Consider the following 139666-nt stretch of genomic DNA (forward strand, 5'->3'; position numbering starts at 1 on the left):
AGGAGAAATCCAGTCTAAGCAGTTGCTTTTTACGGAGTCATGTGCAATTCAATAAGGACAGATATACGACTGCACTTTTCTTTTCTTTTTTTATCTCGGCCTTAGTGCAATGCTATGATTGGTTCAACACAATTTGCTCAGCAGAAAATAATAAGGACATTATGAATCATGTGAACCAGTCATATCATGTACGTCTACACTTTCAATTTAAACTGGTCTATGTATGTATAGATCACACCAGAATGTCCCGGGTTCGGTTTTAGTGGAATTGTCGGTTACACTATGTTTTACGGTGTCCTTTTTACACAGTTGTAATTGTTATTTAAGAACAGAGTAAAATTATGTATCATGTACTTACTATAGTGTTAGTATTAAGGTTTGGTTTAAAGTTACTGCATGTAACTATTCATAATTCACTGTTATTATTACAGTAAGTACATGTAACATATAGCAAGGACACTGTAAAATAAAGAATAACAGAATTGTTTTTCTTCTCTCCCCCATCTACCTCCTCTACATATACCTTCTTCATGTCCCCTCCTCTCAACTTTTTCTTTCCTCATCCCCCAATTTCTCCACCCTCTCCTCTTCCTCTGCTTTTTTTCTCCCTCCCCCTTTCCATCCCTCACATTTCCATCATCTCGTTCTCCTCTGCTTTTTTCCTCTACTCCCCTTGTAACCTGAATTTAAATACATTGTTACATAGCAATACATTGCTGTGTTTGCTGGGAATTGCTGCTACACATTTTTGTATGTTAATCCATCAGTGTATGTCACTTAAATTGAAATAAATAAATGGCTGAGCCTGTGATATAAAATAAAGATGTCGGATGTCATCTAACAATAAATGTTATCGACGCACATTTAGTGAATTACAACATTTTAAATAACATCTACGATTATACATTGTGGCACATCTTTAACATTTAACTTTCCGACTATGTTAACTCATACTAACTGTAAAATTCAAAATTATTACTTACCAAACTTCGCTCGCTTTGTTCTAGAGGTAAGAAGTCCAACCGTTAGTGAAGTGCAGCCTCAAGTGCATCAGTGCCACTGCCTGCCCGCCCACTTCTTACACTGCGGCGGCGCTGGATCCGGAAGTATCAATATTTTTTTAATTTGGGTTGAAGCGTTCTAAACCATCAACTAATCGGCTAAATCGCAAGATTACACAGTTTCAATTGAAGAAAAAAAATGTAAAATAAAGAAAAAAAGGAAAAAGTACAAGATTGAGCGTAAAGACTACAATGATGTAGGCCTACAACTACAAACCCATGAAGCATTGCGTTTTAGGCGCGCTATCTGGGCGCGCTTTTCTAGATGCGACCTGATTGGTGTGATTTTTTGTGTGTGTGCCATATTAGGACATTTTAAGACCGAAGAAATGTGTGCAAATTGGCCTTATCTTGTGCATGAAATGAGACAATCAAACAATTAAAGTTCTATTCTATCTTGCTTTGACCTTTCACACTAACACACAATATATATATTGCTTACGTATGTTGTCCTCTATTGTAAACCTCTTTGGATAAAAGTGTTTGCTAAATGATTCAATGTAGCCTAATGTAAATTTAAAGTTTGTTGTTTCATAATTATTCATTAAACCTTGCTGATAGAGAATAAACCCACGCTGCAAACAGGAATGGGGAAACAGCTGGGTGTATGAAAATATTATTAATTATGAAATATCTGAAATTACATTTTAACTATGGGATAAGTCTGGTCACACATATGTGGGCCACATTTCTATATTTTATATGTGGGCCAAATAATACACTTAACAACTGGCCCATATCCTGTTTGCCACCTTAAAGACAGTCCAATCTCAACCATAACCGGGCCATGTTCGGTTCACATGCCTCATGCCAGTGCCGACTGAATGCCAGCTGTGCCAGCTTCATGCCAAATCTGGGCCAGAATTCTTTGCTACCTGGGTAGTGGCGAAAAACTACATATTGTACCTTTAACAAAAGGCTGTATCAATTAATTCAGTAAACTTAATATTTTTTATTTTATTTAGTGAAAACAACACAAAATCTTGTGAAGCTGACAGAGGTTGGATTATCGTAGCTGTCAGAGGAATCTAGGGTTTTGATGAGGCTGTTGATGAGGATCAGTGATCAATAGTGTGATAGATGGCCTCTTCTTGAGCAGAATCTGCTGTTAAACTCTGATACACGTGACTCCGTCTACTGGCGTTCAGTTCTGTGTAGATCTGATCTTGTGTTTGTGCTGAAACAACATCTGTGTAGTAGGAGTCTGTGTCGACCGCTTCTGTGTTTGTGTAATCCAGGTTTATGGGTCTGTAAAATTCCTCTTTATCACGTTGAGCTTTGGATGAGTCTGGAAGCCTTATTCTCTGGTAGTCATCCTATATAAAATAAATAAATATAACTTATAAATTATAAGCAGATAACGGCTAATATATAATATACACTGCCTTCTTAAGAGTCTATGATTGGATCATTATCACAGTGATTATTATGTTTCTAGCATTTTATATGTTTGGCAACAGTTCTTCTAACCCTAACTGATGGAGTGTGTGGTTTTCATTACTTAAACAATCATGTTGGAAGACACATAATGGCCAATATTCCAGGATCACAATGTCAAGATTCATCAGGCTCAGATTGTGAAGGAATGGTTTGGAGGAGCATGAAGAATCATTTCCACACATGAATCGGCTCCTCTGAGTCCAGAGTTTAAATTCACTGAAAGTCTTTAGGATGTGCTGGAGGAGACTTTACAGAGAGCTGGACTCTTGCATTGACAATACAAGATCCTGACCAAAAACATCACAACAGTTATTTCCATCCAGAGATGAATCTTGATTTTAACCACCTACAAAGGACACACAGCAACGTGGTTATCGAAAGGAGGGCCTGAGACGTGGATACCAAAAGATACAAAAGTTTTATTTCAATCATCAAGCAGTAATCTTAAAACATTAAAAGAGTGAAGGAGCAGGTTCCACATACAAATATTAAAGGGATACTTCAGGATTTAGCATTAAGCTTTGTATCAGTAGAAAACCTGTAGTATTTTCGAATTACCATGCTTTCCTCCCTCATATCCCCCTGAGACGAGAGATTTATGTATTTTTTGTCTGGAAAAAATCCTAATCGTAAAACGTAATTTTGCGTCATCGGAGGATTTTTTTGGCCAGAGGCTAGAGACTACAGCCAGTAGTAGGAGCTGTCCCGCATGTTTTCAACCCGCCCATAGAGGGTGGGATCTCACTCACAGAATGTACAAACAGTGCCAGCCATCTTTTATTTGGAAGCTAAGCTAACGGGTTCTTATTCTGTGGAGAAAGCTGAGTAGAAGGGGTTACCATACATCCTCTTTTTCCCGGACATGTCCGGCCATCGAGATCGTCCAAAATGTCCGGGATTTAGCTTTTTGCTTTCTGCGGTCACCATTCATTGTTTACATGCACACCTTTTGTTTCAATCTAACTGAATTCATTCCGATTGGTGAATCTGAATGTAGTGTTTACATGAACGCTAAACAAGTGATCGGTTGATGTGTGTTTTACCATTGCTAAGAAAATACCCGCTCCTAGGACTGGGCGATAAAACGATAACGATAATTATTGCGATATAATTTTTCTCGATAAAACGATATCAAGAGTTCGATAAATGTTCGATAATGTTTATGCGGCAAAAGCGGAACGAAACTCATTTGAACCACGCGCCACACGGACCATTTATCCGCTCGGCTCAAAGTCCAAACGGCAGCGCAGCGCGAGCTCACTAGAGCAGATGCGTTTACTCTGATCGCTCTCGTCACGAGATCCATTGAGAAGCGCTTGAGTTCAGCGAAGAACACACATGTCTCCGTGATTTAAACCAGTTTAAAGGCAGATGAAACAGCGCTGACAAACAGGAGAAACACTGTGCGCAACGATACAGTCAGACGGCTTTTCCGTCTACAAATTTCCATCATTTACCATGGATTTACTGTAACGTTAGCATAGTAATATTGACTGCACCATGAAATGTGGGATATACATATTGAATTGGGTTATATTATTAATGTAGACAATGTATTAAAGGACTAATGGAATATAATTGCAGTATTTAATAATGTATTTAGGCTACTGTTTTTCATACAAATACCATAGAAACCATAAAGTTACATTTTGCCATGATGGTGAGGTGCTGTAGGCTATGCCTGGTTTCATCTGTGGTTTAATGATCCAAATGCATGATACTGGATGACCAATGGTTTTAATTTTAATAAAACTCAAACATTCAGAATATTACATTTTACCAAATAAAAATTAGCACATGCACATGGTTTCTACAACTTTCACTTAAGAGCAACAATTTGCCTTTAAACTTGAAAGAAATAAAGATTTGACATTTATCGTGATAATTATCGATATCGACTGATATAAAAAAAAATTATCGTGATAATTTTTTTTGGCCATATCGGCCAGCCCTACCCGCTTCTCCATGAGAGATACTCCTCATCAGTAATCACGCCACCGGCCTCGTGTCGTTCTCCCGCGGCCCTAGCCTCGTCCTGCTCGCCACAGTAAACATGATGAATGGCGACTGTAGAACGCAAAAGCCGAATCCCGGACATTTTGTGCGATCTCAAAAACCCGGGCAGACTTGTCACGGAGACTCACTAGTAGCTTAGCTTTGTTGTTTAACTGCTCTCTAACCGGTAGGTGTGGCTTGGGAGTGGCCTCCTAGGGCAGCGAAGCAAGTGCATTCTGGTCTTTCATCCACATGAGCCAAAAAAAATTTTTCTGGCTTTTCTCATTCTAGAAGGCTTCAAATTCAAAAATAGTTTCACATTTCTACTACATAAATGACTAGGGCTGTGTATTGGCAAGAATCTGGCGATACGATACGTATCACGATACATGGGTCACGATTCAATATTGCAATATATTTCGATACTGTGCATAAGGCGATATATTGGGATTTTAAAGTAGGACTATAATTTTAGAAAAAAAAATATTTAAAAAAAGACATGATGTGCACAAAAGTCAAAGAAGTTTACTTTAGGTAAACAATTCAGTTCACAGAAAATCAGACTGCCAGTTTGGTATTGTGGTTCACAGGTTCTTAGTGAGCAAATTTTTATATTTCTCAAGTAGGCCATAATAAAAGAAAATACATAGCCCCTGTCACAATACAAAACAACAATGTGAACTGGACGAAAATGAATGAAAGTGAACAAAATGAATGTGTCATATAGGCCTATTGAAATCAAGTTTTTATGTGATAAAAGATTTTAAAAGAACTGGACGCGCGAATGAGGCGAATTAGCGTCTACCGCGCTAAACGCCTCATTCGCGCCACAGGACCTCCAGACTAGCGTAAATGCGTCTTTGCATTAACTTAACATTGAAATCACTCGCGCCAGACGCTCTATTCGCGTTTGGTGTGAACGCAGCTTCACGGTGCGCGTCCACTACAGCAGCAAAACTACGCTCGGTGCCGCTGGCAATGCTGTAACGTCTCCGCTTTGGGGTGTGTCTGTTACGAGTGTGTTTGTTTTTTTTCAACACACGGACAGTATAATCATCATGCACGCGATTACATTTAGAAATAGACAAGCTTTGTTTCCAAATGCACCAAGCAAAGATCCTTTCAATTTTATAAACCCAGCCAATATAATAACAATAAACATCCACAACACATCCAAAATAAAATCTTTAACATATAAACAACTGCAAAGCGTCTAATTTGTAAACAAAATGATTTACGCACTAAATCCATCATAAACTGCCGACCGCGTTTTTCGCTTGATATTTGCATAAAGTCGAGAACTGCCCAACCTTTTGACGCTCTCAGTCGCTCTCAACGCTTTCTCCGGTCCGCTGTCAATCCCAAAATGCACTGCTGAGCGTGAAGCTCGACTTCCATAGGAATGAATTGAAAATGCTTGCTCCGCTCGCTCCGTGCCAGTGGACACGCACCGTTCGGCGAGCCTTTTAAACAACATAAACGTGAACCACCGTCTTACCATGAATATTTTTGGACGTAAAAAAAAAAAAAAATCGATATTGCGTTTTTGAAAATCGATACAGTATTGCAAAATAAAATATCGTGATACTCATGTGTATCGATTTTTTCTTACACCCCTATAAATGACCCAATTTAAATACACATTCATCTTTCCAGAGGTGAAGTATCCCTTTAAGGCCACGGCTTACCAATGGCAGGGAAACTAGTTTAATGAGCACAAGACTCCTATACCACCCTGTGCACAGGTCTCACCACAACACACGCACTCCAATAAGTTCAAGCATGAACACACAGCACTCCGTGACAGAATCCCACCACCGCACACGAGGGCCTATGAGCGGCCTGCCCTGAAGCCTCGGTTCCTATAACGAGAAACAAAATGAACAAAATGGTCTCCAAATAAACAAAACAAATAACAACAACTGAAACTTAAATAAAAGTTACAGAAGAAAATCATTTAATTAATAAACCAGAGAATAATGCATCAAACCACGCTGAGGTTAAGAATTGGGCACCAAAACTGGGTGGATATTCACTCCACTTTCATTCTTCACCAGCAACCCAGCGATCACATAAGCAATATATGCTGGAAAGCAGGTGTCACAATACACATGAACCGAGCGCACACACGCTGACGAGCGAGTTGTCCAGGAGAAACCAGGATCGACAAAGCAGCAGCATCAAATAGTGTTGCCCCGCAGGCCTCACTGAACACACGGTATCCGAGAACAGATTATTCCTGTTAGAATTTAAACATAAAATTACTCCCAACATAACTATGAATGAACATTGCGCAGTAGCGGTAGTTACACGTACCTTCATTTCATGGCGGGTCGCAAATCCAAGTCACGCACACAGAAGACTATCGCCATGCCAACAGAAGCACGGGAATGCAGGAGGGGCATATGAATAGCCGCCGCCAACAACCCCCAGCAACGAACCATCCGTCATAATGCTATAAACCAAATGACTGTTACATAAAGTCACAAATCTATGTGCTAACTGGTTAACCAAACACATACCTCAAGCGGAAGGGATGAAACAAATCTGAGATTTTGCCTAGTGGGTTTTCTGATCACAGTCTAGTAATCTGTAGTGTCTTCATTCCTAATATAAAGTCTAAGAGTGCCTATTGGCACTTTAATACTTCTTTGCTACAAGAAAAACATTTTAAGGATGTTTTTATTTATTTTTGGAAACAGTTCAGTTCCAGGAAAAAATTGTTTTCTTCCCTACAACAATGGTGGGATCATGGGAAAAAAGAGATGCAGCAACTGTGTCGTCAGTACACTCTCAATGTATCCAAGGACATTTCCCAATCAATGAAGACCTTAGAGATTGAAATAGTCCACAGGAAATCGAGGACATATTGAGCTCCTCAAAGTAAAAAAAGGACTCTGGATAACCTGTTGGGCATCAGAGCACAGGGAGCGTTGATCCGCTCATGTTTTCAGAGTGCAGTTGAGATGGATGGCCCAACTAAATTCTTCTTCGGTTTGGAAAAAAGAATGGTCAAAGCAGACTTATATATTCTTTGTACTCATTGGAGGGTATAGAAATGGTGGAGCCGAAGGAAATTAGAAAAAGAGCTGTATTATATTATTCTGAGCTTTATAAAAGTGAACATACAGAGGAAGATGAGCTGGCCAGCTCTTTTTATATGGGTTTGCCTAAAGTTCCAGATGAGACCAATTTTTGGCTTGAGAGGCCGCTTTCAGCATCCGAACTGCATGTTGCTCTGCGGAGCATGGATTGCGGTAAGGCCCCGGGAATTGATGGTCTACCAATTGAGTTTTATAAAACGTTTTGGTCAGTGCTGAGGTGTGACTTGCTGTCTGTGCTCAATGTGTGACCATTATAACACAGCACTGAAATTAAAATGCGGTAAACTTTTAAAAACACATCTGTAGACTTCCTGTTTTTTTTTTTTTTTTTTTTTTTTGTCTCTCATTCCACTGACTTGTCTCTCATGTTTTGTGTGAATGGCCCTGTCTAACTACACTATTAACATGTTGTGTCTGGAAGATTTACCTGTTTTTCTGTGAGGTCTTCAGCTTTAGCACCTCTTCGTTTTCTCCTGATTTAACAGACATTAAACTTGTAAGCTGCATTTTAAAGATTCATTACTAATCACATTACATGAGGCATTTCCACCTGCACTAGTCTGAAAGTGAATTACATTCATACACTCACTGTAATTGAGAATGATTTTAACCCTCTGATGGTTTATGGGGTCTTTTGGGACCCCAAATGACTTTTGCTCAAATTAAAAAAAATGTTCCCTTTGTCCAAATGGTATGAAACCTTCTACGGCTCTCAACACTTTCTAGATCTACAAAAAAAAAAATAAAGTGGAATGATATCTGTTTTTATGTTAGCGTGACAAAAATTGTGACACTCGTGGTCTTCGGGGTCTCTGGAGACCCCGCAATCAAAATAGACAAAATTCATCATCAAAATCAGAAACAACGCAGAACACATCGACAGAAATGGCACAAATAAAGTGGCACACTTCCACCAATGCAAAAAACATCCACAATGCTAAATTATATTGCTCACAACACGTGTGTATACACACACACACACACACATATAGAGGAATACATTTTTGAGACTATAAAAACTGTTCTCTTATCATTTGTAAAATAAAATCATCCAAAATGCAATACCACCACAAAAATAAATTGGTGACACTGACACAATTTATGTACACACGCACACACACACACACACACACACACACACACACACACACACACACACACACACACACACATTTGTAAGGCTATAATTTGTCAAATAAAATCATCCAAAATGCAGAACCAACACAAATATAAAGTGGTCACACTGACATCGACAATGTGTACTCACACACACACACACACACACACACATACACACACACACACAGACACACACACACACACACACACACACACACACACACACACACACATTTGTAAGGCTATAATTTGTCAAATAAAATCATCCAAAATGCAGAACCAACACAAATATAAAGTGGTGACACTGACACCGACAATGTGTACTCGCACACTCTCTCTCACACACACGCACGCACACACACACACACACACACACACAGGAACATTTGTAAGGCTATAATTTGTCAAATAAAATCATCCAAAATGCAGTACCACCACAAAAATAAATTGGTGACACTGACACATTGAAAATGTAAACACACACACACACACACATACACACACACACGCAATTGTGTGTGTCTAGAATCTAGAATTAGATTAAAAATAAATGATTGAAATAAATGATAAAATCTTAAGACTCCAACATTTCTCTTTATAACATTTTGTTCAGGTTTGATTCTAATCATAATGTAACATTATTGAAAAACTGGGGGGTTTTTTGGTACAAAAAAATGCTAAACTTTGACAAAAATATTTTATTTTTGTTATAATTGTGATTTTATAATATTTAGATATGAATCCAACTGAATCCAACTTGTGAAAAGATATCTTTCAGGTAGTCTAATAGCAAATAGCATATACTGGAGCTCTATAGCCATCTAGTGGTTAAAATTATTATTTTTTATTTTAAAACTGCATTTTCCAAAAAATGGGCAAAAATGTTACATTAAACCATTTAAAATCATCCATGTTATCCCCATGAATGAAAGTTAGAAATCTGGGTCTTTTATAAAGTGAATTTTACATCAAATGCTGTTTTTTTGTAAAAAGGCTATTTAAATATTTATTTATTAATTTATTTATAGAAATTTAAAAAATATCATAAATTCTCCAAAAACTGCACAAATGTTGAGTAAAAACATTAACAAACAGATTAAAATTACATTTGTAAAAAAAAACAACTATTATCTTGTTACAAAATTAAATGTTATTTTCTGGGGTCTCTAGAGACCCCAAAACCCAGAGTGTAGACATAAATAAAGACCATCAGAGGGTTAATCAAACTTACATTATAAACAGAATGATGATGATGACGATGAAGAATCCTAAGCATGCCACTCTGCCCGGAGGGTTGCTACCTTTGAGCTGCAGGAGGGCAGTCATTATCCTGTTACCCAAAACAGGTGATTTAAAAGAAATAAAGAACTGCCGCCCTGTTTCACTTTTGTGCTCTGATCTAATAACATGTTTGTCCAGCCAATTCACCTGTGCAGTCCTGAACCCGCATCTCAGAACTGTTTCTATGGAAATCTGAGCTTCTAACAGCAACTACAGTGACATGATTACCAATTTGGACCTTTTATTTAAAAGGCAGGACTTCCTTTACTAGAGCCGCCATATGTGAAAAAGGCCTCAAGCGTTACTCTGACAGGACTGATTTCCTCTTCCTCTTGGGTGTGACGTCCCTCAGTGTCTCTCCATCGCTTATGAAGGTCACGTGATCACACTGTGATGCTGAAGTCTCACTTACTAAAGAGGAAACGGTATTTTTAGAGACGTGATGCAGTCAAGAAGAACAAGGCCGCTGAAAAAAAAAAAATGCTTTGAAGTTCTCATGATAAAAACATTAAGATGAATCAATTCTGTTTCTGTTTTAAGTTCTTTGTTTATTTAACTTCCAGATTGGTATTAATGAATCAGTAAACTGGAGGTTTATCAAGTGCACAGTTGGCGATGCTGGAGATGAAATGTGTGTTTTGACGTCACTGCTACTGCAATACCTTCCAGTGTTTTACAAGCTAGGATAGTTGGTCTGCGTATGCAAATTAAAGTAAAGTTATTAAAGCAATTATTTTCTCTGTTTCCTAAGAACATGTTACTTGTCATTACTATCTGTATGCAACTGATTAAATATAGATATTCCCAAGTTTGAAAACATTGTTACATGAGCATCTTTATGGACTGATGTAAAGTTGCTCTCAGTTTAATGTTTATGCCTTAGTCTAATGTTGTCTGTTAAAACTCTTCCTCTGCTCGATCTGCACTAGTTGAGCTGTCATAAGCTCATGTTAAAATATAATGTGTTAATCACGTGTCATTCAGAGTGTGAAAACGCCTATACTGGTTTCATCCTGCTCATTTGTAGTGCTGTCACTGGTCACAGGTGTTGGTGAAACGGGTAAGAGCTTGATTTTACAACTGTTCTGTTAAATATCTTAAGTGTGGGGGATTTATTGGAGATTGGTTGGGGCTAGTTGTCACAGGGCTGTCTCAGTAACTATATGGTTTAAAATCAAAAGTCCAATAGCACAATGTTTTCTCTAGCAGTGTTTTGTATTTTGGTGACAAATATGGGGCGCCGTTTGTAAAGCGTTCATAGACAAACACCTTAAAACTTTAATATTTTAACAACAAGTAACTGTACAATACAGGCTGACTATATAATGAAAGCTGCTGTCAATCAAAGGGGACGGGGAAAGGCTTTAGACAGTTCCGTACTCAAGCAGTGTAAAAATGATGGTTGCTGTAATTTTCTTGCATAAATAAAAGTATTTCATTGATTTCTGCTTGACTTTAAGCTAAGAACTAGAGCATATTTCTCTTTTAGTTCTCTGTTCAATCTCAAAATAGATGGTGCTCAATTTAAGAAAAGGAAGATGAGGTCACTGATGCTACATTAGGTAACCCACACACTTGTACATGTGCATGCACAGCTATAGTCAAGATACAGGGGTTTATGTTGAGCTAGTGTCTTCATCTGTAGGTCCAAGAATAGGCTGAGGCTAGTGCTATTATTAGTTTAAAATAAACCAAAAACAAACACGTGTTCTCTGAGCTTACAGACATTTCTCAGTAGATCAAAGTATCATAAAGTCTGCTCTGGAACAGACACAGCGCACGAGTCCTCAGCCCACTCTCTCTCAGAATCTCCCAGTTTCCCAGTGGCTTTTATCCGGTCTCTCCATGCCAATTACTGCAACAAGACACAGATGTTTATCATTATGCACTTACTTACTCACCGCTCGTCTCCAGTCTCTTGCCTTGTCCAAATACCCACACTTGTGGTCTTGGCCACTTGAGAGCGCGTGTACGCGACAGAAAGTAAGTGCCTAATACTGTCCCATGACTTAAAAATGTCAAAGTGCAGTGCCCTTAATGCACACTAAACCCACACTATCTCGAATACCACTTCGGAGTATTCAAGGCTAAGCGTATCCCATCATGCATTATGTTCGGGAACTCATGTGCCCCAAAATCGCGAGATGTCGAGGAAAACATTCCACTGTAATTTAAATTAATTAGAGACAAATAATTTGGTAGTAAAAACATAAAGTGTTGCACATTTTATTGGTGCAAAGATGAGTATGGTATGTGTAGGCCTATTTTGTACAACATTTGCAACTGTTTTTATCACTTAATTACACTCTAAAAGGTTTAATATGATTTACTCAATTTCTTTGGTGAAACATTTTTACACAAAAAAAATCTATGTAATATGAAATCAATGAAATATACTGTATGAATTGAATAAATGCAAGTAAAAAAATTAAGTAAATCTGAGTAACTGCATCTGGTACATTAACAAATAAAACTGAGTAGAAATAATTTAACATTTAAACATTTAAAAAAACAATATTTATGAGTAATATTAACTGTTTTTATTTATGAGTAATATTAACTTTTTATTTCCTCTAAACCTTTGTAAATAGTATTCCATACAACCACCAGTAGACATGACATTGGCCTTTATTGTCGATGAGTACAGCAATACAGCATATTTTACAGTGTTTTAACAATATTGCCTATATTTAAACTCATTTAACAAACATTTTAGAAGTAAAAAGTGAACATTTAAACATTCAGGTAGCCTAATTCAAGTGTAATCAACCAGTAGGTTATCCAGTTTCCACCGGATCAGCGCTGGTTCTCGTGCCGGAGACGGACTCGCGCTCTGCGGGTGAACTTCAAACTTCAGACCGCAGTCCTGCGTTTCACTCACAGCCGAAAGATACTGCGAGCGACTGACTCCATAACCTGCCAATAAACAAACAGTGCGCAGTTCTGAGGACATTTTAGCATCCAAATTAATTATATTCGTTATCATTAGGAATGAAGTTGTGTGTTTATACAAAGCGTTTCAATCACGCGTAAAGACAGGCACGACTCTCCTTTAGGTGTCACATCACACCTCTGTATGTTGTTTTCCATTAAATAAAATGATTTAAAGCACAGTAATGATTTTATAGATAAAATAAAACATACACAAACCTGAATTTCACAGAGGAAATGCACCAATGGTGGGGGAGGGGTGCAGTGTTTTAATTGAGTAAACTTACTCAATTTATTAAAAGTGTGTTAAATATACTAATAATATTGATTTGAATTAAGTAATATTTTTGTTTCTTGAAACAGATCAGTTTAATTCTGCATCCTCAAATATTTTGATCGAAATTTCACAAATATATTAAGTGTATTATAAATAAATAATTGGTTAGTCAAATGCTAAATTTGTGTTTTCTTTTAGTTACATAGCGACTACTGAACAGACATGTAGAAGTTTATTTTAAAATGCAAAGTATTAAAAGTATAATAAATAAAAGCTCTGTAAACACTCTGTAAACACTTGGGCCAAATAGAGGAAATACGTCATGCAAGTAGACAAGTGGTCAAGTGCAAAGTTCGCAAGTGTGGGTATTTGGACAAGGCAGATCTCTCCCACTGTAGACTTCACTGAACCACGGCCCGACACATATATCATATATTTGATCTCAATGAGACCAAAACGACAAGACATTAGGAGGAGGAGAAGGTTCTCATGACTGTCGACTTGAACATCGACTCCCACTACCTGTTCTCACACTACATACTAGATAGATATTGTGTGTGTGTGTGTGTGTGTGTGTGTTTATAGAGTTACACTTCCCTAATGCACATGGATAAACCAAGCGGCAACCTCTCCGTCTCTCTCTTGAAACCAACACGGAAGTGAGTTAAACTGCAATTCGTTGACTGGCCGCTTGAGGCTGGTGTCAAAAGTGAGTCAAATCTGTATCTCCCCCATGTTAAAATGGCAAATTTTACAGCAGAAAAAAACGTCTTTACAGCCTGGTGTCTGTATGTGGCTTTTGGTCGATACAGCTAATTGTGCCCTTCATGACAACTGTGAGGGTTTTTTTATAACTCATCCGTATAGAATTATATTAAGCCTTAAAATTTCTGCATAATTAAGGGTGTCCACTTTTGAGTGACAGGTGGATTCCTGCTGCTGTGGTCATTAGTCATCATTAGCCGTTTGTCTGCTGTCTGTTAGCCATCACGTTACCTCAGCTCATTGCCTGACTGTAAAAATAAATAAATCCGGGAGTGACGCGCTGCCAAGATGGCGACGGTCGGCCACGCCCACTTTAGGCTTCAAAAACGGTCTTCAGAAACCTACGGGTGACGTCACGGACAGTACGTCCATATTTTTTTACAGTCTATGGGATAAACACAAACACAGTGTCAGAAGTATGATCTGAAAAACAGCTCCCTCTTCAGGACAGTGGAGGTAAAGTCTGGCCATCCTCAATGTTACACCATCCATCCACCATATTGGTGCCTGATTCTTTTATATAAGGGAATTAAATTACATGTTACTGCCCCATCCATCCATCCATCCATCCATCCATCCATCCATCCATCCATATATTCATCCATCCACCATTCATCCACAAATTAATCAATCCATCGATCCAATAATCAATCTCTTCTTTCTTTCTTTCTTTCTTTCTTTCTTTCTTTCTTTCTTTCTTTCTTTCTTTCTTTCTTTCTTTCTTTCTTTCACCCACACAATTATCAACCCATCCATCCATCCATTCATTCATCCATCATATTGTTTCCTGATTATATTATAAGGGAAGGCAATGGCATGTTCCTCCCTCAGACAGGTGTAAATACTGAACATGCATGTAAACACACACAGTTTGATCTTATTTTGTAAACACTGTCTTTAAAAATGAAGAACTACTTGTCTTAAAGAAAGAAGATCACTTTTCAGGAAGCTGAAAAACACCATCTAATCATGTTGACAGGAGGTTTCCCTTCACACTGAAAGTTTCATTTGATATTTGTAATGTAAGCTCTATAGTCATGCTTTTAGATATTCTTTAACCAATCCTTTAGAGAGAGTGTTTTATCTTCTTCTATTTGCAAGTGGTTTCATTCGGGTTGTTCCTGTCTCGGCGTGGGGAAGGTTGCTTAGACTTTAAAAAGAGGAAGGAAAAAAACTGTAAAATAGCAGAAGAAAGTTTTCAGCTTGCATTCGCACTTCACTCTCCTGGAGTCTGTTTACAGCGGCTGAAACTACAAAACGGTAAGAGATTCACTTGTTCAGTAATTAATATTGTCTAACTAATTAATCTCCTCACAAGAAAATTGAAGTGAGAAACATTTTCTTTCATAATAACCTCAGTTAGATGACTCATGTGTTCCTAACGTTATCTTTAAATGAGTTTCATCCGTGGAAATCTACTAACAGTGAAGATTGTAAAGTATTTGTATCATTTTTGCAGCGTTCATAATGCAATAAACGGCTGTTATTATAGTTTTGATGAAATGAAAGATGACATATTGAACTGTTGTGTAAATTATTTAGTTTCCTGTGATGTCACTGCTAACTCTTGCTCTGGTGTTTCTGCTCCTGATTCCAGGTGAGTCTCTCCTGTAAATGGTGTACGAGTTCATTACTAACTAAGAGTAAAAGGTTTTGGCTAGTTAACATGGATCAGTTAGCACTGCTGGTGCCCCAGGAAACATAGCACTGGTAACATATCTACTATAATGGAGGGACATTTCTGTGATTTATTTGTTGCTTGTAAAGAAAATGGTATTATTCACACTGTTAGACCTTACCGTAATTGTGCAGTTCTTTACTGTAAAAATGCACTAAAACTCGAGTTAACTAATTTCACTTGCAGAAACCGACTGCCTTAAATTGACCAACTGTCATTTAAATGTATTAACTAAAATGTATAATGCATTAATAACGTGAGCAAAGTATTACTGTGAACTTCATTCATTTGAAACCACAACAAAACTTTTGTAAATAAAGAGATTTCCACTGGACCAGCAACTACACAGTCACCGCCTGTTAAATAAAGCAACATGCAGCAAATCATCAATGTTTGTAGATCTTCTCCTGGACTGAAGCACAGGCTCTACTCTTCTGCACAACGGTGACCCAAAAAATACATTTTACAGTAAACTACTGGCAACAGTGTTGCCAGTATATACCTGTTTTATAACTTACAGTTTATTACTGTTAAAATACATTTTGTGGGTGTGACTTTTTATCTTACACTGTTAACCCTTTCAACCCCACAGGGAAATCCACACTACAAAGAGTAAAAGTAACATTGAGACAGTGTTGCAGTGAGATAATTAAGGGAATGTGTAAGTGATTGTTGAGCATTAGTGATGAACACCTGCTGTTAGAACAGAAAATAGAGAAACACAAGACCTACAACTGACTTCCAGCCATTACACATTATTACACTTATTATTAACCAGTATGACTTTATTTCTGTCATACATCTACAGAAGTTGTTATTGAGATGTTTAATTGAAAATGTTTGGTTTGAAGTTACCATTATAGAGATCAGTGCTTGCTTTAGTTGGGATGCTGATGCTAAAACATTAGTTTTTCTTTTGCTGCTTGAGCTGTGTTGTTGCAAGTCACACTTGTGCACACCCACAGTTTATGAATGATTGCGGTTATAATGATTATGATGACAAAATCACCATATTGCCTCTTCATTCACTAAGATATTCATTCTCACTCATTCAGAGTTAAATCCTCAATCAAAAGTATTACATTAGCACCACTGTGAAACCACAACAATAAATTACAATGATTCATTTTTTTTTAACACATCATGCATAACCAGAGAAACAGAGCTACACTGTCTTTTAGAAACACAGAGATATCACAATTTAGCACATGAATCTCAACAACGGTGGCAATATATATTTTTTTATTCATGCAGCAGTGCATGCTGGGAGTTTTATATTATCCTGGAACCCAGCATGCATTGCGACATGAAACTTTTGATTGTCACCATTGTTGAGATTCATGTGCTGATTGTTGATGTCTGTGTGTGTCTGAGTCAAGCAGGAGTGCAAAATGTTTTAATGCACTATATGATTATGATATTCTTCATAAGACCTTATTATAGTATTGATTTTATGTTGTAGATTTACAGATATATGCTAAATATGAAATACCCATAAATTCAAAGAATAAATACAGAAAAGATCAGAGAATCAGACATGTCCAGGATGATTGTGACATTATCACAAAAGCCAAAAACACATGATCATCTTCCTCTTGGCTCTTTCTTGCCATAACAAATGTGTTTTATAAACTCACTGTTACAGCAGACAGAGAGAGATGAATGATAAGAAGTCAAGGGACAAGTGACCAACTAAAGCAAATACTGATCTCCATCATGGTGACAACAAACTTTATTATTAACTAAATCTCTGTTAATTCTCAACAAGAACTTTTGTACATGTATGAAAGAAATAATCGTAAACTGGTTTGTAAACTGGTTTCACACTCAGTGTTCCTGGAAGTCAGTTGTAGTTTTTGTGTTTCTCTTTTTTCTGTTCTTGTTTCTCTGTCCTTCAGTGATTCTGCTTATCAGGTGTTCATCAGTGTCTCAATTCACTCACTTCTTTACATTCACTCTGTCAAGGGGACTATATTAGTGAACTAATGTAGGGAATAGTGAATGAGGGTATAGGGTGTGAATGTGAAAACAGCCTCTCAGTGTCGACTTTGAGCAATGTTAATTCACAGTATATTCCTGTAGGCTAGTTTTGTTTTCTACGGTATATTACTGTTTTAATGGAAAATGGTATGATATTGTCAGAATTTGGCCTTTTTTTACAGCAAGGGTTAACAGTGCAGGTTATGCTGATATTATGCTGAAATAAACTGCTAACATTTAGAGCATAACATGTTTCATGGTTAGTGTTCAATGTTCTGCTTCCTGCATTTCATCACCTTCTGTCTGATGGCTGTAGGTTTTACACAGATCACACCATAAGTGTTATTCTTTATTTATTAACACTAGTTTTGTAAAATCGTTTAACTCATAGATGGGCATGTGTGCTTCTATTGTTGTTTCCTATCCTTGTTGCCTTGTGAATTCTGTGTTTCAGGAGTTTCTAGTGTTGATTGGAGTGTGAGTTACAGTCCTTCACACATCTGTGCACTAAAGGACTCAACAGTGAAAATGAGATGCACTTATAAATACCCTACTGGATATCAGATCAAGAAAGTGTTCTGGACCAAAACAAAAGATAAAAAGAAAGATGAAGAGTTTCCAGATCTGTCTGAGGACCCTGAATACAGTCAGAGGCTTCAGTATCTGGGAGATAAACAGCAGAACTGCAACATCAGACTGAGTCATGTGACACTGAAGGATTCACGCATATACTATTTCAGATTCATCACTTATAAATCTGATGGAAAATGGATTGGTGCTCCAGGAGTGACTCTTACTGTCACAGGTGACTTTGATGAAGTTTATCTCTTCTTCTGTGCATTATGTTGAATAATAATCAGTGTATGACAGCAGCACTAGATATAATGTGTGTGTTGTGTTCAGATCTTCAGGTGGAGTCTCCTAAGAGAGTGACAGAGGGAGATTCAGTCACTCTGAGATGTAAAAGCAGCTGCGCTCTGACTGACAGAGCAACATTCATCTGGTACAGAAACTCACAGCCATTAACTGAGAGAAGAGACAGAAACAATGAACTCCTGCTGCAGTCAGTCAGAAGAGAGGATTCAGGCAGATATAGCTGTGCTGTAGACGGACACACTCACATCTCTCCTGCTGTTCAGCTCAATGTCATGTGTGAGTATGTTCTTTAAAGTTTTCTTTCCAAAGCCAGTAGAGTTCACTCATCCCTCCTTTTCTTTAAAAATGATAGTAATTGGGGCTAATATTTAAAACATTTAAATGCTCACTGTTTCAATAGTACAGTCACAAAACATGAACAATATATGTGATTTTAACATTTTATGTTATATTCAGTTATATTCAATTTTACACACCATTGTCATGACAACGCCACACCATAAACACAACACACTAAAACAGCTGTTCAAATAATGGTTTAAACACATTTAAAGCTCAAATAATGCACATATTTGAACAAAATACTGATTGTACATGCTTTTATGAAATAATAAGATTCACATTCACATTTATGCCTTTAAATCCTCCAAAATTAGCCCCATTCACTTCTATTGTAAGTACCTCAACATTTTCTCTTTTTTAAAGCTACACTGTGTAAGATTTTCTCCCATCTAGTGGTGAAAATATATATGACTACCAACTGAATATTACTTTCCAGCCCCTCCCATTCCTGAGGGAGTTTTAACTTCTACGGTGGCTGTATTATTTACAAGGTAAACAATCCTTTTTCATCATTGACTTGAGGAGAAGTATCCTAGACGTCGTTCTAGCGTTATGCACAACCATGCTATAGTTAGCCAATCAACAATAAAACTTTGAATTTACACAAATAGGCTGAATTACCTGTCGAGAAGAAAGCAGGCAACTTTTTAAAATCCTTGCTCCTCATGAGCTCTTTCCATCTTGGAAATATTCCACTCCAATATTGACTTTGGTCTTGTTGATTTGCCTGTCACGTTGTCGTTTTAATTCTCTCTTTCGCTTCCTTGGCGACTCTGTTACATGTCTTTAAAAATAGGCGTGATCCTCCATCTTCAACCTCAGGCTGCCGACAATTGCGATAGTCGTGAGTAATCTCCCCCTCGCATTCGTCATTCGAGTGTAAAAGTGCGAAAGGCAAAGCTTGAATTTCCAGATATGTCCCTCTTTGGCTAATGTATTTTCAAGATGGAGGCGCACCACGGCTGCCGTCATTCGAGCGACTCGCTCGTATGTATTCTGAATGGCAGATTCTACACTTACGAGAATACTTGATTAGTTGGTGGAAGAAATTACACATGAATGAGCACATATCATTTTGAAAGAACAAAGTTGCTAAGAATCAACTTTAAAAAAAAATACACAGTGTAGCTTTAAAGAAAACAAAACAAAAAATACAATACTTTTGTTGTGTAATCAGTATTATGCAACAAATGTTTGAAAAAAAAAAATCTGTTGCATAATACAGTCAGAGCTGTAACTAATTACATGTATTTATACCAAGCATATCTTATTCAAATTAATATAATATATTACTGTTAGGGTTATGTTTATGTATGTAGGGTGTGGTGATGGCGCAGTGGATAAGACACACGCCTTTGGTGTGAGAGACCCGGGTTCGAATCCACTGTGAGACACCAATGTGTCCCTGAGCAAGACACTTAACCCCTAGTTGCTCCAGAGGCGTGCGACCTCTGACATGTATAGCAATTGTAAGTCGCTTTGGATAAAAGCGTCAGCTAAATGAATAAATGTAAATGTAAATGTATGTTTAGTTTTGTTTTTTTTTTTTTTTTTTTTTTGGTTCTGATCCTGTTTATATGAGTTCCCTGTAATTGTTAGTTTCCATATTTGTTAATTAGTCAAACACCTGTTCTCTGTTCTGTTGATTATCCTCCCTTGTGTATATTTAATCCTTCAGTTCATTCAGTTCTTTTTCTGGTATTGTCTATGTTTTAATGTAGATGTGTTCTCCTGAGTTTATCCCTGGCTAATATATATATATATATATATATATATATATATATATTAGGGCTGGAGCCTATCCCAGTTTCTTAAGCCAGAAGCAAAGCTCCCTGGACAGATGGCCAGTCCATCACAGGGCTCTCACACACACAATCACACACACACAGGCAATTTTTGACTGTCCAATGCAACTAACCTGCATGTCTTTGGACTGTGTGTGACCCCTCCACCCGGGTCCTACTCGCCCCGCTCTGTGCGGGCCTCGAACCCTAGTCTCCTGCGTGAGAGTCAGGCGCTCTAACAAGAAGGCTAAAGACTGCAGCTTCTAGCGTCTGCCGCTAGAGCGCCTATTGAGATCAGAGGAGTGAGGTTTACTCACAGCGACTACTAGCTGGCCTCTGTTACATGTGGTGTGGGGGAAACCGTAGTACCCCGGAAGAAACCCACGCTGACACGGGAGAACATGCAAACTGAAAGGACTCCTGCTGTGAGGCAACAGAGCTGACCAATGAGCCCCTGTGCCGCCCGGATTCATAAGGACTGTTTATTTCTCTGAATCTCCTGTGTCGTGCACTTACTTGTGATGAACGCCATCCTCGGTACCATCCTCTGCAGACTTCCACAGTTGGTTAAACCGGCTCATTTGGGTCTTTTTGAGTAGGACATGCTACTTTGGCTCGTGTGTTTTGCATCATTAACCTGGAACTAAAGTTTGATTCAGTTTGATTAATGAACCGGCTCGACTGGTTACTTCCTATCGGCTCAAAAGAACAATTCGTTCAAGAACCGAACATCACTAGCACTTTCTACAGCCACACCTAACAATTATGTTACTAACTACAATTTTTGTCATGTAATTTGGAATCAGTAACCGACTATAGTTTGTAAGTAATCTATCCAGCACTGATTTACTGACTATCACACACACAGAAAAAAGGTGTTTTTTGTTTTGTTTTGGATATTTCTTAATAAGTGACATGACCTTTTGACTCACGGATTCATGGATTCATGTTGTTTATGCTAAATTCTGCCCCTACTATCTGTATGTAAGAACAGAAATAGAAGTGCTCAGAAATAGAAGGTGGGGCGAGTGACGGGTGATACTATATGTTTCTCCTGTACTGTATATCCTCCAGTGAATCCTGTGATCTCCATCAGTCAAGTCCAAGTCCATCAATAAATATGGAGATAAATACTCCGCTGTGACTTTAAACGTCATGTGTGAGTTTATGATAAAACATAAGATGCAAATTTTCTGTTTTGATAAATTCAGTCCATATTAGTTATTTAAAACATATGTAATACAATTTAATAATAATAATAATAATAATAATAATAATAATAATTGTTATTAGACCCTCCCAGGAGCGTCTCAGTGTCCATCAGTCCATCTGGTGTAATAGTGGAGGGAGATTCAGTGACTCTGAACTGCATCAGTGACTCAAACCCTCCTGCTCTGAACTTCAGCTGGTTTAAGGAGAATGAAACCTCAGCTGTTGGATCTGGACAGAGTTTCAGTGCACTACAGAGTGGACGCTTCTACTGTCAGGCTCACAATCAACATGGATCTCAGAGATCAGACGCTGTCACTGTCACAGGTGAAGCTTTTATTTTATAAAGGGTTCAAGACAGTTATAGTATGTGGCTTTGAGACTTTATCTGAACTCAAAATTTCCATCTCTCAGTACATCGTGGTCATGGCTGGCTCGTCTGGTTGGGGATCACAGCATTTTTAGGATTCTTCATCGTCATCATCATCATCATTCTGTTTATAATGTAAGTTACATCATTCTCAATTACAGTGAGTGTATGAATGTAATTCACTTTCAGACTAGTGCAGGTGGAAATGCCTCATGTAATGTGAGTAGTAATGAATCTTTAAAATTCAGCTTACAAGTTTAATGTCTGTTAAATCAGGAGAAAACGAAGAGGTGCTAAAGCTGAAGACCTCACTGAAAAACAGGTAAATCTTCCAGACACAACATGTGAATAATCTAGTTAGACAGGGCCATTCACACAAAACGTGAGAGACAAGTCAGTGGAACGAGAGACAAAAAACCCCAGAAAGTCAAGAGATGTGTTTTTAAAAGTTTACGCATTTTAATTTCACTGCCGTGTTTATAACGGTCACACATGTCGGTCTAGCACGAGCTTACATAGAAAAACAATGGAAAATTAGTGCACTGAGGTGGAAAAAACGTGTTCTGTGTGAACAGCCTTTAAATATGAATGATAAATATATCATTTTCTTCCACTTCAGGACAATCTGTACTCTACCGTAACAGAGAGAGACGTTCATGTTTCTGAATCAGCCGATTGTGATGACGCTCAGTACGCCAGTGTTACTTCCAGCAAACCCAGAAGAGACCGAAATGCTCCTGAATGCAGAGATACTGAGGAGATCCAGTACGCAACTGTCCAACATCACAGAAAGACCAAGACGAAGAGAGCAGAGGATAACGAAAGCCACTACGACAATATCAGGATTCGTCAGCCTGATTCTGTCCTGAGGTGAGAAGAACGAGCTTAAAGAGACAGTTCACGCAAAAATAAAACATTTGCCATCAACTCACCCTCATGTTACTTTTGTGTTGATGAAAGGAGAATTTATAGTTCTTTAAATCTGGACGTTTTTTCTTAATAACGTTGTGTCCCACTAATGTTTCAGAAACATCTGAATTGTTTAATGACTTTTATCATCATGTATTCTGATATATAACATGATTGTTGTTTTATTTGATGTTTTTAGGCTATCAAATGTGCAGACTGTGGAAGAGGCGTCTGTGATCTACAGCCGTGTCAAATGAGTAAATGAGACCATCATGAAGACAAAGGCCAAAACAATTAAACAATATTCTAAAAGTAGGGCTGTCAATTTAGCGTGCTAATTCACTCAGTTATTTATTATTCGTTAAATCAAGTGAATACAGTGTCTGTGATCTTTTTCTCATTACAAGAGCATGAATACAAAGGAAAGAACCAAAGAACCAACAACACGTGTTTGTGATGTCACTGCATGGTAATTTGTTTGTTAAAGTCATTTGAACGTTTGACTTCATGTGTTTTCTGTAAGCAAATAAAAAGGCTGTATCAGTTTTACCAAATTCAAGCTTGTGTGTGGTCATTTCTGGGTCATTGTAGACCTAAGCTCAGAATAACCTACTATATGTGATAGCTGGGTTAATATTAACATTTGGGCTATTCTAACAAACGTGTGCAACAGTGGATACAATTAAAGCTTTGATGAACACCTCAGTCTATTAAAGTCACCAGTGACGATTGTTTGTAGAGCAACTTCTGTGCGCGTGTGTTAAGACGAGGTCAATCATGTTGGTTTAATCAGCTTGACTAAAACAACATTTAATGGAGCCCCTAAAGTCACATGGTGGTGGAAATTATTTTTCAATGCTTTTGCGTTTTCTCTCAAATTCTTTGCATTCCCCATGCATGAAACTTTTGTGAGCAAAATCAAAAGCATTGAAAAATAATTTCTCCTCCCATCTCATACTTTTGAATCTCCATGTCCTTTTAGGGGTTTTGTATTAGCAATATTAGCTAAGAATTGATTTTGAGCGATGACGTACATTGAGACACATTGGGCTGGCGCTTATGTGTGGGTGAACTGATTCTGGATGAGGTCATTTCCTGTCCCACCAACCTCTACTGGCCACCACTTCCTGTCGCTATTCTTCTATTCGCCAATAAACTGAAGGCAAAAATTATCTTGAGAATGTCAAAATACAACTTGTCTGTCTGCGGTCAAAGTTTCGACATCCAGTCTTACTCAATATAAGTTCCTATCTTGCTAGTGTCTTGCTCAATAATTCTACAGAAAATGTTTCCAGGACGAAAGGCCATAAAAACTAAGTTTAAAAACCCACTTTTATTTGTATTCTATATATATTTATGAACATCACCTCACTCTTAAAATGTGGAAATGCAAGTTAAACTGTAAATACGTCCTATATGTTAATAAATCTTTGTAGAAGAGCAATACAAAAGTGGTGGACAAACTTCTTCATATTCTTAAACATTTTGGGTTTAATGACTTTTTACATATCAGTAAATGCCATTGGATCATTATGAAAAGTTGTCTAAAGTTGCTTGTGTGGGCAGGAGTCAAGAAAGAGGAAGAAATGTTTTCTGTCTGTGCAAGTATTTTAAAATAAACACGGTTAACCACGAGAAATTCATCAGTTCAACGCCTGCTGGAGAGACTCACCAGAACACGGTAAGAGTTACGCTGGTCACTGTGTGAATATAGTCAGATTAATACTGTTGTAGAAACCACTGACCTAATCAATTGGAAATATTCTCAGTGAAATATTATTTATGGAAATGTTTTTAAAGCTAAAGATTGTTTTATAATGCTCATTGTGTGTGTTATCCCTGTGGTCCCAATCCTGGTCTTTGAGGACCCCCAATACTGCACATGTTTGATATCTCTCTTATCTGACAAACCCATCTAAGGCCTTGGAGCCTTTAATAACGAGCTGATGAACTGAATTAGATGTGCTTGATTAAGGAGACATCTAAAATGCTGAGGATCGTCCAGGATTAGGAACAACTGTGTGATTCTGTATTATTGTTCTTGTAGTGACAACACTGATAATGGCTCCTCCTCTTCCTCTGGTGTTTCTGCTCATGATTCACGGTGAGTCGCTCCTTTAGTCTCTCATCAAAGTCTTTCTTTTTTAAATCATGAGTCTGTTAAAACCCCTTTCACAAACACATTTTGTGGGGAAAAAAATCATCCAAATAAAGTAAAAAATAAAGGCAGTCAGAGCTAAAATTAAAAAGAATAATAACTTCAAATACATTTTAAATTATTCTCACTGAAATTAATGTACAATATAAATGTGTGCATTAATAATGATTATTTGAATGTTTTTGCAATGTCAGCATTTCATGTGTTCTACAAAAAAATAAGAATTAAAAAAATAAGAATGTAATGAACATGAAGGGTCAATAATTATGAAACAATCGTTTTTGTGTGAACTATCCCTTTAATGTGTGTTTCAGGAGTTTGTACCCAGTTGTTTGATTGGGGTGTGAGTTACAGTCCTTCACACATCTGTGCACTAAAGGACTCAACAGTGATAATGAGATGCACTTATAAATACGATGATGATTATAAAATCAAGAAAGTGTTCTGGACCAAAACACTGGTAAAAGATAAAGAAGAGCCTCCAGATCTGTCTAAGGACCCTGAATACAGTCAGAGGCTTCAGTATCTGGGAGATAAACAGCAGAACTGCACCATCAGACTGAGTCATGTGACACTGAAGGATTCACACATGTACTATTTCAGATTCATCACTGATAAACCTGATGGAAAATGGATTGGTAAACCTGGAGTGACTCTTACTGTCACAGGTGACTTTGATGAGGTTCATCTCTTCTTCTGTGCATTATGTTGAATAATAATCAGTGTATGACAGCAGCACTAGATATAATGTGTGTGTTGTGTTCAGATCTTCAGGTGGAGTCTCCTGAGAGAGTGACAGAGGGAGATTCAGTCACTCTGAGATGTAAAAGCAGCTGCGCTCTGACTGACAGAGCAACATTCATCTGGTACAGAAACTCACTGAAGATATTAACTGAGAATAAATACAGTAACAAACTCTCCCTCAATCCAGTCAGAAGAGAGGATTCAGGCAGATATAGCTGTGCTGTAGACGGACACACTCACATCTCTCCTGCCGTTCAGCTCAATGTCATGTGTGAGTATGTTCTTTAAAGTTTTCTTTCCAAAGCCAGTAGAGTTCACTCGTCCCTCCTTTTCTTAAAAAATTATAGTAATTGGGGCTAATATTTAAAACATTGAAATGTTCACTGTTTCAATAGTACAGTCACAAAACATGAACAATATGTGGGATTTTAACATTTTATGTTATATTCAGTTATATTCAATTTACTCCCTTGTCATGGCAACGCCACACCATAAACACAACACATTAAAACAGGTGTTCAAATAATGGTTTAAACACATTTAAAGCTCAAATAATGCACATATTTGAACAAAATACTGATTGTAAATGCTTTTATGAAATAATAAGATTCATATTTATGCCTTTAAATCCTCCAAAATTAGCCCCATTCACTTCTATTGTAAGTACCTCAACATTTTTTTCTCTTTTTTAAAGCTACACTGTGTAAGATTTTCTCCCATCTAGTGGTGAAATTGTACATGACTACCAACTGAATATTGCTTTCCAGCCCCCCCCCCCCCCTCATTGACGTGAGGAAAAGTATCCTAGACGTCGTTCTAGCGTTATGCACAACCATGCTATAGTTAGCGAATCAACTATAAAACTTTGAATTTACACAAATAGGCTGAATTACCTGTCGAGAAGAAAGCAGGCAACTTTTTAAAATCCTTGCTCCTCATGAGCTCTTTCCATCTTGGAAATATTCCACTCCAATATTGACTTTGGTCTTGTTGATTTGCCTGTCGCATTGTCGTTTTAATTCTCTCTTTCGCTTCCTTGGCGACTCTGTTACATGTCCTCGAGAATAGCGTGATCCTCCATCTTCAACAGGCTTTCAAATCTGCCGACAGTCGCGAGTAATCTCCCCCTCACATTCGTCACGGTGCCACAGTGTGTAAAAGCGTGAAAGGCGAAGCTTGAATTTCCAGTTATGTCCATCTTTTTTATTTTCAAGATGGAGGCGCAACACGGCTGCCGCCATTTGAGTGACTCGCTTGTATGTATTCAAAATGGCAGATTCTACGCTTACGAGGATACTTGATTAGTTGGTGTAAGTTATTACACATGAATGAGCAAATATCATTTTGAAAGAACAAAGTGTTTTTGCTAAGAATCAACTTAAAAAAATACACAGTGTAGCTTTAAAGAAAACAAAACAAAAAATACAATACTTTTGTTGTGTAATCAGTATTATGCAACAAATGTTTGAAAAAAAAAAAAAATGTGTTGCATAATACAGTCAGAGCTGTAACTGATTATATGTTTTTATACCAAGCATATATCTTATTCAAATGAATGTGATAAACAAGGCAATGTGTGTAATGTAATAGATTACTGTTAGGGTTATGTTTGGTTTAATTCTGTTTATATGAGTTCCCTGTAATTGTTAGTTTTCATAGTTGTTAATTAGTCAAACACCTGTTCTCTGTTCTGTTGATTATCCTCCCTTGTGTATATTTAATCCTTCAGTTCATTCAGTTCTTTTTCCCGTATTGTCTATGTTTTAATGTAGATGTGTTCTCCTGAGTTTCTCCCTGGGTATTATATATATTAGGACTGGAGCCTATCCCAGTTTCTTAGGCCAGAGGCAGGGGAACGCTCCCTGGACAGATGACCAGTCCATCACAGGGCTCACACACACACAGGCAATTTTTGACTGTCCAATGCAACTAACCTGCATGTCTTTGGACTGTGACCCCTCCACCCGGGTCCTACTCGCCCCGCTCTGTGCGGACCTCGAACCCTAGTCTCCAGTGTGAGAGTCAGGCGCTCTAAAAAGGAGGCTAAAGACTGCTGCCTCTAGCGTCTGTGATTAATGATCCGGCTCGACCGGTTACTTCCTATCAGCTAAAAAGAACAATTCGTTCAAGAACCGAACATCACTAGCGCTATCTACAGCCACACCTAACAATTATGTTACTAACTACAATTTTTGTCATGTAATTTGGAATCAGTAACTGACTATAGTTTGTAAGTAATCTATCCAGCTCTGATTTACTGACTACCACACACACAGAAAAAAGTACTGTTTCTTAATATTTCTTATTTCTTAATAAGTGACATGACCTTTTGACTCAAGGATCCATGGATTCATGTTGTTTATGCTAAATTCTGCCCCTACTATCTGTATGTAAGAACAGAAATAGAAGTGCTTTGGTGGGGCGAGTGACGGGTGATACTATATGTTTCTCCTGTAGATCCTCCAGTGAAACCTGTGATCTTCATCAGTCCAGCTTGTGTTATAGTGGAGGGAGATTCAGTGACTCTGAACTGCATCAGTGACTCAAACCCTCCTGCAGAAATCAGCTGGTTTAAAGGAGGAACGTTTGTAGGATCTGGAAGAATCTACAACATCTCAAAGATCAGCTCTGATGACAGTGGAGAATACAAGTGCAAGTCCACCAATGAATATGGAGAGAAATACTCTGATGCTGTGACTTTAAACGTCATGTGTGAGTTAATGATAAAACTTAAGATGCAAATTTTCTGTTTTGATAAATTCAGTCCATATTAGCAATTTTAAAAATGTGTAAATTTTACAAATAATAATCTGATAATTGTTATTAGACTCCCCCAGGAGCGTCTCAGTGTTGATGAGTGGATCTGGTGTAATAATGGAGGGAGATTCAGTGACTCTGAACTGCATCAGTGACTCAAACCCTCCTGCTCTGAACTTCAGCTGGTTTAAGGAGAATGAACCCTCAGCTGTTGGATCTGGACAGAGTTTCAGTGCACTACAGAGTGGACGCTTCTACTGTCAGGCTCACAATCAACATGGATCTCAGAGATCAGACGCTGTCACTGTCACAGGTGAAGCTTTTATTTTATAAAGGGTTCAAGACAGTTATAGTGTCATTCTTAGTTTGTAGATTTAATTATTATATTCTCCCTCTTTCAGATCATCATGGTGCTGGTTGGCTCGTCTGGGTAGTGATCACAGTGGCATGTGCAATATTCACGATCATGATCACCATCATACTGTATACAATGTAAATAAATATGTATCAACAAAGAGTAATATAATTTGCTTTTAGACTACTGCAAAAGTACATTTGAATATTACATTAACAATGAAATGGCTTGTTTACGTTTCTTTTTGACAGTCAGAAGAAAAGGATAAACTGTAGATCTGCAATACACGAGTATGAGGTAAGATGGCCAAAACCACAGAATGATACTAATAAATCAATTACAGCTTCTTTGTACATGTAGAACACATATATTGTCACGTACTGCTCTGAGACACGAAGGTTGAGGATCCAAATGCAGTTTATTTGAACAGAGGGTAATCCAAAGACATAATCCATAAAACAGGCAAGAGATCAAAAAAGACACACAGGGGTCACAGGGTCACAGGGGTCACAGGCAAAAAGGAAAATCCAAGGACAGGCAGAGATCAAAACCAAGAACACGGGAATAACACACACAGACACAGGGTCTCAGGGTCTCAGGGTCACAGGGGTCACAGGGTCACAGGGGTAACAGGGTCTCAGGGTCACAGGGGTCACAGGGGAAACAGTGTCACAGGGGACACAGGGGTCACAGGGGTAACAGTGTCACAGGGGACACAGGGTAACAGTGTCACAGGGGAAACAGTGTCACAGGTGACACAGGGTCACAGGGGTAACAGTGTCACAGGGGAAACAGGGTCACAGGGGACACAGGGTCTCAGGGTCACAGGGGTAACAGTGTCACAGGGGACACAGGGTCTCAGGGTCACAGGGGTAACAGTGTCACAGGGGACACAGGGTCTCAGGGTCACAGGGGTAACAGTGTCACAGGGGACACAGGGTCTCAGGGTCACAGGGGTAACAGTGTCACAGGGGACACAGGGTCACAGGGGAAACAGGGTCACAGGGGACACAGGGTCTCAGGGTCACAGGGGTAACAGTGTCACAGGGGACACAGGGTCACAGGGGAAACAGGGTCACAGGGGACACAGGGTCTCAGGGTCACAGGGGTCACAGTGTCACAGGGGACACAGGGTCACAGGGGTCACAGGGGTAACAGTGTCACAGGGGACACAGGGTCACAGGGGTAACAGTGTCACAGGGTCACAGGGGTAACAGTGTCACAGGGGACACAGGGTCACAGGGGACACAGGGTCTCAGGGTCACAGGGGTCACAGGGGTAACAGTGTCACAGGGGACACAGGGTCACAGGGGAAACAGGGTCACAGGGGACACAGGGTCTCAGGGTCACAGGGGTCACAGGGGTAACAGTGTCACAGGGGTCACAGGGGTCACAGGGGACACAGGGGTCACAGGGTCACAGGGGTCACAGGGGACACAGGGGACACAGGCAAAAAGGAAAATCCAAGGACAGGCAGAGATCAAAACCAAGAACACGCGAATAACACACACAGACACAGGGTCTCAGGGTCACAGGGGTCACAGGGTCACAGGGGTAACAGGGTCACAGGGTCTCAGGGTCACAGGGGTAACAGTGTCACAGGGTCACAGGGGACACAGGGTCTCAGGGTCACAGGGGTCACTGGGATAACAGTGTCACAGGGGACAGGGTCTCAGGGTCACAGGGGTCACAGGGGAAACAGGGTCACAGGGGACACAGGGTCTCAGGGTCACAGGGTCACAGGGTCTCAGGGTCACAGGGGTCACAGGGGTAACAGTGTCACAGGGGACACAAGGGTCACAGGGTCACAGGGTCACAGGGGTCACAGGGGACACAGGCAAAAAGGAACCTCCAAGGACAGGCAGAGATCAAAACCAAGAACACGGGAATAACAGACAGTGTCACAGGGGACACAGGGGTCACAGGGTCACAGGGGTCACAGGCAAAAAGGAAAATCCAAGGACAGGCAGAGATCAAAACCAAGAACACGGGAATAACAGACAGAACGCTCAGAATTGCAGTACAAACACTAAACAAGACTTTGCAGAGAATGAATGTGAAAACCAGGCTATTATAGGGTGAGTTAAACAAGGTAATGAGACACAGGTGAATGTGATAATGGATGAGAGTCTCCCAGGCACTCTCACTGGTGATCGTTACACACACACACACACACACACATATATATATATATATATATATATATACTCAGGATTGTTCATGGTTTTATGAGTAGAGACTGTGGAGTGATTACACTTTTGATCGTCATGGCAGCAATTTAAAATCTTTTACATTCATTTTTTTCTTCAAAATTTAAAATGGTGATAATCATTTCTGTCTGATTTCACTTCTCTCTGTTTCCCTGTAGAATGATCCCAGAACTGATCCCAGTGAAGGCACATATACAGGTCTTGACCTCAAGTCCAGATCATCTGACCTGTACAACACACTCCCAGTAAGAGAAATATCAAAAACTACATGTGCAAAAGAGTCAAAAGTCAGATAATCAATAATCAATGTGTTTTTCCCATAGACTGTCCATCCCAGACCTGCTGTTCACCAGTCGGGCTCTTCTGAATATGAGAATCTGTCCGTAAGTTTCTCAAGTCTTCTCAATTTGAGAATTTTGAAAAAAAAAATGTCCTTAGTAGTCAATCAACTAGTCAATAGATACTAAACAGTCTTTTCTTTTGTTACAAGATGGATTATACGAGTCGATTCACTGACAGAAATATATATCTTTTTTCTGAGATTATTTGTACCATTTGTAGTGTTGATTTATGTAAATGTGTGTCTTATTTCTGTTGTAGCCACAGCAAGATGAAGCACAAGCTAAACTTTACTCAGCTTTTGTCCCATCACTGGACAGATCCACATCACAACTACTGATGAAAAATGAAACGCATTCTTCAGAGTTTCCATTCTGCAGAAAGCAATGGATTATATTCATGTGACATGAATAAACAGTCAATGTGTAATTAATAAATGAGTTTAGAGTAGTTTCTGTAATATTTTATACATTTTATCTGTGTATTAAAGGGTCCATGTGACAGATTTTTCTCTTTTTTTCCTTTTCAAATAAAACATTAAATGATAAAAAGGTACGAAGATTCAACATTCTGTTTCATATCTGTGTTTTAAAGTGTATATTAAACTGGCCAAGTCACGTGATTTCAGAAAATGAGGCTTTGTTAGGTCATACAATGTCAAATTAAATTTTTAAATTCTGATAATTTGATGCTAAAACAAACTTTTTCAAACATCTCAAACTTTTTTGATCATGCCCTTCACGACACATTGTTCACATTTTTCCAAAAATTTATGTAAATTCAGAGAAATTTTAAAGAAATTTTAAAAAGTGCCCATCACTTGTAACTTTGCCGCCTGACAAATGACGTAATATCCGCGTTATCCCTGGTTTCCACTTGTACTGCCATAGTAACCATGGCGACAGACATGGACAACTGCTTTACGTCTAGCGGCACGCTCACGCTGTTGTTGATTCGTCCAAACATTATGGACCATGGCAAGCAGACTTTGATATCCGTCTGTCTCTCATTAGCAATCGAGCCCTACTTCAAACCACAGTCATGTTAAAAAACATCAATGTCCAAACTTTTGACTAAGTGTCAAACTCATCTATAAACATTTCCCAATAAACATTATTAGATCCATCGGCATGACGACAAGTTCCATGATTCCACGCTCATTCACTGCCGTCATCAATCTACACCTTTGTTATTGTTTTGAAGAGGTTAGCGACTCCTAGCGGCAAACAAGGTTGGATTATCGTAGCTGTCAGAGGAATCTAGGGTTTTGATGAGGCTGTTGATGAGGATTCAGTGATCAATAGTGTAATAGATCGCCTCTTCTTGAGCAGAATCCGCTGTTAAACTCTGATACACGTGACTCCGTCTACTGGCGTTCAGTTCTGTGTAGATCTGATCTTGTGTTTGTGCTGAAACAACATCTGTGTAGTAGGAGTCTGTGTCGACCGCTTCTGTGTTTGTGTAATCCAGGTTTATGGGTCTGTAAAATTCCTCTTTATCACGTTGAGCTTTGGATGAGTCTGGAAGCCTTATTCTCTGGTAGTCATCCTATAGAAAATAAATAAATATAACTTATAAATTATAAGCAGATAACGGCTAATACATAATATACACTGCCTTCTTAAGAGTCTATGATTGGATCATTATCACAGTGATTATTATGTTTCTAGCATTTTACATGTTTGGCAACAGTTCTTCTAACCCTAACTGATGGAGTGTGTGGTTTTCATTACTTAAACAATCATGCAGGAAGACACATAATGGCCAATATTCCAGGATTACAATGTCAAGATTCATCAGGCTCAGATTGTGAAGGAATGGTTTGGAGGAGCATGAAGAATCATTTTCACACATCAATCTGCTCCTCTGAGTCCAGAGTTTAAACTCACTGAAAGTCTTTAGGATGGGCCGCTAATATGACACCGTTCTAACAGAAAACCCAACTCATCACATCAACTGCTCATATATATTAAGGATATTCATTAGGACGGATAGTCTTCAGCTGTTGTGAATCTCACCTTTGCTGACTGTTATCCAGATCTCAGAGGTAAAGTCAGACAGGAGATCGACATCTACACCACACCAGTACTTCCCCGAGTCTTCTGGAGCCAGTCTAGAGACGAGAGCTGTGAGAACATGAGCGCTGGTGTCGTCCAGAAGAGCCAGTCTCCCTCGTTCAGACCTCGTGTCTCGATGGGTCGTGTGAACACACTGAGGATCTCTCTGAGAAAACCAGCCGCTCATCTGACAGAAGAACTTGCTGTTATTCTCTTATGTTTCAGGGTATCTGCAGGAGACTGAGATGTTGCTTCCCACAGATCCAGTGACGGTAAGAGCCAGTGAGTTATTCATCAGCCACAGCGCTGACAGAACAAGCACTGCTGACAGAGGCAGATTCAGAGTTATTAGGCTGAATTCTGGTGTTTATCAATGACACTGAAGAGTAAAAAGTGCAATTCTTACTGATTTAGTGTTAGGACAGATATCATACCTGAGAAACTGATGGAGGAGACGGTTCTCATGACTGTCCACTTGAACATCGACTCCCACTACCTGTTCTCACACTACATACTAGATAGATATTGTGTGTGTGTGTGTGTGTGTTTATAGAGTTACACTTCCCTAATGCACATAGATAAACACAAACACAGTGTCAGTATGATCTGAAAAACAGCTCCCTCTTCAGGACAGTGGAGGTAAAGTCTGGCCATCCTCAATGTTACACCATCCATCCATCATAGTGGTGCCTGATTCTTTTATATAAGGGAATGCAGTTACATGTTAATGCCCCATCCATCCATCCATCCATCCATCCATCCATCCATCCATCCATCCATTCATTCATTCATTCATTTATCCACAAATTAATCAATCCATCCATCCAATAATCAATCTCTTCTTTCTTTCTTTCTTTCTTTCTTTCTTTCTTTCTTTCTTTCTTTCTTTCTTTCTTTCTTTCTTTCACCCACACAATTATCAACCCATCCACCCATCCATTCATTCATCCATCATATTGTTTCCTGATTCTATTATAAGGGAAGGCAATGGCATGTTCCTCCTCAAATAGGTGTAAATACTGAACATGAATGTAAACACACACAGTTTGATCTTATTTTGTAAACACTGTCTTTAAAAATGAAGAACTACTTGTCTTAAAGAAAGAAGATCACTTTTCAGGAAGCTGAAAAACACCATCTAATCATGTTGACAGGAGGTTTCCCTTCACACTGAAAGTTTCATTTGATATTTGTAATGTAAACTCTGTAGTCATGCTTTTAGATATTCTTTAACCAATCCTTTAGAGAGAGTGTTTTATCTTCTTCTATTTGCAAGTGGTTTAATTCGGGTTGTTCCTGTCTCGGTGTGGGAAAGGTTGCTCAGACTTTAAAAAGAGGAAGGAAAAAAACTGTAAAATAGCAGAAGAAAGTTTTCAGTTTGCATTCGCACTTCACTCTCCTGGAGTCTGTTTACAGCGGCTGAAACTACAAAACGGTAAAAGATTCACTTGTTCAGTAATTAATATTGTCTAAATAATTAATCTCCTCACAAGAAAATGGAAGTGAGAAACATTTTCTTTCATAATAACCTCTGTTAGATGACTCATGTGTTCCTAACGTTATCTTTAAATGAGTTTCATCTGTGGAAATCTACTAACAGTGAAGATTGTAAAGTATTTGTATCATTTTTGCAGTGTGTATAATGCAATAAATGGCTGTTATTATAGTTTTGATGAAATGAAAGATGACATATTGAACTGTTGTGTAAATTATTTAGTTTCCTGTGATGTCACTGATAACTCTTGCTCTGGTGTTTCTGCTCCTGATTCCAGGTGAGTCTCTCCTGTAAATGACATACGAGTTCATTACTAACTAAGAGTAAAAGGTTTTGGCTAGTTAACATGGATCAGTTAGCACTGCTGGTGCCCCAGGAAACATAGCACTGGTAACATATCTACTATAATGGAGGGAAATTTCTGTGATTTATTTGTTGCTTCCAAAGAAAATGGTATTATTCAGGTTATGCTGATATAATGCTGATATAATGCTGAAATAAACTGCTAACATTTAGAGCATAACGTTTTTCATGGTTAGTGTTCAATGTTCTGCTTCCTGCATTTCATCACCTTCTGTCTGGTGGCTGTAGGTTTTACACAGATCACACCAGAAGTGTAATTCTTCATTTATTAACAACAATTTTGTAAAGAAAAACAAGTTTTAATGATAGTGTATGGTCCTGTTTAACTCATAGATGGGTATTTGTTTCCTTCTGTTGTTGTTTCCTATACTTGTTGCCTTATAAATGTTGTGTTTCAGGAGTTTGTAGCCAGTGGAGTGTGAGATACAGTCCTTCACACATCTGTGCACTAAAGGACTCAACAGTGATAATGAGCTGCACTTATACATACCCTCCTGGACATCAGATCAAGAAAGTGTTCTGGACTAATAAAAATAGTGAAGAGCCTCCATATCTGTTTGAGGACCCTGGATACAGTCAGAGGCTTCAGTATCTGGGAGATAAACAGCAGAACTGCACCATCAGACTGAGTCATGTGACACTGAAGGATTCACACATGTACTATTTCAGATTCATCACTGATAAAGAAAAATGGATTGGTTATCCAGGAGTGACTCTTACTGTCACAGGTGATTTAGATCAGGGTTTCTCAAACTTTTTGTGTGTGTGGACCACTATTTGTAATCAAGAATTTTCGCGGACCACCTCATAATAAAATATGTCTCAGAGTCCTACCTGAATTAATCCGCACCTCTAAATAGGCTTACTAGCACTAAAACTATCATTGGTCATCATATCAGTACAACAGGCTGTTAAAAGAAAGTTTACTGCACACAACGGCTGCCACATATATTTATTTATTTACTGAAGCGCCCGAGGGCATAATCAGGTTCATCTGAACAACATGCTTATTTCCATAGCAATGGAGTATGAAATCTATACAGTAATAAGAACACTGGAATATAGTCAACATTTCAAAACCTTTGGCGATTTTAGGGGATTATTAGCCTAATCTTCAGAGTTTTACAAGTCCTCAAAAAGTAGCCTACCTAGGCTTGAGTTTGTCCATTTAACAGCACATCCGCAAAACATTTCAGAAACGCGAAATCAAGAAACTAACTGGAAATTAAAATAATAACAGGCCTTATTCATTCCATTTAACATTTCGTTTCATATAAACTGCCTATATGCCACTGTGCGTTCATAGCGCGTCAAATTGAAAAATGGATCATATGTCAAATTCGCGCCTGCCGCGTCTAGTGATACGCTTGACCACTTTGTACCAATTCGCGCGTCAAGAGCGAAATTGACGCGCGTAAAAACAAAAGTTTGAAGCGAAATTTAGTCCGTTGTGAACGCACCATTAAAGGCTATGCGTGTGATGTGATAATGAGATTTGCCTCTGCCCTTTTCTCTTCAGAGAACCTGTTGCGATCCACCGAACCAATGTTGTGGTTCTAACGGCACTGAACTTGAATGTCACGGCAGAACACCACTAGGCTATTTTAGTAATCACACAATAACTTGACAATTTAATTAAAATGTTATATCAATATAGGCCTACATATTCTTTTTACTTTTTTTAATGGGAATTTCCTAGTAAAATGAAGGTAAAAAATATATATTATTTTATATTTTATTTTGCCTTTCCACGGACCACCTGCAGTACTCTCACGGACCACTAGTGGTCCGCGGACCACAGTTTGGGAATGGATGATTTAGATGATGTTTATCTCTTCTTCTGTGCATTATGTTGAATAATAATCAGTGTATGACAGCAGCACTAGATATAATGTGTGTGTTGTGTTCAGGTCTTCAGTTGGAGTCTCCTGAGAGAGTGACAGAGGGAGATTCAGTCACTCTGAGATGTAAAAGCAGCTGCGCTCTGACTGACAGAGCAACATTCATCTGGTACAGAAACTCACAGCCATTAACTGAGAGAAGAGACAGAAACAATGAACTCCTGCTGCAGTCAGTCAGAAGAGAGGATTCAGGCAGATATAGCTGTGCTGTAGACGGACACACTCACATCTCTCCTGCTGTTCAGCTCAATGTCATGTGTGAGTATCTATTTTATTTAGCATATAATACAATTATACAGTTCAGTTAATGCATTATGTTTAGATAACAAACCTTTGTTAACAACCTATTTTTCATCACCACTTCGCTAGGGTGAATAATTTATATTAAGTGCAAGAATTTATATTAAAATCTATATTATTTGCCATGTATAATATGAATGAATCTTCACAAACATCAGAGGCATTTCACAATAATCAGGAGCTTAACCCCCTGAGGCGCGATAGGCTCGTTTTTTTCCTTATCAGTGCAACAGAGACGAAAAATACTCTGTTGATTTTGATCTTACATACTTGTTTTACATCACTCGATCCTGTTAAGTGTGTATTATTTTTGTGAATACTCACAATAAAAACAAAGTGTTGTGCTTTTTGCCAAATAAAGAAAAATAAACATGATGCAAGTTCTGCCTTCTCTCTGTCAGTAAAGTCCATTCTGAAACGCGTCCGAAAATGAACTGTAACTCAGCGAATACTCAGTCAAACAGGCATACAGACACACAGGCATGAAGCATGAATTCTCTTCTTTTAAATGAAGTAATTTTTATATAAAAATATATATTCTCAGTTTATGTAATATGTATGAAAAGAGAGAGATGTCAGTCGTTCTCATGTCAGCTCATTAAGTTTTAATGTGACTCCGCCCACGGAGAGCGCGTGCTATTCAAACGCAAATAATCTGAGGCGATCCAGGCAAACCCATGAACGCCCACATCAGCTGGATAACACACAGCGAGTTCACTTTCAGACTCATGTACTTTACGACGCAGTGAGGAATAATACTATCTTGATAATAATCCTGGAAAATTTACCTCAGAAGTGCTGGAAGTTTCATTTCGAGGAGCAAAGGGATCCGGCTGAGGAATAGGTCAGTTCTATATCTGCTTTGTTCTAAACGCAAGTGTCTGTACACGCTGAATGAATGAACGCACAGATGCGTGCTGTTATGTAGCTACAGCTGGCAAAAAGACTGTTTGAAAATGAATCGTGTTTCTATGTATGAATGAATGAACGCACAGATGCGCGCTGTTATGTAGCTACAGCTGGCAAAAATACTGTTTAAAAATGAATCGCGTTTCTGTGTGTGAATGAATGAACAGCTTTTACCAAACTCTATTGCTATACTGAGATGAGTAAAAATCGGATAGATTATAAAGTTTTTACTGCAAAATACTGCCACATCAAATAAGCTTATGTTGCCAATTTCTGCTCATATGAGTTGAATTACGTATGATAAAATGTATACTTTAGTTTTTACAAAGAAAGATTACACTGGAAATATTGTTACAATTTTAATTGTTGTTGTAATTGTAAACTCAGCAAAAAAAGAAACGTCCTCTGACTTTCAACTGTTTTTACTTTCAGTAAACTTAATGTGTGTAAATATTTGTATGAACACTAAAAGAGTCAACACCATAAGACATAAACTAAAAATGTTTCACAGACATGTGACTAACAGAAATAGAATAATGTGTCCCTGAATGAAGGGAGGCTCAAAATCAAAAGTACCAGTCAATATCTGGTGTGGCCACCAGCTGCTTGAAGTACTGCAGTGCATCTCCTCCTCATGGACTGGACCAGATTTGTCAGTTCTTGCTGTGAGATGTTACCCCACTCTTCCACCAAGGCACTTGCAAGTTCCTGGACATTTCTGGGGGGAATGGCCCTAGCCCTCACCCTGCGATCCAACAGGTCCCAGACGTGCTCAATGGGATTGAGATCCGGGCTCTTCGCTGGCCATGGCAGAACACTGACATTGCTGTCATGCAGAAACTCACGCACAGAACGAGCAGTATGGCTGGTGGCATTGTCCGGATGAGCATGCATAAAGGGTACCACATGAGGGAGGAGGATGTCTTCCCTGTACCGCAAGGCATTGAGATTGCCTGCAATGACAACAAGCTCAGTCCGATGGTGATGTGATATACCGCCCCAGACCATGACGGACCCCCCACCTCCAAATCGATCCCGCTCCAGGGTACAGGCCTCGGTGTAACGCTCATTCCTTTGACGATAAACACGAATCCGTCCATCACCCCTGGTGAGACAAAACCGTGACTCATCAGTGAAGAGCACTTTTTGCCACTCCTGTCTGGTCCAGCGAAGGTGGGTTTGTGCCCATAGGCGGCGTTGTTGCTGGTGATGTCTGGTAAGGACCTGCCTTACAACAGGCCTACAAGCCCTCAGTCCAGCCTCTCTCAGCCTATTGCGGACAGTCTGAGCACTGATGGAGGGATTGTGTGTTCCTGGTGTGACTCGGGCAGTTGTTGTGGCCATCCTGTACCTGTCACGCAGGTGTGATATTCGGATGTACCGATCCTGTGCAGGTGTTGTTACACTTGGTCTTCCACTGCGAGGATGATCAGCTGTCCTTCCTGTCTCCCTGTAGCGCTGTCTTAGGCGTCTCACAGTGCGGACATGGCAATTTATTGCCCTAGCCACATCAGCAGCCTCATGCCTCCCTGCAGCATGCCTAATGCACGTTCACGCAGATGAGCAGGGACCCTGGCATCTTTCTTTGGGTGTTTTTCACAGTCGGTAGACAAGTCTCTTTAGTGTCCTGCGTTTTTAGAACTGTGACCTTAAATGCCTACTCTCTGTAAGCTGTTAAGGTCTTAACGACCATTCCACAGGTGCATGTTAATTAATTGATTATGGTTAATTGAACATGCATGGAAAACATTGTTTAAACCCTTTACAATGAAGATTTGTAAAGTTATTTGGATTTTTACAACATTATTGTTGAAATACACAGTCCTGAAAAAGGGACGTTTCTTTTTTTGCTGAGTTTATAACCTTTTTAATAAAATAGCAAAATAAATAAATAAATATATATATATATATATATATATATATATATATATATATATATATAAGGATAGATGTAAACAAAATCTTAAAAGGTCAATATAAGCCTTCTCTTTAAATAATTTTATTATGCTTTATTAGTGACACATTTGGGTAGAGAATATATTCCAAATCTGAAAATACAGTATGAGAACAATTAACTGCACAATTACTAGAAATTTTTACCTTGGATATTATACAATTTGCAAGCACAATTTGTGGAAAAAACAACAACAACTGTGAACCAATTATATATATATATATATATATATATATATATATATATATATATATATATATATATATATTGTCCTTGCATTCTTTCTTGTGGCTCAGTCACACACCTGAATGAAAGGCCCATTACGTATGCAGCCTCATTATGCGGGGGCCCATTGTCTCCTCAGGTGTGAATCACGCCCACCCGCATATTGCCTTTCCAAACAAAAAGTGTCGTACAAAATTTAAATCAATGTATTGTTTTATGTGAATGATTAGGAAGGATGATTTTCACATCATTTTGAAGAAAAAACTCTAGGTGACAAAATGCATTATTCAGAAATCTTATTGACACATATTTAGTATGTGTTTTGTGGCCTTATTTCAGACATTTTCATCTTTTGTTTTTTCAATAACCATGCATAAACATTATTTTCTCAAAAATACAAACACAAACAACAAACATGTTGCTCACATATTATGGTAGCACTGTTTGTGCTAAATAGAGTGTAATTACACCTTTGCCATTAATATGTTTATAAGCAACTGAAAAACAAACAAATGTAAGAGCATGTCAGAACATCTCAAGGACCCCAAAAACACCTTAGACCCCAGAGGGTTAAGCCACAAAAGTAGCAACTCACCAATTGCAGATTACAAGAGGGCAATCTGTTGTTATCTTCACTGAGCCACTGGTGCTGCTCTTAATCACAGACATCAAATACAGAAACTTTGACTATTTCAGTCAGATACAGAAGGTGGATAAAAAGTTTTGAGCAAGTGTACCATGTAGTCACACACAGACATCAAGATTTTGCATAGAAATCACAACAACGGTGACAATCAAAACAAAAAAAGCTTCATGCTGCAATGCATGATGGGTGGGTTTATAGTACAAAACTCATCCCTGATTCCAATGCTTTTCTTTTTTTTTAATTGTCACTGTTGGGATTCATATGCAAAATCTTGCTTTAAATGCCAAATATAAACCCAAAATTAAAAACACAACATTGGATGCTCATTTTGTGATTATTTTGTCATCATCAACAACGAGCTGATAACACCTGATTGTGTGTTACACACACACACAGCTACAGCAGCCAAAAAACAGTTAACACAAGAAGTACAGGGACCAACTAAAGCAAACACTGCCCACTACAATGGTGACTTCAAATAGATGCTAAGTTGTCTAAAGCGGTGCGTGGTTTCTTTTATTTTCATGATTTTTGGACAAACACACACTGTCTGTGAGATACTTTGCAACTACAGATGGAAATTACATTGAAATAAACGTGAGTTTTAATTTAATGCACGCTGAGAGTGATTATTTGGTCTAGAAACAGTATAAATAGTCTAAATGAGACCTTGAATGACTTTGAAAATGACCACAATGACCACATTTGAGCTAGTTTTTAACCTTGTACGGAGGATCCATGAGCGTCTATATCGGACGTGCAGAACACGTCAAAAAAAGACGTCATAAAAACTTTCATTCTGGCTCATCAGTGGACGTCTTTTCAACGTATGCTTTTGTGACAAAGACGTTGAAAAGACGTCTTTTGAACATAATTTTGCTTGGCTGTGATCTCCATCAGTCCATCTGGTGTAATAGTGGAGGGAGATTCAGTGACTCTGAACTGCATCAGTGACTCAAACCCTCCTGCAGAAATCAGCTGGTTTAAAGGGGGAACGATTGTAGGATCTGGAAGAATCTACAGCATCTCAAATATCAGCTCTGAAGACAGTGGAGAATACAAGTGCAAGTCCATCAATGAACATGGAGAGAAATACTCTGATACTGTGACTTTAAACGTCATGTGTGAGTTCATGATGGTTCAGTAAATGTGACATTAAATCCTCTAAACATTGTCTGTGATGTGAAATGTATTGTGTTTTCTACTTTAGACCCACCACAGAATTTATTAGTGTCAATCTTCATTTGTAGGTTTAATTATAATATTCTCCCTCTTTCAGATAATCGTGGTACTGGTTGGTCCGTCTGGGTAGTGATCACAGTGGCATTCATCATTATCATCATCGTATTGTATACAATGTAAATAAAAATGTATCAACAAAGAGTAAAATAATTTGCTTTTAGACTAATGCAAAAGTACATTTGAATTTTACACAAAACAATGAAATGGCTTGTTTCCGTTTCTTTTTGACAGTCAGAAGAAAAGGATAAACTGTAGATCTGCAATACACGAGTATGAGGTAAGATGTCCAAAACCACAGAATGATACTAATAAATCAATTACACCTTCTTTGTACATGTATACAGCAAAATCCCGCAAAAAAATACAGCAAAAAAAATTAAATTAACACTGCTCAGTGTTTATATGAGTCCACACTCACCCCTAATTTCCACCAACTGCTGAACGGCTGCGGATCCGCTCCGGAACGGTGGCGGAGTCAATAGGTTTCCATTGATGTCAATGTGTGTATTTTCACTGACTGCGGAACGGCTGCGTTCCGACTCCGGCGATCCGCAGCCCTCCGGAGCAGGTACGCAGAGCTTCTATTTTTGCCGGATGCCGGAGAGCTCCGCAGCAATTCAGCACGTATATCGCGCAATCATACGTGAATTTGCGAGATCTCGTGGGTCCTCGTGACTTCAGCTGTCAGTCATGGCCGCAGCCGTTCCGCAACAAATCCGGACCTGATTTCAAACCGTGTTTTTGAGACTGTCTGGTATTGAAGGACGACGGAGCACAGAGCCGACACGCAGCTGGTGGAAATCCGGGATAAGAGTGTTATAAGTAACACTGAAGCAGTGTTAAAGTTAATGAGATAATTAAGTGAATAACTGAGTGATGGTTGAGCATTATTAAAGACACCTGATATTATTAGACACCTGAGCATTATTGAAGACACCCTATTATCTCTAGCCTTGGCTACCGTATATAGACCGCCAGGGCCTTACACTGATTTCCTAAAAGAGTTTGCAGATTTTCTCTCAGATCTATTGGTCAACGTCGATAAAGCATTAATTGTTGGAGATTTTAACATACACATAGATAATTCAAATGATGCATTAGGGGCTGCGTTTACAGATTTATTAAACTCCTTTGGGGTCAAGCAAAACATCACCGGACCAACTCATCATCTTAATCATACACTCGATTTAATTATATCATATGGAACCGATCCAACCGATATAGATATCATTCCACAAAGGGATGATGTCACTGACCATTACATGGTAACTTGCATATTACGTACTGCTGTAATATGTCATGCTGCGCCGCGTTATCGACCAGGCAGAACAATCCTTCCATCCACCATAGATAATTTCTCAAATTGCTTATTTGATCTGTCTCAGCTGCTGCCTGAACCCAAACAAACAGATGAACTAGAGGAACTAACTAGCACTATGAGCACCATTCTCTCTAGAACATTGGATATTGTTGCACCCATTAGATTAAAAAAGGTCAGAGAGAAAAGTAAAGCCCCATGGTACAACAATACTAAGCATTTTCTAAAGAGAGAAACCCGTAATTTAGAGCGTAAATGGAAACTAATTTAGAGGTCTTTAGAATTGCGTGGAAAGACAGTATGTCACGTTATAAAAAGGCCCTAAAAGAGGCCAGGGCTGAGCATCTCCGCAAACTAATAGAAAACTACCAAAACAATCCAAGGTTTTTATTTAACACCGTGGCTAGACTAACAAATAAACAGACGTCACCTGAACAAAATATCCCGTTACAGTTTAGTAGTAATGATTTCATGAACTTCTTCACTGAGAAAATAGAAAGCATCAGAACCACAATTGTAAACGTTCAATCTTCAATCGCGCCTTATAATTCAGCCTCAATTATCGCCCCGCAAGAACAATTACAGTGCTTTACAACTATAGAACAAAAAGAGTTAAATAAACTTATCACTTCATCTAAAACAACAACATGTTTATTAGATCCTATACCAACTAAACTACTGAAAAAAGTGTTACCTGTAGTGGAAGAGCCTTTCCTCAATATTATTAACTCATCTTTATCTTTAGGTCATGTTCCAAGAACATTTAAACTGGCAGTTATAAAACCACTCATTAAGAAACCACAATTTGACCCACATAATCTAGCAAATTGTAGACCCATTTCAAATCTTCCATTTATGTCTAAAATATTAGAAAAAGTGGTGTCTGCTCAACTGGGCTCTTTCTTGCAAGAAAATGACATCTATGAAATGTTTCAGTCTGGATTCAGGCCGCACCATAGCACTGAAGTATTTAGCCACTTCCGTACAACTTGCCAAGTCAGTGATAGACAGAAATCAAAAGGACTTCAAATGACGTGCCTACTGCTCTGATCATATGCGCCTTTAGTTTGACCTATCCTGGACACAGAGCTGCAGTAGCACCAGCCTCCTCATAATCTACTAAAATAATGATTTCAGAATACTTCAGAATAAATCAAGATGTAACATTTATTTGTCAGGTAAAAATGTATCCTGCCAATTACACAAGAAAATGATTAAAAGCCAATTCAGAAATAATAAATACATGACATAATTTACTCAAAGATGACTCTAAAAGTAAGTAATGCTTTCCTGACCGAGACACACAGTGGTGTGTGAGTGTTTTCCAATGGGAAAACACTGAAACAGCACTGTATGGGGGATGTTCCTGGTAAAGGGTCCCTTAGACTGCTCTGACACCTAGCCTTAAATACCCAGACCAGAACAAAAGGGTTATACAAATATTGTTTAGAGTTGTTTGGGTCAATCCATGTCCCCCAGGGGGTAGCACCTGGTTTCGGGAGATATCACCCAGAGAGGGGAACCGAATTCTCCTAAGTTCTCAATCTTTCTCATTAAACCAATGACTGCAATGAAATTAAGACCATTTTACCAATCGCACTGAGACACTTAAAATGATACCAAACATGAAAAGGAAAAACAATAGATTCACAAGATACACCACATGTGATATATAGACATTCTTAATGAACTTTCAGTGACTTGAGGAGGGAGTGGGGGGATGAGTTGAGGTCAAACAAGGAGACAAAGAGATAAATTTGGACCGGACAATCCTGTCCTGTGCTCTGTCTTTGCTATCTTCTGTGAGTGTGTTTTATGGTTTTATTGCAGGGTGAGTCTTTGTTTTAGCAGGAAAATCAGTCATTGCATCACCATTATGGTGATCCATGTTCCCTTTCAGTCGCTCACGTTCGACGTAACGTCGACGTGACGACGTAATTGGGATCACTTCAGGGAGCCCTATCAACTTCGAGTGTCTACAGAACGAGCCAATGAACGTTGGCGTGCGTGAATCGCGTCACGCGCCCCCGCCCCGCAGCGCGGGTATAAACAGGAAGCGGGCGCACGCACACATTGTCTTTCACTTCGGAGCCGAGTTTCTATGAGACTTTTTGTCTATCAGAATCAGCCTTTGAAGACTTCAAAAAGAGGATCATCTCTCTGTTCCTGTGTTGGTGTGACGGCGCGATCAGCGGTGGCTGCGAGCATTGCAGCTCTCAACTGCTGTTTTCACAGCACTGTGTTTGTGTTTGTGTGTGTGTGTGTCGGTTCGGTGGGCGTTTCCCCTGTGTGTGCATTCACACTGCGGCTACCCCTGGGTGCCTCAACACAAAAGAGAGTTTTCTAAATCCTTTTTTATTTTTACTAAAAGAGCAACACAAGCGTGACCCTGCGTCTTTTTCAAGATGTCATTCCGCTTGTGCGTTTCTGGATGCCGTCGTTCCCTGGCGCCAGCAGATGGCCACAGCAGTTGCCTCTCGTGTTTGGGCATTCAACACGCTGAGGCAGCTTTTGTGGATAGTTCATGTTCCCATTGCGGGAATATGACTATCGCAGCGCTGAGATCGAGACTCGCTTACCTCAAGGGAGGTGCAGTCCCCTCGCCTATGCCCCGATCTAGTGTCTATTCTGCCTCGCAGAATAGACCTACTTCGGTGCATGACCAGGGTGATCTGAGGATTACCGTGAGGGCTTCCCCGTCGAGTCATCCTCCGCGGGCCCCTCACGCCTCACAAGCGCTGTCGCCATTGGGGCTCCTTAGTGAACGTCTTGGTCCTTCTCCGGAACGGCCAACCGTTTCCTTTGGGGCTCCGGCTGACGATCAGATGTCGATCGCAGCATCGGAGGGGGAGCTGTCCTCTGGAAATGACGACTCGGCTGCGTTGCTCCCCTCGGGGTGTGTAGCGTTGTCCGAGCCAGATCCAGAATGGACTGCTATGCTTTCCCGGGCCGCCGAGAAGGTCGGGCTTGCGTGGAATCCTCCACCACGTCCCGAACCTTCTCGGTTGGACGATTGGTTTCTCGGGGCGGGCTGTGCTGGTTCTCAGTGCGCCGCCCCGGTACCTTTCTTTCCGGAAGTGCATGAGGAGCTCTCTAGGACGTGGAAGGCACCGTATAGTGCCCGAAGCCGTTCTAGTGGCTCCTCACCCCTCGCCACCCTCGACGGCGGGGCAGCTAAGGGGTATGTGGATATCCCCCCAGTGGAGCGGGCCGTCGCGATGCAGTTGTGTCCGGCGTCCGCTTCCTCTTGGCGGGGTAATCCACGCCTCCCGTCCAAGGCCTGTAAGTTTTCGTCCGGCTTAACGGCGAAGGCTTATAAGGCCTGTGGACAGGCTGCTTCCGCCCTCCATGCCATGGCGCTTTTGCAGGTCCACCAGGCCCAGGCGCTCATGGACATGAACGAGGGTGGTTCTGACCCAGAGCTCCTCCGGGAGCTCCGTGTGGCAACCGACCTCGCCCTCCGGGCGACGAAGGAAACCGCACGTTCGGTTGGTCAGGCGATGTCCACTCTGGTGGTCCAGGAACGCCACCTTTGGCTCAACCTGGCGGATATGAGGGACACCGATAAATATCGGTTCCTGGATGCCCCTCTTTCCCAGGTTGGGTTGTTCGGCGACGCGGTCGAGAGCTTTGCCCAACAGTTCTCGGCCGCACAGAAGCAGACGGAGGCCATCCGGCACATCCTGCCCCGGCGGACCCCTGCTGCTCCCACCCGTCCGCCGGCCGCAGACCCTCCGTCTACTCGTCGCCGTGGTCGGCCTTCTGCGGCGTCCTCCGCTCCCGCCAAGCCCCAGCAGCAGCAGCCATCATCCAGGCCTCAGCGTGGAGCAAGCCGCAGGAAGCCGACCCCGCCCGTCCAGGCCGCTGCCAAACCAGGAGGCAAGCGACGGTGCAAACGACCCTGAGACGGGCGGCCCGGAGGTGGATCAAGTTGCTCTTCAGGAGATGGCGAAGGCGCCACTCCTTCCCCCGGTGGAGGGCCGGGCGGAGAATCTTTTGTTTCCTTTTCTTTTTGTTCCCGTACCCAGTTTCTGTGGTACCCACATTTTCAAAAAAAGAGCAATTTCTGAAACCTCTGGGCCCCAAGAGGGCGCGCTTGGCAGTCGACGACGCCGCCATGCCTTGTCACTCCCGAGCCCCTCTTTCATCGCCAGCGAGCAGCAGTGGCTGTGTTCCGGACGTGCTGTCGCCTCCACACACTCACTCTGCCCTTCGACGGAAGCAGGTATGTGCTGCACCACACACTCAGACCCCACTTCGGGCCGCTGTGCCATCCGAGTCGGGTCCCTGCATTCCGCCGCGCTGCCCCACCCCGGGTACGTCTGTGGTGCCGTTAGTCCCGCTTGCTCGGTCTCTGGGAGCCTGGTTAACGCTTCCCAGCCCGTCTCGCTGGCTCATCCGTACCATCAGACTCGGCTATGCGATTCAGTTCGCCCGGCGCCCCCCTGCTTTCAAGGGCATCCTGTTCACCCGTGTTCTGGCGGACAATGCCCCCGTGCTCAGGGCGGAGATCGCAGTCCTACTGGCGAAGGACGCGATCGAGCCGGTCCCTCCAGCCGATATGAAGACCGGCTTCTACAGCCCGTACTTCATTGTACCCAAGAAAGGTGGTGGGTTACGACCAATCTTGGACCTGCGCGTCCTGAACCGGTCCCTTCACAGGCTACCGTTCAAGATGCTTACGCAGAAACGCATTTTCAAATGCATCCGTCCCCAAGATTGGTTTGCAGCGATCGACCTGAAGGACGCGTACTTTCATGTCTCGATTCTCCCTCGACACAGACCGTTTCTCCGCTTTGCGTTCGAGGGACGGGCATATCAGTACAAGGTCTTACCCTTCGGGCTGGCCCTGTCGCCCCGCGTCTTCACGAAAGTCGCGGAGGCGGCCATTGCTCCCATGTGCGAGCGTGGTGTTCGCATCCTCAACTACCTCGACGACTGGCTGATTCTGGCCCAGTCGAGAGAGCAGTTGTGCGAACACAGGGACATGGTGCTCAGTCACCTCAGCCATCTAGGGCTTCGGGTCAACTGGGAAAAGAGCAAACTCACCCCCGGGCAGAGGATCTCTTTTCTTGGTATGGAGTAGGACTCGATCAACATGACAGCGCGCCTCACCGAGGCCCGTGTCCAGTCAGTGTTGAACTGCGTGAGCACGCTCAGACGCAGAACAGCGGCACCACTGAAACTGTTTCAGAGGCTCCTGGGGCATATGGCATCTGCAGCCGCGGTTACGCCGCTCGGATTGCTTCATATGAGGCCGCTCCAACACTGGCTCCACGATCGAGTCCCGAGATGGGCGTGGCAGAGCGGCTCGTGCCGGGTCCAAGTGACTCCGCACTGTCGCCAAACTCTCAGCTTGTGGTCGGACCCTTCGTTCCTGCGGGCAGGTGTTCCCCTGGAACAAGTGTCCAGGCACTCTGTGGTCTCCACGGATGCCTCTACCACCGGCTGGGGGGCCACGTACAACGGGCATGCAGCTTCAGGTCTGTGGACGGGGCCTCAACTGCATTGGCACATCAACTGCCTCGAGTTGTTAGCAGTACGTCTTGCACTGAGCCGTTTCAAAACGCTGCTACTAGGCAAGCACGTACTGGTCCGTACGGACAGCACTGCGACCGTTGCGTACATCAACCGCCAAGGTGGTCTACGCTCCCGCCGCATGTCACAACTCGCCCGCCATCTCCTCCTTTGGAGTCAGAAGCATCTGAGGTCGCTTCGTGCCATTTACATTCCGGGCCTGCTCAACCGTGCAGCCGACGAGCTCTCACGGCAGCAGGTGCTACCGGGAGAATGGCGACTCCATCCCCAGGTGGTCCAGCTGATTTTCAGGCGCTTCGGGACCGCTCAGGTAGATCTGTTTGCCGCCCCGGACACGTCTCATTGCCAGTTGTTCTATTCTCTGACCGAGGGGACCCTCGGCACGGATGCTCTGGCACACAGCTGGCCCCGGGGCCTTCGCAAGTATGCGTTTCCCCCAGTGAGCCTTCTTGCACAGACCTTGTGCAAAGTCAGGGAGGACGAGGAGCAGGTCTTGTTAGTTGCGCCGTATTGGCCCAACCGGACCTGGTTCCCGGAACTAGTGCTCCTCGCGACAGCCCCTCCCTGGCCCATCCCTCTGAGAGAGGACCTGCTCTCTCAGAGACGGGGCACCCTATGGCACCCGCGTCCAGACCTCTGGAAACTCCATGTCTGGTCCCTGGACGGGACGCGGAGGTTCTAAGTGACCTACCCCCTGCGGTAGTTGACACCATCACTTCCGCTAGAGCCCCCTCTACGAGGCGCCTCTATGCATTGAAGTGGAACCTGTTCATTGACTGGTGCTCCTCTCATGAGGAGAACCCCCGATCTTGCTCGATCAGAGCCGTGCTTTCCTTCCTGCAAGAAGGGCTGGAGCGAAGGCTGTCTCCCTCCACCCTTAAAGTGTATGTTGCCGCTATTGCCGCACATCACGATGCTGTTGATGGTAAGTCTTTGGGAAAGCATGACCTGATCGTCAGGTTCCTGAGGGGAGCGAGGAGACTGAATCCTCCTCGCCCACTCTCTATACCCTCTTGGGACTTGTCTCTGGTCCTTTCGGCACTTCAGAGACCACCCTTTGAGCCTCTGCAATCAGCTGAGTTAAAAATTCTGTCCTGTAAGACAGTACTCCTGGTTGCATTGGCCTCTATCAAGAGGGTAGGGGACCTGCATGCATTTTCGGTCGACGAATCGTGCCTAGAATTCGGCCCGGATAACTCTCACGTCATCCTGAGACCCCGGCCCGGATACGTGCCCAAGGTTCCTACCACTCCCTTCCGGGACCAGGTAGTGAACCTGCAAGCGCTGCCTTCGGAGGAGGCAGACCCAGCCCTGGCTTTTCTCTGTCCCGTTCGCGCTCTGCGTCTGTACGTGGACAGAACGCAAAGCCTCAGGACCTCAGATCAGCTCTTCGTCTGTTACGGAGGCCAGCAGAAAGGGAAGGCTGTCTCCAAGCAGAGGATGGCCCACTGGATAGTGGATGCCATCGCCTTGGCTTACGAAGCCCAAGGCGTGCCCTGCCCGCCTGGGTTGAAAGCCCACTCCACTAGGAGTGTCGCTTCTTCCTGGGCGCTGGCTCACGGCGCCTCGCTGACAGACATCTGTAGAGCTGCGGGCTGGGCGACACCTAACACGTTCGCTAGGTTTTATAGCTTACGTGTTGAGCCGGTTTCTTCCTGTGTGCTCGCTTCTACTAGCCGGTAACACCGAAGTTCCCGCTCTAGTGTCGGCTTGCTGCGCCACTCCCTTCCTAGGAACGGATACGTGCGCTTTTTACTCCAGTCGAGTTCCCCATTGGCGAACCCTGTGAGTTCCTCCGCACCCCTTCGGCAGTCGGACGTTGCGGAGCGTCCGACGCCAGGCCTAGTGCTCGTATGCTTGTGTAACTTGTGCTAGGCTGGGTTCCATATGTGGTGATCCCTGCGGCGATCCCATATGTGTATTCTTCCACGACCAGTTCCCTGCGGTGAGCCCGTGTCTTCCCTTGGCAGAGTCTGCTCTGCCGTCACTGTCCGGTGTGTCTCCCCCTTCGGGTGGAGCCACCCCAGTGACATTCCATATGTCGCACTGCCCCTTCGGCCAGTCCATATGTGTATTCTCCACATGTTACCTCCCTTCGGGCAGGATGTGGCTCCGCAGCGTTCTTTCCCCTGGAGAGGTACGCTTTCCCAGTGTTATCCAAGAGTTCCGCTGTGTGGGGTATAATGGAACAGCAGTTGAACTCCCTCTACGCAGATCTTCCGCCCCAGCAGTTGGGGGTCTGAGAGTCTTGCGTAGGGCGCTGGATGTGGCAGCAACCGTGGCGTTTTCCATGGGATCCCAATTACGTCGTCACGTCGACGTTACGTCGAACGTGAGCGACTGAAAGGGAACGTCTCGGTTACTGATGTAACCCTCGTTCCCTGAAGGAGGGAACGGGAGACGTAACGTCCCGTCGCCACCGTTGCTGACCATCGCTGCATGGCCGTCACAAATCTCGGCTCCTCAGCGAAAAACAATGTGTGCGTGCACCCGCTTCCTGTTTATACCCGCGCTGCGGGGCGGGGGCGCGTGACGCGATTCACGCACGCCAACGTTCATTGGCTCGTTCTGTAGACACTCGAAGTTGATAGGGCTCCCTGAAGTGATCCCAATTACGTCGTCACGTCGACGTTACGTCTCCCGTTCCCTCCTTCAGGGAACGAGGGTTACATCAGTAACCGAGACGTTTGATTTAGTTGGGCTCTTGACCCTTACATTTTTAACTTTAGATTTTGTTTTCCTACTGTAACTGAGTGACAACAGTGAGATGAACAAATAGAAAAGGTGATCTGATGGTGTTGGTTGTGTTTTAACATAATCATTATTTGATCTGAATCACTGAGCTCATTGAGAGCATAATTTCTGGGTTAAGTTTACATTATGGATTATAGCAGCACTGTCCTTGTAGAGCATGCCATTTTTAGCCTTTTCAATGAAATCAAAATGATCAAATCAATTACCAAAATTGTAATGTAGGTACACACAGACATCAAGAATTAGCGTATGAATCTCAGCAATGGTGACGAACAGATCACCTCTGAACATAAGCTCATTATTTATTCATACCGCAATGCATGATGGGAGCCATATAATTGTCACCATTGTTGAGATTCATAGGCTGATACTTAATGTCTGTGTCTAAAAAAAAAAAAAAAAAAAAAAAAAAAAAGTTATCTTAAAAAAAAAAAAAAAAGTTTTCTTTTTTTGTATAAGAACAACTTTTAGAAAATTATTTGGATTACATTGTAAAAGTTAAAAATATTATGCTGTACAAGGACAGTGCTGCTGTAATTAATAAAGTAAACCTAACTCAGAGATTGGGCTCTATATGAGTTCAGTGATTCAGGTCAAATGATTGTGAAATAATGATTATGTTAAAACACAACCAACACCATCAGGTCACCTTTTCTATTTGTTCATCTGGCTGTTATAACTCAGGTACAGCAGCCAGACTAAATCTAAAGTGAATGATTTAAGGGTCAAGGAGATTACTCGCGACTGCCGGCAGATTTGAAATAATACGCCACCGTAAGAGTTAAAAAGCCCTCAGAATGGGAGGGGCTAGAAAGTAATATTCAGTTGGTAGTCATAAACAATTTCACCGCTAGATGGGAGAAAATCTTACACAGTGTAGCTTTAACACTGGGGATTTGGCTGTGTAGAACACACACACACACATATATATATATATATATATATATATATATATATATATATATATATATATATAACACAGGATTGTACATTGTTTTATGAGTAAAGACTCTGGAGTGATTACACATTTGATTGTCATGTAACAATTTAAATCTTTTACATTATTTGTATTTTTTTTTTCAAAATGTAATATGGTGATACTCCTTTTCTCTGTTTCCCTGTAGAACGATACCAGAACTTATCCCAGTGAAGGCACATATACAGGTCTTGACCTCAAGTCCAGATCATCTGACCTGTACAACACACTCCCAGTAAGAGAAATATCAAAAACTACATGTGCAAAAGAGTCAAAAGTCAGATAATCAATAATCAATGTGTTTTTCCCATAGATTGTCCAACCCAGACCTGCTGTTCACCAGTCGGGCTCTTCTGAATATGAGAATCTGTCCGTAAGTGTGAGATCCTCAGGTCTTCTCAATACCATTAATAAAAAAATAAAATGTCCTCAGTTGTCAATCAACTAATCAATAGATACTAAACAGTCTTTTCTTTCTGTTACAAGATGGATTATTTGAGTCGATTCACTGACAGAAATATCCCACATAGCAACATTGTGACGGCCCAGATCCGGCCCACATCTGGCACACGTGGAAAGATGATCTGGCCCACATGCAGGATGGACTTACGGCACTTGGGTGGGCCACTCCTGTTTGCCAGATCTGGGCCACAAGCAGGCCATAGCAATGCCACATGTCAGCCAAGAGCAAAGAAATAAACCAGAACTGGAGGATTAAACAACTCCACAAACAGCATTACCAGCTTCACTTATTACTAACCAGACTGACTTTATTTCTGTCAGACGTCTACAGAAGTTTTATTGAGAATTAACAGAGGTTTAACTATAATGTGTTTCATTTAAAGTCACCATTACAGTGAATAGTGTTTCCATTAGTTGGGCGCTTAACTCTTATTATATATTTTGTCTTCTTTGGCTGCTGTGACAGAGTGTTTGTCAAACACATTTGCAGCAGCAAAGAAAGCTAAAGTGAACTGAGATCAGGTGATGATGGTTACCTGTTGATGGTTTTATAATCATCATGAAATAACCTGTTTCACTGAGATAATTTGTATCTCACAATTGTGTTGTACCATTAATATATTGTCATCACAAACCCTGTGTTACTGCAGCATGAGGTCCAGCAATATTATAACAATCAGTTAGAAGACTTTAACAAACATGAGCATGAAAAAAAATCCACGGTGACACACTTAGATATCAAAAATCAGCACATGAATCTCAACAAGGGTGACTATTTTTTATTTTTTTTAGATTAATTCAGAACATCACTGAAAAGCTACTAAATGCCACAACAAAAACAACAGCAAAAAAATAAAAGCACATATTTAGAATTAAACAAATTAATAGGACAATTTAGCTGCATAATTTATTCATGTTGCAATGCATGCTGGGAGTTTTGTACAATGATGGTACCCAGCATGCATTGCAGCAAAGTACTTTTGATTCTCACCATTGTTGAGATTCATACATTGATTATTGATGTCTGTGTTTGTGATCGAACAGTAATGATTCGTGCTCATGTTTGTTAAAGTTTTCTAACTGTTTGTTATAATATTGCTGGACCTCACGCTGCAGTAACACAGGGTTTGTGATGAGAATACATTAATGGTACAACACAATTGTTAGATTCAAATTATCTCAGTGAAACAGGTTATTTCATGATGATTATAAAACCATCAACAGGTAACCATCATCACCTGATCTCATTTCACTTTAGCTTTCTTTGCTGCTGTAAATGTGTTTGACAAACACACTGTCACAGCGGCCAAAGAAGACAAAAGATATAATAAGAGTTAAGAGCCCAACTAATGGAAACACTATTCACTGTAATGGTGACTTCAAATGAAACACATTATAGTTAAAACTCTGTTAATTCTCAATAAAAACTTTTGTAGACGTCTGAAAGAAATAAAGTCAGTCTGGTTGGTAATAAGTGAAGCTGGTAATGCTGTTTGTGGAGTTGTTTAATCCTCCAGTTCTGGTTTATTTCTTTGCTCTTGGCTGAGATGTGGCATTGCTATGGCCTGCTTGTGGCCCAGATCTGGCAAACAGGAGTGGCCCACCCAAGTGCCGTAAGTCCATGCTGCATGTGGGCCAGATCATCTTTCCATGTGTGCCAGATGTGGGCCGGATCTGGGCCGACACAATGTTGCTATGTGGGATATATATTCTCAGATTATTTGTACCATTTGTAGTGTTGATTTATGTAAATGTGTGTCTTATTTCTGTTGTAGCCACAGCAAGACGCCACAGTAAGATGAAGCACAAGCTAAACTTTACTCAGCTTTTGTCTCATCGCTGGACAGATCCACATCACAACTACTGATGAAAAATGAAACGCATCTTCAGAGTTTCCATTCTGCAGAAAGTAATAGATTATATTCATGTGACATAATTTAACAGTCAAAGTGTAATTAATTAACAAGTTTAGAGTAGTTTCTGTAATATTTTATACATTTTATCTGTGTATTAAAGGGTCCATGTGACAGATTTTTCTATTTTTTCCTTTTCAAATAAAACATTAAATGATAAAAAGGTATGAATATTCAGAATATTCATATATCAATATTCTGTTTCAAATCTGTGTTTTAAAGTGCATATCAAAACTGGCCAAGTCACGTCATACAATGTCAAATGAAATTCTGATTATTTGGCGCTAAAACAGTGGTTCTCAATTTTTTTTGGTTTTGCCCCCTTTAATCCTTTAAAAAAAAAAATCTTGTGCACCCACCTCAGACAACCATATAATTTCACAAAAAATTATGAAGATTGAAAGATTTGCAGCTGAAAAACCTGCAAAAACCTGAAGACAATAGAAACCATCTGCACTGGATCCAGCAGGACAAGACAAATCCCAGACAAGAAGCTGATGCTTCTAGTTTTGACATTGATCTTTCCGACCCCTCCTCATCCCCTCTCCTGACTGAAAATCCTGTGGGTTTATTCAGTAATGTGTAAAATTATGACATGTCTAAGATACAAATAAGATATAAACCAAAACTTAAGTATATAAGCTATCAGACAGTGTTGTATAAAACATTGATATTTTACTTTTTTCTTTCATTAACTTTCGTAGACATTGTCTGGTTTTAAGCATTCGTTTCTCTTCTGGAATTTATGTATGTTTGTGCACCTGGCGTAAGCAAGACACACACAGTAAGACAAATGGTTAAGAACCTTTAACTCTTTAGGTATGGAAGATAATTTAGCCAAGGGGGGTTAGAGGGGTCATTCTATTCGAACGGCGTGGCTGCTGTGATTTTGTGACTAAGCCTCTTGCAAGAGAATAAATATCTTTTAAAATACAATTTGATTCTTGGTGTCTCTTATGCAGTGATGATGATTGTTTAATTATTGTTTTTGCCACAACAGCAGTTACTGCTTTTCAAAACTATACCTGAGACAAAATTGAATGATTTCTGTGTTATATTCAATAACTAAAATACCATCTCAAGGTAAGTTTTTGTTTTTTTGTTTTTTTTTGCATTCTAACAGTTTTCTGCTCTATATTAAAGGGGACCTATTATGCAAAATTCACTTTTATAAGATTGATAAACTTTATTAATCCACAGGGGGAAATTTACATGTATAAAATGACTAAATAGAACTTAAACAACATTCATAACAGCAACACAACTTATTCTCCAGTATCAATTTTTGATTACAGCATTATGCATACACAGCAAAATCCCCAGTGTTAAATTAACACTCCTCAGTGTTTATATGTGTCCACACTACAGGGTGTTAAAAATGAACACTGAACAGTGTTGAAGTTAATGAGTTAATTAAGTTAACACTGAAGCAGTGGTGAAGTTAATGAGATAATTAAGTGATTAATTAAGTGATGATTGGCCATTAGTGGTGACACCTGATGTTAATAAGCAGAATCACTGAAGGAAAGAGAAACAAGAACAGAAAAAAAAGAAACACAAGAACTACTGACTTCGAGCCATTATTGCACTTATTATTTTACCAGTTTGACTTTATTTCTGTCATACATCTACACACGGTCTTATTTAGATTTAACAGAAGTTTAGATGGTAATGTTTTATGGAATGCTTCGTTTCATGTCACCATTATGGTGGTCAGTGGTTGCTTTAGTTGGGCTCTTGACACTTTATTATTAAACATTAGTAGTTCTCTGGCTGCTCCAACTCTGTGTTTATAAAGCATATGAGTTGTGGCAAGAAAAACTATGATTTGGGCTGTGTTTCCTGAAAGCATCACAAGCCTAATTTGATTGTATAGACCATTTGTTGCAGTTGGTCTTCAATCAAGTTAAGTTTAAGATGCCTTTGGAAATTCAGCCCTGGTTATGTTTCAATGATGAAACTACTAGTGACCTATTTCAATGATGTCACCCATCATTATAAACTGATTTATCCAATTGTTTTATTAATTTTCCACTACAGTAGTTACTTCCAGCAATGTTTTAAAGATCTGAATGATTTAAAATCACACACAGACATCAAGAATCTACATATGAATCTCAACAATGGTGACAATCAAACAAATGCTTAATGTTGCAATGCATGATGGGAGCCACCAATCAGAACGCATCAATGGCTGACATCATGCATTGCAGCATGAATAAATTATGCAGCTGAATTGTCCTGTAATTTTCATTGTTTTTTCTGTTTGCTTTTATTTTGCTATTGTTTTGTTCTGACTTTAGTAGCTTGTTTTGTGATGTTCAGAGTTGATCTGTTTGTCACTAGTTTGTTTATTGTCACCATTGTTGAGACTCATATGCTGATTCTTGATGTCTGTGTGTTTAAACACATTAACTTCTTTGCTCAAAGTATTTTCAAAATTTTTGATATTGCTGTTGGATCTCAAACTGTAGAATCTCAGAGCTACAACCACCAATACTAAAACAAGACCTCAAGCATATAGTCAAAGATTTAGACTCTGAATGACAACAGTGAATCAGGTCACTACATGATAATGTTTTTATCATCAAAACATATTGTGAGCAAGTCATGTTTTCTCTTGCAGTAACAAATGTGCTTTATAAACACAGAGTTGCAGCAACCAGAGAAAAACTAATATTGAAATATGAAAAGTGTCAAGAGCCCAACTAAAGCAAACACTGACCACCATAATGGTAACTTGAAAAGAAAAATTCCATAAAACAATACCGTCTAAACTTCTGTTAAATCTCAACAACTTTTGTCGATGTAGAAAAGAAAATAAAGTAATAAAAGTCAGTTTGACAGAAATAAAGTCAAACTGGTAATAATAAGTGCAACAATGTGTAATGACTCGAAGTCAGTAGTTCTTGTGTTTCTCTTTTTTCTGTTCTTGTTTCTCTTTCCTTCAGTGAGTCTGCTTATTAACATCAGGTGTCACCACTAATAGCCAATCATCACTTAATTAATCACTTAATTATCTCATTAACTTCAACACTGCTTCAGTTTTAACTTAATTATCTCATTAACTTCAACACTGTTCAGTGTTAATTTTTAACACCCTGTAGTGTGGACACATATAAACACTGAGGAGTGTTAATTTAACACTGGGGATTTTGCTGTGTATAAAGCATTATGATTACAACCAAATAATCCTAGAATATAGTCTCTCATCTTGTATAATGCTGGTGGTACAATCTAATTGCGTTTGTAAAAAAACATACTTCCTAAAACGCTCCTTGTAACAGCGGGGATGAATTAATCTTGAGCTGTGAGTACTCACAAGAGCTCAAACTGTTTCATTAAGGGGATGACAATCATGATTCATCATAAAAATTATTCTTCTCTAAGGTGGGTAACACAATCCCTACAACAGAACCTGCCTTCTTTATAAGATTATTTATTCTTCTCCTTTTCCAACAGTCCCCCTCCCCAACATGTGACAGAGTACAAGACCACAGATGAGACTACAGAGTCATAGAAGGTCTTAAGTAGTACATGACAAACCCTAAAGGATCTCAGTCGCCTTAACAAATGAATATGACTTTAACCCTTCTAATAGACTTGCATCGTATTGTCAGACCAGTTGAGCTTGTTGTTCAAATATACACCCAGATACTTGTAAGTTCTTACAATCTCTCATATAAGGTGTTTGAACACAGATGTGTGTCCACAGTGTGTGTAAAAAAACAGCCTAATGGTAAAAATCAACCCCACACTTTGTTATAATCCCCACATATCATTATCAATCTCTCAGAACAAGCTGTTTCAGATTTCCCTCTACTCCTACATAAGACTAGGGAAACTCGCCCACGACACTGGTGACGATCTGCACTAGATCCCGCCCTGAGTGAGAAGCAGCAGTCTCACATTATAACTGTAAACTAAACCATACCTGCAACTAACCACACTCTAAAAAGAGATGTGTTAAAAAATAACACACAAGATGTGTTGATGGAATTTGACACATGTTGTGTAGATTTTTAACACACAATGTGTGTTAAAATGTAACTCTGGATAGAATAGCACTGGGTGGAGGAGAGTTTGTTTTTATGAAAAAAAATATAGGTATATTTTATATGGCATCCCATAAAATGCTCTAAAATAAATAAAGCAATATATTCAAATAAATAAATTAAATCTTAATTAATGAAAACTTAACGGGTGGGTTTTTTTTCAGCCAATCACATCATGCCTCTTTTTCAAATGCTGCTTTCACTTGTTATTAATAACCAGATTAACTTTATTTCTGTCAGACTCTACAGAAGCTCTTATTGATAATTAACAGGTTTTGGTGTTGATGATTCATTGAATGTTTCATTTAAAGTCACCAGAATCGTGATTAGTGTCAGCTTTATTTGGGCTCTTGACCCTTGACTCTTTAACATTAGTTTTCTCTGATTGCTGTAAATGTGTATTTATTTTAACACATTTGAAACAGCAGAAATAATCATGAGAAAAATATGCTCAGATGATAATATTATCATCATGAACATGTAAGATTATTCAAATGGAGCTCAGAAAGAGTTTAATATTTGAAAGATGAGTGTAACACATAAATGATTAGCATAATGCACTTAGCTTAAAATTAATTAATAAATACACAGTTCTTACAGTCTAACGTATCAAACAGACCTCAAGAATCAGCACATGAATCTCAACAATGGTGACAAACAAAAAGCTTCATGCCGCAATGCATGCTGGGTGCCACCATAGTGCAAATCTCATCCATGACTCCCAGCATGCATTGCGGCATGAAGCTTTTTGTTTGTCACCATTGTTGAGATTCATGTGCTGATTCTTGATGTCTGTGTTTGACTAGTTTCTGCTGCAGATTAATATTTTCAGAAAACATTTATTTTATTTTTCTGCACTGCTGGATAGCATGATGTAGTGTCACAAGATCATTATAACTAACAGCACATAAATAAATTAAATGCACACCATCCATTTACTCATAAACTTGACCAGATCAGCACTTGTTGATTATGACATCATCAAGAAAAATCTGATCATATTTTCACTCGCCATAACAAATGTATTTTATTAAATACAGTTAAAGCAGCCAGAGAAAAACTAAAAGAAGAGTAAAGGGTCAAGAGCTCAAATAAAGGAGCCATTAATCACGATTCTGGTGACTTCAAATAAAACATTCAGTGAAACATCAACATCTAAACCTCTGTTAATTCTCAATAAGAGCTTGTCTATGTAGATTCATGATGTCTAAAACATCCAAATGTTCAAACAAACTCTTTATTAAACGTCACTGGACTCCAGAAACACAAGTTAACAATACGTTTCAGTTTTTATCCAAACACTCAGTTGTAAAAACACAGGAAGTGACTCTGGCAAATACACACCGACTACAGTCACATGTGACACAAATCTGACACAAGTTGTGTAACTATAACACATTAGTGTGTAAAAGGTTTCAACACACTTCTGTGTAAGAGGAATAACACATTAGTTGTGTTAAAGGTAATACAAAATGTGTAGTCCTTATAAACACAGAGATGTGTTAAGAATCGACACAGGTTGTGTGTTAAATTTGACACAACATGTGTTGTCCCTGAGCACACACACTACATGTGTTAAAATCTACACAACATGTGTTAAAATCTACACAACATGTGTTGTCCCTGAGCACACACACTACATGTGTTAAAATCTACACAACATGTGTCATTTTTAACATCTCTTTCTACAGGTTGTGTTGTTTTCAACTCATCATTTTGAGCGCCGACACTCACCATCACTGTGAATGGTATGCAGTGTTTGCTGTTCTCAGACAAACAGGCCTGTGGAAATACAAGTTATTTATATACAATATTTTGTCAGTTGTTACATTTGAATTAAATTCAAAGTGCAAACTCGGTGAACTGTTTCTCTTCATGAACTTTTGTCAAAAGCAGCATTATCAATGAGGGGTTTAAGTGTGGATAACTGAATAATGTCCAGTACAGTGAGTCTGTCCAGTCATTGAGCTTGAAACATTGTGTTGTACTTTGTGTTCACATGCATTCTGTACTCGACTATTGATTAAACGGTTAATATTTTTGCATCTGGCCGCTTTCGCTTTATTTTTTAAAATGACACAATTTGTGTGTTAAAATGACTTACACATTTATTGTGTTAAATTTGACACAACATGTGTTGTCCCTGAGCACACTCACCACATGTGTTAAAACTGACACAACATGTGTCATTTTTAACACATCTCTTTTTAGAGTGCATCTCCATGCAGCATTTTCTGGCTCTGTCGGCATCCTAATACAGTTCACACACAAGCACCTTTACAACAGTTTATAGATTAACACGACAGTACAGGCTAGTCGATGAGATGAATAAACGTAACTCCACAACAACTAAGTTACATAAATGTATCCACTAACCATTGAGAAACGTCCATGTAGAGTCTAACAGTTGCAGCCTCTTCCTGAATCTCTCCATCTGTGTCTGACTCCGGTCCAACCATGTAAGGCTGCACTCGCTACTGGGTATTATTGACATTTTGCCTGAAAGAAATTCGTCAGTTATGTAGTTCCCACAGTATCCGAAGCTCATATAAAGGATTGGTCCGTGTCTGAATGGGGGCGGGGAGCAGCAGCTCATTTGCATTTAAAGACAACCTATAATAAAAAAATCTGGGTGGTATTTTGAGCTGAAATTTCACTGACACATTCTGAGGAAACCAGAAATTTATATTAAAAATGGGCATAATAGGTCAACTTTAAAGGTGCATTGTGAAATATTTAGGAGGATCTGTTGACAGAAATGCAATATCATATACATGACTATGTTTTCAGTGGTGTATAAAGCCTTACATAATGAACCGTTATATTTTTATTACCTTAACTTATTTTGGTTGCAATTTGCAACCTCACCACTAGATGCCGCTAAAAATTACACAGTACGCCTTTAAAAGTACAATATGTAAGATTTTTGAATTAAGATATCCGAAAAAAACCACTGGCACAGATATATGTATTTGTTCAGTTGTGTACTTACAATATCCTAAATGTTTCCAAGAATTTGTAAATCCAGAGAAATTCACAATTTTAAATACTGCCCGTCACTTGTCGCCTGTCAATGACGTAATATCCCTGGTTTCCGCTTGTACTGCCATAGTAACCATGGCGACAGACGTGGACAACTGCATAACGTCTAGCAACACGCTGTTGTTGTTTTGTTCAAACATTATGGACCATGGCAAGCAGACTTTGGGACAAAAGGAGAAATAAAATATCGGTGTGCCGTTTTCGAGATGCCGAGAGCTTCGCGACACACTTCTATTTGAGACGCCGCTCTAGAATGTGCTTTATTAGACAGGTGAGCAAATGTACATAAATCAAATCAATGTTATATAGATCAACATGAAGAAATGTTAGAATATGATCAGTATGATATATTAATGTTGATCTAGCTTACTGCTAGTCTCATTCAGCCAACCAACTAACACATAGAATAACATTATAACTTTCAACACACTCAAATGCTGTTTAGTGTGATAGTGTAACTGTTAGACCAAGTGAAACAGCGCCGCGTTACCTCACAAGTTTAATTTGTCTACTGACCTGTGTGTTTAGTAATTCAGAAATTGCAGGTAGTTTGGTAGAATGAAATGTCCTTATTCCTTTATATCCCCAGGACTCGTGTGTCGCTGATATCTGTCTCTCATTAGCAATCGAGCCCTACTTCAAACCACAGTCATGTTAAAAACATCAATGAATTCACTCATCCATGAACATTATTTCCCCATAAACATTATTAGATCCATCGGCATGACGACAAGTTCCATGATTCCACGCTCATTCACTGCGTCATCAATCTACGCCTTTGTTATTGTTTTGAAGAGGTTAGCGACTCCTAGCGGCAAAAAACTACATATTGTAACTTTAACAAAAGGCTGCATCAATTCATTCAGTGAACTTAATATTTTTTATTTTATTTAGTGAAAACAACAAAAAAACGTGTGGTGCTGACAGAGGTTGGATTATCGTAGCTGTCAGAGGAACCTAGGGTTTTGATGAGGATTCAGTGATCAATAGTGTGATAGATGGCCTCTTCTTGAGCAGAATCCGCTGTTAAACTCTGGTACACGTGACTCCGTCTACTGGTGTTCAGTTCTGTGTAGATCTGATCTTGTGTTTGTGCTGAAACAACATCTGTGTAGTAGGAGTCTGTGTCGACCGCTTCTGTGTTTGTGTAATCCAGGTTTATGGGTCTGTAAAATTCCTCTTTATCACGTTGAGCTTTGGATGAGTCTGGAAGCCTTATTCTCTGGTAGTCATCCTATATAAAATAAATAAATATAACTTATAAATTATAAGCAGATAACGGTTAATATATAATATACACTGCCTTCTTAAGAGTCTATGGTTGGATCATTATCACAGTGATTATTCACAGTTTCTAGCATTTTATGTTTGGCAACAGTTCTTCTAACCCTAACTGATGGAGTGTGTGGTTTTCATTACTTAAACAATCATGCAGGAAGACACATAATGGCCATATTCCAGGATTACAATGTCAAGATTCATCAGGCTCAGATTGTGAAGGAATGGTTTGGAGGAGCATGAAGAATCATTTTCACACATGAATCTGCTCCTCTGAGTCCAGAGTTTAAATTCACTGAAAGTCTTTAGGATGAGCTGGAGGAGACTTTACAGAGAGCTGGACTCTTGCAGTGACAATACAAGATCCTGACCAAAAACATCACAACAGTTATTTCCATCCAGAGATGAATCTTGATATTGTCATCCTGGAATATGGCCATGATGTGTACAATAATAGTGTCTCAATGATTCTAATATAACACTGATGTTAAAACAACATTATTACAGTTTTTTTCGAGTGCTAAACGACAGTGGGCACAACTGGAGTCACATGTGCAAAACTCTAACTACAGTCTGCACAGCAGCAGTTCATGTGGACCAAACTCTAGTTCGTTTTTCATTGCTTGAACACAGTTTTCAAACTTATCCCATGACTTTAACCACAACCTGCACAACACTGTGGATTTACAGCACTTTGTTCAAATGATAACACACTGCTGTCAGAACTGTGAACCACACATTCAAAACAGAATAGATTCAGCCTTGTGCCTTTCAAACACTGCTGATCGCAATTTCAGGATTAGCCCCTCAATTATTTGTTCGAATTACAGTATGTACTTTTAGTTTCTACCTTTTTTTCTCATTACTGTAATTCCGTAAATTACTACAGACTATTGAAGCAAACTGCTAATTTTCATTTACCTTAAAGAATTGTTATGTTCTAAAAATGTAAATAAATCATGTGAAAGAATGTCACTCTTTTCTTTGAAGAAAATATTACTTTGTATGAAGTCACTGAAATTGTTCAAACTGTAAAGATGAAAAGTTTGTATTTTCTGTATTGGTGTTTGATGCTAGTGTTTTTACTCTCAGTGTGTTCTGAGTGACAGTGTGTGTTATCTCAGTGAGGGTTGTGCATAGTGTTTGGCTGCACTGAGCCTGTTTTGAGCCGTGTGTTAAGAGTTGTGTTGCTTTGAGTGAGTATTGCAGGTGATGTGAACTGTTTAGCTCAGGTGACTGTTGGTAGTGCAGACTGTAGTTAGAGTTTTGCACATGTAGCTCCAGTTGTGCTCACTGTCGTTTAGCACTCGAAAAAAACTGTAATTATGAATGAGATTTGCTGTCGTCACCTGAACTGGGTTTGATATTGTCCTTCGGTGAGGAGCAGAACCTGATAAGAACATAACGATTTAATTATCGATTTATTGAACTCTCTCAGAACTTGAACAGAAGATGTTTTGAAGAAAAAGACATGTTCTGTTAGTGCTGTAGTCTCACCTGAGTTACTGCGACTGCTGTGTTTCAGGACTTGAAACAGACCAAACAGAAACACGAAAAGCAGAGCGCAAACACACATCAAAGCCACCATCATCATGAACCTGGAGTAAGACTCTGTTGATGCAAACCCACAATGAGTTGACTGAAAAAAGCAAAACCACATGTGTGTGTGTGTGTGTGTGTGTGTGTGTGTGTGTGTGTGTGTGTGTGTGTGTTTGTTTCATAACCTCACCACCAGGTTCTTCCGGGAACAGGTCTGTGGTTTGTTCTTGTGGATCCCCTGCACAGAAAACAAAAGTGAAAGGACTATAGTTCATCATCTGATAGTTCATCAATATATAGTTCATTCAAACCTCAGCTGGCATTCATTCACCACACATTTGAGTGAATTCAGTTCTCACAGTGACTCATTATGAGACGTGTAAGAGGAAGACGACGCTGTATCACATCCCATCTGAAACCAGTCTGAGTCTCAGTGGCACCTCAGAAATCCCTGTAACTGTTGAACGGTCGTGTTTCTCAGTGCAAATGATGCCGAACAGATCGAGATTGCATTAATAATCGATCGAGTTGATGACAAATATACAATAAATGGATGTTTTTTTGGTCATCAAGATATTAGGTGTCACAGTCTGTGTGATGAATCTGTATATTCCATGTCCTCATGGCTCAATTTACAAGAGCTCTTAAAAACCTCAGGCACAGTGAAAAAAGAGCTTTTTAAAATAGTTTTAAAACTATTTTTTCCACAACAGTTAAACGTTTGATGTTTAGACAAATGAAGATGTTTAAGTCAAGTTGCCTTCATTTATATAGCAACAATATAGATTGTTTCAAAGCAGCTTTACAGTGATAACAGGAGATTACAGTAACAGAGATTGTTTGGCTTTGCAGCAGCTCTAAAATAAAGTTATTGTCCAGCTAAAGTTAGTTTTGATTGATTCACTTCCGCTGCAAAGATCATTAGTTATTAACCTAGGGGCTGCTAACACGACACCGTTCTAACAGAAAACCCTACTCATCACATCAACTGCTCATATACAGGTGCTGGTCATAAAATTAGAATATCGTCAAAAAGTTGATTTATTTCAAGAATTCAACTTAACAGGTGAAACTAATATATTATATAGACTCATTACATGCAAAGTGAGATATTCCAAGCCTTTATTTGTTATAATTTTGATGATTATGGTTTACAGCTTATGAAACCCACGAAATCAAAATCCCAGAAAATTAGAATATTACATGAAATCACACAGTAATTACACAGTGATACCATGGTCATTGAACCAGGTTTTGGTTCTTTTGGCAGTGTGGGCCGGTGCAAATCCTGCTGGAGAATGAAGGAAGCATCTCCATAAAGCTTGTCTGCTGAAGGAAGCATGAAGTGCTCTGGAAATATCCTGGTAGACGGCTGCGTTGAGTGGACAGCACAGTGGACGAACACCAGCCAATGACATGGCTCCCCAAACCAACACAGACTGTGGAAACTTCACACTGGACTTCAAGCATCTTGGATTGTGTGCCTCTCCATTCTTCCTCCAGACTCTGGGACCTTGGTTTCCAAATGAGATGCAAAATTTGCTCTCATCAGAAAAGAGGAATTTGGTCCACTGTGCTTTATTAAATCCAGAGTCAACGCAGCCGTCTACCAGGACATTTTCAGAGCACTTCATGCTTCCTTCATTTTCCAGCAGGATTTGCACCTGCCCACACTGCCAAAACAACCAAAACCTGGTTCAATGACCATGGTATCTCTGTGTAATTACTGTGTGATTTCATGTAATATTCTAATTTTCTGGGATTTTGATTTCGTGGGTTTCATAAGCTGTAAGCCATAATCATCAAAATTATAACAAATAAAGGCTTGGAATATCTCACTTTGCATGTAATGAGTCTATATAATATATTAGTTTCACCTGTTAAGTTGAATTCTTGAAATAAATCAACTTTTTGATGATATTCTAATTTTATGACCAGCACCTGTATATTAAGGATATTCATTAGGACGGATAGTCTTCAGCTGTTGTGAATCTCACCTTTGCTGACTGTTATCCAGATCTCAGAGGTAAAGTCAGGCAGGAGATCGACATCTACACCACACCAGTACTTCCCCGAGTCTTCTGGAGCCAGTCTAGAGACGAGAGCTGTGAGAACATGAGCGCTGGTGTCGTCCAGAAGAGCCAGTCTCCCTCGTTCAGACCTCGTGTCTCGATGGGTCGTGTGAACACACTGAGGATCTCTCGGAGAAAACCAGCCGCTCATCTGACAGAAGAACTTGCTGTTATTCTCGTATGTTTCAGGGTATCTGCAGGAGACTGAGATGTTGCTTCCCACAGATCCAGTGACGGTAAGAGCCAGTGAGTTATTCATCAGCCACAGCGCTGACAGAACAAGCACTGCTGACAGAGGCAGATTCAAAGTTATTAGGCTGAATTGTGGTGTTTATCAATGACACTGAAGAGTAAAAAGTAATTCTTACTGATTTAGTGTTAGGACAGATATCATACCTGAGAAACTGATGGAAGAGACGGTTCTCATGACTGTCCACTTGAACATCGACTCCCACTACCTCTTCTTACACTACATACTAGATAGATATTGTGTGTGTGTGTGTGTGTGTGTGTGTGTGTGTGTGTGTTTATAGAGTTACACTTCCCTAATGCACATGGATAAACACAAACACAGTGTCAGTATGATCTGAAAACAGCTCCCTCTTCAGGACAGTGGAGGTAAAGTCTGGCCATCCTCAATGTTACACCATCCATCCATCATAGTGGTGCCTGATTCTTTTATATAAGGGAATGCAATTACATGTTAATGCCCCATCCATCCATCCATCCATCCACATATTCATTCATTCATCCATCCATCCATCCATCCATCCACATATTCATCCATCCATTCATTCATTCATTAATTTATCCACAAATTAATCAATCCATCCATCCAATAATCAATCTCTTCTTTCTTTCTTTCTTTCTTTCTTTCTTTCTTTCTTTCTTTCTTTCTTTCTTTCTTTCACCCACAAAATTATCAACCCATCCATCCACCCATTCATTCATCCATCATATTGTTTCCTGATTCTATTATAAGGGAAGGCAATGGCATGTTCCTCCCTCAGACAGGTGTAAATACTGAACATGAATGTAAACACACACAGTTTGATCTTATTTTGTAAACACTGTCTTTAAAAATGAAGAACTACTTGTCTTAAAGAAAGAAGATCACTTTTCAGGAAGCTGAAAAACACCATCTAATCATGTTGACAGGAGGTTTCCCTTCACACTGAAAGTTTCATTTGATATTTGTAATGTAAACTCTGTAGTCATGCTTTTAGATATTCTTTAACCAATCCTTTAGAGAGAGTGTTTTATCTTCTTCTAGTTGCAAGTGGTTTCATTCGGGTTGTTCCTGTCTCGGTGTGGGAAAGGTTGCTTAGACTTTAAAAAGAGGAAGGAAAAGAATTGTAAAATAGCAGAAGAAAGTTTTCAGCTTGCATTCGCACTTCACTCTCCTGGAGTCTGTTTACAGCGGCTGAAACTACAAAACGGTAAAAGATTCACTTGTTCAGTAATTAATATTGTCTAACTAATTAATCTCCACACAAGGGAATTGAAGTGAGAAACATTTTCTTTCATAATAACCTGTTAGATGACTCATGTGTTCCTAACGTTATCTTTAAATGAGTTTCATCTGTGGAAATCTACTAACAGTGAAGATTGTAAAGTATTTGTATCATTTTTGCAGTGTTTATAATGCAATAAACGGCTGTTATTATAGTTTTGATGAAATGAATGGCATATTGAACTATTGTGTAAATGATTTAGTTTCCTGTGATGTCACTGATAACTCTTGCTCTGGTGTTTCTGCTCCTGATGCCAGGTGAGTCTCTCCTGTAAATGACATATGAGTCCATTACCAACTAAGAGTAAAAGGTTTTGGCTAGTTAACATGGATCAGTTAGCACTGCTGGTGCCCCAGGAAACATAGCACTGGTAAAATATCTACTATAATGGAGGGACATTTCTGTGATTTATTTGTTGCTTGTAAAGAAAATGGTATTATTCAGGTTATGCTGATATAATGCTGAAATAAACTGCTAACATTTAGAGCATAACGTTTTTCATGGTTAGTGTTCAATGTTCTGCTTCCTGCATTTCATCACCTTCTGTCTGATGGCTGTATGTTTTACACAGATCACACCATAAGTGTAATTCTTCATTTATTAACAACAGTTTTGTAAAGAAAACAAGTTTTAATGATAGTGCATGGTCCTGTTTAACTCATAGATGGGTATTTGTTTCCTTCTGTTGTTGTTTCCTATCCTTGTTGCCTTATAAATGTTGTGTTTCAGGAGTTTGTAGCCAGTGGGGTTGGAGTGTGAGATACAGTCCTTCACACATCTGTGCACTAAAGGACTCAACAGTGATAATGAGATGCACTTATACATACCCTACTGGACATCAGATCATGAAAGTGTTCTGGACTAATAAAAATAGTGAAGAGCCTCCAGATCTGTTTGAGGACCCTGGATACAGTCAGAGGCTTCAGTATCTGGGAGATAAACAGCAGAACTGCGACATCAGACTGAGTCATGTGACACTGACGGATTCACACATGTACTATTTCAGATTCATCACTGATAAAGAAAAATGGCTTGGTGTTCCAGGAGTGACTCTTACTGTCACAGGTGACTTTGATGAGGTTTATCTCTTCTTCTGTGCATTATGTTGACTAATAATCAGTGTATGACAGCAGCACTAGATATAATGTGTGTGTTGTGTTCAGATCTTCAGGTGGAGTCTCCTGAGAGAGTGACAGAGGGAGATTCAGTCACTCTGAGATGTAAAAGCAGCTGCGCTCTGACTGACAGAGCAACATTCATCTGGTACAGAAACTCACAGCCATTAACTGAGAGAAGAGACAGAAACAATGAACTCCTGCTGCAGTCAGTCAGAAGAGAGGATTCAGGCAGATATAGCTGTGCTGTAGACGGACACACTCACATCTCTCCTGCTGTTCAGCTCAATGTCATGTGTGAGTATGTTCTTTAAAGTTTTCTTTCCAAAGCCAGTAGAGTTCACTCGTCCCTCCTTTTCTTTAAAAATGATAGTAATTTGGGCTAATATTTAAAACATTTAAATGCTCACTGTTTCAATAGTACAGTCACAAAACATGAACAATATATGTGGTTTTAACATTTTATGTTTATGTTTATATTCAATTTTACTGCCTTGTCATGACAACGCCACACCATAAACACAACACACTAAAACAGCCGTTCAAATAATGGTTTAAACACCTTTAAAGCTCAAATAATGCACATATATGAGCAAAATACTGATTGTAAATGCTTTTATGAAATAATAAGATTCACATTTATGCCTTTAAATCCTCCAAAATTAGCCCCATTCACTTCTATTGTAAGTACCTCAACATTCTTTTCTCTTTTTTAAAGCTACACTGTGTAAGATTTTCTCCCATCTAGCGGTGAAAATATATATGACTACCAACTGAATATTACTTTCCAGCCCCTCCCATTCCTGAGGGAGTTTTAACTCCTACAGTGGCCGTATTATTTACAAGGTAAACAATCCTTTTTCATCATTGACGTGAGGAAAAGTATCCTAGACGTCGTTCTAGCGTTATGCACAACCATGCAATAGTTAGCCAATCAACTACAAAACTTTGAATTTACACAAATAGGCTGAATTACCTGTCGAGAAGAAAGCAGGCAACTTTTTAAAATCCTTGCTCCTCATGAGTTCTTTCCATCTTGGAAATATTCCACTCCAATATTGACTTTGGTCTTGTTGATTTGCCTGTCACGTTGTCGTTTTAATTCTCTCTTTCGCTTCCTTGGCGACTCTGTTACATGTCCTCGAGAATAGCGTGATCCTCCATCTTCAACCTCAGGCTGCCGACAATTGCGATAGTTGTGAGTAATCTCCCCCTCGCATTCGTCATTCGAGTGTAAAAGCGCGAAAGGCGAAGCTTGAATTTCCAGGTATGTCCCTCTTTGGCTAATGTATTTTCAAGATGGAGGCGCAACACGGCTGCCGTCATTCGAGCGACTCGCTCGTATGTATTCTGAATGGCAGATTCTACGCTTACGAGAATACTTGATTAGTTGGTGGAAGTAACACATGAATGAGCACATATCATTTTGAAAGAACAAAGTTGCTAAGAATCAACTTTAAAAAATACACAGTGTAGCTTTAAAGAAAACAAAACAAAAAATACAATACTTTTTGTTGTGCAATCAGTATTATGCAACAAATGTTTGAAAAAAAAATGTGTTGCATAATACAGTCAGAGCTGTAACTGATTATATGTATTTATACCAAGCATATCTTATTCAAATGAATGTGATAAACAAGGCAATGTGTGTAATGTAACAGATTACTGTTAGGGTTATGTTTAGTTTTTTATTTGGTTTTTTTTTGGTTCTGATCCTGTTTATATGAGTTAATTGTTAGTAATTGTTAGTTTTCATATTTGTTAATTAATCAAACACCTGTTCTCTGTTCTGTTGATTATCCTCCCTTGTGTATATTTAATCCTTCAGTTCATTCAGTTCTTTTTCTGGTATTGTCTATGTTTTAATATAGATTTGTTCTCCTGAGTTTATCCCTGGCTATTATATATATATATATATATATATATATTAGTGGTGGGCCGTTAAGTCTTAAGAGACTTAAGTAGGTCTAATGTTTATTATGGCTTGGAGCTTATGAAACCCCAAATTTAAAATTAGAATATTGTCTAACTGATGGCTTTTCAGTTAAAAAGAAACACAACAACGATTCTTAAAATCGGGCGCTTTTAATAAAAAGAGATTATGTGCTACACCACTCACTAAGATATATTGGGGAATAATACGCGCGCGCTGGTATTCAGTGATGTGTTTCGTTTTGAATTTGAGGTGGTAGAACGGATCACACTGGATCGTGTGTGAGATGAATCCGTGTATCATTCGTTCAATCGTTTTTTGATTTAATATTGAAAGTAGAAAAATGAGAAAACAGTTCCTTTTTCGATTTTTCATTTTTTCAAAAAAAACGAAAAACAAGAATTCAGCTTGATTTTTCGTTTTTCGTTCTGAGGTAGCAAAATTAATAAACAGCTGGAAAATTCGATTTCTACACGTGGGCGGGAATGAAACGCCCCTTTCCTCTGATTTGTCAGCCGAAGATCAAACTGTCCCGTCATCAGCTCTTCCTCAGTTCTGCACTGCAGAATAAGAGTCCTCCGTTGTGTGGATTCTTAACGCGTTTATTGCAACTACATTTAATCTTTTTTTCATCAAACAACCAGACTAACGAATGGTTCGACACAACCCGTACTGGGAAATAAACTACACAGGGCTTTCTTCTGTGTAGATATAAATTCACCTAACTTTATGCTTTGCATCAGCTCGGTATGCAGGGTAAATGACGGCTGTTAGCCTAACATGGTCGCCCTCGATCGCCCAGTAATTTTTTTTTTAAATAATAAATGTAGATATAGATAATCAATATAATTAGTTGTAAATTAAATATTTTAACACTTATAGAAAAAGAAAAGAATAATGCATTGACTATATATATAGCCTAAGCCTAGGCTATATTAACATAAACGCATGAACTGTCATTCAGACTGACTATCTAACAACCGGAGAACAGAGAACAACAGAGATATTAAAATACATACTCTTCTGAGTTTTATAATGTAGGCCTTATTGTGTTTTATTAAAATGTATTAATTTATATCTCAAAGATGTGCGCTTGTGCGCAGTGCACTGGGTCATGTTGAGAGGGAAACAAACGCATTTTATTATTAGCCTATTCAGAAAAAGACCGGTAAATAAAATTCAACATTAACATTATAAACACTATTAATAACATATAGGCTATTTCTATGCGTATTTTACTTCCCCTTACCATTACTTCCCCTTTGACATTTGCCTATGTCAAATCCTTAAATGAATGGTATTCAGAAAACAACAAGAATAAAAAATAAGTAGCCACGTATAATAAAAATATAACCTAATAGCTTATAATAATAGCCTATTGTGTCCTTATTCATTATAAACAACATTTAGCCTATTTTAAACGCCAAGCCTAAACAAATTTAGGCTATTTGAATCGAAACTGAAACTGTACCGACGTTGGTTTCGCGCATCTCGGTCCCAAGTTTCCATATTTGCAATGCAAAATTTGGATGCTAACTAGTAATGTAAAGAAGGCTTTAAACTTCAGTCGAGTCCCAATATAGGCCTACACGTATAGGCTAAATCATCATCTTCACAGCATGGGAAATGAGTTTGGAATAACTGCTGTGCGGCACAGCCTTTATATTGTACAACAGACGAATTAAATTAAGCAGAATAACTTTTTATATATTTGGTTGACTGTGTTTTATTTTAATAATGAACAGGCTGCGATGTCAAGTTAGCAATGCCAGAAGTGAACTGATAATAGCCTATGTTGTTAGAGCGAGCGATGCGTCGGCGCCATCACTTGGATTTGTTGCTCAGCAGGGGAAATAACTTTGTTATTCGTTACTCTGTCATTCGAAACAGTAAAAAAAAAAATTTTTATTTGTGTACATTCAAAATGACTACAAAATGTTATGCCTTTGAAAAATAAAGAAAACAACATGATTTCTGCTTTAGTGCGTCTCAGTCTCCTTGAACATCTTTCTGGCGCACACCAAAAATGAACCAAAATAGAGTGAATAGCCTTCGGACGCGCCTACTTTTCAAAGTCAACATTTAGATTATTTGAAGTAAAATGCATTATATAGTCACTTAGGAATAAAACTCAGCGTGGTTCATGATAAAAAAATTAAAAAAACTTTACAGTTCGGAAAATATGAAAATAGCAATCCCCTGGCACTTGAGAACTCTGGTCTACAAAGAAGAAAGCCCCGTCTAGTCTATTCCCCAGTACGGGTTGTGTCGAGCCATTCATTCAGTCTCGTTAATGGAAAACATGAAAAAGTTGCAATAAACGCGTTAAGAATCCACACAACGGAGGACTCTTATTCTGCAGTGCAGAACTGAGGAAGAGCTGATGACGGGACAGTTTGATCTTCGGCTGACAAATCAGAGGAAAGGGGCGTTTCATTCCCGCCCACGTGTAGAAATCGAATTTTCCAGCTGTTTATTAATTTTGCTACCTCAGAACGAAAAACGAAAAATCAAGCTGAATTCTTGTTTTTCGTTTTTTTGGAAAAAATGAAAAATCGAAAAAGGAACTGTTTTCTCATTTTTCTACTTTCAATATTAAATCAAAAAACGATTGAACGAATGATACACGGATTGAGATGTGTTAGAGATCGTTTCCGCACCGAGTCTATTTTTGCTGTGCTGCACGCGCTGAATTAAAGTGACAGCACATGTTTCATGGTCAAAATGAACACAAAATGACCTAAAAATGTAGTAATTTCACCATAAATGCGATTAATTAAATTAAATGTAGTAATCTCACCATAAATGTATTTAATTAAATACTATTTTCACTTTGAGACCGGGGTAAAGCAAGGAAAACTACAATTTACCTCAACAAGGCAACATAATGAACGACACTCGTTTCGTGGAGGTGGAAAAACAAGTTCTTTGTGACATGCAAGATTTATTGTATTAATAAATGCAAAAGAAAAGGCATGAGAGTCGGATGCTTTTGTCAATTTTAAGTTTTAATTTAAAATGTCTGCGATTTCTATATAAGTACATGGTTAAATATTTGACCACTGCTTGAGGAACTTAATATAAGTAGAAGTAATGCAATGAATAATAGGCCTACGTTGTTTAAATTGTGTTTAAACGTGCATACGTCTATTAAAGAGTATGTGTAGAAAGAGAATCGCAATGCTGAGACGTTAAGACCGGGGTAAATCAAGGGAAAATACATATTTCAACAAGGCAACATAATGAACAACACTCGTCTCATTCGTGGAGGTGGAAAAACCAGTTCTTTGTGACATGCAAGATTCATTGTAAAAAAAAAAAAATTATGCAAAAGAAAGAGTATGAGTCTGCTGTTTTTGTCAATTTTATTAGTTGTAATTGAAAATGTAGGCTATGCGATTTTAAGTACATGGTTAAATATTTTACCACTTGCTTGAGCAACTTAATTATATAGAAGTAATGCATTGAATAATACGTTGTTTAAATGTATTTAAACGTGAATACGTCTATTAAAGAGTGTATATGTGTACAAAGAGAATCGCAATGGTGACAAAAAACTTTTTTTAAATAAAAAGTTGCTAATAACTTATGGATTTGAAATACAAATAGTGAGTATGTATTTTGTACAGCCGCGGATCAGAGCCTACGCACTGCAAACGCATCATATGTGAAAGCACTATTGCGCGTGCTGCTCCTGCACCGCATACGCACTGCAACACTCACTGCATACGCACTGCATACGGAGTATGTGTGAAACGGGCGTTACACCACACAGTCTACGTCGGACGGCTTAAATCCGAACCAAGTCCAAATAATGGATGTTGCACGGATCTTTTACACCAGCTTTCACTTTCAGCCGTGTTTACTTAAGATGACGACGAATATGATGCGTTGCAGCCGGGTGTTCCTCGCGGCCGCGGGTAGATTGCGTCATCATAGCTTGTGTAGCTTGAGCCAGCTCCCAACCCAACTTGGAGAATAGATTAACGCCGATAACGGCCCACCACTAATATATATATATATATATATATATATATATATATATATATATTAGGGCTGGAGCCTATCCCGGTTTCTTAAGCCAGAAGCAAAGCTCCCTGGACAGATGGCCAGTCCATCACAGGGCTCTCACACACACAATCACACACACAATCACACACAGGCAATTTTTGACTGTTCAATGCACCTGCATGTCTCTGGACTGTGTGTGACCCCTCCACCCGGGTCCTACTCACCCCGCTCTGTGCGGGCCTCGAACCCTAGTCTCCAGTGTCAGGCGCTGTAAAGACTGCAGCTTCTAGCGTCTGCCGCTAGAGCGCCTATTGAGATCAGAGGAGTGAGGTTTACTCACAGCGACTACTAGCTGGCCTCCGTTACATGTGGTGTGGGGGAAACCGTAGTACCCTGGAGGAAACCCATGCTGACACGGGAGAACATGCAAACTGAAAGGACTCCTGCTGTGAGGCAACAGAGCTGACCAATGAGTTCCTGTGCCGCCCGGATTCATAAGGACTGTTTATTTCTCTGAATCTCCTGTGTCGTGCGCTTACTTGTGATGAACGCCATCCTCGGTACCATCCTCTGCAGACTTCCACAGTTGGTTAAACCGGCTCATTTGGGTCTTTTTGAGTAGGACATGTTACTTTGGCTCGTATGTTTTGAACAATTTTTTTTTCTTTTCCCATGCCTCGGTTTGTGTTGGTCGGCCTCGAAACAAAAAACACTCAAGTGTACAAAAAGTTTGATTAAAGTTTGATTCAGTTTGATTAATGAACCGGCTTGACTGGTTACTTCCTATCGGCTCAAAAGAACAATTCGTTCAAGAACCGAACATCATAGCGCTTTCTACAGCCACACCCAACAATTATGTTACTAGAACTAAAGTTTGATTCACACTGTAAAACCCAACAAGTTAACTCAACTCAAACCGATTGAGGAAACTGATTGTGGCAAACCATTTAAGTTTAAAAATCAATACATATGAGTATTGTGAACTTATATATATATTGAGTCATCAATATATTTGATCCTATTATAAGTTCACAATACTCATATGTATTGATTTTTAAACTGCAGTTTGATTAATGATCCGGCTCAACTGGTTACTTCCTATCGGCTCACTAGCGCTTTCTACAGCCACACCTAACAATTATGTAACTAACTACAATTTTTGTCATGTAATTTGGAATCAGTAACTGACTACAGTTTGTAAGTAGTCTATCCAGCACTGATTTACTGACACCACACACACAGAAAAAAGGTGTGTTTCTTTTTGTTTTGGATATTTCTTAATAAGTGACATGACCTTTTGACTCAAGGATCCATGGATTCATGTTGTTTATGCTAAATTCTGCCCCTACCATCTGTATGTAAGAACAGAAATAGAAGTGCTTTGGTGGGGCGAGTGACGGGTGATACTATATGTTTCTCCTGTACTGTATACCCTCCAGTGAATCATGTGATCTCCATCAGTCCATCTGGTGTAATAGTGGAGGGAGATTCAGTGACTCTGAACTGCATCAGTGACTCAAACCCTCCTGCAGAAATCAACTGGTTTAAAGGAGAAACGTTTGTAGGATCTGGAAGAATCTTCAACATCACAAAGATCAGCTCTGATGACAGTGGAGAATACAAGTGCAAGTCCATCAATAAACATGGAGAGAAATACTCTGATGCTGTAACTTTAAACGTCATGTGTGAGTTAATGATAAAACATAAGATGCAAATTTTCTGTTTTGATAAATTCAGTCCATATTAGTAATTTAAAACATTTGTAATTCAATTGAAAAAAAAAAATAAAAAAATAAATAAATAATTGTTAATAGATCCTCCCAGGAGCGTCTCAGTGTCCATCAGTCCATCTGGTGTAATAGTGGAGGGAGATTCAGTGACTCTGAACTGCATCAGTGACTCAAACCCTCCTGCTCTGAACTTTACGTGGTTTAAAGGAAGAACGTTTGTAGGATCTGGAAGAATCTTCAGCATCTCAAAGATCAGCTCTGATGACAGTGGAGAATACAAGTGCAAGTCCACCAATAAATATGGAGATAAATACTCCGCTGTGACTTTAAACATCATGTGTGAGTTAATGATAAAACATAAGATGCAAATTTTCTGTTTTGATAAATTCAGTCCATATAAGCAATTTTTAAAATGTGTAATGAGTTAAAAATAATAATCTGATAATTATTATTAGACTCTCCCAGGAACGTCTCAGTGTTGATGAATGGATCTGGTGTAATAGTGGAGGGAGATTCAGTGACTCTGAACTGCATCAGTGACTCAAACCCTCCTGCTCTGAACTTCAGCTGGTTTAAGGAGAATGAACCCTCAGCTGTTGGATCTGGACAGAGTTTCAGTGCACTACAGAGTGGACGCTTCTACTGTCAGGCTCACAATCAGCATGGATCTCAGAGATCAGACGCTGTATCTGTCACAGGTGAAGCTTTTATTTTATAAAGGGTTCAAGACAGTTATAGCATGTAGCTTTGAGACTTAATCTGAACTCAAATTTTTCATCTTTCAGTACATCGTGGTCATGGTTGGCTCGTCTGGTTGGGGATCACAGTGGCATGTTTAGGATTATTCGTCGTCATCATCATCATTCTGTTTATAATGTAAGTTTGATTAAAATCATTCTCAATTACAGTGAGTGTATGAATGTAATTCACTTTCAGACTAGTGCAGGTGGAAATGCCTCATGTAATGTGAGTAGTAATGAATCTTTAAAATTCAGCTTACAAGTTTAATGTCTGTTAAATCAGGAGAAAACGAAGAGGTGCTAAAGCTGAAGACCTCACAGAAAAACAGGTAAATCTTCCAGACACAACATGTGAATAGTCTACAGTAGTTAGACGGGGCCATTCACACAAAACGTGAGAGACAAGTCAGTGGAACGAAAGACAAAAAACCCCAGAAAGTCTAGAGATGTGTATTTAAAAGTTTACCGCATTTTAATTTCAGTGCCGTGTTTATAACGGTCACACACGTCGGTCTAGCACGAGCTTACATAGAAAAACAATGGAAAAGTAGTGCACTGAGGTGGAAAAACGTGTTCTGTGTGAACAGCCTTTAAATGTGAATGATAAATAATATTTAATTTTCCTCCGTTTCAGGACAATCTGTACTCTACCGTAACAGAGAGAGACGTTCATGTTTCTGAATCAGCCGATTGTGATGACGCTCAGTACGCCAGTGTTACTTCCAGCAAACCCAGAAGAGACGGAAATGCTCCTGAATGCAGAGATACTGAGGAGATCCAGTATGCAACTGTCCAACATCACAGAAAGACCGAGACGAAGAGAGCAGAGGAGAACGAAAGCCACTACGACAATATCAGGATTCGTCAGCCTGATTCTGTCCTGAGGTGAGAAGAACGAGCTTAAAGAGACAGTTCATGCAAACATAAAACGTTTGCCATCAACTCACACTCATGTTACTTTTGTGTTGATGAAAGGAGAATTTATAGTTCTTTAAATCTGGACTTTTTTTTTTCTTAATAACTTTGTGTCCCACTGATGTTTCAGAAACATCTGAATTGTTTAATGACTTTTATCATCATGTATTCTGATACATAACATCATGATTGTTGTTTTATTTGATGTTTTTAGGCTATCAAATGTGCAGACTGTGGAAGAGGCGTCTGTGATCTACAGCCGTGTCAAATGAGTAAATGAGACCATCATGAAGACAAAGGCCAAAACAATTAAACAATATTCTGAGAGTAGGGCTGTCAATTCACTCAGTTATTTATTATTCATTAAATCAGGTGATTATCATTACAAGAGCAGAATACAAAGGAAAGAGCCAACAACACGTTTAGTGAGACTAAAAACATTTTGTGATGTCACTGCTTGGTAATTTGTTTGTTAAAGTCATTTCAACTTTTGACTTCATGTGTTTTCTGTAAGCAAATAAAAAGGCTGTATCAGTTTTGTAAGAACTGATTTTCCTGCTAAAACAAAACTCACCCTTGCAGTAACGCCATAAAATGCCCCCTGGACAGCAAAGACAGAGCACAGAACCCTGTCCTGCCCAAACTTATCTCCTTGTCCCTTTGTTTGACTTCAACTCATCCCCCCTCTCCCTCCTCCTCTCCCTCCTCAAGTCACTGAAAGTTAAATTAAGAATGTCTATATATCGCATATGGTGTATCTTGTGAATGTGTTGTTTTTTCCTTTTCATGTTTGGTATCATTTTAAGGGTCTCAGTGCGATTGGTAAAATGGTCTTAATTTCATTGCAGTCATTGGTTTAATGAAAAAGATTGAGAACTTAGGAGAATCCTGTATCTCCTCTCTGGCTGATATCTCTTTACGATATCTCCTGTAACCAGGTGCTACCCCCCTGGGGTACATGGACTGGCCCAAACAACTCTAAACAACATTTGTTTAACCCCTGTTGTTCTGGTCTGGTATTTAAGGCGAGGGAATAGAACACACTTTGGGACTCTTTACCAGGATCATCCCCCATAGTGATGTTTCAGTGCTTTTCAGTTGGAAAGCCCTGACACATTACTGTGTCTTTGTCAGGAAAACATTACTTACTTTTAGAGTCATCTTTGAGTAAATGATGTCATATATTTTCTGAATTGGTTTTTAATTATTTACTTCTGTAATTGGCATGATACATTTTTACCTGACAAATAAATGTTACATCTTGATTTATTCTGAAGTTTTAGAAATCATTCATTTTAGTAGATTAATGTGTACACTCTAAAAAGAGATGTGTTAAAAAACAACACACAAGATGTGTTGATGGCATTTTGACACATGTTGTGTAGATTTTTAACACACAATGTGTGTTAAAATGTAACACTGGAAACACTCTAAAAAGAGATGTGTTAAAAAACAACACACAAGATGTGTTGATGGCATTTTGACACAATGTGTGTTACAATGTAACTCTGGATAGAATAGCACTGGGTGGAGGGCAGTTTTTATGAAAAAAAAAATATAGGTATATTTTATTTGGTATCCCATAAAATGCTCTAAAATAAATAAAGCAATATATTCAAATAAATAAATTAAATCTTAATTCATGAAAACTTAAAGATTAACGGGTGTTTTTTTGCAGCCAATCACATCATGCCTCTTTTTCAATGTCTTTTTCAAATGCTGCTTTCACTTGTTATTAATAACCAGATTAACTTTATTTCTGTCAGACTCTACAGAAGCTCTTATTGAGAATTACCAGGTTTTGGTGTTGACGATTCATTGAATGTTTCATTTAAAGTCACCAGAATCGTGATTAGTGTCAGCTTTATTTGAGCTCTTGACCCTTGACTCTTTAACATTAGTTTCTCTGATTGTTGTAAATGTGTATTTAATTTGCACATTTGAAACAGCAGAAATAATCATGAGAAAAATATGCTCCGATGATAATATTATCATCATGAACATGTAAAATTGTTCAGCTGAAGCTCAGAAAGAGTTTAATATTTGAAAGATGAGTGTAATACATAATAGATTAGCATAATGCAATTGGCTCAAAATTAATTAATAAATACACAGTTCGTACAGAATCTTACAGTCAAAGGTATCAAACAGACATCAAGAATCAGCGTATGAATCTCAACAATGGTGACAAACAAAATGCTTCATGCCGCAATGCATGCTGGGTGCCACCATAGTGCAAATCTCATCCATGACTCCCAGCATGCATTGCGGCATGAAGCTTTTTGTTTGTCACCATTGTTGAGATTCATATGCTGATTCTTGATGTGTGTGTTTGACTAGTATCTGTCGCAGATTAATATTTTCAGAAAACATTTATTTTATTATTCTGCTCTGCTGGATAGCATGATGTAGTGTCACAAGATTGTTATAACTAACAGCACATAAATAAACTAAATGCACACCATCCATATACTCATAAACCTGATCAGATCAGCACTTGTTGATTATGACATCATCAAGAAACATCTGATCATATTTTCTCTCACCATAACAAATGTATTTTATTAAAATACAGTTAAAGCAGCCAGAGAAAAACTAAAAGAAGAGTAAAGGGTCAAGAGCTCAAATAAAGGAGCCATTAATCACGATTCTGGTGACTTCAAATAAAACATTCAGTGAAACATCAACATCTAAACCTCTGTTAATTCTCAATAAGAGCTCGTCTATGTAGATTCATGATGTCTAAACCATCCAAATGTTCAAACAAACTCTTTATTAAACGTCACTGGACTCCAGAAACACAAGTTAACAATACGTTTCAGTTTTTATCCAAACACTCAGTTGTAAAAACACAGGAAGTGACTCTGGCAAATACACACCGACTACAGTCACATGTGACACATATCTGACACAAGTTGTGTAACTATAACACATTAGTGTGTAAAAGGTTTCAACACACTTCTGTGTAAGAGGAATAACACATTAGTTGTGTTAAAGGTAACACAAAATGTGTAGTCCTTATAAACACAGAGATGTGTTAAGAATTGACACAGGTTGTGTGTTAAATTTGACACAACATGTGTTGTCCCTGAGCACACTCACTACATGTGTTAAAACTGACACAATATGTGTTAAAATCTACACAACATGTGTTAAAATCTACACAACATGTGTTGTCCCTGAGCACACACACTACATGTGTTAAAACTGACACAACATGTGTCATTTTTAACATCTCTTTCTACAGGTTGTGTTGTTTTCAACTCCTCATTTTGAGCACCGACACTCACCATCACTGTGAATGGTATGCAGTGTTTGCTATGTTCTCAAACAAACAGGCCTGTGGAAATACAAGTTATTTATATACATATATTTTGTCAGTTGCTACATTTGAATAAAATTCAAAGTGCAAACTCGGTTAACCTTTATTTCTTCATGAACTTTTGTCAAAAGCAGCATTATCAATTAGGGGTTGAAGCATGAATAACTGAATAATGTCCAGTACAGTGAGTCTGTCCAGTCATTGAGCTTGAAACATTGTACTTTGTGTGCACATGCATTCTGTACTCGACTATTGATTAAACGGTTAATATTTTTGCATCTGGCCCTTTCGCTTTATTTTTTAAAATGACACAATTTGTGTGTTAAAATGACTTACACATTTATTGTGTTAAATTTGACACAACATGTGTTGTCCCTGAGCACACTCACTACATGTGTTAAAACTGACACAACATGTGTCATTTTTAACACATCTCTTTTTAGAGTGTAGTCTGGTGTTTCCGCAAATCTTTGTCCAGGATAGATCAAACTGAAGGCACTTTGAATGGACCATGGGGCACATCTTAGAAAAACCTTCTGATTTCTGATTATCTCCTGACTTAGCATGTTGTACGCTGCAAATATTATAAAAAATTACACCTATGGGTCTGTAGTGCGCGACTGCATAGGGTAAAATACTTGCACTGCACCCTCTGACTATTTCAGGACTGGCTAGTTTGTGATCGTGAGCGCGCAGTCGCGACGTGACGTCTCAAAGCAACACTAGGTCCATAATGAACGAATAACTGAAAGTATGGGATAATCAGAATAATCGAAGATCTAAATTAATTCATAATAAATATTTATGATTATTTTCTAATCAGAAATATGATCTAAATTTGATTATCATTTGAAATTGGAGTCAGATTAAACGTAGAGCTAAAGTAATACTAAAACTAAATTCCAATAAATTAAGTGAACTTCACTGGAGCGCTGCAAAGACATACACGCTTTAAACCTTCGCCAGGCCGTTGGATTCCGTCGTTGGGCCAATGGGTGGTCCTTACAGTTTTACCAAATTCAAGCTTGTGTGTGGTCATTTCTGGGTCATTGTAGACCTAAGCTCAGAATAACCTACTATATGTGATAGCTGGGTTAATATTAATATTTGGGCTATTCTAACAAACGTGTGCAACAGTGGATACAATTAAAGCTTTGATGAACACCTCAGTCTATTAAAGTCACCAGTGATGATTATTTGTAGAGCAACTTCTGTGCGCGTGTGTTAAGACGAGGTCAGTCATGTTGGTTTAATCAGCTTGACTAAAACAACATTTAATGGAGCCCCTAAAGTCACATGGTGGTGGAAATTATATTTCAGTGCTTTTGCGTTTTCTCTCAAATTCTTTGCATTCCTCATGCATGAAACTTTTGCGAGCAAATGAAAAAGCATTGGAATATAATTTCTCCTCCCATCTCATACTTTTGAATCTCCATGTCCATTTAGGGGTTTTTGTATTAGCAATATTAGCTAAGAATTGATTTTGAGCGATGACATACATTGAGACACATTGGGCTGTGAATGTGTTCTTAATTATGGGCTGGCGCTTATGTGTGGGTGAACTGATTCTGGATGAGGTCATTTCCTGTCCCACCCACCTCTACTGCCCACCACTTCCTGTCGCTATTCTTTTCACCAATAAACTGAAGGCAAAAATTATCTTGAGGATGTCAAAATACAACTTGTCTGTCCGCGGTCAAAGTGTCGACATCCAGTCTTACTCAATATAAGTTCCTATCTTGCTAGTGTCTTGCTCAATAATTCTACAGAAAATGTTTTCCAGGAAGAAAGGCTATAAAAACTAAGTTTAAAAACTCCTTTTATTTGTATTCTATATATTTATGAACATCGATCCCCTCACTTTTAAAATGTGGAAATGCAAGTTAAACTGTAAATATGTCCTATATGTTAATACATCTTTGTAGAAGAGCAATACAAGTAATGGACAAACTTCTTCATATTCTTAAACATTTTGGGTTTAATGACTTTTTAGATATCAATAAATGCCATTGGATCATCATGAAAAGTTGTCTAAAGTTGCTTGTGTGGGCAGGAGTCAAGAAAGAGGAAGAAACATTGTCTGTCTGTGCAAGTATTTTAAAATAAACACTGTTAACCACGAGAAATTCATCAGTACAACGCCTGCTGGAGAGACTCACCAGAACACGGTAAGAGTTACGCTGGTCACTGTGTGAATATAGTCAGATTAATACTGTTGTAGAAACCACTGACCTAATTATTTTGAAATATTCTCAGTGAAATATTATTTATGGAAATGTTTTTAAAGCTAACGATTGTTTTATAATGCCCATTGTGTGTGTTATCCCTGTGGTCCCAATCCTGGTCTTTGAGGACCCCCAATACTGCACATGTTTGATATCTCTCTTATCTGACAAACCCATCTAAGGCCTTGGAGCCTTTAATAACGAGCTGATGAACTGAATTAGGTGTGCTTGATTAAGGAGACATCTAAAATGCTGGGGATCGTCCAGGATTAGGAACAACTGTGTGATTCTGTATTATTGTTCTTGTAGTGATAACACTGATAATGGCTCCTCCTCTTCCTCTGGTGTTTCTGCTCATGATTCACGGTGAGTCGCTCCTTTAGTCTCTCATCAAAGTCTTTCTTTTTTAAATCATGAGTCTGTTAAAACCCCTTTCACAAACAAATTTTGTGGGGAAAAAAATCATCCAAATAAAGTAAAAAATAAAGGCAGTCAGAGCTAAAATTAAAAAGAATAATAACTTCAAATACATTTTAAATTATTCTCACTGAAATTAATGTACAATATAAATATGTGCATTAATAATGATTATTTGAATGTTTTTGCAATGTCAGCATTTCATGTGTTCTACAAAAAAATAAGAATTAAAAAAATAAGAATGTAATGAACATGAAGGGTCAATAATTATGAAACAATCGTTTTTGTGTGAACTATCCCTTTAATGTGTGTTTCAGGAGTTTGTACCCAGTTGTTTGATTGGGGTGTGAGTTACAGTCCTTCACACATCTGTGCACTAAAGGACTCAACAGTGATAATGAGATGCACTTATAAATACGATGATGATTATAAAATCAAGAAAGTGTTCTGGACCAAAACACTGGTAAAAGATAAAGAAGAGCCTCCAGATCTGTCTAAGGACCCTGAATACAGTCAGAGGCTTCAGTATCTGGGAGATAAACAGCAGAACTGCACCATCAGACTGAGTCATGTGACACTGAAGGATTCACACATGTACTATTTCAGATTCATCACTGATAAACCTGATGGAAAATGGATTGGTAAACCTGGAGTGACTCTTACTGTCACAGGTGACTTTGATGAGGTTTATCTCTTCTTCTGTGCATTATGTTGAATAATAATCAGTGTATGACAGCAGCACTAGATATAATGTGTGTGTTGTGTTCAGATCTTCAGGTGGAGTCTCCTGAGAGAGTGACAGAGGGAGATTCAGTCACTCTGAGATGTAAAAGCAGCTGCGCTCTGACTGACAGAGCAACATTCATCTGGTACAGAAACTCACTGAAGATATTAACTGAGAATAAATACAGTAACAAACTCTCCCTCAATCCAGTCAGAAGAGAGGATTCAGGCAGATATAGCTGTGCTGTAGACGGACACACTCACATCTCTCCTGCCGTTCAGCTCAATGTCATGTGTGAGTATGTTCTTTAAAGTTTTCTTTCCAAAGCCAGTAGAGTTCACTCGTCCCTCCTTGTCTTTAAAAATTATAGTAATTGGGGCTAATATTTAAAACATTGAAATGTTCACTGTTTCAATAGTACAGTCACAAAACATGAACAATATGTGGGATTTTAACATTTTGTGTTATATTCAGTTATATTCAATTTTACTCCCTTGTCATGACAACGCCACACCATGAACACAACACACTAAAACAGCTGTTCAAATAATGGTTTAAACACATTTAAAGCTCAAATAATGCACATATTTGAACAAAATACTGATTGTAAATGCTTTTATGAAATAATAAGATTCATATTTATGCCTTTAAATCCTCCAAAATTAGCCCCATTCACTTCTATTGTAAGTACCTCAACATGTTTTTCTCTTTTTTAAAGCTACACTGTGTAAGATTTTCTCCCATCTAGTGGTGAAATTGTACATGACTACCAACTGAATATTACTTTCCAGCCCCCCCCCCCCCCCCCATTCCTGAGGGAGTTTTAACTCCTATGGTGGCCATATTATTTACAAGGTAAACAATCCTTTTTCATCATTGACGTGAGGAAAAGTATCCTAGACGTCGTTCTAGCGTTATGCACAACCATGCTATAGTTAGCCAATCAACTATAAAACTTTGAATTTACACAAATAGGCTGAATTACCTGTCGAGAAGAAAGCAGGCAACTTTTTAAAATCCTTGCTCCTCATGAGCTCTTTCCATCTTGGAAATATTCCACTCCAATATTGACTTTGGTCTTGTTGATTTGCCTGTCGCATTGTCGTTTTAATTCTCTCTTTCGCTTCCTTGGCGACTCTGTTACATGTCCTCGAGAATAGCGTGATCCTCCATCTTCAACAGACTTTCAAATCTGCCGACAGTCGCGAGTAATCTCCCCCTCACATTCGTCACGGTGCCACAGTGTGTAAAAGCGTGAAAGGCGAAGCTTGAATTTCCAGTTATGTCCATCTTTTTTATTTTCAAGATGGAGGCGCAACACGGCTGCCGCCATTTGAGTGACTCGCTTGTATGTATTCAAAATGGCAGATTCTACGCTTACGAGGATACTTGATTAGTTGGTGTAAGTTATTACACATGAATGAGCAAATATCATTTTGAAAGAACAAAGTGTTTTTGCTAAGAATCAACTTAAAAAAATACACAGTGTAGCTTTAAAGAAAACAAAACAAAAAATACAATACTTTTGTTGTGTAATCAGTATTATGCAACAAATGTTTGAAAAAAAAAAAAATGTGTTGCATAATACAGTCAGAGCTGTAACTGATTATATGTTTTTATACCAAGCATATATCTTATTCAAATGAATGTGATAAACAAGGCAATGTGTGTAATGTAATAGATTACTGTTAGGGTTATGTTTGGTTTAATTCTGTTTATATGAGTTCCCTGTAATTGTTAGTTTTCATAGTTGTTAATTAGTCAAACACCTGTTCTCTGTTCTGTTGATTATCCTCCCTTGTGTATATTTAATCCTTCAGTTCATTCAGTTCTTTTTCCCGTATTGTCTATGTTTTAATGTAGATGTGTTCTCCTGAGTTTCTCCCTGGGTATTATATATATTAGGACTGGAGCCTATCCCAATTTCTTAGGCCAGAGGCAGGGGAACGCTCCCTGGACAGATGACCAGTCCATCACAGGGCTCACACACACACAGGCAATTTTTGACTGTCCAATGCAACTAACCTGCATGTCTTTGGACTGTGACCCCTCCACCCGGGTCCTACTCGCCCCGCTCTGTGCGGACCTCGAACCCTAGTCTCCAGTGTGAGAGTCAGGCGCTCTAAAAAGGAGGCTAAAGACTGCTGCCTCTAGCGTCTGTGATTAATGATCCGGCTCGACCGGTTACTTCCTATCAGCTAAAAAGAACAATTCGTTCAAGAACCGAACATCACTAGCGCTATCTACAGCCACACCTAACAATTATGTTACTAACTACAATTTTTGTCATGTAATTTGGAATCAGTAACTGACTATAGTTTGTAAGTAATCTATCCAGCTCTGATTTACTGACTACCACACACACAGAAAAAAGTACTGTTTCTTAATATTTCTTATTTCTTAATAAGTGACATGACCTTTTGACTCAAGGATCCATGGATTCATGTTGTTTATGCTAAATTCTGCCCCTACTATCTGTATGTAAGAACAGAAATAGAAGTGCTTTGGTGGGGCGAGTGACGGGTGATACTATATGTTTCTCCTGTAGATCCTCCAGTGAAACCTGTGATCTTCATCAGTCCAGCTTGTGTTATAGTGGAGGGAGATTCAGTGACTCTGAACTGCATCAGTGACTCAAACCCTCCTGCAGAAATCAGCTGGTTTAAAGGAGGAACGTTTGTAGGATCTGGAAGAATCTTCAGCATCTCAAAGATCAGCTCTGATGACAGTGGAGAATACAAGTGCAAGTCCACCAATGAATATGGAGAGAAATACTCTGATGCTGTGACTTTAAACGTCATGTGTGAGTTAATGATAAAACTTAAGATGCAAATTTTCTGTTTTGATAAATTCAGTCCATATTAGCAATTTTAAAAATGTGTAAATTTTACAAATAATAATCTGATAATTGTTATTAGACTCCCCCAGGAACGTCTCAGTGTTGATGAATGGATCTGGTGTAATAGTGGAGGGAGATTCAGTGACTCTGAACTGCATCAGTGACTCAAACCCTCCTGCTCTGAACTTCAGCTGGTTTAAGGAGAATGAACCCTCAGCTGTTGGATCTGGACAGAGTTTCAGTGCACTACAGAGTGGACGCTTCTACTGTCAGGCTCACAATCAACATGGATCTCAGAGATCAGACGCTGTCACTGTCACAGGTGAAGCTTTTATTTTATAAAGGGTTCAAGACAGTTATAGTGTCATTCTTAGTTTGTAGATTTAATTATGATATTCTCCCTCTTTCAGATCATCGTGGTGCTGGTTGGCTCGTCTGGGTAGTGATCACAGTGGCATGTGCAATATTCACGATCATGATCACCATCATACTGTATACAATGTAAATAAATATGTATCAACAAAGAGTAATATAATTTGCTTTTAGACTACTGCAAAAGTACATTTGAATATTACATTAACAATGAAATGGCTTGTTTACGTTTCTTTTTGACAGTCAGAAGAAAAGGATAAACTGTAGATCTGCAATACACGAGTATGAGGTAAGATGGCCAAAACCACAGAATGATACTAATAAATCAATTACAGCTTCTTTGTACATGTAGAACACATATATTGTCACGTACTGCTCTGAGACACGAAGGTTGAGGATCCAAATGCAGTTTATTTGAACAGAGGGTAATCCAAAGACATAATCCATAAAACAGGCAAGAGATCAAAAAAGACACACAGGGGTCACAGGGTCACAGGGGTCACAGGCAAAAAGGAAAATCCAAGGACAGGCAGAGATCAAAACCAAGAACACGGGAATAACACACACAGACACAGGGTCTCAGGGTCACAGGGGTCACAGGGTCACAGGGGTAACAGGGTCTCAGGGTCACAGGGGTCACAGGGGAAACAGTGTCACAGGGGACACAGGGGTCACAGGGGTAACAGTGTCACAGGGGACACAGGGTAACAGTGTCACAGGGGAAACAGTGTCACAGGTGACACAGGGTCACAGGGGTAACAGTGTCACAGGGGAAACAGGGTCACAGGGGACACAGGGTCTCAGGGTCACAGGGGTAACAGTGTCACAGGGGAAACAGGGTCACAGGGGACACAGGGTCTCAGGGTCACAGGGGTAACAGTGTCACAGGGGACACAGGGTCTCAGGGTCACAGGGGTAACAGTGTCACAGGGGACACAGGGTCTCAGGGTCACAGGGGTAACAGTGTCACAGGGGACACAGGGTCACAGGGGAAACAGGGTCACAGGGGACACAGGGTCTCAGGGTCACAGGGGTAACAGTGTCACAGGGGACACAGGGTCACAGGGGAAACAGGGTCACAGGGGACACAGGGTCTCAGGGTCACAGGGGTCACAGGGGTAACAGTGTCACAGGGGACACAGGGTCACAGGGGTCACAGGGGTCACAGGGGTAACAGTGTCACAGGGGACACAGGGTCACAGGGGTAACAGTGTCACAGGGTCACAGGGGTAACAGTGTCACAGGGGACACAGGGTCACAGGGGACACAGGGTCTCAGGGTCACAGGGGTAACAGTGTCACAGGGGACACAGGGTCACAGGGGAAACAGGGTCACAGGGGACACAGGGTCTCAGGGTCACAGGGGTCACAGGGGTAACAGTGTCACAGGGGTCACAGGGGTCACAGGGGACACAGGGGTCACAGGGTCACAGGGGTCACAGGGGACACAGGGGACACAGGCAAAAAGGAAAATCCAAGGACAGGCAGAGATCAAAACCAAGAACACGCGAATAACACACACAGACACAGGGTCTCAGGGTCACAGGGGTCACAGGGTCACAGGGGTAACAGGGTCACAGGGTCTCAGGGTCACAGGGGTAACAGTGTCACAGGGTCACAGGGGACACAGGGTCTCAGGGTCACAGGGGTCACTGGGATAACAGTGTCACAGGGGACACAGGGTCTCAGGGTCACAGGGGAAACAGGGTCACAGGGGACACAGGGTCTCAGGGTCACAGGGTCACAGGGTCTCAGGGTCACAGGGGTCACAGGGGTAACAGTGTCACAGGGGACACAAGGGTCACAGGGTCACAGGGGTCACAGGGGACACAGGCAAAAAGGAACCTCCAAGGACAGGCAGAGATCAAAACCAAGAACACGGGAATAACAGACAGTGTCACAGGGGACACAGGGGTCACAGGGTCACAGGGGTCACAGGCAAAAAGGAAAATCCAAGGACAGGCAGAGATCAAAACCAAGAACACGGGAATAACAGACAGAACGCTCATAATTGCAGTACAAACACTAAACAAGACTTTGCAGAGAATGAATGTGAAAACCAGGCTATTATAGGGTGAGTTAAACAAGGTAATGAGACACAGGTGAATGTGATAATGGATGAGAGTCTCCCAGGCACTCTCACTGGTGATCGTTACACACACACACACACACACACATATATATATATATATATATATATATATATACTCAGGATTGTTCATGGTTTTATGAGTAGAGACTGTGGAGTGATTACACTTTTGATCGTCATGGCAGCAATTTAAAATCTTTTACATTCATTTTTTTCTTCAAAATTTAAAATGGTGATAATCATTTCTGTCTGATTTCACTTCTCTCTGTTTCCCTGTAGAATGATCCCAGAACTGATCCCAGTGAAGGCACATATACAGGTCTTGACCTCAAGTCCAGATCATCTGACCTGTACAACACACTCCCAGTAAGAGAAATATCAAAAACTACATGTGCAAAAGAGTCAAAAGTCAGATAATCAATAATCAATGTGTTTTTCCCATAGACTGTCCATCCCAGACCTGCTGTTCACCAGTCGGGCTCTTCTGAATATGAGAATCTGTCCGTAAGTTTCTCAAGTCTTCTCAATTTGAGAATTTTGAAAAAAAAAATGTCCTTAGTAGTCAATCAACTAGTCAATAGATACTAAACAGTCTTTTCTTTTGTTACAAGATGGATTATACGAGTCGATTCACTGACAGAAATATATATCTTTTTTCTGAGATTATTTGTACCATTTGTAGTGTTGATTTATGTAAATGTGTGTCTTATTTCTGTTGTAGCCACAGCAAGATGAAGCACAAGCTAAACTTTACTCAGCTTTTGTCCCATCACTGGACAGATCCACATCACAACTACTGATGAAAAATGAAACGCATCTTCAGAGTTTCCATTCTGCAGAAAGCAATGGATTATATTCATGTGACATGAATAAACAGTCAATGTGTAATTAATAAATGAGTTTAGAGTAGTTTCTGTAATATTTTATACATTTTATCTGTGTATTAAAGGGTCCATGTGACAGATTTTTCTCTTTTTTTCCTTTTCAAATAAAACATTAAATGATAAAAAGGTACGAAGATTCAACATTCTGTTTCATATCTGTGTTTTAAAGTGTATATTAAACTGGCCAAGTCACGTGATTTCAGAAAATGAGGCTTTGTTAGGTCATACAATGTCAAATTAAATTTTTAAATTCTGATAATTTGATGCTAAAACAAACTTTTTCAAACATCTCAAACTTTTTTGATCATGCCCTTCACGACACATTGTTCACATTTTTCCAAAAATTTATGTAAATTCAGAGAAATTTTAAAGAAATTTTAAAAAGTGCCCATCACTTGTAACTTTGCCGCCTGACAAATGACGTAATATCCGCGTTATCCCTGGTTTCCACTTGTACTGCCATAGTAACCATGGCGACAGACATGGACAACTGCTTTACGTCTAGCGGCACGCTCACGCTGTTGTTGATTCGTCCAAACATTATGGACCATGGCAAGCAGACTTTGATATCCGTCTGTCTCTCATTAGCAATCGAGCCCTACTTCAAACCACAGTCATGTTAAAAAACATCAATGTCCAAACTTTTGACTAAGTGTCAAACTCATCTATAAACATTTCCCAATAAACATTATTAGATCCATCGGCATGACGACAAGTTCCATGATTCCACGCTCATTCACTGCCGTCATCAATCTACACCTTTGTTATTGTTTTGAAGAGGTTAGCGACTCCTAGCGGCAAAAAACTACATATTGTACCTTTAACAAAAGGCTGTATCAATTAATTCAGTGAACTTAATATTTTTTATTTGATTTAGTGAAAACAACACAAAAACTTGTGATGCTGACAGAGGTTGGATTATCGTGGCTGTCAGAGGAATCTAGGGTTTTGATGAGGCTGTTGATGAGGATTCAGTGATCAATAGTGTAATAGATCGCCTCTTCTTGAGCAGAATCCGCTGTTAAACTCTGATACACGTGACTCCGTCTACTGGCGTTCAGTTCTGTGTAGATCTGATCTTGTGTTTGTGCTGAAACAACATCTGTGTAGTAGGAGTCTGTGTCGACCGCTTCTGTGTTTGTGTAATCCAGGTTTATGGGTCTGTAAAATTCCTCTTTATCACGTTGAGCTTTGGATGAGTCTGGAAGCCTTATTCTCTGGTAGTCATCCTATAGAAAATAAATAAATATAACTTATAAATTATAAGCAGATAACGGTTAATATATAATATACACTGCCTTCTTAAGAGTCTATGATTGGATCATTATCACAGTGATTATTATGTTTCTAGCATTTTACATGTTTGGCAACAGTTCTTCTAACCCTAACTGATGGAGTGTGTGGTTTTCATTACTTAAACAATCATGCAGGAAGACACATAATGGCCAATATTCCAGGATTACAATGTCAAGATTCATCAGGCTCAGATTGTGAAGGAATGGTTTGGAGGAGCATGAAGAATCATTTTCACACATCAATCTGCTCCTCTGAGTCCAGAGTTTAAACTCACTGAAAGTCTTTAGGATGGGCCGCTAATATGACACCGTTCTAACAGAAAACCCAACTCATCACATCAACTGCTCATATATATTAAGGATATTCATTAGGAAGGATAGTCTTCAGCTGTTGTGAATCTCACCTTTGCTGACTGTTATCCAGATCTCAGAGGTAAAGTCAGACAGGAGATCGACATCTACACCACACCAGTACTTCCCAGAGTCTTCTGGAGCCAGTCTAGAGACGAGAGCTGTGAGAACATGAGCGCTGGTGTCGTCCAGAAGAGCCAGTCTCCCTCGTTCAGACCTCGTGTCTCGATGGGTCGTGTGAACACACTGAGGATCTCTCGGAGAAAACCAGCTGCTCATCTGACAGAAGAACTTGCTGTTATTCTCGTATGTTTCAGGGTATCTGCAGGAGACTGAGATGTTGCTTCCCACAGATCCAGTGACGGTAAGAGCCAGTGAGTTATTCATCAGCCACAGCGCTGACAGAACAAGCACTGCTGACAGAGGCAGATTCAGAGTTATTAGGCTGAATTGTGGTGTTTATCAATGACACTGAAGAGTAAAAAGTGCAATTCTTACTGATTTAGAGTTATGACAGATATCATACCTGAGAAACTGATGGAGGAGACGGTTCTCATGACTGTCCACTTGAACATCGACTCCCACTACCTCTTCTCACACTACATACTAGATAGATATTGTGTGTGTGTGTGTGTGTGTTTATAGAGTTACACTTCCCTAATGCACATGGATAAACACAAACACAGTGTCAGAAGTATGATCTGAAAAACAGCTCCCTCTTCAGGACAGTGGAGGTAAAGTCTGGACATCCTCAATGTTACACCATCCATCCATCATAGTGGTGCCTGATTCTTTTATATAAGGGAATGCAGTTACATGTTAATGCCCCATCCATCCATCCATCCATCCATTCATTCATTCATTAATTTATCCACAAATTAATCAATCCATCCATCCAATAATCAATCTCTTCTTTCTTTCTTTCTTTCTTTCTTTCTTTCTTTCTTTCTTTCTTTCTTTCTTTCTTTCTTTCACCCACACAATTATCAACCCATCCATCCATCCATTCATTCATCCATCATATTGTTTCCTGATTCTATTATAAGGGAAGGCAATGGCATGTTCCTCCTCAAATAGGTGTAAATACTGAACATGAATGTAAACACACACAGTTTGATCTTATTTAGTAAACACTGTCTTTACAAATGAAGAACTACTTGTCTTAAAGAAAGAAGATCACTTTTCAGGAAGCTGAAAAACACCATCTAATCATGTTGACAGGAGGTTTCCCTTCACACTGAAAGTTTCATTTGATATTTGTAATGTAAGCTCTATAGTCATGCTTTTAGATATTCTTTAACCAATCCTTTAGAGAGAGGGTTTTATCTTTTTCTATTTGCAAGTGGTTTCATTCGGGTTGTTCCTGTCTCGGTGTGGGAAAGGTTGCTCAGACTTTAAAAAGAGGAAGGAAAAGAATTGTAAAATAGCAGAAGAAAGTTTTCAGCTTGCATTTGCACTTCACTTTCCTGGAGTCTGTTTACAGCGGCTGAAACTACAAAACGGTAAAAGATTCACTTGTTCAGTAATTAATATTGTCTAACTAATTAATCTCCACACAAGGGAATTGAAGTGAGAAACATTTTCTTTCATAATAACCTCTGTTAGATGACTCATGTGTTCCTAACGTTATCTTTAAATGAGTTTCATCTGTGGAAATCTACTAACAGTGAAGATTGTAAAGTATTTGTATCATTTTTGCAGTGTTTATAATGCAATAAACGGCTGTTATTATAGTTTTGATGAAATGAAAGATGACATATTGAACTGTTGTGTAAATTATTTAGTTTCCTGTGATGTCACTGATAACTCTTGCTCTGGTGTTTCTGCTCCTGATTCCAGGTGAGTCTCTCCTGTAAATGACATACGAGTTCATTACTAACTAAGAGTAAAAGGTTTTGGCTAGTTAACAGGGATCAGTTAGCACTGCTGGTATCCCCAGGACAATTACCACTGGTAAAATATCTACTATAATGGAGGGAAATTTCTGTGATTTATTTGTTGCTTGTAAAGAAAATGGTATTATTCAGATTATGCTGATATAATGCTGAAATAAACTGCTAACAGTTAGAGCATAACATGTTTCATGGTTAGTGTTCAATGTTCTGCTTCCTGCATTTCATCACCTTCTGTCTGATGGCTGTAGGTTTTACACAGATCACATCATAAGTGTAATTCTTCATTTATTAACAACAATTTTGCAAAGAAAAACAAGTTTTAATGATGCATGGTCCTGTTTAACTCATAGATGGGTATTTGTTTCCTTCTATTGTTGCCTTATAAATGTTGTGTTTCAGGAGTTTGTAGCCAGTCGGGTGGTTGGAGTGTGAGATACAGTCCTTCACACATCTGTGCACTAAAGGACTCAACAGTGACAATGAGCTGCACGTATACATACCCTACTGGACATCAGATCAAGAAAGTGTTCTGGACTAATAAAAATAGTGAAGAGCCTCCAGATCTGTTTGAGGACCCTGAATACAGTCAGAGGCTTCAGTATCTGGGAGATAAACAGCAGAACTGCACCATCAGACTGAGTCATGTGACACTGAAGGATTCACACATGTACTATTTCAGATTCATCACTGATAAAGAAAAATGGATTGGTGCTCCAGGAGTGACTCTTACTGTCACAGGTGACTTTGGTGAGGTTTATCTCTTCTTCTGTGTATTATGTTGAATAATAATCAGTGTATGACAGCAGCACTAGATATAATGTGTGTGTTGTGTTCAGATCTTCAGGTGGAGTCTCCTGAGAGAGTGACAGAGGGAGATTCAGTCACTCTGAGATGTAAAAGCAGCTGCGCTCTGACTGACAGAGCAACATTCATCTGGTACAGAAACTCACAGCCATTAACTGAGAGAAGAGACAGAAACAATGAACTCCTGCTGCAGTCAGTCAGAAGAGAGGATTCAGGCAGATATAGCTGTGCTGTAGACGGACACACTCACATCTCTCCTGATGTTCAGATCAATGTCATGTGTGAGTATGTTCTTTAAAGTTTTCTTTCCAAAGCGAGTAGAGTTCACTCATCCCTCCTTTTCTTTAAAAATGATAGTAATTTGGGCTAATATTTAAAACATTTAAATGCTCACTGTTTCAATAGTACAGTCACAAAACATGAACAATATATGTGATTTTAACATTTTATGTTTATGTTTATGTTTATATTCAATTTTACTGCCTTGTCATGACAACGCCACACCATAAACACAACACACTAAAACAGCTGTTCAAATAATGGCTTAAACACCTTTAAAGCTAAAAAAAATGCACACATTTGAACACAATACTGATTGTAAATGCTTTTATGAAATATAAGACTCACATTTATGCCTTTAAATCCTCCAAAATTAGCCCCATTCACTTCTATAGTAAGTACCTCAACATTTTTTTTCTCTTTTTTAAAGCTACACTGTGTAAGATTTTCTCCCATCTAGCGGTGAAATTGTACATGACTACCAACTGAATATTACTTTCTAGCCCCTCCTATTCCTGAGGGAGTTTTAACTCCTACGGTGGCTGTATTATTTACAAGGTAAACAATCCTTTTTCATCATTGACGTGAGGAAAAGTATCCTAGACGTCGTTCTAGCGTTATCCACAACCATGCTATAGTTAGCCAATCAACTATAAAACCGAGTGTAAAAGTGCGAAAGGCGAAGCTTGAATTTCCAGGTATGTCCATCTTTGGCTAATGTATTTTCAAGATGGAGGCACAACACGGCTGCCGCCATTCGAGCGACTCGCTCATATGTATTAAGAATGGCAGAGTCTACGCTTACGACTAACTTGATTAGTTGGTGGAAGTAAATACACATGAATGAGCACATATAATTTTGAAAGAACAAAGTGTTTTTGCTAAGAATCAACTTTAAAAAATACACAGTGTAGCTTTAAAGAAAACAAAACAAAAAATACAATACTTTTTGTTGTGTAATCAGTATTATGCAACAAATGTTTAAAAAACAAACAAAAAAAAACTGTTGCATAATACAGTCAGAGCTGTAACTGATTACATGTATTTATACCAAGCATATCTTATTCAAATTAATGTGATAAACAAGGCAATGTGTGTAATGTAATCAATTACTGTTAGGGTTATGTTTAGTTTAGTTTAGTTTTTTTAGTTTTTTTGCTTCTGATCCTGTTTATATGAGTTCCCTGTAATTGTTAGTTTTCATAGTTGTTAATTAGTCAAACACCTGTTCTCTGTTCTGTTGATTATCCTCCCTTGTGTATATTTAATCCTTCAGTTCATTCAGTTATTTTTCTGGTATTGTCTATGTTTTAATGTAGATGTGTTCTCCTGAGTTTCTCCCTGGCTATTATATATATTAGGACTGGAGCCTATCCCAGTTTCTTAGGCCAGAGGCAGGGTAAAGCTCCCTGCACAGATGGCCAGTCCATCACAGGGCTCTCTCACACACACACACACACAGGCAATTTTTGACTGTCCAATACACCTAACCTGCATGTCTTTGGACTGTGTGTGACCCCTCCACCCGGGTCCTACTCGCCCCGCTCTGTGCGGACCTCGAACCCTAGTCTCCAGTGTCAGGCGCTGTAAAGACTGCAGCTTCTAGCGTCTGCCGCTAGAGCGCCTATTGAGATCAGAGGAGTGAGGTTTACTCGCACAGCGACTACTAGCTGGCCTCCGTTACATGTGGTGTGTGGGAAACCGTAGTACCCCGGAAGAAACCCACGCTGACACGGGAGAACATGCAAACTGAAAGGACTCCTGCTGTGAGGCAACAGAGCTGACCAATGAGCCCCTGTGCCGCCCGGATTCATAAGGACTATTTATCTCCTGCGTCGTGCTCTTACTTGTGATGAAAAGTCTGATTCATTTCTGCGAGCAGGTTCATTCGGACAGCTGGTTTATAAAAACGATTCATCTGTTCCATACGTCATCAAGCAATGATGGCACTACGCCATCCTCGGTAATCCTCTGCAAACTTCGACAGTGGGGTCTTTTTGAGTAGGACATGCTACTTTGACTTATGTGTTTTGGGTCATTAACCATTAACCTGGAAATAATCCTTAACCTGGAAATAAAGTTTGATTCAGTTTGATTAATGAACCGGCTCAACTAGTTACTTCCTATCGGCTCAAAAGAACAATTAGTTCAAGAACCGAACATCACTAGCACTTTAGCCACACCCAACAATTATGTTACTAACTACAATTTTTGTCATGTAATTTGGAATCAGTAACCGACTATAGTTTGTAAGTAATCTATCCAGCACTGATTTACTGACTACCACACACACAGAAAAAAGTACTGTTTCTTAATATTTCTTATTTCTTAATAAGTGACATGACCTTTTGACTCAATGATCCATGGATTCATGTTGTTTATGCTAAATTCTGCCCCTACTATCTGTATGTAAGAACAGAAATAGAAGTGCTTTGGTGGAGCGAGTGACGGGTGATACTATATGTTTCTCCTGTAGATCCTCCAGTGAAACCTGTGATCTCCATCAGACCATCTGGTGTAATAGTGGAGGGAGATTCAGTGACTCTGAACTGCATCAGTGACTCAAACCATCCTGCAGAAATCAACTGGTTTAAAGGAGGAACGTTTGTAGAATTTGGAAGAATCTTCAGCATCTCAAAGATCAGCTCTGATGACAGTGGAGAATACAAGTGCAAGTCCATCAATGAACATGGAGAGAAATACTCTGATGCTGTGACTTTAAACGTCATGTGTGAGTTAATGATAAAACTTAAGATGCAAATTTTCTGTTTTGATAAATTCAGTCCATATTAGTCATTTAAAACATTTTTAATTCAATTTAAAAATAATAATAATAATAATAATAATAATAATAATTATTGTTAATAGATCCTCCCAGGAGCATCTCAGCATCCATCAGTCCATCTGGTGTAATAGTGGAGGGAGATTCAGTGACTCTGAACTGCATCAGTGACTCAAACCCTCCTGCAGAAATCATTTGGTTTAAAGGAGGAACGATTGTAGGATCTGGAAGAATCTTCAGAATCTCAAAGATCAGCTCTGATGACAGTGGAGAATACAAGTGCAAGTCCACCAATAAATATGGAGATAAATACTCCGCTGTGACTTTAAACGTCATGTGTGAGTTTATGACAAAACATAAGATGCAAATGTTCTGTTTTGATAAATATCAGTCCATATTAGTCATTTAAAACATATGTAATACAATTTAAAAATAATAATAATAATAATAATAATAATAATAATAATAATAATTGTTATTAGACCCTCCCAGGAGCGTCTCAGTGTACATCAGTCCATCTGGTGTAATAGTGGAGGGAGATTCAGTGACTCTGAACTGCATCAGTGACTCAAACCCTCCTGCAGAAATCAGCTGGTTTAAAGGAGGAACGTTTGTAGGATCTGGAAGAATCTTCAGCATCTCAAAGATCAGCTCTGATGACAGTGGAGAATACAAGTGCAAGTCCATCAATGAACATGGAGAGAAATACTCTGATGCTGTGACTTTAAATGTCATGTGTGAGTTAATGATGGTTCAGTGTCTGTGACATTAAATCCTCTAAATATTTTCTGTGATGAGAAATTTATGTTTTCTGCTTTAGACCCGCCAAAGAATGTCTTAGTGTCTATCTCTGGTGAAATAGTTGAGGAAGATTCAGTGACTCTGAACTGCACCAGTGACTCAAACCCTCCTGCTCTGAACTTCAGCTGGTTTAAGGAGAATGAACCCTCAGCTGTTGGATCTGGACAGAGTTTCAGTGCACTACAGAGTGGACGCTTCTACTGTCAGGCTCACAATCAACATGGATCTCAGAGATCAGACGCTGTAACTGTCACAGGTGAAGCTTTTATTTTATAAAGGGTTCAAGACAGTTATAGTATGTGGCTTTGAGACTCAATCTGAACTCAAATTTTTCATCTTTCAGAACATCGTGGTCATGGCTGGCTCGTCTGGTTGGGGATCACAGTGGCATGTTTAGGATTCTTCATCATCATCATTCTGTTTATAATGTAAGTTTGATTAAAATCATTCTCAATTACAGTGAGTGTATGAATGTAATTCACTTTCAGACTAGTGCAGGTGGAAATGCCTCATGTAATGTGAGTAGTAATGAATCTTTAAAATGCAGCTTACAAGTTTAATGTCTGTTAAATCAGGAGAAAACGAAGAGGTGCTAAAGCTGAAGACCTCACAGAAAAACAGGTAAATCTTCCAGACACAACATGTGAATAATCTAGTTAGACAGGGCCATTCACACAAAACGTGAGAGACAAGTCAGTGGAACGAGAGACAAAAAAGCCCTAGTTTTAAAAAGTCTAGAGATATGTTTTTAAAAGTTTACCGCATTTTAATTTCAGTGCCGTGTTTATAATGGTCACACATGTCGGTTTAGCATGAGCTTACATAGAAAACCAATGGAAAAGTAGTGCACTGAGGTGGAAAAACGTGTTCTGTGTGAACAGCCTTTAAATGTGAATGATAAATAATATTTAATTTTCTTACGTTTCAGGACAATCTGTACTCTACCGTAACAGGGAGAGACGTTCATGTTTCTGAATCAGCCGATTGTGATGACGCTCAGTACGCCAGTGTTACTTCCAGCAAACCCAGAAGAGACGGAAATGCTCCTGAATGCAGAGATACTGAGGAGATCCAGTACGCAACTGTCCAACATCACAGAAAGACCGAGACGAAGAGAGCAGAGGAGAACGAAAGCCACTATGACAATATCAGGATTCGTCAGCCTGATTCTGTCCTGAGGTGAGAAGAACGAGCTTAAAGAGACAGTTCACGCAAAAATAAAACATTTGCCATCAACTCACCCTCATGTTACTTTTGTGTTGATGAAAGGAGAATTTATAGTTCTTTAAATCTGGACATTTTTTTTCTTAATAACTTTGTGTCCCACTAATGTTTCAGAAACATCTGAATTGTTTAATGACTTTAATCATCATGTATTCTGATACATAACATCATGATTGTTGTTTTATTTGATGTTTTTAGGCTATCAAATGTGCAGACTGTGGAAGAGGCATCTGTGATCTACAGCCGTGTCAAATGAGTAAATGAGACCATCATGAAGACAAAGGCCAAAACAATTAAACAATATTCTAAAAGTAGGGCTGTCAATTTAGCATGCTAATTCACTCAGTTATTTATTATTCGTTAAACCAAGTGAATACAGTGTCTGTGATCTTTTTCTCATTACAAGAGCATGAATACAAAGGAAAGAGCCAAAGAACCAACAACACGTGTTTAGTGAGACTAAAACATTTTGTGATGTCACTGCTTGTTAAAGGAGAACTTGGTAACTTTTTTAACTTAATAAAACTGTCTTCATTTGGATGGTTAAACAACCTGTTCTGGTGATATTGGTGACTTTCCCCGCTCCCCCCAGCATTCCCAGGCGGAAAACCAACCTTGCAACTTGGGGACTACCGTCCCGGCAAGATAGAAATTGGAAGTCTCGTGAGAAGAGAGAACGAGCGCGAGAACGAGCGCGAAACACGAATTGCTTTACTGCAATTCGACATAAACACACACGCATGTATGATGTATTACCAGATTACCCACCTCGGTAGATATAGCTCCACACGATACAGTTGGCTTGCTCCGATCAAAACAAACGCACATGAGCAGCGGTAGAGAGGGGGAGGAGGCCGCCGCAAATGAGTTTTTTACGACTGTGTTGTGAAATATACGCCCCCCCACAGCTGTAGGGGGAGCTCGTGGGGAAAACATGCGACAACAAAACGGAAAATCAGTGAAGAAGTGACTAGAGTTCGCTAGAGTTGCCGAGTTCTCCTTTAATTTGTTTGTTAAAGTCATTTGAACGTTTGACTTCATGTGTTTTCTGTAAGCAAATAAAAAGGCTGTATCAGTTTTACCAAATTCAAGCTTGTGTGCATGTGGTCATTTCTGGGTCATTGTAGACCTAAGCTCAGAATAACCTACTATATGTGATAGCTGGGTTAATATTAATATTTGGGCTATTCTAACAAACGTGTGCAACAGTGGATACAATTAAAGCTTTGATGAACACCTCAGTCTATTAAAGTCACCAGTGACGATTATTTGTAGAGCAACTTCTGTGCGCGTGTGTTAAGACGAGGTCAGTCATGTTGGTTTAATCAGCTTGACTAAAACAACATTTAATGGAGCCCCTAAAGTCACATGGTGGTGGAAATTATATTTCAGTGCTTTTGCATTTTCTCTCAAATCCTTTGCATTTCCCATGCATGAAACTTTTGTGAGCAAATGCAAAAGCATTGAAATATAATTTCTCCTCCCATCTCATACTTTTGAATCTCCATGTCCTTTTAGGGGTTTTTGTATTAAGCAATATTAGCAAAGCATTTTGAGCGATGACGTACATTGAGACACATTGGGTTGGCGCTTATGTGTGGGTGAACTGATTCTGGATGAGGTCATTTCCTGTCCCACCCACCTCTACTGGCCACCACTTCAGTCGCTATTCTTTTCACCAATAAACTGAAGGCAAAAATTATCTTGAGGATGTCAAAATACAACTTGTCTGTCTCTCGGTCAAAGTGTCGACATCCAGTCTTACTCAATATAAGTTCCTATCTTGCTAGTGTCTTGCTAAATAATAATAATTAGACAAACTTCTTCATATTCTTAAACATTTTGGGTTTAATGACTTTTTACATATCAGTAAATGCCATTGGATCATTATGAAAAGTTGTCTAAAGTTGCTTGTGTGGGCAGGAGTCAAGAAAGAGGAAGAAACATTGTCTGTCTGTGCAAGTATTTTAAAATAAACACGGTTAACCACGAGAAATTCATCAGTACAACGCCTGCTGGAGAGACTCACCAGAACACGGTAAGAGTTACGCTGGTCACTGTGTGAATATAGTTAGATTAATGCTGTTGTAGAAACCACTGACCTAATTATTTTGAAATATTCTCAGTGAAATATTATTAATGGAAATGTTTTTAAAGCTAAAGATTGTTTTATAATGCTCATTGTGTGTGTTATCCCTGTGGTCCCAATCCTGGTCTTTGAGGACCCCCAATACTGCACAGTTTTGATGTCTCTCTTATCTGACAAACCCATCTAAGGCCTTGGAGCCTTTAATAACGAGCTGATGAACTGAATTAGATGTGCTTGATTAAGGAGACATCTAAAATGCTGGGGATCGTCCAGGATTATGAACAACTGTGTGATTCTGTATTATTGTTCTTGTAGTGACGTCACTGATAATGGCTCCTCCTCTTCCTCTGGTGTTTCTGCTCATGATTCACGGTGAGTCGCTCCTTTAGTCTCTCATCAAAGTCTTTCTTTTTAAAATCATGAGTCCGGAAGCACCCTGTTAAAACCCCTTTCACAAACAAATTTTGTGGAAAAAAAATTAATGCAAATAAAGTAAAAAATAAAGGCAGTCAGAGATAAAATTAAAAGATAAATGTTTAAATTATTCTCTCTGAAATTAATGTACAATATAAATATGTGCATTAATAATGATTATTTGAATGTTTTTGCAATGTCAGTATTTCATGTGTTCTACAAAAAAAAAAAAAAAAAAAAAAAAAAGAATGTATTGAACACGAGGGGTCAATAATTATGAAACAGTCGTTTTTGTGTGAACTATCCCTTTAACGTGTGTTTCAGGAGTTTGTAGCCAGTTGGATGATTGGGGTGTGAGTTACAGTCCTTCACACATCTGTGCACTAAAGGACTCAACAGTGATAATGAGATGCACTTATACATACCCTGATGAATATAAGATCAAGAACGTGTTCTGGACCAAAACACTGGTAAAAGATAATGTTGAGCCTCCAGATCTGTCTGAGGACCCTGAATACAGTCAGAGGCTTCAGTATCTGGGAGATCAACAGCAGAACTGCAACATCAGACTGAGTCATGTGACACTGAAGGATTCACACATGTACTATTTCAGATTCATCACTGATAAACCTGGTGGAAAATGGATTGGTGCTCCAGGAGTGACTCTTACTGTCACAGGTGACTTTGATGAGGTTTATCTCTTCTTCTGTGCATTATGTTGAATAATAATCAGTGTATGACAGCAGCACTAGATATAATGTGTGTGTTGTGTTCAGATCTTCAGGTGGAGTCTCCTGAGAGAGTGACAGAGGGAGATTCAGTCACTCTGAGATGTAAAAGCAGCTGCGCTCTGACTGACAGAGCAACATTCATCTGGTACAGAAACTCACAGCCATTAACTGAGAGAAGAGACAGAAACAATGAACTCCTGCTGCAGTCAGTCAGAAGAGAGGATTCAGGCAGATATAGCTGTGCTGTAGACGGACACACTCACATCTCTCCTGCTGTTCAGCTCAATGTCATGTGTGAGATCATTTTATTTAATGTATGCACTTTTTTTCTTTGAAGTTTCTTTCCAAATTAAGAAAATTCCAGGGATGGGCAAAAAGTATGTGCAGTTCTTGTAATTAATGGGTTTTATGGTACAACATCTAATGGAAAACTTTTGCAGAAGAGTGAAATCATTATTTTGAAATTAAATATCCAACATGCACATGTGCACTGTAAAAAAGAATACATTGATTTTATTGATATCTAATTAATAAAAATGAGGCAACAGATTACAAGCAATATTATTAATCAAATTTAACAAATTAGAATTGAGTAATAATTAATCAAATGAATTCCTTAAAAGTTAACCATTTAAAATGAGTAAAATTTACAAAATATCTTTTATTGCCAACATTGAAGACACCTGGTGTTAACAAGCAGAATCACTGAAGGAGAAACCCATAATTAAAGTCACCATTGTGGAGATCAGTGTGTGTTTTAGTTGGGCTCTTGACCTTAAATTATTAACTTTAAGTTTTGTTTGGCTGCTGTACATGAGTTATAACAGCCAGATGAACAAAGAGAAAAGGTGATCTGATGGTGTTGTTTGTGATTTAACATAATCATTAATTCACAATCATTTGACCTGAATCACTGAACTCATATAGAATCCAATTTATGAGTTAAGTTAACTTTATTAATTATAACAGCACTGGCCTTGTACGGCATAATATTTTTTAACTTTTACAATGTAAGGCAAATAATTTTTAAAAAGTTTCTCTGACATAAAAAGGAGACACACAGACATCAATAATCAGCCTGTGATTCTCAACAATGGTGACATTTATAAAGCATGTTGCAGTGCATTCTGGGTTCCACCAATCAAAACTCATTCATGGCTCCCATCATGCATTGCTGCATGAATAAATAATGAGCTTATGTTCAGAGGTGATCTGTTTGTCACCATTGCTGAGATTCATACGCAAAATCTTGATGTGTGTTTGTGCCTAAAAAAAAAAATAAATAAATATATATATATATTTATTTATTTATTTTTTATTATTGATTTGATCATTTGGATTTCATTGAAAAGGCTAAAAATATTATACTGCTGTAATTAATAAAGTAAACCTAAATCATAAATTGGACTCTATATGAGTTCAGTGATTCAGGTCTAATGATTGTGAAATAATGATTATGTTAAATCACAACCAACACCATCAGATCACCTTTTCTCTTTGTTCATCTGGCTGTTATAACTCATGTACAGCAGCCGAACAAAACTTAAAGTTAATAATTTAAGGTCAAGAGCCCAACTAAAACACACACTGATCTCCACAATGGTGACTTTAATTATGGTTTTCTCCTTCAGTGATTCTGCTTGTTAACACCAGGTGTCTTCAATGTTGGCAATAAAAGATATTTAGTAAATTTTACTCATTTTAAATGGTTAACTTTTAAGGAATTCATTTGATTAATTATTACTCAATTCTAATTTGTTAAATTTAATTAATAATATTGCTTGTAATCTGTTGCCTCATTTTTATTAATTAGATATTAATAAAATCAATGTATTCTTTTTTACAGTGCACTGCGATCTCTCTGGGGGATCGACAGGTGAAATATTTCAAATATTATTTTTAACCACTAGTATTTCCCTAAAAAACCTCCAGCTGAAATAAAAATTAAAAATTTGAGGCTTTTACATGAATATTAAAAGTGTGAAGATGGTGATTGGTGGCCTGATCAAGATTAGTTCTCTCGCACCGACTCTGTAACACTTTTAACCAGATGATTGGCCTAATAAAACTTGCATGTGATTGGCTGAATGTTAGTTCACTCAATCCCAAGTAACAAACACCAGTGAACATGGATGAGAATGGTAGCAGTATGTAGAAAATGTGGGGGGCAGAATCACATCTATGTAAAAGTCATGTAAACATCAGCGATTCCAAATTTACTGTGATTGTGTGATGTTTTTCTGTGTTAGATCCTCCCAGGAGCATCTCAGTGTTGATAAATGGATCTGGTGTAATAGTGGAGGGAGATTCAGTGACTCTGAACTGCATCAGTGACTCAAACCCTCCTGCAGAAATCAGATGGATTAAAGGAGGAACGATTGTAGGATCTGGAAGAATCTTCAGCATCTCAAAGATCAGCTCTGATGACAGTGGAGAATACAAGTGCAAGTCCATCAATGAACATGGAGAGAAATACTCTGGTGCTGTGACTTTAAACGTCATGTGTGAGTTAATGATAGTTCAGTAATCAACATATTTGTTCATTACCAAATACAAAACATGAGTACAGAGTTTTCTTTTGTCATTTTCAGACTCACCCAGGAGCGTCTCAGTGTCCATCAGTCCATCTGGTGTAATAGTGGAGGGAGATTCAGTGACTCTGAACTGCATCAGTGACTCAAACCCTCCTGCTCTGAACTTCAGCTGGTTTAAGGAGAATGAACCCTCAGCTGTTGGATCTGGACAGAGTTTCAGTGCAATACAGAGTGGACGCTTCTACTGTCAGGCTCACAATCAACATGGATCTCAGAGATCAGACGCTGTCACTGTCACAGGTGAAGCTTTTATTAACACACTTCATTCTTAGTTTTTAGATTTAATTATGATATTCTCCCTCTTTCAGTTCGTCGTGGGGCTGGTTGGCTCGTCTGGTTGGGGATCCCAGTGGGATGTGTAGGAATATTCATCATCATCATCATCATCATCATCATCATCATCATCATCGTATTGTATAAAATGTAAATATAAAATGATCAACAAAGAGTAATATAATTAGCTTTTAATTAATGCAGAAGTACATTTGATTATTAAATGAAACAGTGAAATGGCTTGTTTCCATTTGTTTTTTAACAGTCAGAAGAAAAGGATAAACTGCAGATCTGCAATACACGAGTATGAGGTGAGATGGCCAAAGAACCACAGAATCATAGGCTACCAATAAATCAATTAGAGCTTCTTAATACACGCAGACCATATATTACCACAATTTTACAGGATTGTATGTGAGAACACACACTGTGGAGTGATTACACTTTTGATTGTCATGCAAAATCTCTTGTTTTGTGGTGATAGTCCTTTTCTCTGTTTCCCTGTAGAACGATGATCCCAGTGCAAACACATATGCAGCTCTTGAGCTCAAGTCCAGATCACATGACCTCTACGACACACTCACAGTAAGAAAAATATCAAAAACTACACGTGCAAAAGAGCTGCATTCAAAAGTCAAATAATCAATAATTCCCATAGACTGTCCATCCCAGACCTGCTGTTCACCAGTCGGGCTCTTCAGAATATGACAATCTGTCCGTAAGTTTCTCAAGTCTTCTCAGTTTCATCAAAAAAGAAAGAAAATGTCCTCAGTTGTCAATCAACTAGTCAATAGATAGTAAACAGTCTTTTCTTTCTGTTACGAGATGGATTATACGAGTCGATTCACTGACAGAAATATATATATATATTCTCAGATTATTTGTACCATTTGTAGTGTTGATTTATGTAAATGTGTGTCTTATTTCTGTTGTAGCCACAGCAAGACGCCACAGTAAGATGAAGCACAAGCTAAACTTTACTCAGCTTTTGTCTCATCGCTGGACAGATCCACATCACAACTACTATACTGGCTTCATACCCAGCAAGCTAAACACATCCACTCAATAAACAGTCTTGACACCGGAGTCGTACTTCAGATTTACTGAATAAATGTGTAAAACTGTAAAACAATATAAAAACAAAAAGAATACATAAATAAACTGTCACAAATGACGAGTCCAACAATGTACAACTGAAGGAAATAATACAGAATGTTCACACAATATAACAAAGAACTATGCAAACAATTACTTTTATATGCACTCCCTCATAAACATACAAAATGCCAAAATCAAGAATAATTAAACTCCACTTACAGGCAGTGCCTCGTTTAAGTGTTGTTGTTGCTATGTATAGACTGATGGCAAATTCAACATGCACTTGTTCTTCTGAACCCAACCCCCAAAACTGAATACAACCAATTCAAAGTGCAGAATATAAAAAGACCAGCTGGGGGAACAAAAACGCTAAGATAGGCAAAGCCTTCTTTAAAGGTGAACTAAGTAACTTTTTTACCTTAACCGAACAGCTTCGGAGTCATTGGAATAGTTATATGACTTTTTTCGGGTTGAATGGTGCTCGTCGCGCAGCACCCAAGCGCCTGCGAATAGACGCAAATTCGCGCCGGGCGACGCGTTTGCCGCGAAAGCTCGATAATCGCCTCAATCGCGTCTTCCGCGCAAGTTGAAAAATTTCAACTCGAGCGGAAAATTCGCGTGAAGACGGTGAAATTCACCGAGTTGAGTGCGCCTCTGGATGGTGCTGTGAACCCAGACACGTCGGCGTTTGGCTTTCCTCCGTATTTGGGACTTCCACAACAAGTAGCCTACAGAGCAGCAATATCATTTATTTCAGACATGACGGAAAAATTATGGCAGAAATAAATTGTGTTGTTGTTGATGATGATGACACACTCCTTTTCGCGGGATGTTTTTATTCGCGAGTGACGCGAAAAACAAGAAAAACATCCCGCGACTAATCTAGAGCGAGTAACGAGATGCGAATATACACTTCGCGTTTGGTGTGAACACACCATTAGAGGCCAGACAGACTCACGGAGGCGATTGGCATCGCACAACTTGCACTTTATTCCCCAATCGAACTCGTGTAACTGTCTGTCACCCGTTCTACCGTCCACAGCTTTACTTGATAAACAAAAGTAGGATAAGAACGAGCATCAAACTGAAATAACCCGCATACATGGGGTGTTCGAGGTGCACAATACAGACTGCCGACAGTTCAACAGGGCGCGCGCAGCTCTTAAAGGGGCCACACCTTATTTCCACTCATTACAGCTTCCATCCTACTGAACAGGGACCGGTATAGAGGGCGGAAGGGATCAGGCCGTGAGTGCAGAGACGGCTCTGTGCGAGTGGTATTTATGACAGTAACATTAAATATAAGTACTCCACAGCGACTCTAGGGGTCGCTGTTTGACAAAAACGGAAAGCTGCATAGTGTGCCTTTAAACGCATCTTCAGAGTTTCCATTCTGCAGAAAGCAATGGATTATATTTGTGTGACAATGTGTAATTAATAAATGAGTTTAGAGTTGTTTCTGTAATATTTTATACATTTTATCTGTGTATTAAAGAGTGCATGTGACAGATTTATTCCTTTTCAAATAAAACATTAAATGATAAAAAGGTATGAAGACTCAACATTCTGTTTCATATCTGTGTTTTAAAGTGCGTATTAAACTGGCCAAGGCACGTGATTTCAGAAAACGAGGCTTTGTTAGGTCATACAATGTGAAACGAAACGAAATGAAACAAAATTTGAAATTCTGATAATTTGATGCTAAAACAGTGGTTCTCAAACTTTTTTGATCGTGCCCCCCTTTAAACCTTTAACAAAATCTGGCACCCCCACCTCAAACTACCAAATAAATTCACAAAAAATTAAGAAAATTGAAAGGTTTGTAACTGAAAAACCTGCAACGAGAAACACCTGCAATAGTTTCAATATCCCCTATCCTGACTGATAATGCTGTGGGTTTTGTCAGTAATATGTAAGATGTTGACATGTCTAAGTTATAAATGAGGTATAAAACCAAAAAGAGAAGTTAAAGGGTTAGTTCACCCAAAAATGAAAATTCTGTCAGTAATTACTCACCCTCATGTTGTTCCAACCCCTAAGATTGAGCCACTGTAGTCACTTGGACTATATTAACGATGTCTTTAATACATTTTCTGGGCCAGCAAGTTTCAATCCCTCAGAAGCCTATGGAGGAGTGATCCAGCTCTCAGATTTAATCAAAAATATCTTAATTTGTGTTCCGAAGATGAACGGAGTTCTTACGGGGTTGGAACAACATGAGGGTGAGTAATTACTGACAGAATTTTCATTTTTGGGTGAACTAACCCTTTAATTATACAAATAAAACATAATACTGCATTAGTATGGACTGTATGTTGTATGGTTTTCTAATGGACCTTGAGTCTGTCAATAAAGTTGAACTGAACTGAACTGAACTGTATGGAAACTATAAGCTATAAAACTAATATATTCATAAAATATCACACTTGCATATTAAGTTCTGTCAGGTCCATTAAGTCAAGAACACACATGACAATAAAAATGATTTTTTATTGAATAAATTGCAATTCAAGTTGATAAATTCTGAATTAAATTTTGGCGGTATGGCTCTGTTCAGGGAGTAGCAGCATTAGGGAACGCTCACACAGTTTAGGACTGGGAGAGCTGAACTATTCCCCCTATGAACAGAGCAGCAACGATGACAGAAAAGCAAATGCAACGTTATACACGACAAGGAAGAGCTGGGGAGGTGTCGGGCAGCAAAGAAGCTAGCATCAGCAGCGAGGGGAGTTGAACAGATGATGCAAAACAGCTGATGCATCTCAGCTGATGAGACCGCGTTGTTGGCCAATAGCGTTAGCAGCGTCTTGACTACCTGGCCTGCCAGAACTGACACTTTATACACACAACTGAGTTTCAAACGGGTGTCGATTTATTTCTTCCTCTCTAAAAGCACCATGCACCACAAGCACCATGAACACTGTGAAAACTACAGAATAAACACACTGTAAATGATTTCTGTTGTTTTCACAGCATTATACTGTTTTTCTCAACAGTTTATTGCTGTATAACCTATGTACAGTAAATTACAGTAGATTTAGTTGCTTTCACAGTAATTTTTTGTATTTTCAACAGTTATGTACTGTGCACACAGTTAACAGTATGTTACTGTAGATTTTCAATGCATTCTGGGAAATTATCAGTTACTGTAAATCTAAATACAGCAGTGCAAATTGACCGCGAAAAACTCCACACACAATTCCACAGGTAAAATTGCTAGCCTACTAATATTATTCTTACATAAAACATTTTCAGAACTGGGTGACAGTCTTAATTTCTGTCAGTGGGGGGTGCAGGAGAGCACATTTGAATTTTTGAAGAGTTTCGTCGTGTCAGTGCATCGTGTCTGTCTTTTCTGCCGACCTGGAACGTCATCAACTGGTAAGTAATAATTCTTATTATTTGTAGCCTATGCATAAATGGATTCTAGCTAACTTTAAAGTTATTTAGAATAGCTGACCACGATTTCGATATTCAATTTAATCTATTATCAACATACTATAAGGTGTATACAATATACTCAAGGCTAGGTTTCAATGTAGTTTGGGACACGTTACTGTAAATTAAAATACATTAGTACGAAATGACCGCGAAAAATAACCACAACAAGCTGCCATTTTATGAAGAACTCTTCAGTTCCCCGAGCAACTGTGAGAGCGCACAGGCCTTTTCATCCAAGCTGTGTTTGTCGGCAACGTTTTCGCCATAAATATCTGGTTAGTGATGAATCTTTATATATTTATATATAACGTTATATTTTTATGTAAACCAAATATCAGTAACAGGTTAACGTTGGTTTCTAGAACTGCACGCGGTTTTATAAAGTCTGTAACGTTAAGTCAGAAGCGGATTTCCTTCATGTTGATTATAGCCTAACTTACTTGATTAGTAAATGTGATTTTATAAACATATATTGCATATGTAGCCTCTTATTAGATCAGAATGATCTAATCATTTTATTACCACCATGTTAAGTCGGTGCAAGCGCCTGCGCGTTCTTATAGGCTAGGGTTTGGAATTGAAAATCGATAAATGTATCCTGAAATCGGATACCCAAGGTTAGGATTCGGATTATTGTCATAAAATTAAAGTTTCGATTCATCTTATCGATTTATTCGCGCTTATTTCGCGTAAATCAGAATTTCCTTTTACTCGTCTGTGAGGACTTGACTTGGCGATCTGCCAGGATCTTGTGCAGTTGCACGATCATTTACCTCAGGCTATCGATGGACCTCGGGAAGCGCTCTAAAGTTAGCATTTTTGTCCAAAGGCAAAGCTAGGTGTGACATACAGTATTGTCTGGCTGCTATAATTTCGTAATTGTTGTTTTAACTATGTGCAAACTGAAATGTTACTCATTTGTGGAAAAAAAAAAAGACGCCTTGAGAGTCAAGCTTAAACTGCGTGATGAAGCCTATTAGAATGCAATTAGAATGACAATAGATATGGAGGCAATGCTCCGTAAGATTTAAAAAATATATATATTTGTGCCATAAGATGTAACTTAGTATCACACAAGCAAGAGTGACGTTTTCCCCAATAGTGTGATTGTAAATTAATTGATTTTAAACAACAGTCCAACAAACAAGATGCTAGTATTAAGTGAATTACATTTTAGACATGATTTCGGCTGTTTTTGCTCTGTTTCGAAAAAAAAAAAAAAAGTTTAAAACAAAGCTGGAGCAGAACCTATTAGAGCAACACTGTGGTGTTTTGTTCGTGAATAAATAATCTGTTTTTGAATTAATCATTTGAGTACACGATTCAATAAACCATTCTGCTTTGTTTCTTAGAGAATCAGCAGTTTTGAACAAATTGTTTGAGTTAAATCGCTCAACAAGACAGGAATTTGGTGCTGTTTGCGGTTTCAGTGTGATATTTACTAAGTTATTTACCCATGACAGACCCAAACCAGCCAAGGTACTAACACAGCACAGCAAAATATCCTTTCCTAATTATCTAAAAAAAAAAAAAAAAAAAAAAAAACTGCTTTCATTAAACAACTTTAATCAACTTTGATCAAACACGATTAAAACATTGACATTTCAATTTCAGCCAAAATGATGCTGATTTATGGAATTCAGCTGCAATTAATGGCACAAAATAAGTATGTTTGATTTATAAATGTTTAAATTTTGTTGTTTTGTTTACCACATTGGAATTTAAACTGGGTGGGAAATGATGAGAATAGGAATCGATGAGCAGAATCTGAATTGATAAAATTCAAATGATACCCAACCCTATATATAATTATAAAGATGTATTTCTTAAAAAGATGACAATTGCTTAAAATATTCTCTCATTGAAGGTCATTCAAAAAAGAGAGGATCATTCAAAATTCAAGGGTCTACTTTTCTGTGGAGCTTAGAGTTAGGATTTAGATGTTTGTATGTAAACATTATTTGTCAGTAGGCTACGTTTTTGACTGTATTTTAACTGTCTTGTCTGTTCTCTTTGTCCACAGGTGTGTGCTTTGCAATTTAAGAAGACCCCTATCCATCTGCAATTTAAGAAGACCCCTATCCATCTGCAATTTAAGAAGACCCCTATCCATCTTGACGATTGATGAATTGTAAATCTAATCTATTTATCTAAATACTATACCTTGGTCCAATACTGACCCACTGAGAACATTTTAAACAGATTATTATTAAATCTGCAATTTTTAACAGATTATTGTCCATCTGCAAGTTGTTAAGAATTGTGAATATACATGGCATTTTAGATGGCATTTCAATTTAGGTAATAGACCAATTGAACTTGGGAATTTCCATCTTTAGAAATGGGTTTCTCTTGCAAACGGTGTTGTTTCTCTGCAGAGACTATTACCGTATTCATCAGGCATGTAAAAGAACACAGGAATCTTGCCAACTTTAGATTTTCTTGTGGGCTTGTCACATGCCCTTGTAGCTTTAGGACTGCCACTGCCCTTCAGGTTCATATGTATCGCAACCACTCCAAGCGTAAACCAGATGTCAACAGATCTCACAGGTGTATTGATATGACCTGCCATGTTGAGGGATGTGATTTCACTTCCACAAACTTTTCGAATTTATGTGAACATTTAAAATGGCACATTAGAGATGGCAAGAAAATTCAATGTCCTTTTGAAAATTGCAAAAAGAATTTCAGAGTGAGGTCTTCTTTCCTCTCGCATGTGAGCAGAAAGCATTCAGTTGCACCAGTTGTCTCTGCAGATAGTGTGACTAATGATGATGATACCGGTACTCCTGATGCTGTTGATGAGAATTATGGGGGCCACAGTGAAGAGATTGCTGAGGTTGGGGAGAGTTCCTCAAACAAAGTAGACGGAGATGTATTCATGACAAACTTAGCCCTCTTCTATCTTAGAATGCAAGCTAAGATGCTTTTGCCAGCCACCACAATCTCAGCTTTAATTGGAGAGTTCCAAGAACTACACACAAATGGGATGGCACATGTACTGACTATAGTCAGTCAAGAACTAGAAAAACTTAAAATACCGAGAGATAGAATACATGAAATTGTGGATGGGCTATCAAAAGAAAATTTACTAAAGATGTACAACGAGAGTGTGTTTCGATCAGATCAAACTAGAAAAACCTTTTTCAAGAACAATTTCTGTTATGTTGAGCCAACTCAGGTTTATCTTGGTGTTGATCCTAATGGTAAGGAACGTTTCTGCCAGTATGTGCCAGTTAAAGACACTCTTAAAGCACTGCTGAGCCATCCATCAGTTTGGGAACAATACAACGCTACAAAGATGTACCCTCTGGGAAATCCGCATGTGTTTGGGGATGTGCATGATGGTAGAAACTGTAGAGAGAACACCCTCTTGCAGAATGTTCCTTCCTCTGTCTCGATCATCCTTTATCAGGATGCTTTTGAGGTTGCAAACCCCCTTGGATCAGGCAAGAAGAAGCACAAGCTTCTGGCTGTATACCTGACATTGGGTGAGATACTGCCACATAATAGATCTGCTATAGACCCCATGCAGTTGGTAATGCTTTGCAGGGATGTGGATAGCCACCATTTTGGCCTTGACAAAATATTTTCTCCCCTAGTAAATGATCTAAGGGAGATTGAGGAATCTGGCTTTGTGTTAGACAATGGTGAAACGTTGCAGGGGACAGTGATAGCAATTGCAGGCGATAACCTAGGGTCACATTCTCTTGGGGGGTTCACTGAAAACTTCAGCAGAAGCAAACACTTTTGTCGATACTGTCTTATAGATCGAGAAAGTTTCGAAAGGGAGCCCACAAAGCTTGGTCCATTAAGGACAAAAGAAACCTATGCAAACTGTCTTGAGGAGTTGTCCAAGGGCCAGGAAGTCATGATAGCAGGCCTGAAGTTTGACTCAATTTTCAACCGACTGAAACATTTTCATGTCTGTCAACCAGGACTCCCACCTTGCCTGGGGCATGATCTGTTTGAAGGGATTGTGTCAGCTGATCTTGCAATGTATATCAAGAACCTGGTGTCTGTTGGGAAACATTTTTCATATGTTCAGTTGAATAGGAGCATATCTCAGCTGAAGTTCCACAGCAGTGATGCTAGTAGCCGGCCATGTGAAGTGAAGTCAGATGGATTAAACTTGGGAGGTAGTGCTGCCCAGAACTGGTGCTTATTGCGGCTCCTCCCTATTCTTGTTGGTAATCGGATCAAGAACCCATTGGAAGACAAAACCTGGCAGTTGTGCCTTAAACTCAGAGAAATAGTAGAGCTGATTTGTGCACCTAAGATCCATGTCAACCAGGTGGCATATCTCAAGATTATTATCAGGGAATATCTCCAGTCTAGAGTAGCTCTTTTTCCAGACACACGTGCCAAGCCAAAACACCACTTCTTACTCCACTATCCTGACCTCATACTGAAATTTGGTCCTCTTATTCGCCTCTGGACATTGCGCTTCGAGAGTAAACACACATATTTTAAACAGTGTGCTCGGAAGCTCCATAATTTCAAAAATCTTGGTGTTACTTTAGCAGAAAGGCACCAACTGTTGCAGGCCTATCTTCATAGTGGGAATATTTTTCCTCCCATTCTCCAAGTTGGTCAGGCAAATGAATTTGATGCCCAAATGTATAATGCAGCAATTCAGGAAGCTATAAGCTGCAGGGGCTTGACTAAAGACAACACAATGGAAACATCTACTGTGACATACAAAGGCACAATATACAAAAAGGGCATGAGTGTTGTTCTTGATGTCAATGATAGTGGCTATGTGCTAGGTAAGATTGTTCTAATATTAGTCAAACAGGAAAAGGTTTATTTTGTGTCTGAGAAACATCAATCAGTGCCAGTGTTGGACCTTGGTGTGCATTGCCTGCAGTATGACCTTGAGACCCAATATGTTTGTTTATGTGCCGACGGTCTTGCTGACTATTACCCATTGCCTGTGTATAGAAAGTTTGATCTCGATCTTGCTGTGCTCCATCATTCTGTCTGTCTAGGTGGAAAGTAATGGAGGACATCATAAGAGGCACCCTTCCTCATCTGGATAGTAAGACTTTGGAGACTATAGTTGAAGACTTGTCCTCACTGGGAGTAAGGGAGATTGATGACTTAATGTACATCAAAGAGGATGACATCAGACATCTCTTGTCCATAGTTGATTGTAGAAAACTACTACAAAGATGCAACAACAGAGGTAAATATTTTGTTAATCTAAATAGTGTAAATAAATAGTCTACCTTTAACATGTTGTTGCGCAATGTAGAGATCCTATGTAGGACTTAAAAGTGAACAAAATTTGGATTTTAGTATAGGATAAATATTTTAGCCTGGTATATACCCGGTATCCCATTGCACTATTGATGCATGCCAAATTTTCATTTTTTGTTCATATTTTTCAGCTATAGACTATAGCTTACTTTGTGAGTTATAATATTGGTCAAATATCATGAGAATAAGTTATTAATTATCAAATCATAAAAATAAAGATAGGGAAAAAGAAAAACAGTAGCAGTAAACAGTTAAAAAACAGTAACAGAATAAGTTAAATTAACCCTGTTTTCTGTAACATTTGAACCAAGAAAAAATGTACAAAGATGTGTTCTAATGTTATAAACAACATGGTTAATTTCACTTATGAAATTGACAGATATCATTTCTCCACCTTTTTTTTTAGTTTTCTGTGGCAGGGTTACACTTAATATTTGTTTTTCTTTAGATATTAGAGGCCAACAGAACAATGTGTTAAGGGACTCTGGAGCATCTGACATGATAACACTCACTCTCACACCAGTGTCTACGTTAGAAGCCTCTTCAAGCACGCAGTTCACACTACCACATCAGCACTCTACCCCTGTGCAGCACAGTACCTGGCCTTCAACATTCCAAGTACCTTGGGACAAGACCAGACCAAGTCTAAGAACATGTCTTGAACTCAGGAAGAGACCAGAAGAGACAGACAGGCGGCACATGGTCAGAGTGACTGTTGATGCCATGAGGGAAATTTGTTTAAATCCTACTTTGAGTCAGTGTGCTGATGTTGCAATGAGCATCATTGAACAATATCCAGACTGTTTCGAAGACAGAACTGATGAGGGAGATCGAATGGGAAGTGGACACTTCACTTTGTGTTCACAATTTAAGACAAGGATAGACAACCTGAACAGAAACAACACTCTTGCACGCCTGAGAAAACCAAAAAGGCCTGCTGTGGCAGTGGAGAATAGCCTGCCAGTACCTTCCAGAAAATGTGCGAAAACTGACAGCTATGGCTGTATAAACTGGCAGCCGAGCGAGCTACCAGAGGGAGAAACACGAAACTCTCTAAGTGAGAAGAAGGAGGAGCTGAAAAGCACTTTCACTCGAGAAGGCCAAAATGGAGCAGACAAGGCAAGAGTTAACGAGCTGATGATGATCACATATGAGGCCCAGCGACGTGACATCAATACATCACCTGCACCTAGCATTGACCAACTAAAGACTGATTGGCCTTTCCTGTTCATAAAGAGGTTTCTGATCCAGCATTTCAGCACTCTTACTGGCATTGAACTAGAATCAAGACTCAGGGAATCCATCTCTGGAAAAGGAAGAAGGGTGCTCCATTTCTTCAAGTCTCAGTTAATGCGCTGGAGAAAAGAGGTGAGGACAGTCCTCGCAGACACAGAAAGAGTATCTGAAGATGTGGATCCTGGCCTTGCTGCCATATTGGTGATGATGGCATTCTTCAAAGAAAAAGAAGATTCACTTTTTCTTCTCGCTGATTTAAGTACAGTAATTGTTTTATGATACTGCCATACCATAAATGTTGTTTAGATGTTTAATTAGGTTTTCCTTTGTAAATCATTGTTGAGAAATTGAAACACTCTAATCTGTTTAGATGTGTCTACTAATGTGTTTAGATTACTTTAAACAAAATTAAATAATCTTATTTTTGAGGACCAAAAATGTTATTCTTCTAACAAAATGAAACAATCTTATTTATAGGGATAGATCATCCAAAAATGAAAATTTTGTTATCATTTACTCGCCCTTCAGTTGTTCCAAACCTATATGCATATGATTTGCTGGTACCCACTGAGTTCCATAGTATTGTTTTCCAGTCAATGGGGACCAGCAACCATATTCTTCAAAATATTTTCTTTTGTGTTAAGCAGAAGAAATGCATTAATTTAGGTTTGGAACAACTTGAGTAACTTGAGGGTGAGTAAATGATGACGGAATTTTCATTTTTGGGCGAACTATCCCTTTGAATGTGCAGAAGTATAAATGTTCTTTTATTTGCCCTTCCAGTATGTGTGACCTCAGATCGTAGCTCTGATTCTTTCTGCTTTTTGTTGAATTTTTCATACAGGTAACTACCACACAGGAAGATGCAGAGACCCAGCTTTCCCTGCCCAGCACACCAAGGATAATTCTGCTGGGTAAGATTCCTATACTTGACTTGCACTATCACTAGGGTTTACAGAACCCGTCTTACAGATGTACTAGACTAGTGAGTGACTTCTTTCACTACTAACGAAAGATTTATAAAGACATCAAAGAATAAATCCATTGAGCAGTTTGAACAAAGTCTCCTGAAGAGATACGATAACTTTATATGATGAACAGATTTAATTTTTGCTTTTATTGACATATAAACATTGATCAGCATACATAAACAAAAGCTTAATCAAATCCTATTGACGCTCAAGACTATACTTCGTTGGTTCAACAACAGCATTTGATAGATTACACATCAAGTGAGGATATCAGGTAGGTATGATTCCGTTTAGCAAATACTAGGCCTAATAGTTGTACGGACAACAGGAAAGTATAGCAGGTAGTAATGGCTGGTAGACAGAGCTAAGAATCTGTCCATGTTTTGATATAGAGTCTGTAGCAGTAGATACCAAGGAGGCGACTAGTGAGAGTTAAGCTAAACACATGAATACATTTTTGTTTACTCTTGATGACTCCACACCAATATGCATGCAAGGTTTATTTATTTATCTTTCTATAAAATATAATTACTTTTTGTGAACAATTAAGTGTGATACAGAAATATGTTTTTCAGGAGATTCCATTCTGGTTCCAAAAAAATGGATGCTGAGTTTGGAGGGGAAGGTGGTCATAGAGTCAAGTCACCTCCAGCTTGACTTCACCTCTGCCCTAGCTGTCCTCTTTGGATCATTTTATGTGTTCAATATAGAGTACCAAGAAGAGGCAGCTTCAACTCTGGAGTTCATCCAGAGGTAAATAGTCCTATTTTTTACTTTTTTCATACACTTTTCTTTCAAATTGATTTATATTACTAACACCGATGGGCTTTTGCATAAGTGATGGTTTAGAGCTTACCCCCTATTGTGATGTGACTTATTACAGATGATGCTACATATTGTGTTCACTCTTGATTCAGTTGGAAAATATTTTGTATTTACAGGTTTCTTGTCAGGATAAATCCTGAAAATTCAAAATGCACATCACAGTTTCAGGTGAGCAAAAAGAGCGGGAAAGTTGTCCAGAGGAAGTCCATGGCCTTGAATCCGCATGTTGTATCTTTCATCAGGGACTTTGCGGAATACGATTGGCAAAATCATTAAGGTAAGAGTAATATTAGGGATGTGCAGCAGAGCCCATATCTGTAGAAATGATTTGTGTCTGAATCTGTATTTAGAAAAATCCAAAAAGGATGGAAATGACTATAAACCATACATTTTTCAAAATAAATGTAATTATGTTCCCTTCACAGTTTCCATTTAACAAATATGCCTTGTATAAGTAAAATAATTATTTTTTATATTATAATTGTAACATCACACAACATGCAAGCAGTATATCCACCTTATTTTTCAACTTTGAAGCGAAGTAAGCTATTTTCTGTGAATGTGCGAGACTTTAGCCGCTATAAGGAAATAACGAGATGAATAATAAAGTGCTGTAAATTATAAAAATATGTATGCTACAGACTAGTGTTTACAATTATGACAAGTTCAAAATAATAGGGTAAGAAATACCAGTTTGCAATATCAAGAAGCATAACAAGCTTTTTTGTACAGCTAGAAATAACTGTAAGCGGATTACACCGTAAGCACATTTATTACATGGCTTGGTTGAATTCTAATATAGAATGGGGTGTGTTATGTAAGGAATAATTGACGACAGGCCGTTGAATTATTAGAAAAAGGTGGTAATGCGGTCACGACGCGAAGCGGAGTGGCCGTTACACCTCGGGTGTGCATTATTTTTATAATAATTCAACGGCCTGAAGTAAATTATTCCGCTTATACTACAGTTACCACACCTCGAAACAATGTTCAGATAATGTATTTCAAGACGTTTGTAAAGTTTTTGTCATTAAAACGCTCTTGTATGTAGGACTAATTTCTTACGCATCTAATTGCTAATTCCAAAACGTCATTTTAGAGTTAGTAACGGAGGTTTGAGCCACTGATAGCAGACTAATGCTGGGGACACACGACTAGCTGACACATTCTCTGACTGTTTTCATCGCAGCAGATTTTAAACACCGACTTTGAACACAGACTGAACGCGCTGCATGATCAGTCATCAAATTACATTCATAACCGGCCTTAAAGTGTGTCCTTGGCTCGGCTTTATGCAGTTATTAGAGAGAGATGTTGCAATAATGAGACAGAAAAGCATGTGCGTCAATATTATTATTTATTTATTAATTCAATTCGTTTTAATTAATTTGTTCATTCTTTTTTTTCTATTATTGACAGATATGACAGTAGACTAGCCAACAAAAAAAAAAAGCCTTTTAACAAGTAAGGCCTATCAATAATTATTTATTTGTTATATTATCTGCAATAAAAATCCGTGATGCAGGACTATCCATTTATTTAGCCTATATTCAGATTAATTTTCTATTGATTATAGATAGGAATATACTTTATTTATTAAAATTAAACTGCATGTTTCCATTGATTGTGAAGCTAGACATTGAAAATTGCAGATCAAGCGCATGGGGCTGCATGTTTTTTCTTGTTATGAATTGTATCCTATTTTCCGTTATTACAGTTAACTACGCGAAGTGATATGGAACTGTAATGCAGTCAAGACCTGCCTGGAACTACTTTAGCCGTGCGTTTCCCTGAAAATAATACACACCTTAGAACGTTCGTCAACCAATCAGATACAAGCATTCAACGGCCCTGTAGTATAATTCTTGATAACAGACCGCTGCTAAGGATAACACACCGTTGCCATGAAAAACGGAGGGTTGCTATGGACGCAGGATTCTAACCGTAGAGACGGAATGGACTATTGTCTTTAGCGGAAGCAATACAATCGTTTTTAAACTCCTTTTTAAATCAATATTTTGTGTCAAATTATTGATTTATTTGGTAGGTAGCCATGTAATAAGCGGGATAATGTAGAGCGAGGCGGTTGTTATAGCGAATACAACCCCTTCAGGCTGATTCAAGATCCGCTTCGCGTCGGGGTCCTGATCAGCCTGTCGGGGTTGTATTCGCTATTAACAACCGCCTCGCTCTACACTATCCCTTACATAAATGACACATTTCATGGCCATGCCCACTCTTCCGTGAAAAATAAGGTGGATACCATAGGTAAAAATAATTCCCCTAAAAAGATGTTGATAATATGAGTTAGGTTTTTTTGATTATTAGTTGTATGTTTTGCCTCTGATTGATTTGTGCTTATCATTTCTTGCAGGATTATCAGAAGTGCAGTCACTCTTCCACTTTTTTTTCTCACCTGGCCTTCATCCTCACCGGTCTTGCTAAGTTTCTATTTTACCTGTTTTCTATGTTTCCTGTTACCTGTTACCTGAATTGAAATACATGACTTGTTCACAATTGTTCATTCAATTGCATAAAAGCTTGGATAGAAAACTTCCTATTGCAAATATTAGTTATAAAAACAAGTCTGCATATAAATGAATATTACAGTAATGCAAGTTTGTCTTCTGTTTTTCATGGCACATGTGCATGATGAGGTTGTTTTTTGTTAAGTTTTTTTTAAAAGGACACTGGATAATAACTTGACATTTTGTAGTACTCATCTGGATTAGTGGTTTACTCGTCAAATGTAGTTTACACACGTCTCCCAGCCCTGCAAATCTGGTCCTCTAGATAGAAAGCAGCCAAAAACCCTTTAAAATCAGCAACAGACCTGTCTGACCAGTTATGCAGTCCATCTCAAACCAGTAGACCATCTTAGACTAGTTTAAAGGGATAGTTCACCCAAAAATGAAAATTCTGTCAGTAATTACTCACCCTCATGTTGTTCCAACCCCGTAAGACCTTCGTTCACCTTCGGAACACAAATTAAGATATTTTTGATTAAATCTGAGAGTAGTCTCACTCCTCCATAGGCTTCTAAGGGACTGAAACTTGCTGGCCCAGAAAATGTATTAAAGAGATCGTTAATATAGTCCAAGTGACTACAGTGGCTCAATCTTAAGTTTATCAAGCGACGAGAATACTTTTTGTGCGCTAAAAAACAACAAAAATAACGACTTTATTCCACTTTTCATTTCCTTCTCTCTGGGCCTCGAGTTTTTTCACGTAGTAAAACAGCGTAGCGCTTCTTGGTTGTACGTCATACGCATCACAAACGACCAGCGTCGACTTATTATTAACCAGATTGTGGTTTTGATGATCAGTGTTTGCTTTATTTGGGCTCTTCATCCTTGACTTTTTGATTTACTTTATGGCAGCTGTAAAAGTGTGTTTATAAGATGCATTTGTTGTGGCAAAGAAAGTCAAGGTGGAGTGAGATTAGGTGATGTTGGTACTAATTGATAATGATATAATTGTCATAAAGTGGTCACAGTAGTATTATTAATGCATACAAATTTTGTTATTTTGACTCTGTGATAATGCAGCGTTAGCTCCAGCAGTGTTATGCAATCTGATCATTTGAAGAATTTTAAAAATATGCCAAACAACCACAATCCACCACCTCCTGTCACTTCTCTCTTTTTTATTTTTGGCAACAAACTGAAGGCAAAAAGAACATCTCTCAAGGATGTCGAAAAATAACTCTCTACGGTCGAAGTGACAACATCCAGTCTTACTCAATATGTTTCAAAATTATTCAGAAAATGTTTCCAGGAAGAAACCGTGGCCAGTATAAACAGCCAGTTTGATTTGTATATGATTTATAAATATCTAAACATCTCTTCATATTAAACATCTCTTCAGTTTTAATATGTGAAAAAGCAAGCAAAACTGTACGTTAATATCTGACAATATGTCAATAAACCTGAGATTCAGTGATCGGTTAAAGTGGTGGACCAACAAATTATAACAAAAGTCATTAAACCCAAAATGCCTTAACAATAGGAATTCCTATTGTTAAAGAATTTGGGGTTTAAATACTTTTTAGATTACGATACATGCCATTGGATCATGATGAAAAGTTGTCTGAAGTTTCTCACACAAGGGCAGGACCCAAGAAAGAGGAAGGAACGATTTCTGCCTGCATGGGGATTTTAAAACTGTGTTAATCATGTGAAATCAGTTTAACTCCTGCCCGAGATCAGACACCCCAGAACACGGTAAGAGTTACAGTGGTAAATATGTGAATATAGTCAGATTAATACTTATGTGGAAACCTCTGGCCTATTCAACAGGAAATATTCTCATTGAAATCTAATGCATGGAAATGTTTTGGTAGCTAAATCATTTTTTTCTAATCATGTGTGTGTTAAATTGTAGTGATGTCAGTCAGAATGGCTCCTTGTCTTCCTCTGGTGATTCTGCTCATGATTCACAGTGAGTCATTGGAGAATTAACATAATTAACGTTACATAGTCACTTATTATATAAACCATTTTTTTGTGACTTTCTTTTGCTGGGATCTGCCAATCATTGAACCCCCTTTAATTTTTGTTTTTTTGTATGAATTAGATACAATGTCATTTATACCATGGTCTGTCTAAATACTTAATTCTTATTGGCTTAAAGGTCTCTCTCTCTCTCTCTCTCTCTCTCTCTCTCTCTCGATGGGCCAATTCATTCACATAAATGTTATAATTCAATAAAATAAAGGTAACCTTACTGCACTACTTTATCTCTGTGTCTGATATCTAACAAGCCGTAACTGATGAAAATAACCGGCATTTTCATCCTTCCAGTCAAATATAGTGTTGCAAACATCAAAAACAGCTTAACGTAAATAAATCCTAAATAACTTGTCAATGTTGGCAAATGACGCCGTTATAAGTGGGATCATCCACCGCTAGCTGTGCATTAAACAAATTGAATGCGCTCAGTGAAGACAACCACCCTCTGTTGTGCATCAAAATCGCTTAATCCACAGCCGTGAATGTTCCCTTACGTAAACTTCAGTCAGAGCTAAAGTTAGAAAAACTAGAGGTTACCTAAATGTCTCTCTATCTTAAAGGGATAGTTCACCCAAAAATGAAAATCAGCCCATGATTTACTCACCCTCAAGTCACCCTAAATCAGTGGTCTCAAACTCAATTCCTGGAGGGCCACAGCTCTGCACAGTTTAGCTCCAACCAGCTCCAACTCACACCTGCAAGGAAGTTTCTAGTAATCCTGAAGACCTTGATTAGCTGGATCAGGTGTGTTTGATTAGGGTTGGAGCAAAACTGTGCAGAGCTGTGGCCCTCCAGGAATTGAGTTTGAGATCACTGCGGAGGAATTGAAATTGTATCATGTGCTTATTAGAATTTTTGGGTGACTATCCCTTTAATGTGTGTTTCAGGTGTTTATGGCCAGTCTGATTCGAGTCTGAGTTACTCTCCTTTACACATCTGTGCACTAAATGACTCAACAGTGAAAATGAAATGCACTTTTACATACCCTGGATATTATATTATGAAAGTGTTCTGGACCAAAGGTGCTGTAATAAAGGGTGAAGAGATCCCAGATCTGTCTGAGGATCCTGAATACAGTCATAGGCTTCAGTATCTGGAAGACACACATTGGTACACCACCATCAAACTGAGTCATGTGAACCAGAAAGATGAAGACAATTACTACTGCAGTTTCATCACTGATCAATACAAATGGATTGGTGATCCAGGAATGACTCTTACTGTCACAGGTGACTTTGATGAGGTTTATCTCTTCTTCTGTGCATTATGTTGAATAATAATCAGTGTATGACAGCAGCACTAGATATAATGTGTGTGTTGTGTTCAGATCTTCAGGTGGAGTCTCCTGAGAGAGTGACAGAGGGAGATTCAGTCAATCTGAGATGTAAAAGCAGCTGCGCTCTGACTGACAGAGCAACATTCATCTGGTACAGAAACTCACAGCCATTAACTGAGAGAAGAGACAGAAACAATGAACTCCTGCTGCAGTCAGTCAGAAGAGAGGATTCAGGCAGATATAGCTGTGCTGTAGACGGACACACTCACATCTCTCCTGATGTTCAGCTCAATGTCATGTGTGAGTACCTTATTATTAGTATTCTATTTAGTGTATAAGAAAATTATAGAGTTCAAAGGTGGTGCTAAGAATTTTTTAATTGCATCAATAACTTTTTTTTTTTTTCATTTAACCTTAAAACTATACATTTAAAATGTTTTATTGTAAACTTGTTATTAACCAGATGTTATCAACCTTTCTGAACATCTTTGTTATTGCCTTGTCAGCGCTTTGAATCGAAACCTGCAGACTGACAAATCACATAGACGTGCATCTATGGGGTCTATATATCATACACCTGGTGCAATGCAGCTCCAGGTGTTTTTTGTTAGTTTCAGCCCGACGCAGTTTTCATTTTCACGTCCTGCCACGATGTTTAAATAGCAAATGCATCTGTTCACCCATGGGCTGCTGGTCTGAAAACGAGGTGTGTTCAGGCGCATTGTTGGCACATTGCTATTTTGAGGAACTGAAATAAACTGAGCCATTGACCAACTGAAACCTGGTCTAAAGTCAATGGCATAATATTTTGTTTGTTATTTAAAGAGCATGTTAGTAAAATGAGCATGTAGGCGGGTCCACAACGCGCATACACTCTGCTTATTACACACACATGGCAGCAGCACACAAACATGCCAAATATTAAAAATAAAAGGATTGCAATGTAAAAAAAATAATATTGTGTTCATAAAGATATGGTGGAATCCGGCTTGTCCCGTAGATGGTCTGCTTGAGCTTTAACCTCGCGCATGAGCAGATCCGTTTGCTCTCTAGAGACGTGTTCAGTCTTTCCGCTTGCAAATTGCGTCATGTAGCGAATCTGCCGCGAGCACAACTGGCTTTTAAAGGGAATGGGAGATGAGACTCTGATTGTTTTTTTGCACGTTACGTCCAAAACACACCCATAACAGATAATGAGGGCTTTAAAATTGCAGTGAGCTAAATGAAGGAACGTGTTTGTGCTTTTAAAAATGTGAACAAAATGGAAAAGAGCGCAGCGTGTCAAGACGAGCAGACATGGCATTTTAAAACACGGAGGGAAAAAGATGCATCAATATGTCTATGTAATGCATAATGTTTAGATCAAAAACAACCTCTTTTTCATCACCACTTCGCTAGGGTGAATAATTTATATTACAATCTATATTATTTTACGTTTATAATGTGAGTGAATCTTCACAAATATCAGGGGCATTTGACAATAATCAGGGGCTTAAGCCACAAAAGTAGCGACTCACCAATTGCAGATTACAAGAGTACAGTCTTATCTTCTGAGCTATTCTGAGACGGGTCTTATGCTTCATATTTAAAGGTGCAGTATGCATTTTCCAAGAATTGTTGTTGAACACTGTTGATATTTGAAATAAACCCAAACAATTGCACGCCTCCCTTCATTGCTCCGTCCCCGAAATGCAGGTGTGTTTATCATAGCTAAAGCGCAGCAGAATAATGCTTTAAAGATGACAAACGAACAACAAGTAAGCACAAACAATGAACATACAGTACACAAGAGTATATACAAACAAGAGTTGGTTGTTAGTCGCCAGCTGCACAGCAGCTCCAGAAAACCAATGACACCCAAAACCAGTGTTACTCACGTATGGAGCAGAAACAACGAAACCTCAGCATCTGTTTTCAGGCCTTCCCGCTGAGGTCTCTCCAGCACTGGAAAGATTTTATTATATTAACATGGGTTCCAAAGCTCCTGATTATAACCCTTTTTTCCAGTGATATTCCTCTGACCTTTTCTCTTTTGTAATGTCTCTCAGCCATCTCTCTTTCTACACTCTTTCTTCAAATCTCCCTATTGCTCACTCTCTCTCATCCCCTATCATGAGTGGAAACACCCCCTACTGCTAATTGGCTATAAGGTGCGATATTGGTCAAGGTGAAGTTGTTGTTTGTACAGCTTACTGCACCTTTAATAGAGCTCCATTATGATCGCTCTTGATTTGCTATTTGCTAATGTTTGCAGTACATAAGCTTGGCCTAATCTACTACTCCCCCATCAAGACCATTGTTTATGCATTTAGGCACAGTTAAACGGTTATTAAATCTTAGAGTAAACAACAGGAAAATCATTAGGAAATCCTTAGGGGGATTATATAGCCCCATCAATCCCCGCTGTGAGATTTATAAAGGAATGACTTACTGACTCTGGTCTGGAAGAATTTGATTGCATGAAGTCTGTGTGAGTCAGTGTGAGTGAATCAAAATACTAATAAAAAAATGTTCAATTTAGAGTTTCCCTTGACACTTTGAGGCTTTTGATGATGAACTAAAGATAAAAATATAAAATATTTCACCTGTAGATCCTCCAGTGAATCCTGTGATATCCATCAGTCCATCTGGTGTAATAGTGGAGGGAGATTCAGTGACTCTGAGCTGCATCAGTGACTCAAACCCTCCTGCAGAAATCAGCTGGATTAAAGGAGGACACATTTTAATATCTGGAAGAATCTGCAGCTTCTCAAAGATCAGCTCTGATGACAGTGGAGAATACAAGTGCAAGTCCATCAATAAACATGGGGAGAAATACTCCGCTGTGGTTTTAAATGTCATGTGTAAGTAACTGTGACATTAAATCCTTTAAACATAGTGATGGCAGATTTATTGTGATTCACTCAATGTTTTTTTTTTTTTTTTCAGACCCACCAAAGAGCGTCTCAGTGTTCATCAGTCCATCTGGTGTAATAGTGGAGGGAGATTCAGTGACTCTGAACTGCATCAGTGACTCAAACCCTCCTGCTCTGAACTTCAGCTGGTTTAAAGGAGGAACGATTGTAGGATCTGGAATAATCTACAGCATCTCAAAGATCAGCTCTGATGACAGTGGAGAATACAAGTGCAAGTCCATCAATGAACATGGAGAGAAATACTCCGCTGTGACTTTAAACGTCATGTGTGAGTTTATGATGTTTCCTTTTCAGTTCGGTCACGTTCAACGTAGTCGACGCACCGACTGATTGGGATCACGCTTAGGGAGACTGTCGTCTTCGAGTTTTGTTAAAACGAGCCAATGCACATTGGCGTGAGAGATTTGCATCTCACGCTTTGCCCCGCAGCATGGGTATAAATATGGAAGTGGATGCACGCACCAGTTGTCTTTCGCTTCGGAGTCGATCAGTGTTGATGTCTCTGAAGAGTGTTGCTGTTTTCAATGAACGGGTGTGTCGGTGTTCTTCTGAAAGAGTCTCCCAGTGCTGGTGGTTCTACAGAGCGTGTTCAGCGGTGACCGCGAGCCCTCTGAGCTCTCAACTGCTGTTTTAACAACATCATTTCTGTGTGTTTGTTGACGGTTGGTTAGAGGGCAAAGACGTGAGTGCTTCACTGTTACAGGCTGCACCATCTCCTGTCAGTGTTGCCGCGGTAATTCCCCTATGTGCTCCGGCACTGGTGAAGGGTCCCATTTTCTGAAAGAGCTCCCCCTCTGATGGTCACAATAGTTTCATCAAGTGTTTGGGCTTACAGCACGCTGAAGCAGCTTTTGTGGATGAGTCATGTTCCCACTGCGGGAACATGACCATTGTGGTGTTGAGATTGAGACTCACCTTGGACTCGTGCCCTTGTTATGTGTGACATCGCAGTCCTACTGGTAAAGGATGCAATAGAGCCGGTCCCTCCGGTCCCATTCTACTCTCCGAGAAGACCCCCGGAGGTGTTCCTTATCTCTGGTCCTGACCGCACTGCAGAGACCTCCCTTTGAGCCCTGCAGGCAGCTGAGTTAAAAGTCCTGTCTTTAAAAACAGTTCTCCTGCTTGCTTGGCCTCTATTAAGAGGACAGGGGACCTGAACACATTTTTGGTCGACGAATCGTGCCTGGGTTTCGGGCTGACTAACTCTCACGTTATCCTGAGACCCCAGCCTGGATATGTGCCCATGGTTCCTACCACTCCCTTTCGGGACCAGGTGGTGAGCCTGCAAGCGCTGCCCCCGGAGGAGGCTGTTACAGAGACCAGCAGAATGGGAAAGGCTGTCTCCAAGCAGAGGTTGGCCCACTGGATAGTGGATGCCATCATCTTGGTGTGTCATTCCCAAGATGCACCATGCCCCCTGGGTTGCGTGCCCACTCCACTCGGAGTGTAGCTGCTTCCTGGGAGTTGGCACAGTGTGCCTCACTGACAGATGTTTGCAGAGCTGTGGGCTGGACAACATAAAACACGTTAGCTAGGTTCTATAGCCTACGTGTTGAGCCGGTTGCTTCCCGTGTGCTCCCTTCGCATAGAAGCTAGTTACACAGTAAGCCCTGTTCAAAGTGTCGGCTTGCTGCGCCATTCCCCTGGACTGGATACGTGCACCATTCTTGCTCCAGTAGAGTTCCTCTTTTGCTGATCCCTGTTGAGTTCCTCCACACCCTTCGGCAACAGACGTGGCGGAGCATCCGATGCCAGGCCTAACACTCGTATGCACTGGTGGAACCAGTGCTTGGCTGGGTCCATATGTTGTGATCCCTACGGCGGTCACATATTTGTATTCTTCCACGGTACGGCTCCCTTTCTCTTTGCAGAGCCCGCTCTGCCATCTCTGACCAGTGCGTCTCCCCCCTGTAGGCTGGAACCACCTCAGTGACATTCCATATGTTGTACTGCCCGGTAACGCCAAGTCCATATGTTTAACCTCCACATGTATACCTCCCTAAGGGCAGGATGTGGCTTCCACAGTGTCTTCCTTTCCTCCGAAAGGGCACACTTTCCCAGTGTTGTCCAAGTCTGACTTAATGGGTCTTGCAGAACAGCAGTGACTTCCCTGGCCTAAGCCCTGTCCTATCTCCACCTCAATAATGCGGGGGGAGCAGGAGGCTTTTGTCTAAGCACTGGTATACCTTCCTAAGGGCAGGATTTGGCTTCCACTGTGTCTTCCTTTCCTCCGAAAGGGCACACTTTCCCAGTGTTGTCCAAGTCTGACTGAATTGGTCTTGCGGAACAGCAGTGTCTTCCCTGGCCTAAGCCCTGTCCTATCTCCACCTCAATAATGCGGAGGGAGCAGGAGACTTTTGTCTAGGCACTGGAAGGTGGCAGCAATAGTGGCATTTTAAATGGGGATCCCAATCAGTGGGTACGTTGACTACGTCGAACGTGACCGAAATGAAAGGGAACATCTCAGTTACGTATGTAACTCTTGTTCCCTGAAGGAGGGAATGAAGACATAGTCGCCACTATTACTGGTCCACCGCTGACTCCGGGCTTCGAGACGGAGCGTGAGATGCAAATCTCGCACACCAATGTGCATTGGCTCCTTTTAACAATACTCGAAGATGACAGGCTCCCTAAGCGTGATCCCAATCAGTAGGTACGTCGACTACATCTCCATTCCCTCCTTCAGGGAACAAGGGTTAAAAACGGAACCGAGACATTCAGTAACTGTGACATTAAATCCTCTAAACATTTTCTGTGATGTGAAATTTGTTATGTTTTCTGCTTTAGACCCTCCAAAGAATGTCTTAGTGTCTGTCTCTGGTGAAATAGTGGATGGAGATTCAGTGACTCTGAGCTGCAGCAGTGATTCAAACCCTCCTGCTCTGAACTTCAGCTGGTTTAAGGAGAATGAAACCTCAGCTGTTGGATCTGGACAGAGTTTCAGTGCACTACAGAGTGGACGCTTCTACTGTCAGGCTCGCAATCAACATGGATCTCAGAGATCAGACACTGTAACTGTCACAGGTAAAGGTAAACACACTCCTGTATCTTCACATCATTCATCAGTTTGGAGAGTTAATCATGATGATCTTCCTCTTTCAGTTCATCATGGTGCTGGTAGGAATGTGATTGTGATCACAGCGGCATCTGGAGGATTATTCATCATCATCATCTTCATCACCATACTATTTATAATGTAAATACAATATTAGAGATTATAAATATCATCTACTTTCAAACTAATGCATAAGGATATTTGATAATTATTTTTATATGAAACTGTTTCATATTTCTAGTTCCCCTTCAGTCGGTCATGTTCGACACTAAGTCGATGTGCCGACATAATTGGGATCACTTCAGGGATCTGTTACGGATGGATGGCCTCCAAGCAGAGGATAGCCTACTGGATAGTGGATGCCATCGCCTTGGCGTACCAGTCCCAAGGAGTGCTTTGCCCACTTGGGTTGAGAGCTCACTCCACTAGGAGTGTTGCCTCTTCCTGGGCGCTGACGTATGGCACCTCGCTGGCAGATATCTGTAGAGCTGTGGGCTGGGTGACACCTAACATGTTCGCTAGATTCTATAGCCTACGTGTAGAGCCAGTTTCTTCCCTTGTGCTCGCCTCAAGTAGCCAGTAACACTGAAGTACCCGCTCTAATGTTGGCTTGCTGCGCCATTCCCCTCCCCATGGAGCAGAGACGTGCGCTTATTGCTCCAGTGTGTTCCTTCACACCCCTTGGCAGTCAGACGTGGCAGAGTGTCCGATGCCAGGCTTAACACTCGTATGCATTGGTGGAACCTGTTTTAGGCTGGGTCCTATATGTAGTGATCCCTGCAGCGATCCCATATGTGTATTTTTCCATGGAATGGCTCCCTGCGGTGAGCCCGTCACTGTCCGGTGTTGTGTCCCCCTACTATGGTGACATTCCATATGTTGTACTGCCCTGCTTGGCCAGTCCATATGTGTAACTTCCACATATTACCTCCCAACCCCTTCCTCTCCCCTGGAAGGTGCACACTTTCCCAGTGTTATCCAAAGAGTCTTACTGTGTGGGTTATAAGGAACAGTTATCCGACCCAGTCAGCTGAGGGGCTGAGAGACTTTTGTAGGGCGCTGGAGGTGGCAGCAATGGTGGCGTTTTCCATAGGGATCCCAATTACATCGGCATGTCGACATAGCGATGAACATGGCCGACTGAACGGGAATGTCTTGGTTATGTATGGTAACCCTCGTTCCCTGAATTAGGGAACGGGAGACGTTACGTCCTGTTGCCACGGTTCCTGTGCCATCGCTGTACGGCCGTCACTATCTTGGCTCCTCAGGGAAAAAACAAAGGTGCGTGCATCCTCTTCTGTATTTATACCCATGCTGTGGGCCGGGGCACAAGATGCAAATCTTGCAAACCAATATGCATTGGCTCGTTCTGTATACACTCGAAGATGATAGGGCCTCCTGAAGTGATCCGAATTATGTCCGCATGTTTTAGGGAACAAGGGTTACCATACATAACCGAGATGTTTCTTTTTTTCTTTTTGACAGTCAGAGGAAAGTGATGAACAGAAGATCTGCAATACATGAGTATGAGGTGAGATGATCAAAGAATCACTGAATAAAATCAATAAAATAAGGAAATTAGCCTCTTCATCCATGCAGAGATTGTGTGTGTGTGTGTGTGTGTGTAATGTATATATATATATATGTGTGTGTGTGTGTGTGTGTGTGTGTGTGTGTGTGTGAAGAATGATGATCCCAGTGCAGGCTCATATACAGCTCTTGACCTCAGGACCAGATCTTCTGATCAGTACAACACACTCACAGTAAGTGAAATGTCCAAAACTACATGTGCAAAAGATTTGCATTCCAAATTCAGGTAATAAATAATCATTTTTCATATAGACTGTTCATCCCAGACCTGCTGTTCACCAGTCGGGCTCTTCTGAATATGAAAATGTGTCAGTAAGTGTGAGATCCTCAGGTCTTCTCAATATAAGCAATAAAGAAAGTTTCCTTGTACTCATCAATAGATAGTGAATATCACTTTCATTTTCATTACTTTTAATCACTTAAATGATCTTCTCTCCTTTCTGTTGTAGCCACACAACAAGTCGCCACGGTAAAATGAAGCACACTTAAACTTTACCCAACTTTTTGGCATCACTGGACAAGGCCACGTCACAAGCGACTTTATCTGTGAACGCCACTGTAGAGTTTCTGTTCTGCAGTGAAGTATGTTTATAGATTTTGTCAAATAAAGTCATGGATTATGTTCAAGTGTGTGATGAATGAACAGTACTGTAATCAATAAACATGTTTCCACTGTGAGCTATTGCTGAAAGGACCTTACACATATTGTAGTGTGGCTGAATTATGTGCAAATCTGTTTATTAAAGGAACTGTGTGACTGATATTTTATCTTTATTCTTTTTAAATAGAAATTAAATTTGCAAAAATAAACGGACCAATTTCAGCCCATTGTTTCATATTGGTGCTTTGAAGCTTATATCAACCTGTCACGTGATTTCAACAAACAAGAATTTAGTACGTCATTAGGCTTGTTTGACTTGAACCGGAGCTGCACAGACCGATCGGTTTATGACGTCAAAGTGTCACCGGTGCAGGCCGGGGCGGACTCGGATGACCAGCCGCCCCTGACTCCAGACACCACCGTGAGGAGCCGACACCACAGGCACGCAACAGATGGACAAAGGAGGAGGCAAGCAATTGAGTTCAAAAATAACAATCTTTATTGAATAACAATCAACTTGAGGAAAGGATAAGCAACTCTTTTCTTCTAGGGCTATTGGACTGGAATAGCCGCTGGATCGATTCTTCACTGTCTTCGGGACACAATTGTGTGATAGTGGCTGGGAAGGCTTACTCCACAGCGTTGCTGCACATCTGCAGGATTCAGACGATAAATAACAGGTGATGTATTCTCTCCGTATCAGATACGTCGTCGGGCACAATGGTGGAACAGTGACTCTAAACGCTTACTCCACAGCGTTGCTGCACATTTCACAGCGTTGCTGCACATCTGCAGGACTCAGACGGTAAGTAACAGGTAATGTTTCTTCGCCCAACAGCAGATTCTCTAATCAGGACATGAAAGGAAAATTGTGACTTTAAAACTCACTTCACAGCGTTGCTGCACATCTGCAGGTCTCAGACGGTAAGTAACAGGTAATGTTTCTTCTCTCAACAGCAGATTCTCTAATCAGAACATGAAAGGGAAATTGTGACTTTAAAACTCACTTCACAGCGTTGCTGCACATCTGCAGGTCTCAGACGGTAAGTAACAGGTAATGTTTCTTCGCCCAACAGCAGATTCTCTCATCAGGACATAAAAGGGAAAATGTGACTTTAAAACTCCCTTCACAGTGTTGCTGCACATCTGCAGGACTCAGACGGTAGGTAACAGGTAAGGTTTCTTCTCTTAACAGCAGATTCTCTTATCAGGACGTGAGAGGGAAATTGTGACTTTAAAACTCACTTCACAGCGTTGCTGCACGTCTGCAGGACTCAGACAGTAAGGAACAGGTAATGTTTCTTCTCTCAACAGCAGATTCTCTTATCAGGACGTGAGAGGGGAATTGTGACTTTAAAACTCACTTCACAGCGTTGCTGCAGTCTTCAGGATTCTTCCCTCAGCATCAAACGCTTTCATCAGACATTAGCGAGAGACTCAATAGGCAGCTTTACCAGCGATGTTGTACATCTTCAGAGCTCCATCAGTAAGTATAACGGTTCAGACTTTCCCACAGCCATACGGTTCTTCACGAGACTTCTAATTTCAGAGAGAGAGAGGGTTAACAGGAGCCTTCAATGAGGGATTACTTCACGACAATACTCAGTGGAAGAGAGGATAATACAAAGCATTACTTCACCAGTTCAGTTGTATCGTTCTGGGATTTAGATGGAGACCAGTAGATCATCTCACAAGAATGAAAGCAGGCGTTGGGAGACTCTTCTCAGCATAGCACACAGCACTCGTGTTCACTACAAATCCACAGCATTAATTCAGCGTGCATCGGGTAAGGCAAACAACTGCAAATCACTCACACAGTAGGGCTGATCAGAAGCCTCGCTTCATCCCTGCATTTCAATGGGAATATTCAACTCTCAATTCCTCTCCAGCGTATCTGAAACAGATGTCCTCCTCAATAGTAAATTTCACATTCACAGTCTTTTCTTCAAGCTTTACATTTGATTCAACGATGTAATTAATTCACTTATCTTTCTCTCTTCCTCTTCCAGCACAGATCCAAGCAGCAGTTCAATCCAGTAATATTCCACGAGCAGCTCTAAACGACAGACTCCAATGGCAGTTCTTCACTTACTCGAATTTCCAGGATTACAGCGTCCAATGTAAGCGCTCAAACAGGAGATCTTCTACCCCAAGACACAACGACAGAGACCCAGCCAAACAACTGATCAACTGAACACCGATTGACTTTTACCAGCTCCAACCTCGAACTCAACTCCACTTTCACTCCTCTTCTGAATGGCTCTTTTATCCTCCTCTTGTAAAGCGGAAAGCCTGTGCAAACACCGCTCCTCTCTCTCTCACACCTGCCGTGCATCAGCGGTAATTAGGTTGGACAATATCTCCGCTACACCCGGAACCGGAGTGAGGCGTTACACCAAAAATAATCCCCTCGGGGAACATGGAAAGAAAAAAAAGGTTCCGCTTTTCCCAGCATTTTGTCACCCGTGACAAAAGTACCTCGAGAGCGATTCAAAAGCTCTCTAATCGCTCTCGCGGTAATTTGATGTCATTAATAGATCAATCTGTGCAGCTCCGGTTCAAGTCGAACAAGCCCATAATGTTTCAAACCATGTTTTGAAATTGTGATGATTTGGCGCTAGAGGGCGATGATCCCACAGCAAATTTTAAGTCCACCCCTCATAAATTTCTATCTATTTTATTGCTGTGTCTCTGTGCAGATATTGCCGTTAATATCCTTATAAGAGTCTGGGAAAACTGTTCATGATTGTTTAAAAATAATATATGAGTTTTATGTTTGATTGATGTCATTTCCCATTACTGAATTGCCCAATCGTGTAGCAAACCAGCACAACCATGTGGGGCCAAGAAGGGTTTGGCCTGGGTTATCAAACTGGGTTCCAGCCAGTTTTGTCCACAGTTTCCATGTAGGCCCCACATGGGTTAGCCAGATGAAATGAACACTGCTCAGTGTTGCACACTACAGGCAAAATGTCAGAGCTAATGAGATAATTAAGTAATAACAAGCAGAAGGAAAGAGGAACAACAATAACAGAAACTACAACTGACTTCAGCCACAGCCTTAGAAGAAATCAACTGAAATAAAATAAGACATTAAGTCTCTCAAGATCTTGTAGGAAACTCAGAAGCGAAGACTAGGAGATATCTTTCAAGCAGAAGTTACTCTTTATTGAGAACTCGCTGTGCGTCGCTGTTGTCATCCAAGTCTGACTAGGGGGACTTTACATTGTAGATTATATACCTTTCAAGGGGGAGGGATTTACATAGAGGTGGCACGTAAATTAAGTACTGGAGTCAGCTCGTTACCTGATCTCATTGGCATAACAGTGTCATTCAAATGCATAGATGATAATTCAATCAGCCTGACAGTATCACCCATACATTCACATTATCATAGCTTAACTTGGGATAATGACACTGTTCAGGAGGTACATAAAGACAAAAGGTTAATGTCAGACACCTGGGTTGCTTATCTTAATCTTCTTTGAATATAATCATCTATGCCTCAAAATGTAAAACACAGCCTACAGAACTTTCTCAGTTTATATACTATTGTATTGGAACCTATATGTAACATTTTATAAATGTGTAATACAACAATCGGTAACACTTTATAATAACTGCATGCTATTAATCATTAGTTAAGCATTACTAAACAGTTAATTCATAATTTATAAAGCATTAATAGACATTAATAAGCAGTTTATAAATACAGTTATAAATGCTTTATTCTTGTTTTTTAAGCATATCTATAATGTGTTTAATAATTGTATTTTCATTCTTTATTAATGATCAATTTATCATTTCTAAATTAAGTATACCATTATTTACAAACAGTGTTGTCATTGATTAATAAGATCACTTAGAAAGTGTAAGTAAATGTAACAAATGCAGGTAGTTATAAAGCATTTAGTAGTGCTCAGTTAACTATTTTTGTGAGCTCATCTAAAGTGAGGACTATTCACACCTTGTAAAGCATTTATAAAGGAGATTTAAAGACTCTTTTATCTTCTAAACAGAAAAAGGAAACAAACACAACACAGTGATACAGAACATAAACATATTTAACAGCCTTTAAATCTCCTTTATAAATGCTTTACAAGGCATAACTAGTCCTCACTTTAGATGAGCTCACAAACATAGTTAACTGACCACTACTAAATGTTTTATAACTACCTGAATTAACCATGAATTACAGTAGAAATACATGTTAATAAACCATTTATTAACACACTAAGTAACTATTATTATAAGTCTGAATAATAATATGTATTTAAACAATTAATCATTTACTCACACTTTCCAAGTGATCTTATTTCCAAGTTATGCTTATAAATCAAGGATAAAGCATTTATAGCTGTATTTATAAACTGCTTATTAATGTCTATTAATGCTTTATAAATGATGAATTAACAGTTTAGTAATGCTTAACTAATGATTAATAGTGTGCAGTTATTATAAAGTGTTACCCAACAATCTCATCAGAGGAGGATTAAACAACTCCACAAACAGCATTACCAGCTTCACTTATTACTAACCAGACTGACTTTATTTTTGTCAGACGTCTACAGAAGTTCTTATTGAGAATTAAACCGTTTGATACCTAATAAATAACAATGAAATAATTGTCTTGGCATGTTATTCATTTACAAACAATGCTGGTATTTTAGCCATAACCCTTTTCATTAGCAAGTCAATTTCCAAGCAACTGGATTATTGCTTGGAAATGTACATAATGAAATGTTTTCCAAAAAAAAAAACCCACAATATTTATAATACTATATATTATTACCGGATATAA

The 139666-nt window shown here is 39.3% G+C and overlaps 9 protein-coding genes and 1 long non-coding RNA gene across 11 annotated transcripts; 9 read left to right on the forward strand and 1 right to left on the reverse strand.

Moving 5' to 3' along the window:
• Positions 1-15186: 15186 nt before the first annotated feature.
• Positions 15187-23678, forward strand: LOC307144610 (B-cell receptor CD22-like). Its single transcript, XM_079847128.1, has 9 exons — positions 15187-15233; positions 15516-15570; positions 18086-18436; positions 18535-18783; positions 21927-22169; positions 22257-22347; positions 22489-22534; positions 22832-23082; positions 23321-23678. The coding sequence occupies exons 2-9, from the start codon at positions 15525-15527 to the stop codon at positions 23376-23378; spliced, it is 1335 nt and encodes a 444-aa protein (XP_079703254.1). The 5' UTR covers positions 15187-15233; positions 15516-15524; the 3' UTR covers positions 23379-23678.
• A 1504-nt stretch (positions 23679-25182) lies between these two features.
• On the forward strand, positions 25183-29214 carry LOC307148942 (B-cell receptor CD22-like; the record flags this gene model as incomplete). The annotated part of the gene is made up of 7 exons (XM_079854890.1): positions 25183-25225; positions 25594-25947; positions 26046-26294; positions 28481-28510; positions 28583-28735; positions 28963-29093; positions 29182-29214. The coding sequence occupies 7 exons, from the start codon at positions 25183-25185 to the stop codon at positions 29212-29214; spliced, it is 993 nt and encodes a 330-aa protein (XP_079711016.1).
• On the forward strand, positions 29215-31728 carry LOC307173455. Its single transcript, XR_013823854.1, has 4 exons — positions 29215-29272; positions 29387-29432; positions 31504-31590; positions 31669-31728. It is a non-coding gene; the product is annotated as an uncharacterized lncRNA (long non-coding RNA).
• A 3377-nt stretch (positions 31729-35105) lies between these two features.
• LOC307173447 (B-cell receptor CD22-like) lies at positions 35106-56664 on the forward strand. Its single transcript, XM_079896582.1, has 9 exons — positions 35106-35176; positions 35459-35513; positions 35998-36327; positions 37510-37758; positions 42814-42892; positions 43008-43053; positions 53511-53597; positions 53676-53735; positions 55600-56664. Exons 2-9 carry the CDS (start codon positions 35468-35470, stop codon positions 55624-55626), a joined length of 924 nt encoding a protein of 307 aa, XP_079752708.1. The 5' UTR covers positions 35106-35176; positions 35459-35467; the 3' UTR covers positions 55627-56664.
• A 6418-nt stretch (positions 56665-63082) lies between these two features.
• On the reverse strand, positions 63083-68176 carry LOC307151710 (uncharacterized protein). Of its 2 annotated transcripts, none has more exons than XM_079859828.1 (6): positions 68120-68176; positions 67649-68011; positions 65842-65889; positions 65610-65723; positions 65462-65502; positions 63083-64068 (listed from the first exon to the last, which is right to left on the reverse strand). In XM_079859828.1, the coding sequence occupies exons 1-6, from the start codon at positions 68166-68168 to the stop codon at positions 63811-63813; spliced, it is 873 nt and encodes a 290-aa protein (XP_079715954.1). In that variant the 5' UTR covers positions 68169-68176; the 3' UTR covers positions 63083-63810. The 2 variants fall into 2 exon arrangements, with proteins under 2 accessions (XP_079715954.1, XP_079715955.1); XM_079859829.1 differs by having other exon boundaries at positions 63698-64068; positions 67649-68008; positions 68120-68173.
• Positions 68177-69107: 931 nt separating this feature from the next.
• On the forward strand, positions 69108-80949 carry LOC307149723 (B-cell receptor CD22-like). The gene is made up of 11 exons (XM_079856259.1): positions 69108-69162; positions 69440-69494; positions 69967-70302; positions 70401-70649; positions 77736-77981; positions 78111-78365; positions 78482-78724; positions 78812-78902; positions 79050-79095; positions 79401-79651; positions 79896-80949. Exons 2-11 carry the CDS (start codon positions 69449-69451, stop codon positions 79951-79953), a joined length of 1821 nt encoding a protein of 606 aa, XP_079712385.1. The 5' UTR covers positions 69108-69162; positions 69440-69448; the 3' UTR covers positions 79954-80949.
• A 4602-nt stretch (positions 80950-85551) lies between these two features.
• Positions 85552-109272, forward strand: LOC307148945 (B-cell receptor CD22-like; the record flags this gene model as incomplete). The annotated part of the gene is made up of 10 exons (XM_079854906.1): positions 85552-85594; positions 85963-86316; positions 86415-86663; positions 88918-89172; positions 89288-89530; positions 89619-89709; positions 89824-89869; positions 91948-92034; positions 92113-92172; positions 109020-109272. The coding sequence occupies 10 exons, from the start codon at positions 85552-85554 to the stop codon at positions 109044-109046; spliced, it is 1455 nt and encodes a 484-aa protein (XP_079711032.1). The 3' UTR covers positions 109047-109272.
• On the forward strand, positions 96573-103072 carry LOC307154729 (B-cell receptor CD22-like; the record flags this gene model as incomplete). The annotated part of the gene is made up of 10 exons (XM_079864815.1): positions 96573-96831; positions 96930-97178; positions 99653-99907; positions 100045-100296; positions 100441-100695; positions 100779-101015; positions 101103-101187; positions 101335-101380; positions 101688-101938; positions 102182-103072. The coding sequence occupies 10 exons, from the start codon at positions 96573-96575 to the stop codon at positions 102237-102239; spliced, it is 1947 nt and encodes a 648-aa protein (XP_079720941.1). The 3' UTR covers positions 102240-103072.
• LOC307154730 (B-cell receptor CD22-like) lies at positions 104402-108599 on the forward strand (the record flags this gene model as incomplete). The annotated part of the gene is made up of 6 exons (XM_079864816.1): positions 104402-104444; positions 104811-105164; positions 105263-105511; positions 107467-107721; positions 107809-108051; positions 108592-108599. 6 exons carry the CDS (start codon positions 104402-104404, stop codon positions 108597-108599), a joined length of 1152 nt encoding a protein of 383 aa, XP_079720942.1.
• Positions 109273-125314: 16042 nt separating the features above from the next.
• Positions 125315-135025, forward strand: LOC307148952 (B-cell receptor CD22-like; the record flags this gene model as incomplete). The annotated part of the gene is made up of 11 exons (XM_079854913.1): positions 125315-125357; positions 126316-126657; positions 126756-127004; positions 129296-129547; positions 129633-129887; positions 132407-132643; positions 132722-132815; positions 134160-134205; positions 134360-134437; positions 134517-134576; positions 134714-135025. 11 exons carry the CDS (start codon positions 125315-125317, stop codon positions 134735-134737), a joined length of 1680 nt encoding a protein of 559 aa, XP_079711039.1. The 3' UTR covers positions 134738-135025.
• Positions 135026-139666: the final 4641 nt, after the last annotated feature.

Source organism: Squalius cephalus (genome assembly GCF_949319135.1).
Source record: "Squalius cephalus genome assembly, chromosome: 2".
Lineage (NCBI taxonomy): Eukaryota > Metazoa > Chordata > Actinopteri > Cypriniformes > Leuciscidae > Squalius > Squalius cephalus.

Bases quoted from the DNA above. Each gene is read 5' to 3' on its own strand.
- LOC307144610 (XM_079847128.1), top strand. From the start codon at position 15,525: ATGTCACTGCTAACTCTTGCTCTGGTGTTTCTGCTCCTGATTCCAG. The intron at 22,170-22,256 runs GTGAAGCTTTTA...TCCATCTCTCAG, and splicing joins AGACGCTGTCACTGTCACAG to TACATCGTGGTCATGGCTGG. The intron at 22,535-22,831 runs GTAAATCTTCCA...CTTCCACTTCAG, and splicing joins AAGACCTCACTGAAAAACAG to GACAATCTGTACTCTACCGT.
- LOC307173447 (XM_079896582.1), top strand. From the start codon at position 35,468: ATGTCACTGATAACTCTTGCTCTGGTGTTTCTGCTCCTGATTCCAG. The intron at 35,514-35,997 runs GTGAGTCTCTCC...GTTGTGTTTCAG, and splicing joins GTTTCTGCTCCTGATTCCAG to GAGTTTGTAGCCAGTGGAGT. The intron at 43,054-53,510 runs GTAAGATGTCCA...GTTTCCCTGTAG, and splicing joins CTGCAATACACGAGTATGAG to AACGATACCAGAACTTATCC.
- LOC307151710 (XM_079859828.1), bottom strand. From the start codon at position 68,168: ATGTTCAAGTGGACAGTCATGAGAACCGTCTCTTCCATCAGTTTCTCA. The intron at 68,012-68,119 runs GTATGATATCTG...TGCCTCTGTCAG, and splicing joins CTCTTCCATCAGTTTCTCAG to CAGTGCTTGTTCTGTCAGCG. The intron at 64,069-65,461 runs GTGACGACAGCA...TATTTTATATAG, and splicing joins CAATATCAAACCCAGTTCAG to GATGACTACCAGAGAATAAG.
- LOC307149723 (XM_079856259.1), top strand. From the start codon at position 69,449: ATGTCACTGATAACTCTTGCTCTGGTGTTTCTGCTCCTGATGCCAG. The intron at 70,303-70,400 runs GTGACTTTGATG...TGTTGTGTTCAG, and splicing joins AGTGACTCTTACTGTCACAG to ATCTTCAGGTGGAGTCTCCT. The intron at 70,650-77,735 runs GTGAGTATGTTC...TATACCCTCCAG, and splicing joins TGTTCAGCTCAATGTCATGT to TGAATCATGTGATCTCCATC.